At 37.6% G+C, this 119,226-nt stretch overlaps 3 protein-coding genes across 5 annotated transcripts; 2 read left to right on the top strand and 1 right to left on the bottom strand.

Moving 5' to 3' along the window:
- The first annotated feature begins 3,355 nt into the window (after positions 1 to 3,355).
- On the top strand, positions 3,356 to 53,594 carry OPN3 (opsin 3). Of its 2 annotated transcripts, XM_077168460.1 has the most exons (4): positions 3,356 to 3,840; positions 43,148 to 43,467; positions 50,562 to 50,813; positions 53,020 to 53,594. In XM_077168460.1, the coding sequence occupies exons 1-4, from the start codon at positions 3,468 to 3,470 to the stop codon at positions 53,281 to 53,283; spliced, it is 1,209 nt and encodes a 402-aa protein (XP_077024575.1). In that variant the 5' UTR covers positions 3,356 to 3,467; the 3' UTR covers positions 53,284 to 53,594. The 2 variants fall into 2 exon arrangements, with proteins under 2 accessions (XP_077024575.1, XP_077024574.1); XM_077168459.1 differs by lacking the exons at positions 43,148 to 43,467; positions 50,562 to 50,813; positions 53,020 to 53,594 and adding an exon at positions 7,746 to 7,858.
- CHML (CHM like Rab escort protein) lies at positions 7,812 to 10,712 on the top strand. The gene has a single exon (XM_077168456.1). It carries the CDS (start codon positions 8,083 to 8,085, stop codon positions 10,039 to 10,041), a length of 1,959 nt encoding a protein of 652 aa, XP_077024571.1. The 5' UTR covers positions 7,812 to 8,082; the 3' UTR covers positions 10,042 to 10,712.
- Positions 53,595 to 54,561: 967 nt separating the features above from the next.
- KMO (kynurenine 3-monooxygenase) lies at positions 54,562 to 118,921 on the bottom strand. Of its 2 annotated transcripts, XM_077168457.1 has the most exons (15): positions 118,615 to 118,921; positions 99,249 to 99,318; positions 98,868 to 98,965; positions 97,946 to 98,035; positions 91,495 to 91,543; positions 73,831 to 73,918; positions 71,786 to 71,951; positions 65,829 to 65,900; positions 64,888 to 65,009; positions 63,649 to 63,796; positions 61,991 to 62,048; positions 58,708 to 58,790; positions 57,422 to 57,523; positions 57,275 to 57,334; positions 54,562 to 55,860 (listed from the first exon to the last, which is right to left on the bottom strand). In XM_077168457.1, exons 1-15 carry the CDS (start codon positions 118,708 to 118,710, stop codon positions 55,729 to 55,731), a joined length of 1,434 nt encoding a protein of 477 aa, XP_077024572.1. In that variant the 5' UTR covers positions 118,711 to 118,921; the 3' UTR covers positions 54,562 to 55,728. The 2 variants fall into 2 exon arrangements, with proteins under 2 accessions (XP_077024572.1, XP_077024573.1); XM_077168458.1 differs by lacking the exon at positions 57,422 to 57,523.
- Between the last annotated feature and the right edge of the window lie 305 nt (positions 118,922 to 119,226).

Below are 119,226 nucleotides of genomic sequence, written 5' to 3'. Positions count from 1 at the left end.
GTGGAGTGAGTTGCTACCATGTTGTGTCATGACAACACAGGTTCAAGGCACAACAGAAACTTTCAGCAAATAATCCCTTTGTACTTGCACAGTATGATGAGTCCGGAAAGGGCAAATAATCTCTTTGTCACTCACACAGCACAAAGAATCCAAAAGAGCATGGAAGGAGTCCCATCCTGGAGTGACCAAAACTGCCCCACATTGGGGTGGATGGCTGGCAGCTCTGCACACCCAATTCACATCACAGAAGAGAGACAAATCTATACTGTTTGAGGTGGATTTTATACACTCTGGGGAAAAATCCTTCCTGGAGGGAGGAAGCCCTGCTACTGAGAATTTCTGCCTTAATTACTGTGGTCCTTTGAAGTTGTATGTACCCCAGAAAAACATGTTCTTAAATTTAACCCATTCCTGTAGCTGTAAACCCATTGATGAGGCTACTTCAGTTAAGATGTGACCTACCTCCTTCAGGATGTGTCTTAATCCTATTATGGGAGACCTTTATAAGCAAATGAAATTCAGTCAACCGAGCGAAAAAGCCACAGAAGCATGAAACTGAAAGCAGTGATACCTGAAAGAAAAGGAAGAGACCAGCAGACACTGCCATGTGCCTTGTGGCAGAGGAGCCAAGGATCATAGGCAGCTGGTCTTTTGGAACAAAGCATCACCTTGATGATGTCTTGGTTTGGACATTTTCCCAAACTCTAACTGTGGATGAATAAATTCCCATTGTTTAATCAGAATCATTGCATTGTATTTGCTTTAAGTAGCCTAGGAAACTAAACCAATGAGCATCTGGGGCTGCTTGTTCCCAGCTTCTGGGTTTAAAGAGGTCTGGTCAGACCTCTCTATTAGACCTAACATCTCCCTCAGATTGTGGAATGGCATATAATAGAAAAGGAGATGGGGGTAGCAGAAGCCAGAGGTTGGCTACTTAGTGTGTCTCTGACTTCCTAGAGAAGGAGGAGGGGGGAGGTGAAGGTGAGGTCAGGGCAATGGCCGCTTAACAGGTGTCTTTTCTTAACAGTTGTCTCCCCTCCACTCTCATAGAGGTTCTCCAGGCCTGAAGCAGACTCTAGTTTTGGGGGAGGGTGTGTGTGGATGAGTTGAGTTTTAAATAAGATGAGTTTCAATATTATAATGATCTGGACTTTATATTAACTGAAAGTGACCAGAAACCTTGTCTGAGTTTGGGACCCACCAAAGTTGTATCCAAGTGCATGAAAAAACCAATAGAAAGAAGATATTTAAATGGAGTAATGGGAGAAAAAAATAAAGTTAATCTTTGCTGGTACTACCACACCAGCGTGTTCAACAGATGGGTTACATGTGTTTACTTCTATGCTGAGAGAGTGGGACCCAAGTACAATTCACACTTGCTTTTTAAGTTGTAATATTTTGCTATTATCCTATTACATAACTTTGAAATGGAATAGAAATGTATCATTGACAAACAGAATATTTGTGATATCATTGCTTATTTCTGTCAAGTATAGTACACATCCTTAACACATCCATTTCATTTGCCAGAAGCCTCTTAATCCTTTTCATTCTGTTGTGATTCCTCTCCTACAGGTATTGCCCTGGCTTTATGCTGTCTGATAGAGCAAAGCCAAAGTCCACTCATTAAAATGGCCTATAAAGCCCAGCAAGATCTGGTCACTGTCCCGCCCTTTCTCCACGCCCTCATCAACTAATACTCATTCTGCTCCAGCCCCACCGGCTTCCTTGTTGCTCCAACATGCCAAACACAGCCCTACCGTAGGACGCGTGTGTGCTGGCCCCGCTCAGGGAGGCTCTCCATAACCACTCTGTACAAAACAACCTCCTCCTCTCTCCCCCATACTTCTTTCCTGCCTTATTTTTCTTCATACCAGAAGCATCTGGCATGCTACATATGTACTTATTTGATTATTGTCTGCTCCCCCAGTACTCCCAATGTAAACTTCATGAGGGCACAAACAATGAATGAATGAATGACTATTTTAGAAAAAATATATAGCAGGTCCTTCATTCATTCATCCAACTAATGCTTGCTGAGAACTTACTGTAGAGTATGCAATACACTGGGAACACTCAGTGGACATTAAACATACCCAACTTGTCTAAAGGGGTGGATGGGTTTGATGGTCTCATAGATGACAAGTTCCGAACAGGCGTCAAGTTCTTGAAGGGGAGCACACTCCCCTTCTGCTCAAAGCACCAGGATGGAGAGCTAACCTGCCAAGCCAGGAATTTAGAATAGGGATTCATTGAAGTTGGTCTTTAACGGTCTTTCAAACAGAAGTGGGAAGGGTACACACAGTCACTAGGGAAATTTCTCTGCTCTTCCACAAACTAATGCTTGTCACCAGTGCCCAGAAGAGCCTGCAGCTCTGGCTCAGGACTGCCGTTCTCCTGTGGAGTCTTATTAGGGACTCTCAAGGGCAGAAGCAGAAGTGGCTCTTGCAGTGGGTGATCACGTTCACAACCTATATTTGACTTGTACTATATTTTGCATTTCTACTAGGGAAAAGGCAGAGCGGAAAATGTGTGCTGTTCTAAATAAAGCACCCACTTCTCTATACCTGACAGATTTAGGTTGGAAGCCTTGGGGGCACAGCCGAGGCATTCATCTCTAGAAGACTCTTAACGGGACAAGTCAATCACCACTGTAGAGTGGGACAGGAAGGGCAATATTCATAGGCTTTAGGATCCAGACTGGGGCTTAACCTAATAGCCATATTTTGATGCGATTTCCTTCCTTCTCTCACCTTGAATCTTTAAGGGTGGCCGGCTGCAGCATGCCCATTTATAAGCTCCTGAGCATTTTAAAGCTCTTGAGCAAGTCCTCTGGCCCTCAATGAAATCTGGGAGGCACCTCTCTATCATTTAGGCTTTTTCTTTTTCAGTTTCATTTGCAGACTGACTGACACCCCTTACCAAGCTTTTCAATGTTTTTATTTTCTTGTGTTTACATGAAGTGCATGAGACCTGGGTGCGCATTATAGGCTATTGGTGGGTTGTTTTCAGGTTCCTGAGAACCGGAGAAGCCTAGCGTGGTAGGCGTTGAGAAATATTTATGAATGAATGATTCCATAAGTGAATGAGTAAATGTGTGAACGGACATGATACTTCCAAGCTCGTGGAGGGAGAGCTCTGCAGTTGACTTCCCTCGCTTCTGCCCTACCATGTCGGCGCGCCCCAGTGGCAGCTAGTCCACGCTCGCTGGTGCGCGCTGGAGCCCGGGGGAGGGACCGGCGAAAGGAGGGGGCGTGGTCACGATGACACGCTACGCGAGGGGGCGTGGTCAGGAGGCGCGCCGGGCGGAAGCGGCTGCCTGCCAGTTCCCGCGACGCCTCGCGGTCTCGGCGGCTTCGGATGGCTGCACCCTGAGCCCGAGCTGAGGCCCCACCCAGTGCGGAGGGCGCCGAGGGCTGTGGTGAACGCTGAGCGCCTCCGCCCGCCCAGCGCGCCGGCGCCGGGCCATGTACTCGGGGAACCGAAGCGGCGGCCGAGACTACTGGGAGGTCGGCGGGGGCGCGGGCGCCCAGGGAGCGGGGCCGACGGGGACGCTCAGCCCGGCGCCCCTCTTCAGCCCGGGCACCTACGAGCGCCTGGCGCTCCTGATCGGCTCCATTGGGCTGCTGGGCGCCGGCAACAACCTGCTGGTGCTCATCCTGTACTACAAGTTCCAGCGGCTCCGCACTCCCACCAACCTCTTCCTGGTCAACATCAGCTTCAGCGACCTGCTGGTGTCCCTCTTCGGAGTCACCTTTACGTTCGTATCCTGCCTGAGGAACGGCTGGGTCTGGGACACCGTGGGCTGCGCGTGGGACGGGTTTAGCAGCAGCCTCTTCGGTGAGTTGGGCTGGGAGGAGAAAGCTTTCTCTCCACTGCAAACTTCCCGTTTCCCGCAGTGCCACCACCCCTGCGACAGCTTGCCGCCCAAGCCGCCCCCCGCGCCTTCCCGCTCGCGCTCCCGGCCACCGCCGTGCTCTGTCCCACGCTCCTGTCACGCTGCCACCCCCGGTTGCACGGCGCCCCTTCCTTCCTTGCCTCATCGCTTCCTTCCCTCCCACTGGCCGCGATTCCGATCCCCCAGGTAGACGCTGAACCCCAGCCTGTCTTCACCCGCAGTTGTCCTTTTAACTCCAGTTCCTCCCTAACTCTACTCAGCCCCTGCCCAGGTCATCTCATTTCTCCTTTTTCACCTCCTAATGTAATTCAACAGGTCACGACACAACGGCTTTTACACTTTGAGAAAAGAAACGAGGGGCTGTAGAGACAAGAGAGTCAAGAAAAACAGTGATTAACTTAGCAATGTTGGAGTGGGTGACGGAAAGAAATTTAATGCATACACAGTTTTTTCCCTAAAGTGAGAGATAAGTTACACATTAAAGAGCAATGTGTAAAATTTTTTTTTTTTTTGGTTTTGCTTATTAGCAACTGTAAACCTTTGAATGCTTCTTAGGGAGTGAGCGTTTAATTTAGGTCTTTAGAGTGCAAATTGGCTTGTACCCTATAAGCTACTTTTACTGTATTTTTTTCCTTATAGGTCCTATGAAACCAAAATCTAAGGTGAGATTGCAAATGACTCAGAGAATCTCAACTCAGGTGAACAAGTAATTAGCTGTGCAACCTTTAGATTCATTAAAGCAGAACTTGATTGTTAATTGAAGATTTGGTTCTACAATATTCCCAATCCTTATGGAAGAATTAAGTTTCTCTTGAGAGGAGTCTCAAGCTTGGAAAATAAATTATTTTTTGTGTACTCTAGGAATTTCATTTGTATAAAATTTGAGATAGAGATGTGTACTTCTCAGGTCTTAAATTTCCTTTTGTATGCTGAAATCCATTAGTAATTTATTACTGCTTTTATCTTGCAAGGTTTTGGAGAACATAATCTTTGTAGCATTATCAAAAACATTTTCTTGTTTACCAACCTACTATGCTCTGACAAATTCAATTATGATATTTGTTGTGATTCATTTTTAGGTATTTTTGGGAAACAAAGAAAATATCATAGGGATTATGATTTCATTTATTTGATTGCTTAAATAGTTTTGATACCATTCCCCTGAACTACCACCAAGCTTTAACGTGGGGATTTCATTTGGACATATTTGAAACTTGGAAAGGGAGCTATAAGTGTATGTAGGTGGCACTATAGATGGCTATGCTATTATTTTCTTTATATTAATTTAAAAATACCTATCAGGCAATTTTTAAGGTGAGGCTAAACTTTAAAGAGGGTGATTCAAGTGCAAGCCAATAGTAATAGTACCAAAGATGGGCAACAGGTGTTTGATCATATACATGAAAGTTCTTATTTCCACAAAATACCTTTTCTAGTGCTGGGAAATTCTATTTATATCCCATCTCTATGCTGGGAGTTTAAAAGCAAGGGTATATTGACTTCTTTTTTATTACCATCATCTGTTCTGTTTCCTTACCTCATCCCTCTGCCTGTCCCACCCTCTTCGGTCTCCTTGTCACCTCCTTTTTTTTTCTTTTTCACCTTCCCTGCTTGATTCCATCCCAATCAAAAGTGATTTTCTAATGCTGGAAATGTTTACCACACGGTGTTTTACCTGAAGACTGCTCTGTTTTTCTTGGCATTTAGTTAGTGCTTTCATCCCTGTCTTTATTCCTGTTTTTAAATTAGAGGTAGAAATTCAGGGTAAGAGGTTCTGAGACTTGTTTAAGCCTTGGGAGACAAGTCAGTAATGGGGTTATGATGGAGCTTAAGAAGTTCATAGCAAAAATTAAGAATTTCATTGCGTGGAGTAAAGTCCCAGATTTGTACGTCTAGATTAGGGTTAAAGATGCAGAAAGGGAGGTGCTTCCCTCATTGTTATCCCTGGGCAAGAACTAATCAACCATGGCAGAGGAAATTTTAAAAGCTGGACATTTCTGCTTCATCCAGAGGCATCTGGCCAGTTGGCACAAGAGTAGGTTGCGCTCTTGAATCTGTGACTGACAAATTGTGTGGACTTCCCCAAGTCTGTTAATCTCTACATGTCTATTCTCATCTTTATTATGGAGTAGTTGAGCAAAATGTTCCCTCAGGTTTCACACTATGTTTTTAATGACTCCTTTGCTATCTATAGGTTAGAAGGAACCTGATCTTAGCATTTAGAGCTGTGTCCTCTCTCCTTACTCTGCCCTCAGCCCCTATTTCCTCTAAGCCAAGAATAAGCACATACTATGGTCAGTCTTCTAAAGATAACCTCATGGGTTCTATCTCCCTCTTCACACCTTGCTGGAAGAAGTAAGAATAAATAATTCAGACTTACTTACATAAATGCTTGAGTGGGTCAGGCATTTCTTTCATTCTCTGCTTAATTCCCGATTTCTCAGAAAATACCCCAAATAAATGAAATCCCTACTATTCTTGAGGCAGAAGCTTTGACTAGACAGAACTGTGAGAATTGTCATTTCAGTTAAACTGTCCAGTTCAGTGAACTAATCTATTTAATATAATTCCAGTTGGATGGCTTGTTTTACTTATGTCTAAAATAATTAATCACATTAGCCTAGGCAGGCCCAGCTTGTACTGAGCTAGATTTCAGTTAAGTTAAGCAGAAAGGGAAATCAGAGTTTAAAGAATTCTCACTCTTGCTGTGCAAAGATGACTGATAGTTAGAAGGGCTCCCTAGCAGTGTAGTGTGTGAAGGCAGAATTCACACATAGGTGTGGGAGGTGAAAGGAAAGGGCATATCCAGGTAAGTATACCCTTCAGTACCTCGGCTGTTCACCTCTGGCCACACCTACTTTCAGACTTGCACATGGAATATAACAAGTATTATACCAGAAGTTAACAGGAGAGCCTTTTGTAACTACCACCTTCATGCCTTCAAAACCAAGAACAACAGAAAACAAGTTGGTCTTTCAAGAGAATGTTTAAATAGACCTATTTCTTGGGACACAGAGAGTCAGGGTTGCCGAGACAAAGTCTGACAAGAAGCAGAAATCACTCTCTTTAGTGTTAGAAGCAAGTGTTAAATATGTTAATATATTTTAACATTTGAACCCAGGAATTTTGTAGCTTATTACCTCTATAAAGCACACATGTACTTGTGTACATTGATATAAAGAGTTATAAATAAATATCCCTCCTCAGTAGGTCTATACTTCATATCTCCAGGTTTAAAAAAATGCCAGTGGCTTTGCTGAGTTAATCTTTTGTTAATACACTGACTGGTTAATTCAATAGAAATACTCAAACCCTCATTTTGCTACAAGATCCTAAGGGTGGTTGAGGCCTGAAAAGACCTAATTGGCTGGTGCAGAATCACCTACAGACTGTACTGGTCACGGTCATGATCATGGCAGTAGTCACATAATACATAATCTGTTTCCACAAACACAATGCAGTCAGACATTTCTTTCTTATTTATTTTTTTTTTTTGGAGTCACACATTTCTAAGCTCACAGCTATATATAGTTTTACGTTTTACTCAAATACTAGTTTTATTAAAACCAATGTTATATATTTTATTATGTTAATTCTTTATTTTTGTGGGATAGTATTATGTCCATTCTTGATTATTGAATTGCCTGATTTGGGGAAGTATATCTGTACTGTTCATTTTTTTAAAGAAATAAGAATATATGTAAGTGTGTATTTAATGACTTGGGCTAGCAGAGGTTTTATCCAGGTAACAAGTCAGATTTCAATAGACTATAATTGTTATTACATGAAATTATTTTTCTCTTTTAATGTTTACAATTGTATTCTTTCTTGAATTTTCTTCTTTCAGAGAAGAGTTCCAGTCACAAATGCATATGTGATGCATTTTGACATTTACTGCTAAGATGAAATGCAGAAATGAAAACCACACATCAGTTTTGGTATTCTCAAATGTGATTAGATGTACTTTGTCATGTTTTTATGCTACTGACCTGTAAGAAAAAAATACCCCCCAAAAAAGAGTAGTAGTTAAACAGCTAGGACTGTAACCTCTGCTTCTGGGATAAACTGGAACATCACAAGAAGAGATTTGATCTTGGCATACTCATACCTCAGCTGAGCCCACAGCCTAGATTCATAAACATTTCCTTCATCGGCAGTTGTCAGCAGGTGCTTTAGTTCCCAGAATGGCGGACAATCTCCCTACAGAGTTTGATGTGGTTATAATAGGGACAGGTTTGCCTGAATCCATCCTTGCAGCTGCATGTTCAAGGAGTGGTCAGAGGGTTCTGCATGTTGATTCACGAAGTTATTATGGAGGAAACTGGGCTAGTTTCAGCTTTTCAGGATTGTTATCCTGGTTGAAAGAATATCAGCAAAACAGTGATGATTCAGAAGAAAGAACAGCTGCATGGCAAGACCTGATCCATGAAACCGAAGAAGCCATTACTCTTCGCAAAAAGGATGCAACCATTCAACACATAGAAGTTTTTTGTTATGCCAATCAGGATTTGGATGACAATGTTGAAGAAATTGGTGCCCTGCAGAAAAATCCTTCCTCAGTGGCATCTAGTACTCTCACTGAACCTCTGGATTCTGCATGTGTACCCAAAGAAAGCCACTTATGCAATACTAACTATGAAATGCCTGCCAAAGACACTCCAAAAAGTGATAAAGGGGTTTCACTAGAAGTAAATGATGTAGAGGAAATTCTGGAGAAGGAAAATGATTGTGGAGATAAAACTTTTCACACAGTTTTAGATGGAGGTAAAGATGAAAGCAAACCTATGGTAGAAGACAACACTGATCAACCAAAGAAAAATAGGGTTACTTACTCTCAAATAGTTAAAGAAGGCAGAAGATTTAATATTGATTTGGTATCAAAGCTGCTGTTTTCTCAAGGATTGCTAATTGATCTTTTAATCAAATCAAATGTAAGTCGATATGCAGAATTTAAAAATGTCACTAGGATTCTTGCATTTCGGGAAGGAAAAGTAGAACAGGTGCCTTGTTCCAGAGCAGATGTCTTTAATAGCAAAGAACTCACAATGGTTGAAAAGAGAATGCTAATGAAATTTCTTACATTTTGTATAGACTACGAACAACATCCTGATGAATACCAAGCTTTCACGCAGTGTTCGTTTTCAGAGTACTTAAAAACTAAAAAACTAACTCCCAACCTCCAGCATTTTGTACTGCACTCAATTGCAATGACATCACAGTCATCTTGCACTACGTTAGATGGCCTTAAAGCAACAAAAAACTTCCTGCAGTGTCTGGGACGGTTCGGCAACACACCTTTTTTATTTCCCTTGTATGGCCAAGGAGAAATTCCCCAGTGTTTCTGCAGGATGTGTGCAGTTTTTGGTGGAATCTATTGTCTCCGCCATAAAGTACAATGCCTTGTAGTTGACAAAGATTCTGGAAGATGTAAAGCAGTTATAGATCACTTTGGTCAAAGAATAAATGCTAAATATTTTATTGTGGAGGACAGTTACCTTTCTGAGGAAACATGCTCAAATGTGCAGTATAAGCAGATCTCCAGGGCAGTGCTCATTACAGATCAGTCTATACTAAAGACAGATTCAGATCAGCAGATTTCCATTTTGATAGTGCCTCCAGCAGAACCAGAAAGTTGTGCCATTCGGGTGACTGAATTATGTTCTTCAACCATGACATGCATGAAAGATACCTATCTGGTACATCTGACATGTCCATCTTCTAAAACAGCGAGAGAAGACTTAGAAGAATCAGTGGTGAAGAAATTATTCACTCCATATGATGAAACAGAAATAGATAAGGAAGGACTAACAAAGCCAAGACTCTTGTGGGCTCTTTATTATAACATGAGAGATTCTTCTGAAATAGGCAGAAGCTCATATAATGGCTTACCTTCCAATGTTTATATCTGCTCTGGGCCTGACTGTGGTCTGGGAAATGAGCATGCAGTCAAGCAAGCTGAGACACTTTTCCGGGAGATCTTTCCAGATGAAGAATTCTGCCCCCCACCTCCAAATCCAGAAGACATTATCTTTGATGGTGATGATAAGCAGTCAGAGGCTCCTGGAACCAATAATATAGTAATGGCCAAAGTAGAATCCACTGAAGAAATAAAAAACCTAGAAAACCCAGGGAAGCACCTTTAAAATTAGAAAAAGCAAACTGGAAATTCCATTTTGGACCTTCATCCTGGCATCAGAACATTCTCATTTAAAGGACATATTAGAAGTGGTTATATGATAAATGCTATGTTTGCAGATGTTGCTGTTAAATTTGAGACATTCAGTGTTTGGAAGCCTTTGTTAATCTTTCAGTAACTGATTTATTACTTATTGGACATTTTTTTGGCTGCCAGATAGACTCCCTGATCCAAAACCTTAAACTGCATTTGCTTTATTTTGGAATTAGGTACATATGTGAGGTTTCATTACTAGGAACTCTGCTTAAAGGAAGGTAATTTGTATCTGCTGATCTTTAGATTTTACCATTGTTTACAAAACAGTATCTAAGAAATAGTATAAATACTTTTGTAGCTGTTATAAGTTTCTGTCTCCTCTGCTTTCCGAGGAGATCTGTTTGAATAGTGAAACACAAAGTAAATTATATGGTTTTTTTGTAATATAACATGTAGGCATGATGATGGCATTGCAAGTAATACAAGTGCCAATATGATAAAATATATTTAACTACGATTGTGAGAAAGATTAGCTTGGTTTGATCCTTTATTCTTTGTGGAGGTCTGATGTTTGAAATACGTCTTACAAATACATCAGCCTGACCCATATAAACAACTGGGGCAGTGAATGATAACACCACAGGCTTCTACATTACAAAAAAAGTTGGAGAGTTCAGTTCTTAGTTTAAGAACTAATTCTTGGGAGGTTCATTTCACAGAGAATTTAGTGAATAATTCAAGATTGATCTGGTTGAATACTTTAAGAAAATTTCTGTAGAGCCCTGCTCGAGTAGGAAATTCAGTAGCGATGAACCCAAAAGAAAAGAATTTCTAACAAGTTAACTCAGACCAAGAGAAAAATTGCCCCGGGAAAAGATGTTTCAGAGTAGTTATTCTGAAATTCCTAAGGAGAAACTCTGAGATGATTTTAAAACTATCTGTAAATAGATTTACCTGAGGTATCTTAATGAGGATGAACTAGCCATCATGTTGTCTTTGCTACTTTAATGAGCAACACTACTAACTGTTAGCAGTGAATCAGAGGAGTATTTAACATGCATGCCCCTTTGGTTGTATCCCATCACTCAGATGTAATGAGGTAACGTACCTTTCTAATCAGTTCTGCCTTCTTTTTGTAATCTAGAAGATGGAAACATGTTTCTTTTCCAGAACCACCAGAAGTCACAAAACTGGTTGCACTCCAGTAGTGAAAAAATGTGGAGATATCAGAAGAGGTGAACCTCCTCTTTTAATCTCCCATTTCCATTCCTTGGGCAGAGCCGGATAATCCTTTAGGAAGTAAGCTGGCAATGACAAGTTTTGCTTTGGCACAAAGCATTTATTGTTGTGCTAGGCACTTAATATTGTGCTTTCTCATTACAGCTTCTCAACAGCCCTGTGAGGCAGATAATTATTGCATACATTTTCAGAAAGGAAATAGAGAGTTAATTAAGATTCTATTTAGAGTCTGTATGTGCAACAGGCAACATTGGAATCCGGGCTTGCATTCCAAAACCCATGACATTTCCATGGACTTTTCACTGCTAGAAGGGTTTATGTACTAAAGGAAAAGGAAAAGGTGCTCATGAAATTCAGAATCTAGTATTACTGATGAAGATAGATATTGGGGATCCCACTGGTTGCTCTGCTTATTGAATCAGAAACATGAAGATTAAGAGTGATTAGAAATATATACATATATAGTTTAGATTTATAAATCTTATTGAAGCAGAATTTGGCTAAGTTTTAACAAAATAATGCCTTGTTATAATAAAAAAATTTTTGACCTGAAGATTGTGTATGATATGCAAATGTTACTAGGCTAAAATATGCACTGAATAGTCATGTTGCTCTTCTATATCTGAGGAAAATTACACAAGAAACATTTAAATTTACAGCTTACTGAAAAAATCATGAATTGGTATTAATATTTATGTACTTTTTGAATATGGCAAAAGGGTATTATTGGATGGATGTTAAGGTTTAAATTTATCAGAACAACTGGAATGCCTGAAATAGACCTGAAAAGTAGTTATTAAAATGAAACTAATTATAAGATGATAAATAAAATGGAAGATAGAGGTGAGGCAAACCTGAAAACTATCAAAATGAATGTGTTACTTTTTAAGTGATTACAGAGTAAAATTAGAACATGAGAATAGTGTTAATGAATTTAAAACATTAAAAAATTTGGGGAATATTATAACCTAGTATAAATGTCTGCTGAGTTGGACTTTGACCCTTATAATCTTATTGGTAAGTTTTTTCAAAGTTTTAAAGAATAAATACTACCTAGTTATATATCATGAAAGAAGATATACTACCATTTGTTTTTTTTGTTGTTGTTTTTTGTATGGGCAGGCACTGGAAATCAAACTCTGGTGTCTGGCTTGCCAGGTGAGAACTCTGTCTGCTGAGCTATCTGTGGCCTACCCACAACCGGTTGTATTTTGAGGTAAACATCACCTCCATACTGAAAGTCAAGCAGATTTCTTAAAGGGTCTCATTCTGAATAGATGTGCAGAATGGAAAATAAAATACAGGCCAATATTGCAGAGACAAATGACAGTTAACTCTTATGACTCAGGATTACAAGGCTTTCAACAGAACAAATGAGAAAAATCCAAAGTATTAACAACAAATAACTCTTTAAATATCAGTAAAAGTCACCATTCATCTTTGATTTAATTACCTCTGGTAATGATTTCATAAGCTTTTCCAATAAGTGTGGAAATTCTTTAACACCAAAAACTAACATTATCATTGGGAAAACATAAGAATTGTTTCTCAGGGAGAAACTAAGCAATCTTAGCACCATTTTTATTTATATATGTTTGAAGAAGCTTACTACTGTAATAAAACATAACTGAGATAAAAGCAGTGTACTTTTGTATGAATACTGCTTTTTCTCTAGACAGCTATATTTTCTATATGATAAATCTATTAACAACTTTAAAACAAGCAAAACCTAAAATGTCATCTAGTAACAGAAGACTAAGAAGTTGCAGGATGTGCAATTTTAAAAATGAATCTCATTTCTAGAGTCTAGCAATGACAAAGCTACAGCTTTAAAAATGGGTATTAATTTATATGAGCCATTTAATAGAAAGTTGTGAAACTGTGTTGGGATAAGTTAAGAAAGATGCTTAGATAGAAGCATGATTGGAGAAACTTAATTTAAAGGCTCATACTCCTATGAGAGACGTCCTGGTGTAATGGGAAAGTCCTAAATGGTGAGTCCCAAAACCAGAATTTTAGTCCTTACGTCTCTACTTACCAGTTGCATAATCTTGGGTAAATCACTCTGAGTTTCCATTTTTACCTCGTATAAAATAGGAATAATTTCTTCACAGAATTATGTAAGGATTAGGCTAGATAATGCATGTGAAATGACATCAAAAGGATTGCCAATGTAAGGCATTAGTTTATAGATTTCTTACAGTTTCATTTAACGTTCCATCTGAATACTTTATATGTAATTTGACGGAATTGTGATAAATTATATTTAGGAAAATAAGCAAAGATAGATATATCTTTTTAGGAAAACAACAACAGTGGGAGTCTTGCCCTTCTAATCCTTAAAACAATGCTATCAAGCAACATTTCTAAATATTCTGTGATGCTGAATAGAAAGTTTTAAAAGTAATAAAACAATTGGAGAGAAATATTTAATAACTGCTGTGGAGAAAACAATTGAGGCTCACTATGGAAAAAGAAATTAGATCCACTCTACATATGATAACAATTTGTTCCAGGTGGTTTCAAATGTTAAATATAAAAGTTTAAAAGACTTGACTGTTAAACCAATAGTGGTACAAAAGAAAATTTATGGTAATGGAAAGCCATTATTAACAAGGTAAAGGAGATCAACTGAAAGACAATGAAAAATATATACTAAACAAGAGGAAAAAGTAGATAAAGTGCTTAATATTTTTTTTAAAAGTTGTTTTGGGACAAATTTATAATAGGATATAGTACAGATGAAAAGACACAAGTTAAAATCAGTTCTTAGAATGATATATATAGATTTCCTCCTATTAAAAATGAAAATTAAAATAACTTTGACCTAGTTCATGCAAAAAATTTTTAAATTGTCTGTGTCTTAGTAGCATTGTATATTACTAGTTTTAAAAGAGCTATTTAGAAGAATGCAATAAGAATAGTTCTACAGTATATATCTTTTGGTATACTAATTCCCTTTTAGTAGTATATGCCCAGGACGTACTTAAAAGTAAAAAGGCTCTTGGGCAAAGATGTTTTTAGCAGTTTCATTCATAAGAGTTTAAAGCAAAAAGCCCAACAATTGAGAAATGGGCAAGTAAGTTTTGGTGTATTGTTATTGCTACTGTAGACTGTTAATATAGCCATTAAATACTGTTAATATATGTAAAATTGTATGCAAAAATGTTAAATGGAACTCAAAAATGTTATAAATTGTATTTACTAATATTTACATGATTTAAGTCTCTACCTTGAAAAAAATCAGAAGACAGATGTAATTAACTGGACTTTAAAGAATTCTTAGTGTTTTTTTCCTGTAGTGTTGAAGTGTGCAATAAAAAATAAAAGAATAATTGGTAAACTTACATTGGATTGGTGAGAAATTTGATTTATTGGAAACTTCTAAAATTCTACTTTAAATGGAATAGTAACATTTCTAAGTGTTAAATTTGAAAAGATAACATCCAAAAATATGTGGCAAAATTTTTGTACAACTCTGGGTGGGAAGGAATTCTTGATCAAGATGAATTTTGCAATCTATCTTTTCTCAGTTGCCCAGCATTATTACCCTTTGGGCCATTTTCAGTTTTTTCTTTTTTCCTTTTCCTTTTTTGCTTTCCTCCTTTAGTTTGTGGCCAGATCTTAAAAATTTCCCCCCCAAATAGGCTAATGTTTTTATTAAGGAAGGTCTGCTGTGACAAAGCCTTTTTTTTTTTTAACAGAAAGTTTAGATCTAGACATACAAAGAATAGAGCAATTCATTTTAGAACATCACCATGAAGACATCATATACTAATTAAAGTATGCCTCCAAATCCAAGAACATACACTTTTTAAAAGATATGTTTTTATTGATAAATCTTATACAAACTTTCTTAACATACAAATATTCCATACATGGTGTTCCATTAGTGGCTCACGATATCATCACGTAATGTATTCATCACCGTTATTATTTTTTTAGAACATTTGCATCACTCCAGAAAAAGGAATTCAAATAAACAACTCATACATACCGTACTCCTTATCCCTCCCTCTCATTGACCACTAGGATTTCCATCTACCTAATTTATTTTAATATTTGTTCCCCCTGTTATTTTTTAAATTTTTATCCATATTTTTTACTCATCTGCATTCCCTAGATAAAAGGAGCATCAGACACAAGGTTTTCACAATCACACAGTCACAGTGTAAAAGCTATGTGGTTGTACAATCATCAAGAAAGAAGGTTACTGGAACACAGCTCAACAGTTACAGGTACTTCCTTCTAGCCACTCCAATACACCATAAACTAAAAAGGGATGCCCATATAATGCATAAGAATAGCCTCCAGGAGAACCTTGACTCTGAAGACCATATACTTTAATTGGAAGTCTTGGAGGCCAAGGAGATGAGGTTGATTTGTAAAAGTGGTCAAACCTAGACCTAAGGAGTGTTCTAAGGGAGACCTGTGCTAAGGGGGCCAAGAATGCTCAAATACTCTTTCTTTTGCAATCAACCTGAGTGGTTCAAATCAAGGTGATTTATTATTATTGTTAGAGCCAAATCAGAGTGATTTAATTCAACAAACATCAGTTAAACAACTATGGTGGGCTATCCATTGGCATTCTAGGGATTAGAAAATATAAAAATGAAAATACTCCTCTGTGTCTGAAACATTTGGAAGAAAAGAAGCAAAAGATATCTGGCTTGTAGATGAATGGCATTCCTTTAGTGGATGTCCAGAACCCTTTATTACATGGTTATAAAAGTTAAGAGCTGAGTTAATACTCTCTGAAATTTATTTTAGCTAACATTCGGTTAATTAAGAAGTTGCTGACAATAATCAGGAGCTTTCTGTCTGTCTTGGGGGGAGGGTTGAAGAGAAGGTAAATTTGAGTGGATTCCAGAAACCAAAGGCATTGAGGTATTTAAAGAATGACAAGGTGAGAAACAAAATTAAAGAAATATTTTGTAGGTTTAGAGAAATAAGAATCCTTGGGAACAGTAGTGTAGCCAGTTCTTTTTATTACAGATTATGTAATGAAGCCTCTTGAGCATCTCATTTCTATTTGAGACTTTTATTTGTTCCTTTATTTACTCCTTATATTTAAAAATAAGAACAGAAATATTGCTAATCCAGTATGGGGAAACTTTGTTTCATTATAAGTTAATTGCATTATATATGTATGTTTAATACATGGTTAAAGTTTTTGTACCAATTTCAGTATTTCATTATCCATGATAAGGAAGAGCAAGGAAGCTTGTTTCTAGGCAATTAACAATGTAATAGTTACTTCTAAAATGATTTAAGTGAAATTCAGAGAAATGAACTACATGTGCTCTTGTTCTCTTAACAATCAGATATTATGACTTCATAACATTATCTGTTATGCTCCCTGTGTTGAAACACATTCCAACTGGTTGTTTATTAAAAGGAAGAAGCAAAAGGTGAGAACTGCACTAGAAATAATTTGTTCTGAGATTGTACTCTTGTTTAAAACAAAGACTATGTGTGTTGTACCTCTACATTCTCTACAGCTTCTTAAACATCGCAGGCATCAAAAAATGATTTACTAATTGAAAGACCCAACTAGCAGTTTCCAGCAGATATCCTTCCATAACTTTCTTTTCCCTTCATTACCTCCTAGGAGGAGAAGACTACTGGGGCCAATTTCTGGGAAAATTTTTCAGAACCATAAGGCCTGCATCATTGTATTATTAATATAGATAATTAGTTTTAAGATAAGCCTATTTAACATATGCATTTAAATAATAGGGAACATTTAAATAACCCGCTCTCTCCATATATATATACACAGATTCCCTAGTCCCCACTTCCCTTCCATGATCAACAATGACTTCTCTTTGAAGGTTTATTATGGTGGCTTAAGACTCCAAAATAAAATTCAGAGAATTAGGGAATATTTCTTATCTTGCTCCAATTCTCAGAGATTAGCGATTTTGTGAGCATTTCTTTTTATAACTAGAAGGAACTTGTAGAAACGAGAAGATGATATCTTTCTATACACAACTATCAGCTACCTCAAAAATCAATGTAGGGAGTGCACGGGTGGTTCAGTGGTAGAATGCTCGCCTTCCTTGCAGGAGACCTGGGTTTGATTCCCGAACCATGCACACACGCACACAAATTCAATGTAAACAAAACATTTTAAGATACTCTTTGGGGAGGGAGGACACTATTCACTTAATAGTACTTTATGCAAATTAGTCAAATCGCATGTATATAAAAATATCTTGTGAGTTTCAGGTATGTCAATACAAGACTATAAAAACCACTGGTAACTGACTTGTACTCACATTTACATTCACTGGTGGTTCACCAAGCAATGAGGCAAAGAAACTGTGTATTTATCTTGACGTTTTATAGATGGGTGTTAAACTACAGAAAATAACTCATTGTAATGGAATGAATCAGTATTCTTTTTTAATGCAATTTTATTGAGATATGTTCATATACCATATAATCATCCAAAGTATTCAATGTTTCATAGTATCATCATGTACTTGTTAATTCATCTTCACAATGGACCTTTGAACATTTTCATTGTTCCAAAACCACGAAAAATAAAAGTAAAAAAGACCATCCCAAACTTCCCATACTCTCTATCACTCCCCTACCCCCATTATTTATTTTTTGTCTTTATTTTCTTACTCATCTGTCCATACACTTGATAAAAGGAGTGTCACTCACAAGGTTTTCACAATCACACAGTCATTCCATAAAAGCTTTATAGTTATATGATCATCCATAAGAACCAAGGCAGCTAATGGTTTCAGGCATTTCCCTCTAGCTACTCTAATATACCCAAAACTGAAAAGAGATATCTACATAAGGCATAAGAAAAATCTCCAGAATGACCTCTCAACTCTACTTGAAATCTCTCAGCCACTGAAACTATTTTTTCTTCATTTCTCTTCCCCCTTTTGGTCAAGAAATCTTTCTCAATCTCATGATTCCAGAGCCAGGCCCAGCCCTGGGAGTCCTGTCCTACGTTGCCAGGGAAATTTATACCCCTGGGAGTCATGTCCCACATAGGGAGGAGGGCAGTGAGTTTATCTGCAGAGTTGGCTTAGAGAAGCCATATCTGAGTGACAAAAGAGGTTCTTTGGGGTGACTCTTAGGCATAATTATAAGTAGGCTTAGCTTTTCCTTTGCAGAAATACATTTCATAAGGGCAAGCCCAAAGACTGAGGGCCTGGCCTAAAAATTAGTAATCCTCAATGCCTGTGAGAATATCAGCTTTAATATTTCCACAGTTTCCCCCAGTCTCTCAAGGGTACTTTGCAAATACTTTTTTTTTTTAAAAAAAGAGTTTTTATTATGATATATAGCATATATACAGAAAAAGCAATGTATTTCAAAGTACATTATAACAAGCAGAAATAGAACAGATTTCAGAGTTGGGTTACTGCTACACAATTATATTTTTTTCTAGCTGCTCCAAGACACTGGAGGCTAAAAGAAATATTAATACAATGATTCAGCAGTCATACTTACAGTTTTGTTTTGTGATCTCAGCCCTTCCACCCACGTGACTGGTGTACGATATGTGTCTGGTCTTGGAAGTCACCCAAACAGTTGTTCCAGACAGTTCTTGTCTGGTTACTAGCTGCTGTAGAGGACTACCAGCCCACACCTTCCTATGCCACCATGTTGCCCCACTTCCTGAATCAGTATTCTTGATGCAGAGCCAAACTTTACTAGATTACACTGTAAAGTGAAACATAGGGTTGAATACAAGGCAATATTTTTTGAGCACTGACTGTCCCAGTTTCTATGCAACAGAATAAACAAATAATCATTATAACACTTAATAGGCACCTTGTATATGCCAAGTACTGCTCTAAGTGGTTGCTATGTTTATTTTATCTAATCCTCATAACCCAATTTGGTAGGGTACCCTTATCCCTGTTTGCAGGTGGGGAAACTGAGATACTGTGAAGACAAAGAACTTGACCAAGATTACACAACCGGTAAGTGGCAGAAGCAGGCTTCAAACCGAGGTGATCTGTCCCCATAACCCACAGTCTAAACCACATGCTCTGACTGAGATGTGATATGTGTCTTCAAAGAGGTATCAGATTAAGTCATAGGAACAAATATTAAGTAACAAATGTACCAGGAACATTCTGGTTTCATTACATATATTATTTCATTACTTGAAACAACCATGTGAGATAGGTATTATTGTTTCCATTTGTACATGCAAAATCAGGCCCAGTAACTTTTCGCAAAGAAACAGAATTGGTAAGTAGGAAGACTCACAATCTACTGGAGCATCAATTGATACACAATTAACCATTATATAAACCAGGCTGTGACAATTTCTCTGAAATAGGTAGTAGACAAACTTTACTAGATGCACAAGAAGGTATTTTAAGTCTGCCTAAAGAAATCTGGAAGGTTTCAGAAAAGAAAAGGTATTTGGGTTGGTTCTTGAAGGTTGAGAAGGGTTTCTACAGGCCAGTATAAGAAATGACATTCTGTATAGGGAGAATAGCAGAAATAAAGGCATGGAGGCTTGAGGACATGGAATACATTGAACCCACGGGGTAAGGTGGGACATGCAGGATAGGGTTCCCAACTGCAAGCAGTCTTGCTTATCATGCTAAGTTTTGGACTTTTATTTAGTGAATAATGAGCTGCTGAAGGTTTATCCATATGAGACAGATTTTAAAGGTTGACCTGGTGGTTATGTGGAGGAAGTTGCAAAAAGGCCACCGAGACTTCAGGGAAGGTAACTGGTAAGGAGACAAAACAAGAGAAGGCCCGAATAGAGCAGGGCAACAAGAAACAAGGCAGAGAAAAATTTGGAAACAGAAACACAGGACCTAGAAAAAAATGATTGCATGTAGAGGATGGTAGAGAAAAAGAATTAAAAATGGCTCCAAATTTTCAGCTTTGGTGAAGTGAATATAACGCATTTAACCAAGATTGGGAACAGTCTCTGAGAAAAAGCAAATAGATTTGATTTTCGCCATACAAGGCAATAAGAGGATGGTTCTGGACAGTCTTGGAGGGCTTTGAATGCCGTTAAGAAGAGTTAAGACTTTATTCTAACGGGAAAGCACTTTTAATGTTTAGTATATGGTGAAATGAGTTGCATCTGGTTATATAACCTTAATGTCTGTATGGAGGATGAACCCAAGATAGGCTAGAGTGGAGAAGAGAGACCATACAAAAGGCTATTGAAATAGTTTGGCAAGAGATGAATTAGAACAGAGAAGGACAGAGCTGAGCGCTATTGAGGAGATTAAATCAGTGTGATTTAGCTATTGATTGGATGTGGGTATTGCAAGAAAAGAAGACAAATCAGAAGAAAACTAAGAAAGAATATGGACCCCGTGGGAATGCTGAATATGGTGTCTGGCCTTATTTGACATTGTAACTCCCACCCCCGAATTGGTTTTGCCCAGGAAAGATTTTCTTTTTTTTTTGATTCCTAGGTACCGCCACCCTCCCCACCCTGCCCCAACAGGCTTGTTAAGCCTCAAGAATGTGACAGACGCTGTCAATACCTTGATTACCAGAGAGATCCTGTCCCAGACCTAGGCGAGGTAACAAGAAACCAAGCCAATAACAGGAGGAAAGCAACAGAGCCCTGATGACATTATTTCAGGCCCTGTCTAAAATTGTCTTTGAAGGCAGTACCACATTGGACTTCCCAATTACACTTAATAATTCATTTGCTTTTTCCATATATATATATATATATACATACATATCTGTCCCTCTGTTGGGGGCTTGAGGAATATCTCTTTTTCTCTAATTCTTAAAAACATAAGCAAGTTCTTAGATAAAATGGAAGAAGCAAAAAAATGTAGAATAAATAATTCAAAAGGTTTGGGTATGCAAAAGCATATGACATAATGAGAAAAGAAAAAACCTTAAACCACTGAAAATATACAATATATGCAAGTCTTCTTGCTGAAAAGAAGGAATCATTCCATGAAATACTAGGTACTTAAATAGATTTCCAGTCCTATGCCGCTACCCAGGATGCACTACAGAAAAACATAGCAATAGTGACATAAGACTTCAGTGCTGGGGCAGAAATGAGTTGCCTGGCTGGAATCTGTCAGAGGGAAGAGAGAGGGCCACTTCTGTGCCTGCTGATTGACACGGAATCAAATGATACAGTGAAAAGAGATCTTTGCTGCATCTCATGGTGTAACGGCTGCAGACAGAGTGGTTTCTTTACTTCTTCCTCTGGTGATTGGGTCTCCAGAGGAAAATCTGGGAAATGAACAAGTAGACACAGAGGTTATATTAAAGGAGACATGATTTTAAGCTAGACCAGTATTTCCAAATTCTATCAGAATCTCCAGAGGAGTCTTTTAAACATAGACTCAGTAGGAATTTTTTTTTCAAATATCAGGATTTTGGGGAGGATTTATTACAAGAACTCGCATTTGGAATCATTGTTCCGACCAAGAAAAAGAAATCTGCTGCTCTGATCTAGAGGGTTTTAAACTGAACATCAAGGAGGAGAGTTACAGCCATATTCAGACCAGCTTGGTGGTATGGGAGGGATGCTTGAAATAATAGAAATTGGATGGACAGCTGGGAATCAGCCCTGCTCTAATGCCTACTAGCTTTTTGGTCTTGGGTGAAATACCTCATATTTGTAAAATTTCCGACACCCCACCCCACCCCAATTTTTCTTTAGCTTTTCTTCTATTAACATTCTCTTTGATCTCAGAAACAGTTCAGGATGACTAAGACTTTTCAGGAAATTTTATTTTCTTGCCTATCCAAATTGTCCCACACCAGTTACCGAGGTAGGTTTTTCTTTTATATGCTACCACCTCACACATTTGTGTTTTAGAATTCAAGGATTTTGTTCTGGCATTGCTCTGGCAATAGCAATTATTTTTTTCTTAACACATCCTGATAAGCTTTTCATCTCTTTTTCCCGTTCTTCTTTTCTGGCCCTGAAGTGTCTTGTGTCACACACACACTTACAGCTTTCTTGAGAGAAAAGTGCCACAGGTCTTCTGGCTGTGTTTTGATACTCCCCGCTTGAGTCAGCAGCATAATAATAGAAAATGACTTAAAATGGAATCAGTTAGCAATGGCTAGAAACTTAAACTAGCTCCTTCTTTAAGATCTTTGTAAATGATAAATGTCTGAAAGAAGATTTAATTTGGTTCCCCTGAGATTTCCTCATATTTATGTGTTATAATAACTATTTGTCTTTATGTATATATTAAATAAGAATTGAATGACCAAATTGAGTATTAAGTATCAGAAAAAGTTGCATGTAAAACTGTCATTTTCCATAAAAATCACCCTAAATACTAAACATTACAAAAAGAGGTAATCACCAATCTAAAGTACATTTTCCCAAATTTAGGAAACAGAAGTTTAAAAAAATCCATCCCTGTTCACACCAGCTTGAGCTTTTAGGGGACTTTTTGGTGAGTAACTCCTCAAGCTTAGGGTTGCAGGTCCCTTGGCTTGTTGCAGAGTCCCTTGGGCCCAGAAATGCTTCAGGTGCCATTTGGCTGCTTTTCTTGCAGCTCTCCCTCACCTTGTCTTTGTATTTGCTCTTCTGGGTGACCTCAGATAGTCTTCATTTGAAGTGAGGTTAGTAATCCAGGAATAAGCATTTGGAAATTAGAGTCAAATTAGATGGCTATCTCACAGTTCATTCATGTGTTGTATTTTTTTTTTTATAGAATAAAAAAAAAACTTTAGTCATTTAAAGCTGTATTGTACCCAGAAGAGCATAGTCTTAAATTTAGCCAGTCCTTGTGAGTTTGAGCCCATTGCAAGCAGGACATTTTGATGAATTGAGTTCAGTTAAGGCATGGCCCAGTATGGGTCTCAACCCTATTACTGGAGTCCTTTATATGAGAATGAACTTCAGATGGAGAGAAAAAGCCACAGGCAGCTAGAAGCTGAAATGGAACCAGAAGAAAAGGAAGAGACCAGGAGGCACCACCATGTGCCTTGCCACGTGACAAGTTAAGGACCAAGCATTGCCAGCAGTCAGCCCCGGGACACCAGATTCTGGCCTTGATGAGACCTTGAGATTTGGATAGTTTCCTGACCTCAAAACCATAAGCTAATAAATTCCCATTGATTAAGCTGAACCATTTCATGGTATTTGATTAAGTAGCCTAGGAAACGAAAACAAACCTCAAGCTTCTCCACTGACCACAACCAACTCGCTTTGTCAAATGATTCTGGGGAAAATCCAATCGAGTTCTCCAGTATAGTCAGAGATCCGGGTTCTCGTCCAAGTGCAGCCTTAATAATCTTGTAATTACGTTAGTCATAATTCTCAGTTCCTTTCCCGCCCTCTAATGGAGACAGTAAGACTTTCCTGTCTCACATGTCTGTGATGAGAAAAATATATGGGATAGCACTTTGAAAGTTATGAAATACCATATGAAATAAGGTATTGCTATTACCTTATTTATAATTTATTGTTATGATGGAGAATGAAGTGACAAATCTAATAGGAATACCATTTGACTTTATGTCACTCATAAAAATGGGTATTTTATAGGGATTTTTAATAGTTAAATATTATCATGTGATGAATGTCAAGTTGAAATAATGATCTTTTAGGAAAAATAGTAAGATGGTGGTCTTGCTTTAGGACATTTTTTTTTTCAGTGAAAGCTGACTAACTTTCTAAGCAGCACTTCATCTTAATGTTTTGGCTAATTACAGGGTAACCATATTTACTCCAGGAATTTTCTTCTTTATTAGAGAAAAAATATGGTTACATGTACATAACTTTCATCATCATCAGTGAATATAAAATAATCCCTTGCTAACTATTCCAAGTACCAAGGAGGATGCCAAAAAGCAAAAGACATGGTCTCAATCTCTTAGGTGTTTACAATTTAATTGGAGATGTAAGACGCGTACTTAGAATTGTACTAAAGTATAGGAAGTAGTAAAAAGCAGCCAAGAAGATATAGTCTGTCCGTTTTGTGTATGAGCAGAGTGTGGCAGGCACTGACGAAGTCAGAAATGGTAAAAGAGAAAGGTGACTAGGTAGTAGTAGGAATCTGTGAAATTCCTTGAAAGCCAACATGTTTTTTTTTTTTTTTACATGAGCAGGCACCGGGAATTGAACCTGGGTCTCTGGCATGGCAGGAGAGAACTCAGCCACCAAGCCACAGTGGCCTGCCCAACAGCCAACATTTTAATATTATGCTAGGGAGGACTGTATGAAAGTAATAAGATGATTATCCTAGTATAAATCCCCTAGAAAATAGAGCCAAAGGCAAAAGCTTATGTAGTAATGATTTATTGAGAAGTGTAATCCCAGGGAATCAAGAGCAAGAGCACAGGGGAAGTGAGGCAAGGAAGAAAGGAGACCAAATATGAGAGGATACACCCCTGACCTTGCCATAGTTTCACAAAACACACCACTGATTGCTGGGTCTTGCAGGGTATCTTCAGAGAGGCTATCTGAAATGAGCGCACCTTGAAACAGTCCATGGGGGACAGGGAGAGGAGTGTGCAAGCAATGTAATCTCTGGTTCCTTCCTGTCTCCTGATTCATATTGGACCGAGTCTGCTCCACGAGGTGTGAATGTCCCTCTGGCTCCTGGTTGTGTTAGCTGGATGCAGGCAGCTTCTAGGGAAGGCAGGGCCTCCGAGTGTTCTAGTGTAGCGAATGCAGGTTGGTCCTAACATACAGGTCCACGATGGTGACAATGGCAGCAGTTGGAGCTTTATGGCTATAGTCATTGAACCACAATTGCGGGGAAGCAAGGCCATTGGTCAAAGGCCGCAGTTGGGAGTAGGGGCCTGTGAGCTGGTCCAGGCAACCTGGGATGGACTGCACGTAAGTAAGCCTCGTCGCTGATTAATCTGGTATTTCTTGCACAGAGTATCACGGCCAGACAAAAAATCAATTTGGAGTAGGTCTCTGCAATCATTTATGGGATAAGAGCCTGGATTAGAAAGTGGAAACAATATGAAGCAAAGAGATAAATATAGGGATATTTCCAAAGAAAAAGCCCTCTGTCCGTTTTAAGTGAAATATGAGATCAGGGTAGCAGAGAGTGAAAATCAAGCAAGTAAACATGTTCCTAAAGTGGAGGTACTACTAGAAGAGCATTTTAAAATGTAGTTTCCTTGAGTATATTGTGGTAAATCATCAGAGACTCTAGAATGTTGTGTGAAGAAATACTTACGATTTTTAAATTGTAAAAACAAAGAAAGTGTATACTTTGCCCTTTGCTTGCAGCGTCACATTCATTGTGTTTCGTGAAAGCTGAATGCGGATTGGAATCTCTTTTCTTGGTAAGTGCTTCCATCTGACTGTCTTCCAGACTCCGGTAGCACTGAACTTGCAACTCTTCCTAACCTTAAGGACGACCACAGAGAAGTTTCTTTATATTTAAACCGTTCTTTCACACTAACCTGTGGCCTCTGGCACAATGGATATTTCTTGGGTCCCCTAGTGCAATAATTATTTTTCCCCATTATGAGCCATTTTGTTTAATATCTTCTTGTGACAAAGAGAGGTGTAAGCACAAAACGGTTCTAATGAAGCCCTATCCCAAGTTAGAGTACTCCTTTCCCTTGGCTATGGTGCGTAGAATTAAGCAATTATCAGGGAAATAAAAAAAAAAACAAAACTAAAAGAGTGGCAAATCAGAGCAAAGGCACACAGCTTAAAACTGGATCCTCTGTTCAAATGGAGCTCTAGGAAGATAAAGAGCTGAGTCACAAATCCAAGTGGAACCAAAGACTCCACTTGGCTGATATTGAAAAATGGTAACAGAGGAGAGATGAGCTGAATAATTTCCAAGATACTGTACAGGGCCCAACGTAGCCTAGGAGGAGACACAAATGGTGGTCAAAGCACCCCATGTTTTACCAACGGCATCAACAACTATTTGCCCCTGCTTTCCCTATTAAAAAAAATTACAAGATTTAAGGGGACACATTTGCTTTCCCTCTTTAAAAATATACAAAATACCAATGAAAGGTATCATGAGTAAGAGCAACTGAAACAGTTGTGCAGACATCTTAAACTGTGAGAAATTAGTCCACAGGCTACAGTGGGAGGATTGGATTGTTGAATAGGTCTCTCCTGGAAACTCATGGATCCATTGTTGAGGGAGTCCCACTTCCAGGCATCTTAAATGGAGTTTATTCTCTGTTTAAACTGTTTACCTGAAATCATACTCTTTTCTAACACACGGAAAGGGTTTTAACTTCTATGCTATACCAGGTTTCCTTTGGTACTGAGGCTTTGTGCACTCATCATGAAGAATATTAAGTTTGTTTTTGTAATAAATAATTGAAAATGGAATTTGATAAAGGCTGGGGAGCAGATGTGGAAAAAAGAATCGTTTATGATTCTAATCACGTAAATGCATAAAAGATGGATACTAAAAACCAACCATCATTTTGGTCTTGTAAGTTTTATCTCACTACTTTTATTGATCAAATGGAAATTGCTTATTCCAACAGCTAGTAGACATTCAAATGAAGATGATCATCTCTAATTTCCTTTAAAATTCTTCAGCTTAAAAAAAATTGAGTTAAAAAATGACCTCTTCTGCTATCAGAGGCAGACACAATTACAGAAGATTTGTAGTAGGTAACTGATAGATTAATTATGCTTTCTGTGGGACCTACAAAAAGGCATAGCACGGATTTTGGAAGCAGACTGTGTGGTTTGAATCTTGATTCTGTTATAAGGCAAGTTACTTAACCTCTTTTGCCTTGGTTTCCTCATCTGTAAAATGGGGACGATGACAATTTCTACATGCCTCACAGAGATGTTATGAGGATTAAATGAGATAATCCAGGTAAACTGCTCAGAACAGTGCCTGACACATAGTAAGCACTCCATAAATGTTCGAGTGAATTGAAATTACCACTGTTAATTATGATCATGGAAGGGGGTTTACTCAACAAATAATATAAATGAAATTGATCGAAATAAACAAGATTTCAAAGAACTGGATACTTAAGAGAATGAAATGTTCCACGTATATTAAAAGTATTGCTTTCATTTAATATTGTTCAAATAGGAGTGCAGGTCGCTAATAAAATAGCATCTATTAAAGCAACCTTAAAATTGTTTTATCTCAGTTATCATATGTAGTAGATAAAATTAAAGTGAATGTTTAAAATTTTTCTGCAAATTAATTTATGATTTGAATGAACAAAACTGGAATTTTCATTAGTTTGAGAAAATGTGCCACCCAGTTAATTAGGAAGGTTTTACAGTGTCATCACTCATCCAGCCAACTCTTAAAACCCCAAGGCAAGGTTTTACAGTTATCCTATTTTATAGGCAGAGAATTTGAAACATCTATGAAATGATTTGTTCAAAATGACCTGAGAATCCAGGATAAAGCGAATTATCCCCTAATCATCTTCCCTTCCAAATCCATTTCTTCCCAGTTCCTATCCAGGTGAACGGATCCAAACCCACTCATTTACCCAACCCAATACCTAAGACTTCCTCTGATTATTCTTCATTTATTCCCACATCCAAAAAAGATTCATCTCCCTAAAATTTATCAGGTCTTCATCTTTCCTTCCCCAGTGCCACTGAATCAGTTCAGTTCTTCATCATCATTATAGGTTTTCTCCACTGGGTTTCCAAATAACCAATGTTTTACTCCTCACAATCCATTTTCCATATGGCAGCCAGAGGGACTTTTCCATACTAAAAATCTGCAAAGCAAAAACAAAAGAAAATAAAACAAAATTCTTCATAATTATACAGTGATAGAGGAGAGTCAGACCAGTTTATTGACTCCTTAAACTAGTTTATTGGCTTCTCGTATCCCTAGAGATAAGTTCCAAACTCTTGGCATGGCATTTAAGTTTTCCTTGAGAGTCCTTAGTCTTTGACTCCTTTTATTTAGGGCTCTTTTCTTCTACTATGGAATTAATTGCAGTGCCCTAAATTGTGCCAGTTCTTTAGTCTCCATGTGTTTGCATAAACTCTTTTCTTTGCCTGGAATAGGATTGGTGGCACTTCCCCTTTCCTCTTCCCCTCCTTTTTTGCCTGGCTAAAATACACCCAATCTTTAGGGCTCAGGTGGTGCCTGTCTCCCACAGAAAGTTTTCTCTTGAGTTGGATATTCCTCCTTACACTATGACTTGGAGTTTCTCCTTCTATATCCTTTTGGAGTGTGAGCTCCTTGAAGGTATGAACTGTGTCATATTAATTTTTTTAATCTAACAGTTAGGGATTAGATGATATTAGCAGATATGAAGCACAGTTTAGGCAATAGTGTTCTAGCAATTACAGAGGTGCAAACTTGCTTGCCCAGAATCAAAAGACACTCTTTTTTTAATTAATTTTTAAAATAAAAAAAAAACATAACAACAAGCGCAAACATTCTTAACTTTTGATCATTCTGTTCTACACAGATACAACTGCTAATAAACTATTCAATGTGTCCATCTAGTGTCCAAAGGAGGAAATTGACTTCGTTCGCAGGAATTTGTACATATCCTATTTTGATATACTCGCATATTTAATCTCCACAGCTCTATCTGCTTCTGTGCCTTCTATCACCTTTTGCTCCTAGATATTCAGCTAGTCAATAATAATACTTTATACATTACTATTTTACTAAACACATTCATATTCTCCTCTAACACACACACACAATGAATGACACAGCATTTTAGTACTATTATCTTCATCTTTCTTGTGAAAAAACTGAGGTTCAGAAATGTTAGTTAATTGTCCTAAAGTTACATAGTGATCATGAACTAGAAACTGGAGTTGAATCCAGGACTCTGGCTCCAAACATTTTCCTCTGTTATATTTCTCATAATTATTTCTGATTATAATTCATCTTTGTTTTCCCATTGCCTAGTACAGTGCCTGGCACATTGTATGTGCCTGACAAATGTTTTTTGGTAAATGTTGTGAATGAATAACATATCACGAAGAATTTTACTTGACTTAAACTGATGGATTTGCATACCTGTTTTTCACTTATTGCTTTTGAAAACATTATATCCTTGGCCTCAAAATATCCTCATCCTTGTCAACTTGATAAACTCCTCCCATTTATCAATTCAAATATTGCTATCACTTAAAATCTTCCCTGGTATTTTCCCTGGCAGAAATAACTGTTTTCTACAAAGGCGTTCTCCAGATCCCTGGATGCAACTCTGTTTTAACACATATCCTATTTCTGCAACTATTTGTTTACATATCTGTCTTCTCCAGACTGTGAGATCTTTGTCAGTAGTTCAGGTGGAGGGAAGAGAAGTATCAAAGCAGCAAGCTATGAAAGAGGGTGGTCCTTTGAGGAATGAATGGTGTGTGTCCCATGGTGAGTGCTGCAGCCTAATGAGGCAGAGCCTCGATGATGTGCCAGTAAGATTGGATCTTCCAGATGGTTGTGGCGTAGCATCCACGGACTATTCAAATGTAACTTTCTGAGAATCAGTTTATAAATTTCCAACTTCCATTTTATTCTTTCCTAGAAATCAGCCACTGCCCATCAAGACACCCCCTTTCTGTCACCTGCCCCACCCCCACCACAAACAGAAAGTCAACTCTTTAATGATTCCCAATAAAATCTTAGTAGGGAGTATTGTCAGGAGGTGAAAAATTTCACAGGTGGCAAACGAAGAGGCAATTAAAAATATCTATGAAAATAAAGATGAAGTGAATGGTTTTAATGACTGGGTAGCAATCCTTTTGCAAGCAAAGTAGTTTCCAATTATTGGCTCTTTTTTTGTACTGGCATAATTTATTTTGGAAGTAAGCTGGCAAAAGTCAACTGGGATCCTTCCTTTTTTTTTTTATTTTTAACCTTTTTAATGGATAGTATAACATATACACAAAGCAAAGAAATAAAAAGGCAATAGTTTTCAAAGCACTCTTCAACAAGTAGTTACAGGACAGATCCCAGACTTTGTCATGGGCTGCCATACAGTCCTCTCATATTCTTCCTTCTAGCTGCTCCAAAGTATAGGAGGCTAGAAGACTTAAATATTTTTTATTATCACAATTGGCATTTTTTCTTCTTTTTTTGTGAGAAATAACATATATACAAAAAAGCTATAAATTTCAAAGCACAGCACCACAGTTATTTGTAGAACATATTTCAGAGTTTAACATGGGTTACAATTTCACACTTTTAGTTTTTTTTTTTTCACAATCACGTAGTCACATTGCAAAAGCTATATCATTATACATTAATCATTAAGAAACATGGTTACTGGAACACAGCTCTACAGTTTCAGGTACTTCCCTCTAGCCTCTCTAATATACCTTAGACTAAAAAGGTTTATGCATCTATAAAATGTGTAAGAATAACCTCCAGGATAACCTTTTGACTCTGTTTGAAATCTCTCAGTCACTAACACTTTATTTTGTTTCATTTTTCTCTTCCTCCTTCGGTCAAGAAAGTTTTCTCAATCCCTTGATGCTCAGTCCCAGCTCATTCTAGGATTTCAGTCCCATGTTACCAGGGAGGTTTATACCCATGGGAGTCATGTCCCACGTAGAGAGGGGGAGGGCGGTGAGTTTGCTTCCCGTCTTGGCTGAGAGAGAGATAGGCCACATCTGAGCAACAAAAGAGGTTCTCTGGGGGTCACCCTTCAGCCTAATTTTAAGTAGGCTTAGTCTATCTTTTGCAGGGATAAGTTTCATATGAACAAACCCCAAGATTGAGGGCTTGGGCTATTGATTTGGTTGTCCTCACTGCTTACGAGCATATCAGGGATTCTCCAGGAGGAGGATGAATTTTCTCCCTTTCTCACCATTCCTCCAAAGGAACTTTGTGAATACTTTTTTATTCACTATTCAAATTACTCTCAGATTTATTGGGGCATCACTCTGGACAAACCTACAAAATCTCATGCCCTATTCAAGGTTCCATGTATATATGGTGTTCAATTAAACTGTCCATATAAGTTATAGTAGGATATGCACTAGTCAAAATATAAATTTTTACCAAATAAACATTTTATACTTTAGTTTCACATATAAGTTAAAGTTTTAAAATATGAATTACATCTATTTTCAACACCCTGCAATATTGACATTCCTTTATTCTTCCTCATGCAAAAACATTTTTTAATTCGTACATTTGGTGGCTATCATTGTACACTCTAGGCATTCCTGCATTATACCATCTCAGTCTTCATTGTCTATCTTTCCTTCTGGCTTCATTTGTGCCCCCAGGCCTCCTCCCTCCATCATTCTCACATTCAGCTTCATTCAGTGTACTAACATTATTGTGCTATAGTTAGGTAGTATTGTACTGTCCATTTCTGAGTTTTTACAATCAGTCCTGTTGCACAATCTGTATCCCTTCAGCTCCAATTATCCAAAATCTACCCTATTTCTATCTCATGATAGCCTCTGTTCTTAACTGAAATTCTCCAAGTTCATTTATTAATGTTAGTTCATATCAGTGAGACCATACAGTATTTGTCCTTTTTTTCCTGGCTAATCTCATTCAGCATAATGTCCTCAAGGTCCATCCATGTTGTTACATACTTCTGACTTTATTCTGCTTTACAGCTGCATAATATTCCATTATATGTATATACCACAGCTTGTTTAGCCACTTGTCTATTGATGGATATTTGGGCTGTTTCCATCTCTTGGCAATTTAAATAATGCTGCTATAAACACTGGTGTGCAAATGTCCATTTGTGTTCTTGCCCTCATATCCTCTGAATAGATGCCTAGCAATGGTATTGCTGGATCACATGACAATTCTATACTTAGCTTCCTGAGGAACCACCAAACTGCCTTCCACAGTGGTTGTAACATTTGACATTCCCACCAACAGTGGATAAGTGTGCCTCTTTCTTCACATCCTTTCCAGCACTTGTTTTCTGTTTTATTGATAACGGCCATTCTGGTGGGTGTAAGATGATATCTCACTGTGGTTTTGATTTGCATTTCCCTAATAGCCAGTGAAGTTGAGCATCTTTTCATGTGCCTTTTAGCCATTTGAATTTCCTCTTCTGAGAAGTGTCTGTTCATGTCTTTTGCCCATTTTGTAATTGGGTTGTTTGTTTTTTTGTTGTTGAATTCAACAATCTCTTTGTATATTCTGGATACTAGACCCTTATCTGACAAATTGTTTCCAAATATTGTCTCCCATCATGTAGGCTGACTTTTTACTTTTTTGGCAAAGTTCTTTGTTGCACAAAAGTGTTTAATTTTGAGGAGTTCTTATTTATCTATTTTTCTTCAATGCTCGTGCTTCAGGTGTAAGGTCTAGGAAACCACCTCCTATTATAAGATTTATAAGATATTTCCCTACATTTTTTTCTAAAAGTTTTATGGTCTTAGATCTAATGTTTAGGTCTTTGATCCATTTTTGAGTTAATTTTTCTATAGATTATAAGATATGGATCCTCTTTCATTTTTTTGCATGTGGATATCCAGTTCTCCAGGCACCATTTATTGAAGAGACTGTTCTGTCCCAAGTGAGTTGGCTTGATGGCCTTATCAAAGATCAATTATCCATAGATGAGATGGTCTATATCTGAACACTCAATGTGATTCCATCGGTCAGTATATGTATCTTTATGCCAGTACTATGCTGTTTTGACCACTGTGGCATCATAACATGCCTAAAAGTCAGGTAGTATGAGATTGCCGAATTTATTTTTCTTTCTCAGAATATTTTTAGCTATTTGGGGCACCCTGACCTTCCAGATAAATTCGGTTATTGGTTTTTCTACTTCTGTAAAGTAAGTTTTTGGGATTTCAATTGGTATTGCATTGAATCTATAAATCAATTTAGGTAGAACTGACATCTTAAATACATTTAGCCTTCCAACCCATGAATACAGGATGTCCTTCCATTCTTTTAGGTCTTCTGTGATTTCTTTTTAGCAATTTCTTGTAGTTTTCTTTGTATAGGTCTTTTATATCCTTAGTTAAATTTATTCCTAAATATTTTATTCTTTTGGTTGCAATTGTAAATGGAATTTTTTTCTTGATTTCCACCTCAGATTGTTCATCACTAGTGTATAGAAACACTACAGATTTTTGAGTGTTGACCTTGTAACCTGCTGATTTTCTATACTCATTTATTAGCTCTAGTAGTTTTGCTGTGGATTTTTCAGGGTTTTTGAAATATAGTATATCATCTGTAAACCAGTGAGAGTTTTACTTCTTCCTTTCCAATTATGATGCCTTGTATTTCTTTTTCTTGTCTAATTGCTCTGGCTAGAACTTCCAACACAATGCCAAATAACAATGGTGATAGTGGTCATCCTTGTCTTGTTCCTGATCTTAAGGGGAAATTTTTCAGTTTTTCCCCATTGAGGATAATGTTAGCTGTGGATTTTTCATATATTTCCTTTATCATGTTGAAGAAGTTCCCTTCTATTCCTATCCTTTGAAGTGTCTTCAATAGGAAAGAATGTTGAATTTTGTCAAATGCCTTTTCTGAATCAATCGAGATGATCATGTGGTTTTTCTGCTTTGATTTGTTGATATGGTGTATTATATTAACGGATTTCTTATGTTGAACCATCCTTGCATACCTGGGATGAATCTTACTTGGTCATGGTGTATAATTCTTTTAGTGTGCTGGATTCAATTTGTAAGAATATATTTTTTTTATTTGTAAGAATTTTGTTGAGGATTTTTGCATTAAAGAGTTTGACCTATAATTTTCTTTGCTTGTAGTATCTTTGTCTGGCTTGGTAGGGGGGTGGTGTTGGCTTCATAGAATGAGTTAGGTAGCTTTCCCTCCTCTTCAATTTTTTTGAAGAGTTTGAGCAAGATTGGTACTAATTCTTTCTTGAATGTTTGGTAGAATTCACATGTGAAGCCCTTTGGTCCTGGACTTTTCTTTTTTGGGAACCTCTCAGTGACTAATTCAGTTTCTTTACTTGTGATTGGTTTGTTGAGGTCATCTATTTCTTCTTGAGACAATGTTGGTTGTTTATGCCTTTCTAGGAAGTTGTCCATTTCATCCACGTTGTCTAGTTTATTAGCATAAAGTTATTCATAGTATCCTCTCATTACTTCCTTTATTTCTGTGGGGTCAGTGGTTATGTCTCCTCTTCTATTTCTGATTTTATTTATTTGCATCCTTTCTCTTCTTCTTTTTGTCAACCTTGCTAAGGGTCCATCAATCTTATTGATTTCCTCATAGAACCAGCTTCTGGTTTTGTTGATTTTCACAATTGTTTTCATGTTCTCAATTTATTTCTGCTCTCATCTTTGTTATTTCTTTCCTTTTGCTTGCTTTGGGGTTAGTTTGCTGTTCTTTCTCTAGTTCCTCCAAGTGGACAATTAATTCCTCGATTTTTGCTCTTTCTTCTTTTTTGATATAGGCGTTTAGGGCAATAAATTTCCCTCTTGGCACTGCCTTTGCTGCATCCCATAAATTTTGATTTCTTTTGTAATTTCTTCCTTGACCCACTGGTTGTTTAAGAGCGTGTTGTTGAGCTGCCATATATTTGCGAATTTTAGGCCCTCTGCCTATTATTGATTTCCAATTTCATTCCTTTATGATCTGAGAAAGTGTTTTGTATGATTTTAATCTTTTAAAATTTATCGAGACTTGCTTTGTGACTCAGCATATTGTCTATCCTTGAGAATGATCTATGAGCACTTGAGAAAAAGGTATATCCTGCTGTTGTAGGATAGAATGCTCTATAAATGTCTGTTAAGTCTAGCTCATTTATAGTATTATTCAAATTCTCTGTTTCTTTATTGATCCTCTGTCTAGATATTCTGTCCATTGATGAGAATCGGGAATCGAAGTCTCTATTATGGTAGATATGTCTATTTCTCTTTTCAGTGTTTGCCGCTTGTATTTTGGAACATTCTGGCTTGTAGCATAAATATTTATGATTGTTATGTCCTCTTATTGAATTGTTCCTTTTATTAATACATAGTGTTCTTCTTCGTCTCTTTTAATTGCTTTACATTTGAAGTCTAATTAGTTGGATATTAGTATAGCTACTTTTGCTTTTTTCTGATTGTTATTTGCATGAAATATCTTTTTCCAACCTTTCATTTTCAATCTATGTTTCTCTTTGGGTCTAAAATGCAGCTCCTATAGAAAACATATAGATGGGCCTTGTTTTTAAATCCATTCTGCCAGTCTATGTCTTTTGATTGGGGAGTTTAATCCATTAGCATTTAGTCTTATTACTGTAAGGGCAGTACTTTCTTCTACTATTTCGCCTTTTGGATTTTATGTCATATCTAATTTTTCTTCTTTTACTTTACTGAGAGTCTTCATTTCTACACTCTTTTCCACACCTCTCTCTGCTGTCTTTTCCTATCTGTCTCTAGTGCTCCCTTAGTATTTCTTGCAGAGCCAGTCTCTTGGTCACAAATTCTCTCAGTGATTTTTTTGTCTGAAAATGTTTTAATTTCCCCTTTATTTTTGAAGGTCAATTTTGCTGGCTATAGAATTCTTGGCTGGCAGTTTTTCTATTTTGGTATCTCAAATATATCATACCATTGTCTTCTCACCTCCATGATTTCTGCTGAGAAATCTACACATAGTCTTATTGGGCTTCCCTTGTGTGTGATGGATTGTATTTCTCTTGCTGTATTCAAAATTCTCTCTTTCTCCTTGATATCTGACATTCTGATTAGTAAGTGTCTTGGAGTACCTCTATTTAGATCTATTCTCTTTGGGGTATGTTTCACTTCTTGGATCTGTAATTTTCAGTCTTTCATAAGAGTTGGGAAATTTTCAGTGATAATTTCCTCCATTAGTTTTTGTCCTTCTTTCCCCTTCTCTTCTCCTTCTGGGACACCTGCAACATGTATATTCATATGCTTCCTGTTGTCATTCAATTCCCTGAGTCTCTGCTCATATTTTTCTGTTCTTTTCTCTATATTTTCTTTTGCTTGTCAGATTTCAGATGTCCTGTCCTCCCATTCACTAATCCTTTTTTCTCCCCTCTTGAAATCTAACATTGTAGATTTCCATTGTTATTTTCATCTCTTCTGCTGTGCCTTTCATTCCCATAAGTTCTGTGATTTGTTTTTTCAGACTTTTGATTTCTTCTTGTTCATCCCTTGCCTTCTTTATATCCTCCCTCAATTCATTAATTTGATTTTTGATGAGATTTTCCATGTCTGTTCAAATATCTTGAATTAATTATTTCAAATCCTGTATCTCATTTGAATTGTTGGTTTGTTCCTCTGACTGGGCCATATTTTCATTTGTCCTAGTTTGATTCATTATTTTTTTCCTGGCATCTAGACATTTAATTTCCTTAATTAGTTTATTGCAAAGATTGTTTTTACTTTTTTACCTAGGACTTTCTTGCTGGATGACTTTATTGTCTATCTATTCTTTGACATTCGGTTCAGCTTATTCTAAACTTGTAGCTTAGGTTTTGTTTAACAGATCAGAATTTTTTAGTTCTTATTTGTTTCTTGCCCTGCCTGTATGGTGCCTTCACCCCCCCCCCACCACCCCAGGAGGGTCTACTTAGGTATTATAGACCCCAGTCAGATTTTCCCAGACCAGACTGGCCTCCTCTCAGGAGAAAAGGGTCCCCTGCCTCAGTTTTCCTTGAGTGTGAGAGCCAACAGGTTGACAGACTTTCCTATGAAACTTCTGGACTCTGTTTTCCCTATCCTGCCCAGTATGTGGTGCTTGTCTGCCTGTGGGTCCCATCAGCATAAAGTGATTGGAACCTTTAACTTCAGCAGACTCTCCCTGCTGTGGGCATGGTTGAATCAAAGGAGAGGTTGTAGGCTGGCTTTAACGGCTTCAGTTTTCTAGACCCTGGAGTGTGAATTCCTTGAGGGAGGGATTCCACCTGAGCTGGGTCCCACCCCTCTCCTGGGGAAGGTACAGCCTCCAGAGAATTAATTCCTGTCACCTGACCAGCCTCTTTGTCTGTAGGCAAGCTTAATTCCACACTTGCCTGGGGCATTTGCAGCCTGAGAAGCCTTTCAGATGTATACAAAGAGCAGTCAAGCTATAGAAATACAGCCACAAAAAAGAAAAGAAAAAAAATCCTTTTCAGAGCAGGACCCCTGTTTCTCAGGTTTGCCAAACAGCTTAAGTTGGTACATTGCTCTATGTATCTCCAGGTCCTATGTGCTCCCTCCTTTCCTTCAGGGCCCATACTTTTTCAAGTATTTTGTGCTGTCCAATCCAAAAAAAAAAAAAAAAACACTTTTTTTTTTCTTTTTCCTTCAGCCCCGCCCTCTTTGTGCCAGGGCAAAAACCAGCAACCTTAGCTTCTACTCAAGGTTCAGCTGAGCTGGGTGTCTATTTTTAGTGTCAGAATTTGTTAATTAATTCCAGGATTGGAGCTTAGTTGCACTTAGTCCCTTGCTGATAGCAAAGTCTCTTTCCTTTCCCCTCCAGGAACCAGCCTGTTGGAGAGGGGCGCTCACCTCTACAGCTTGGGGAACTCATGGTTCTGGAGGGACTCGCAGTCAGTCCAGCTTGTCCAGACTGGTGGACACTGTGTGTCCGGTCACTGATGTGGCCCAGCAGCTGTTCTGTACTGTTCCTGGCCATTTACTAGCTGCTCTGGAGGACTAACTAAATTCCACTCCTCACTAAGCCTCCATCTTCGACCCTTCCTCAATTATTTGCTTTTAACCAAATTATGTTGTTAGCTCAGTAATCACCAAAAATAATTGTTCACAATAAGGAGTATGTGATTTTTGAGATGGAAGCTCAGAATGGTGCAAAGGATTAAACATAGAATATATTCAATTTTGTTATTGAATATGATGAAATTCCTTCTGTTACTGCCTGGATATATATGTGATCAAGAAATTGGTTTAACTTTATAAACAGGTAAATAGGAGTAGAATTTATCCTACATCCTGCCTTATTCTAGCAGTGGCAATAGTAATCTATGGATACATAGATTCTTTGTGGTGAGGGACGCTCGCATTGATCTCTCTAAGATGTGCATTTCTAATTAAAATTTTCACTTTTAATATTTAATATTTATCAAAATGTTTTGATCAATTGTATACTAATAGAAATTATAATGATAACTCAATTCATAAGATAAATTTTTAACACTTAGAAGCTTCTGTCCAGGAGATTAAAAATTTTCAAATTCTAAATGTATTTGTGGATTTGAAAAGGTTAATAAAATGAATAATTAAAAATCTTTCAGCCATAACAACATATTGCATTGGGATAAAAATTTTATAGGGGAAGAGTAGAATGGAAATAAAAGTTTAAATGATTATTACATATCTGTATATGTCTATGAAATCACTAACGTTTACATTTAATTAGGTGTATTTGAAAGAGCTGGGTAATAGTTTAATTTAAAAGTGTCTATATTTACAATACATAACTCTTTAAACTTAAGTTTACTTGATGGTAACTTTCAAATATATGAGAGTGTACATAGTTTTTCAAAATTCTTTTAGGAAAAGCACTAGGAAAAAAAGTTCAAAGATCCTTACTATAATTATGGAGAGCCACAGAAGTCCACTGACTAGAGGAATGTGGTCAGATTTGTGCCATCCCTATAGTGTCCTACTTTCCTACCTCTCCAGCCCAGTGTCTGTCTGGGCTAAGCACTCCTGCAAGAAAAAGAGAAGAAAAAAAAAATTAAAGAAAAAAAAACCAAAGAACAAAACAAAACAAGAAAAGAAAAAAAAAAAAAAACAAAGGTAAAAACAAACAAAAAACAAACGAAAAAGAATACAAGGAAGCTCACTTTGCTTCTGTAGTAGCTGTTCTTCTAACCAGAAATGCCCTCCTCAGTCCTCTCTGTTCTTTAACACCTAGCCCATCTTTCAAGATGCAACTTGAATATCACCTTTTCATGAAGCCATCCCCACAAAACAATTCACTGGGATCTTATCTTTTCTGGATTTTTGTTGCACCGTAAATGTAATATATGGGTACACATTATCTTACATCACACTCTAATGTTGCATATGAGCTACTCTTGTCCTCATAAGAATATAGTGTCTACAACTACATCTTCTTGGGGGTAGGGACCACTTGTCTGTTGTTTTCCTACAAAGAACCTACTTAGCACAGTGATAGGCGTGTAATGCAGGTGTGAATAGTCTGCAGGTTGGCAGGGGTGGGGGAGTGGGATGGGGGTGGGGGTCGGGGTGGGGCACGGTCACCACTGTACCCCTGGTAGAATTTGTGGGGAGGTGGAAGTATCCCTTAGTGGCAGCACAACTCTAACAGCTCAGGTGGGTAAAATCGTGGATTTTGGTGTCAGACAATGCTGGGTTCTCAAAATTGTCTCCACTATCTATTGGTTAGTTAAGCTTAATCTGAGCAACAGCTCTCTTTTGACAAAAGAGGGCTAAACATGTAGAATGATTTTCATGGGGCCTGACGCATTATCAGTCTCTTTCCACGTTTTCGCTTGCAGTATTAAGGGATAGTGAAGCACCACATGGATTAGAGAATTAAGCTCAACGTTGATTAAACCGTATGTGTAAAGTAATTGTAAGATTGTCCATTCCTTCTTGTCCCCTCACCGTGTGTTCAGGGACTCAAATAGAATATAGCAAATAATTTTGTCTCAGGACCAAAAATTCATCAGTAAATAAGGAGTTGCTGGGGGAAAAAAAGGCTGGCCCATGTATTTCTTAAGGAGAGGATGTAGTTTAGATCTGTTCAAATGGGTCAACCTTAAAGACTGAGTCAGTCTGATTAAGCCTGCCATTTGTAAATGCATGCTGTTGAGGGGGGGGCTGGGAAATATTAGGTTTGCCATCCTCAGGTCTGTGCTAACTGGTCATGGTACAGCATATTGGAGACTGAACTCAGGCACTTGAAACTCATTGTGCTTGCATACACAATATTTTTATGGCCTGAGAATATTTTTATATTAATAGATTTTTAATAAATTAAAAAATTCTCTTTGACCCAAATAATCAGAAGGAAAACCACACAAAACTCCGTGAGCCCTGTATTGTCTGGTTCTTTTCTGCCTCTCCGACTTCACCTGTTGTCATTCCACCCTTCGCTCATTGTACTCCAGTCAAATGAGCTGACCTCTCTTCTTCTTTAGGGTCTTTTTGCATGTGATGTTCTCTCCTGGGGCATTCTAATATTTACAGAATTACATAATATTTAAAAAGATGTACTGATTTTTAATGAATACAGGAACTGAAATATAGCTACCCAGATATTGCCTAATAGAGATAACTTTACCTGATGGGTTTATAATTACCACCCTGCACCTCTACTTATCACATAATTGCTTTTTCACACTTCATCTCTGAGTGCCATGAGGCCTGCCCTAACACCCTGCCAGTAAAAGCAAATCCCTTTACCCCCCTCTGCCACCTACTTCATGCTACTCTCTTTTTCCGTGTTCTCTCTTCCATTCAGAGCACTTCATTAATTTGCTTGATAACTTTTGTATTATCTCTCTATTAACTGAACTAGAAGTTCCACGAGAGCTTTTTTTCTATTCATTTCTATGTCTATTTTCCTGCACAATGATTGAAACATGTAGATAAGCAATGGTTAATGGATGAATGGAAGTTAAGTTTATACCATTTTATTAGCTTTAACCATAGAACTCATCAATTCATTTTAAAGCACATGGAGTTCACTAGTCTACAGCATGCTGCAGTCATTTGCACCATTTTCTTCCAGTAAAGGACTAAATCATATTCATTACAGATTAACCAAAAGTTGAAGGCCAAGCTGCCCTTTAATATTTAAATAAAATTATATAACTAAATACCATTATATTTAATAATAAAGTTTGTAAATTAAATTAAAACAATAATATTTTATTAGAGTCAACTTATTATGTCATTATCTTTGGGTATTTGGATTTTCTTCTAGGAATATAATCAATCAAAGAAAGGATAATATCACTCTTTAGATAATTTAGGAAGGTAAAAATAGATTTTTAACTCAAGACAACACATCTAACTTGGTATTTTCCTAGTCCCTATAATAATCACTTATTATTTGAATCTAAGTCCATCATTTACTATTATATCGTTATTTTTCTTTAAGTATTTTCTTCCACTATATTTCAAAACCTAGTATTTTCTTCCAATCATTTAAGTAATTAGTAGGAATTCATTCATTTGTTCAGCAAGCATTTATTGAATGCCACACGTGTAAGAAACTGGGGCCATACTGTTCTCCCCTCTAAAAAAAAAGACTGTGAATGTATGAATGACTAATGTTAAGTATGTTCTGCCAGTCGTTTTTTAGTCCAGTGCCTCCTCATTTCACACTTTCATAATTACAGAATCACAAAATTTTATGTGAACAGATTTTCAATTTTCTGAAAAAACAAAAAACCAAGGGCTAAAAACAAAAGATTGTATGATTTACCCAAAGTCACACAGCTACCTAGCAGGAAGCTGGCACTCACTGTCAGACCTCTTGTCGACCTTCCCCCACCCCCACTTACTTCTCACGAGATGTCTTATTTTCATTCTCTATTAGAGCCACTTTTTCTCCAACCTTTCTTTGCCCATGTATTCAAATATTTATGCCAATGTATTCTAGAGAGCTCACGATTTCATTTTCTCCCCCATATCAGCTCATGGGGAGAGTTTTCTTTTTTTTTTTAATCTTGGTTGATGAAATCATTATCTCCTATTGGACAGGCAAGAAATCTCCAAATTATCCTAGACTCCTCTCTCCTCTCATTCCCAAAGTTCAGTGGTCAGATTCTGTTGAAGCTAATTGCTAATTATCTTTAGAATCCAAACTTCACTCTTTTTACATTTGACATTACCTGCATCAGGCCCCATCATTTCATGTCTAAACAATTGCAGTAGCTCTCAAACTAGTCCCCATGGCAGCAGACTGTGTTTCAAGTTCTATACTAATCCTAGAATGCCCTTTCAGGGGAAAAAGAAGATGCCACTTTCACGTTTAAAAGCACAACACATTACTAGATTTGTAAGTTACTATTGCATGTAGGAAAAAATTAAAAAAAAAAAAAAAGAAACTTAACCAAACAAAAAACATTAGCCTTTCCCAGGATGACCATACCTGCTCTCTGACTTTCTCTCTCCTTCATCTTCTCGGACCCCTTTCATGTGTTTTCATGCCTGGAATGTGCTTCTCCTGTCTTGCTCACAGATGTCCCCTTTTTCTATGGCTTTCTGGCAATGCTTTGTCTCTCAGTTCTAGCCTTTACACTTTGTACAGTATTATAATTGTTTATAAATCTATACTCCCTCTGGACACTTCGAGTTTTGCATCTTAATTATCATTGACCCTCCAGTGCCAGCATAGGATCTGGGACATAGTAGGTATACAATAGGTGATGGTTGAGTGAATAAATCTTTCTCTCAGAATAGGAGAGGCAGAGAAAAAAACAAATAATATCAAGTTACCTGATCCAAATATAAAGGCTATGGGAGCACAGAACATTTCACTCCCTTGTCATTAATCCTTACAGGTGAAGTTCATGTACTGACATCTGCTAATAGGTTAAGCCAGCCACCTGCATAATTTTACTATTCATTTGGTCAGTTCAAACCTGTGCAGCCCACATTGACTTTATCTCTAATAGCTGAATCAGATACAGCTCAGAAAAGGCAAAGCCAAGAGAAACACTTGCTCTAGTGAGCCTCCCTAATGCCCAGATTTTCTTTTTTGGTAGAAAAATTAATGCAATAGCTGCATCATTGGTGATAGGGATGGTAGAGGGTATATGGAGGGCTTTTATATATTTTTGTCCTGCAGCAATCCACATACCATTTTCTACTCCATGTTTTCTTTAATGAGTAAATAGGTTTCCAGCCAAATTTACTGGATGTGGGGCATCGTTACTGTCAGGTGTTTCAGCTTTTGGAGCGTCAGTGATCTTGCTTTCTGGTGATCCCAGATACTCTCTGTAAGATGTTTGCAGCAGAGAATTTATCATCTGATATGTCTGTTTTTCCCTGGAGCCATGCTACACTTTTCCACTTTCTCTTCTTGCAGGGATTGTTTCCATTACCACCCTAACTGTGCTGGCCTATGAACGTTATATCCGTGTGGTCCATGCCAGAGTGGTCAATTTTTCCTGGGCCTGGAGGGCCATTACTTACATCTGGCTCTACTCACTGGCATGGTCAGGAGCGCCTCTCCTGGGCTGGAACAGGTACATCCTGGACATACATGGACTAGCCTGCACTGTTAACTGGAAATCCAAAGACTCCAGTGATTCCTCCTTTGTGCTTTTCTTATTTCTTGGCTGCCTGGTGGTTCCCGTGGGTGTCATAGCCCATTGCTATGGCCATATTCTGTATTCCATTCGAATGGTGAGTTGAAAAAGCTAATTTCCCTTCTCCCTAAACCATGTCCACAGTAGAACATATTATGTGCAAAAGAATCAAACACACGATCAGTATTTGCTCAGAGCTGGGCCTTATAGTGGGAGGATTTTGCACTATGAGTCACTCTCTGAAAAGGCCAATGGAAATAACATATTCCAATGCAGAATAGCATACTTCTTTTTAAAGATACTGCCATAAATAATGCATGTAATAGTCTTCACAAAATGGTGACGTTTTTATGATAGGAAAGTGTATGTCAAAGCATTTTCCATCGGACACTTTAAGTAAACTTTTATGTTACAAAATCTTCCTTTCATGCTACTTAGTTACTCATTTTTGCTTTATACTCTATTTCATGGCTTGATATAGTATAAATAGACACTTGGGGTCCCAAAGCAAAGCATTCAGAAAGTGGCCTCCTATGTCTTATTAACATAAAATATGTAGATCACAGGAGAGTTCCTAGAGAGACAGAAATAGGAGAAATTTGAAAGGTCAGGAGTGATGGAAGAACATGTGAAAATGCAGTTCAGGATGCAGTAAGGTGCTCTTCTGGCCATATCACTGTCAGCTGGGGTTCCTCCTATTTGTAATTTGTCTCAGTTTTCTTAGTTATTAAATGGTTGGCCCATAATCTGTCAGGTGTCTCTTAGTTCTAACATTTTGTAAATGTATGATTTTTTGCACCTCCCCTAAGCACAACTAACCACTTGATTAATTAATCTGTAGCATTCTTCAGCATGTGCATTCCAGGAGCAAATTTAGAGAGTCTTTCTAAAGTGGGCATGTATGTATGTTTATAGGAGTCTCCTAGGTCTCAGACCTCATCTTCAAAAAAACCCTCGTTGGCTTTTCGGATCCTTGAAAGAGTTGATGTATGCATATATAAGTAGAAAAGATTCTTAAAAGACTCATATTATCTTCAGAGAAAATTATTGATAATTAGTTTTACTTGCCCATTAGTTAAAGCAAACAAAATAAAATAGTTTTGATGTTAATATGCTGACGATTTGTTCTTGATGTACTCCTTGCTTCTCTGTGCTGGCAGCTTGCATAATTCATTCAACAAGCAGTAACTGAGCACTAACTCTAAAGGCAGGGAATACAAAAATGAATAAATATGTGGTATAGTAGTCTATGATGCTAATACGACCATAACCCAGATATTTGTCTGGCAGTTAACTTCAGTTCAATGAGTCCATTCCTCTATCTACAGACAAAAATGTATCTGAACCATCAAAAGAGAATGCTTTCTGTATTAGTCAAAACTCTTTTAGCTGTAAATGCATAAAACCTGATTCAAAGTGCATTAGGCAAAAAAAAAAAGTGATTTATGGTTCATTATTTTACTTAGGTATGGCTATACCCAGGTTCAAACGATGATCCCAGGGTTTCCCCTGTTTCTATCTCTGTGCTCTGCTTTTCACCATGTGTTGACTACATTCTTACAAGGGAAAAATGGTGGCTGTATGTCCCAATTCTCATATGCTTTGAGCAAAGAGAGTGATTTCATCTCCATTGCTTTGACCAAAATGTTGTGGGAAATATCTTGATAGGTCTGGTTTAAATCATATGTCTCTTTCTGAACAGTAAAAATGGGTTACTCAGATTTTCCAGATTTGGGTCATAGGCTCACTCTTGGATTAGGGTTGGTAGGGGATTGGGGAGGACGCAGTCTTACCCAAATGAAAGGAAAATGGTTTCTCAGAGAAAAGAGAATTTCCATGTAAGTTTTGTAGTGAAGAGAGAACAAAGGCGGAATATATGACTAAGACTTCTATCAAGGGAAACATCAGAAGCCTACCTGTCAGGATAGTTTCTTGTTTCAACTTTGCATTGAGCTACTCTCTTTAGATTTGTTGACTATTGAGTGCATGAACACTAGTTAACAATTTATTTTCATTCACGAACATATCACATTGCCCCTAAGCACCACTTCCTCTCTCTTTATCACTTTTTAAACCAAAAAAAAGGAAGAAAAGAGGTTCTGCACAGAATAAATACACAAAAAAACTACATTATTTAGCCTAAGTATAATTTAAGAGCCCTCACAGAGGGAATTCCACACTTCCCTTAATTCAACTGCCATATAAAGCCACCACTAGAGAATGGCACAGATATTTTGTCATAAAGTACGAGAACTGACCACAAACAGATTTCCTGTTGGGTGTTACCAAGAAGAACATCTGAGCTAAACATTCACACTCTATACCTCAGTCTCTAACTTCAACCATATCTGCTTTCTTTACTCAATACTTCTTTATACTCTATCTGCTCTGCTCTTTCATCAAAACCTTCCAGTCTCTTACCCACGCTGTCCTATCCCTCTTGCTTTCACCTTTTTTCCTATTGAAAGTGATGCATTCTAGCCACATGCATCACTTCATCATGACACAATTGTCCTCAACGTCCACAATTCCACTTTCTTCACACACAACCATTTGGTTAAAAAAATCCCTGTATCAACCCAACTGTCTGTCTTTTCCATGCCTATAGACAAATTACCAAAGAGGAGCTGGAGTAAAATCACACAAAATCCCCACTGTCCTTCCCTCAGATGTCTTCTCAGTGTTGTCTGGCTATCTTTGGATCCCTAGAGGGTCTGCTGTCTCCACACAGTTGCTATTATAAATCCTCTATTATCATTTTAATCTCTTGCCTTACTTCCCCGCCCCCCACCCCCACATTATTATCAAACAATCTTGCTTCTAACTTGTTGGACAAAATAAAGCCATTATCGAGGGTTTCTTCAACTCCCTGCCTCCCTTTATAAAAACCTCTATGTCCACTCTCATTTTTAGATCCCCCTCCTCTGTTGGAGAGTTCTCCCAGAAATAAGTTAATCTTATATTCTGGTTTTCTCCCCTACCCCATTCTCTGCTCAAGGGACCTTTCTCAAGTAATACTTTTCTTTTTCCTTTATATCTTTGATCTTATTCTCATAACTGTATGGTTCCCCTGAGCATAGAACTATGCTAATACAAAGGCAAAAACTGCTCTCAGTTCTCTCTAGCTATCGTTTTATTTTTCTCTTATTCCTTAACTACTAACTCAAAGAAACTTCTGTGTCTTTAAGTACCACACCCTTATTTAATTCCATTCATTTAACCAATATTTACTGAGAACATAAAATGTACCAATTACTTACTAAGCTCTCAGGTTACAAGAAGAATAAGATGGTCCCTGCCCTCAAGGAGTTTATAGTTGAATAAATTTACCTAACATTTATTCATCATCCCACTGCAAATTTGCACCTCTTTCCTCTACCAAACTCTCACAGAAACAGTGCTCATTAAGCTTCATTGATGATCTAATTGTTAGGTCCAATAGACACAATCTATTTCTATTGTTTTGACCTTTGCAGGATTTGGAACTGTGGGCCATTTCCACTTTCTTAGTAATTTTTTCCTCTGTTGTTTCTAGGGCTCCATTTTTCCCTGAATTTGTTGCTGAGTCGCTGCCCCAACTTCTTAGTCACTGAACACTTCTCTTCCTTGTCCCTAACTCTCATATCCTGCCACATACTCTCCTCAGATGATCTCATAGACTGCTAGGATTTCTTCAAAAAAAGAAAAAAAAAAAGTGATGACTTTGAAATTTTTATTTATAACCCACGTCTTTCTTCTGATCCATTACAGTCCCCCAGGGGCATCATTCCTAGCTACTTAAGCCAGAAAATATGGAGTAATCTTTGTTCATGACTCTCCCTACACCCAACCAATGATCAAATCTAACCTGTTCTGTCTTTTATTATTTGTCCAGTATATCCCTTTTTCCCTATCCCACTGCCACAGACTTAATTCAAGAGGACATTAGTTCTTTTTCCTTTCCTCTAACCCATTTTCTCCCCACTGCCAATAGGGTACTTGTTTTCAAATATAACGTTTTTTTATGTCACTGCCTAGCTTAAAATCTCTCAGGGGTTCCATTGTCTTCATGACGAAAAATGAGGTGTCTCAAGATCACTACAAGACCTTTCGCTGCCAGCTCCCGTTCTGCCTGTCCATTCCATTTCTTGACACCCCAGTCTCTCTTGTGAGACTCCAGCCGACTGCACTAGTTCTCATTCCCAGAATTTGACATGTATTCTTTTGCTTCTTAGCCTTAGAGCCTTTTATTCCTTTCTTCTGGAATATTCTTTCTTTCTTCCTTACTCAGTTAACTCCTACTAACTCCAGAAAGTGGAGATCAAGAGCTTCTCACTTTCACCCATGCTCTGAACTGTTGTCCCTCCCGTTTATTCTCATTGCATGCTCTGGCCATCTCCCTCATGGCACTTACCCCCTACTGAGGCTGTCTGTGTGACTGCCTCTCTTACCAAGTAGTGAAAGTCTCAAGAACAGAGACCTCGTCTTATTTATTTTTTCATCTAGAGCTAGAAAAATTCCTGCATGCAACAGGTGCTCAACGACTATGTTTTGAGTGAGTTGCAGGCAGAAGGCATAGGAAAGGGAAAAGGCAGGGGATGTGGTGAAAACATAAAGAGATTTGATTTTGGACTGCGCTGTTACCTCAACACAGAATTTAGTGCAAGTAATTTACCGCAATTTCCTTGTCAAGAGGCTGACTCAAAAGAGCAATGGAAACATAGCTGCCCACTTGAGAATGAGGACTCACAATGAATTTTTTGAAAATCAACAGATAACTGGGTTAAGAAAGACTAATTATCCTCCATTTATGGAGGCAGAAACTACTTTTAGAGGGATTTCTGGAGAATTTGTTTTAAATGGTTCATTCTTTAGGATAAATTTGACTGTACCTGTGCTCTTGCTTCATCTGTAGTAATTCTGAAAAAAAAATCTTCACGCGATAGAATAAAGGGGCTGCTGCATGAAGTAGAGAACTTTATTTGGGAAACATTGAATGAGAAGAGCAGAAAAATCAAGAGTGATGAAACAAAGAGGCGAAAATAAATTAAAAAACAATTAAGGAAATTCTATATGTATAAACTCAAATAAGCTGAAACATTAGTAAAGCCCTTCGTTCTCCTAATGCCAAAGTGACACTGAAGAAGTATTGACCAACATTAACTTAACTTTTGAGCTTTGAGATGGCAAACAAATGTTCTGCTTTGATAAATGGTGAAAGAGGATGAGGACTGACTTACCCAGAAAATGGTACAGATAAAATTGCTGGCCCTTAGGTATGGGAGGTTACAAGGCAGTGAACTGAGATTGGATTCTATCACTAGCTAATTGAAACTCTGAGCAGTCAAAATTAAAAATCATGATTCCAAACATCCCATAGAATCATGAAAATACAGAGGCGTATGGTAAAAGTATGTTAGTTTCAAATAAAAATAAATATTTAACCTCAAAAACAATCTCATGAAGTCAGAAGTATGGAACTGGGATCAGGTTCCGCTAATTCTAATAGGTAATTTGTTGTGATTTCCTCTAATCTTTACTCTTAGAGAAGGCAATAGTCTTGCCCTACCTCATACTGAGAACAAAAGTGATAAATTTCAAACATGAACCCAGATCTCATTTCAAATCCAGAGCTTTACTAGAATTTTAGAACCTTTCTCCCTTTCCCAGGGGAAAAGCAAAAGAGCAAAGTGTGCTATTCTCTATATAGAATAATGTCCTATCATGTTTCTTTTAAAATAGAATTGCACACATAAGTCATAATAGCATGAGAACTTTTACACTCACCCCTTCTCACACATTCTCTTTACTCTAAACAAATCAACCATTTAAATTTCCCATTTGTTCTTTGTCGATGTCAATATATGATTTTAATATTGTGGCTTTTTTTTGTATGCTGTATGGTGGGGGTCACATTTCATTCTTTTCCATGTGACTATCCTGTTATTGCAGCACCATATGTTGAATTTTTGTGTGTGGGAGGGAAGTGCATGGGCCAGGAGTCAAACCCGGGTCTCCTGCATGGGAGATGAGAATTCTACCACTGAACTACCCTTGCACCCACCAATGATTTTAATAATATAGCTTTAAAAATATAATTTTAGATGATAATAATTTAAAAATATCAATCAAAATATATCTTTAAATACTATAAGCATATATTCTAACTGATTTCTTTGGAAAAATTTTCCTTCATTTTTACATTCAGCCTAGAAAACAAGAGTATATGTAGAGTCTGTTGAAATGCACTAAATCTTCCTTTGAAAATTATCAATACTAAGTATGAATAGTATATCAGACACTTTTTCTTAAAGCTAATTATAAGGCATTTGTATTTCTGTAGCAAAGTTAGTATAGCATCTTAGGAATTCAGAATTAACTATTTTTAAGAACCTTCTTTCAGTGACCAGGAATGTTCTTCCCCTCACATTAATGACATGTGTATAATAAAAATAGGAACTACTTTTAAGGAACCTTTTATCTGAGAAACTCAGTGAGTTCATGGACTGTATGTATATCATTAATCATCAGTATCTTTAATTGGAGTAAACTAGTGGTAGATATGCTGATTTCAGAGGCTGATGGGGTGCTCAGATTTAATAAGTGCTCTCCTCTGCAACTAACACCCTGATGAAACCAACTGCAAACTGTCATCAAGTCCCACTTCATCGTCATTAGCACTGAACCGGAAGTCAGAGTGGTTCTAGCAAGAATTCATTCAGAGATTAATGTCTCATCAAGTCCACACATAGCTTTAACCATGCAGAACTCTTGACCTTGCAGGGGTTTGCTGATTAGTTTGAGTGCTAGAGAACTGTGCTTTGGACAAAAGATTTTCAAGGATCATGGAGAAATTGTTCCCATTTTATCATGACTCTTTCAAGCTGTCTTTTAGTTACTTGAAGAGGAAGGAAAATAATTCATTTTATTCCTAGATAAACTGGAAAAACATTAAAAACCATTAAAGAATCTAAGAGGCTCTGTAGTTGAACCCTAATATGATACAAATAAGGAAACTGAGGCCTCGAGGGACCAGGGGCTGGGCCCAGCTGCAGGTCCTGGATCAGCAGTTAGCCTTCCAAGGTCCTCTTCCGTCCTCTTTCTTATTAAGGCAGGGCCAAAAATGGTGTCTGAATATCTATTACAAAGACAATTTTTAAAAGTGATTCTTTCGTTTTCAACCTCTTCCTCTTTTTTCTCTCTTTTCTGCAGCTTCGTTGTGTTGAAGATCTCCAGACAGTTCAAGTGATCAAAACTCTACGATATGAAAAGAGAGTGGCCAAAATGTGCTTTGTCATGATTGCCACCTTCCTGATGTGCTGGACGCCTTACATTGTGACCTGTTTCTTGGTGGTTAATGGTTATGGACACTTGGTCACCCCGACAGTATCTGTTGTTTCACATCTCTTTGTTAAATCGAGCACTGTTTATAATCCAGTTATTTATATCTTCATGATCAAAAAGGTAAGCGTTATAATTAACTGATTGTTTTCGCCCATTAGGACCCAGGACAGTATTTCAGTTGAGGCAATTCAGATGATAAAACCCCAAATCAAGAATTTTATAGGAACGCAAAGGGTTCAGGAAGATATTTCCAGATAAAATAATACTAATTTAAGATCTACCAATTGGAGTTCATGCTTGATAGCTAAATTCGAAGAAAGTAGAAGTTTTGATGTGATGGTTCTCAATAATGACTGTGAGATGAGAACCCTCAATGTGATTAACAAGAAGATGGGTCTCCAAGTTATGAAGTTTAAGGATCAGAGAATTTAAGTTATGAATAATGGCTAATTACACTATTGAAATTTTAAAGGGCAATGATAATAGGTAAAAAGCATACAAGCACTAATAACTACTCTGACTTCTAATGCTCAAGAGTTTAGAAGAGGTGGGTATTCATATATTAACTTTATAATGTTCAGTCCTAAATATCCTTCTTTCTTATATTGCTCCTTTTCTTTGAATATTTTGGTTTACCTTCTCCAAGAGCTCGCTCTCAAAACGTGTCCTTTCCCTGGTGGCCTTTTTCTTCCTTTCCTGTTCTCTTCCATTTGTATGTTCCATTAACTTAGAAATTTTTAACTTGGAGTCCCTTAGAACCTAAGAATTCCTTGAATTGGCCTAAGGAGAGCCAGTGAAACCCCTGAGATTGTTTGCAAAACTTTTTGAGAAATATACACATGTGAGTTTATCTAGCGAGATGAATTTTAACTTTATTTTTTTTGTACCTAAACAGGCTATGGTATGCAAATAAGTGTATTTTAAATACATTGATTAACAATTATTTGTTGCACATTGTCTATGTGCCAAAGTACTATACATCAGTGCTTATGAAAAGTTAATGTGCATACATGTCATTTGGAGATCCTGTCCAAATGCATATTCTGATTCAGTATTTCTGAGTCTCTGCACTGTTCAAGATTCTGCATCTTGACAAGCTCCCACATGGTCTTGACATTTCTGGTTCTGTGGAGCACACTTTGAACAGGAAGTCTCAAAGACACAATAAACAAACAAAAACCCTGAATAAATTTACGTGGGTAAAAAAATTTCATCATCTGTACTATATTTAACCCTTAAAATAATATATCTTTAGCACTTAACCCAACACCAAAAAATGGTTTGAAAAACAAATGCTCCGCAAATAATTTTTTAGATTGTTAAGTATAAATTTAGTGCTAACCTGTATATAAATAGGGTTCCAAGAAGACAGAAGTCAACGTATCTATTGCTAAATTTTTTATTGGTATTTCCTGATTTGGGAAAGCCCATGTATTAAATGTTTATTTTGCTCTAAACAAAGGGGATAAACTTAAATTAAATAACTTTTTACCTCTATGTCATCTTGGTCACAATAGACTGACTCCTGTAGCAATACCAGCCCACATTGCAGTGGATTAACACGATGGGGGTTTATCTCACTCAGGTCACAGTGCACCTTCCAGAGTATTTGGTGTAGGAGGTGGAGTGTGGCCTGTGAAGTCATCTGGGAATTTAGGTTCCTTTCATTTAGTGATGCTGCCATGTCCAGACCTTGGCTCCAATGTCCTTGCAGTAGGAGAAGAGGAGCGAGCAACCCCTGAACGGAGCTGAGAAATATGGTTTAGGGTTGTGCCCAGGACAAAGAGGAGAATCCTGGGTACTAGTGAGCACTAGCACTCTCTGTTGTAACATTTCCCCTCAACTGGTCTGTATGAGTCCCAGAAAAACGTCTTCTCCTAATTAAAGGAACCACGTGAGTGTGGAACCTCTGCTGGAAAGAGCTTGCCTGCCTTTGCTGCTCACCGTATCCCTAAAGCCTGGCAAACTAGCTGCAACCTATTTGATACTCGCTGAATGTTTATGGAATGAATTAATGTTCAAAACCCCTTAAAGAAACAGATCTAGCTGCCCTCATAAAAGATGCATGCAACTTGAATCCATGAAGGTTGTAAGGTACTGAAATAGTTCAGTGTGCTCTAATTATTAAGAATTATAATCAATAAAAGATGTAAGACCCCAGCGTTTCTTAGGTAGGCCTGCATATTGCCACCTAACGCCACATCCACTTGTTTACTACTAATAAAGAGCAACCCAAGTGAAACCCTAAGCTAATTTTCTCGAATGTTAATCCAGATTGAAAAGTCAAATTGTACTTATTATTCAACTGTATTTTCTCTCTACTCAGTTTCGAAGATCCCTTTTGCAGCTCCTGTGTTTCCGACTGCTGAGATGCCAGAGGCCTGCCAAAGACTTACCAGTAGTTGGGAGCGAAATGCAGATCAGACCCATTGTCATGTCACAGAAAGATGGACACAGGCCAAAGAAAAAAGTGACTTTTAACTCTTCTTCCATCATTTTTATGATAAGCGGTGACGAATCTGTATCAGTTGACAGTAGTGACAAAACAAATGGATCCAAAGTTGATGTAATCCAAGTTCGTCCTTTATAGGAATGAATAATGCTAATGAAAGGTGGAAACTTACACTGGACACCACTTTTTAGACCTCCATTATAAGGACTGTTCTGGAATCCCCATTCTTTGTGTATCAACAAAATGTGGCCCAGGTGTAAAGCTGAATTGTGCATATGCTCTCTGGCCTCAGAAAGCAATCGAAATCACACAAAACAAATTCTCTTAACTCAGTGGGTGCTTTACATAATGAAATACTATTTGCAGCACAAGATGGACACGTGGCACCATCAACTTCTAACATGTTGGCAATTTTCATTTCAAATATGCATTTGAAATTACTGTGTTTTCCAAGGCACATAATACATTTTTCTCAAAAAGTATTTAACTGTAAAAATATCTTTGTCTTATACACATGTGCAAACTATCTAGAAAAACTTGAATTTTCTTTGGTGATGGTTCCTGTTAAGTGTCACGGCCTATGCTTGACCAAATCAAATTTATCGAGGAGCTCATTCTAGGATGAAAAAAGAAGTCACTGCCCTAACTGTATCTGAAACAAAAGACTCTTGCACTATACCTTGTGTGAGAAAGAGAAGCTTCAGAATAATGTGCTGCTGAGCTCGTTCTAGATATACTAAAAAGCTTCATAGTGTGTTGGTTCGGCATTATGTACACCTGAAAAACCTGCTCTTAATTCATTCCTGTGAATGTGAACCCACTGTGATTAGATCCTTTTGTTGAGGCTACTTAAGATAAGGTGCTGGGCCTTAAACCTATTACTGGCGGCTTTAGAGAGAGAGAAAGAGAAAGTCACAGGGCGCTGCCAGAAGCTGAAGTGAACAGAGCCTGGAGGAGGAGGGAGAAGCCTGGAGATGCTGCCAAGGGCATTGCCATATGAAGGAAAAGCCAAGGAAGCCCGAAGACTGCCTGCCATCCAGAAGATGCTGACCCCAGAAGAAGTAAGCCTTCCAGCCTCAGAGACCATGAGCCAATAAACGCCAGTCATTGAGCCAACTCATTGCATAGTGCTTGTTTTAGCAACCAGGAAACTAAAGCATATAACCAAGAACAGAGGATCTTGAATTTCCAGAGAATGATGTTATATAGTCACTTGTACATTAGGAGAGATACACATGATGAAGACGGTGTTGAGGACAGAGAGATATCTCCATCTATTGCATTTCCAACACAAGCCTGGCAGTATTAACATTTCCGCTTAATAATTTCTCACAGTTTTGCCAAGGACACAGCATTCCTTGGCAAATTTAGAAAAGGAGGTCTAAGCAAAACCAAACCAACATTTAAAGAGGGACAAAAAAGTATTGCACTGTATTCATGAAATACATGATCTGATCTTTATTTTTCATCAGTCCACTGGATAATTAATGGTCAGTGTTAGTGAAGAGGCCATTTTTCATGGATCATTTTTTAGATTACACGTGGATTATTAGAACTCATGGATTTCTCTAAGATAAACACAATCATTTTATTTTTATTTATTAATTTTTGTTTCTTAGATGACTGTACTACTATTGTTGCATCTTCATAATTAAACATTTGAAGGACTTCTAAATGACTTAGTCAGCCTTTTGAAGAAGAAGGAATTAAAGAAAAAGTTTTCACTAAATGTTCTTTTAAAAATCAAGTTTATGGATGGTTCTGCAGCAGCATGTACTTCAAGAAAACATTAGTGAATTGCTTCTAAGAGTCTGGAATGGAATAAAATACGGTTTCATATTTCTAAGAAAGCTGACTCTCCTTGTTTTCTTTCATCTTTCTTGACTAGGAAGATAATTTGTCTATGAATAAAACCCTTTCCTATCCTTCACATCGTATGGCATTAACAGCTAATTAAAAAAAAAAAAAATCTCCAGAAGGTAATCACTGGTATTCTAAGGTGGGGAGAAAATAGTCCAGATTTTAGCCCTCTGGGACTCCCCAGAAATCCTACGGAGTTGATCAGGTGAATCTGAGTCATGTGCTCAGGAAAGTCCATGTGGTGAAAAGTACAGTTAGCATGTTAGGCAAGGTATGAATTTTTAGTCCCAGATGTTGTGTTTATCCTGTCATATTATGTCCACAGACACTGTCCAGGGCCAGTGTCTACCCTGCAACCTATTGGGCCCTACTTTTTGGTAAGTGATAGAGATCTTGGTTACCATGCTTTTATAATTAGAATAACTCTGACTTGAGGGAAGCTATGTATTGTAACTTAAGCAAAAAGGGGGTGGGGGGGTAGACTTTTTTTCACAATAATTGAAATTAATCCACCGAGAAATTCTTAATTTAGTTGCAAGCTGACAAATATCTTCCATTGTTGAATTAAATATGATTTTTAAAAATATGATTAAGGCTCATGTTTTTGAGCCTTAGCTTTGGTTACAGAGAGATCAAGCTTTAGCTAACTCAGACCTTACTATCACCTGGGAAGTAACTGGGAATTTGACTCCACGGAGTTTGTAGGGAAACATGTCTTATATTCTAGAAATCAGTGAGCCAGTTCCATGGTCTTCTCAGGCAGTCCATAGGTCTAGGTGACATGTAGCATATAAGGGAGCAGGTGCTACTGATGGCAATCAGTGTTCCAAAGAAAAAGAGTCCTTTTTTTATTACCTGTAAAGACAATAGGTACTCTCATTTCATTTGTTCAGAGATTCAGATCTTACAAAGGACTTCCTTCTTGAACTACTAAGGAGTATACAATATCATCTTTGCTCTTTAACATGAAACAGCAATTTACTTGCATGACCACTAGGTCATGCAATGGCTGATAAGGTCAAGAATTCGGAACATTCCTCCTCCTTGTCTCAAAAGAATCTATGTGTTCTGGATGAGGAATTCTTAGCAAGCAGCCTTCGTAAAGTCATTAAAAAACAACAACACATAGCTGGGAGCTCTGTCTTAAAATTGTCTTCGTGCCAAAGACGCAAACACTTCAATCACTTCTCAGCCATGGTACAAAGTCTCCATGAGAAGAGCAATATGCTGGGGACCTCTGGGAATCCGAGGGCTTAATTCACTCAAAGAAGCCTTTAAACTCTGCATCTTTATTTCCAGGATTAAGTCAAGAGCAAAGACCCACTCCGACATCATCCTGGCCTACTTCTATTATTGCATTGACTGGCCTGCATACTAATTATCTGTTCTTGTCTCTTTTCCTATCAGGCTTTTAGCTCTTCAAGGGCAGGGACCCTATTTTATCCATCTTTGTATGCATAGAGCTTGACTCCTTCCAGTCCATTCTCCAAAGTGATCTTTCTAAGAGTCTGTTACCCTCCTTTGGTCTCTCCCTATTTCTCTCAAGATAATATTAGAGATGTTCATGGCTTGGCTTAGCTCTCTAGCTTCATCAGCTCCAAAGGAGTATTTGCAGTTCCTACGCTGCCATACTGTTCACGTTCTTTCAGCCTACCCACTCCTGTCTCTGTAGGGGGCAGATCCTCCGTCTCCAGTGCAGGTATCTCCCTCTCCCAGTCGACTCTGAACTACGGGGAGGGGAGGGACAGAGCCTCTTTCGTCACCATGCTTAGCTCAGTGTCTACATCTAAATAAAACTATCTGTTGAATGAATGAATTTGTAAAATTTCTAAGTAGAAGATCATAAATCTGCATGTCTACAGAGTGGCATCTCTGGGTAAACTGCCCCAAACGAATGTGGCACAGCATTACTTTGGGAATTAGATTGTGTTTTATAAGTGATTTGATTCTACCCAATACTAGAATCTAACCCCCTACAAGTGTTGCATGAAGCAAAAGTCAAGAAGGGGTCACATTGCAAATATAAAGTAAAAAGTTTAGAAATATTAGCATCAGTTCCTTTTTTCTCTCTCCCCTTCAAAATCTCTCTGTTTCTTGCCTCTTTTTTTTTGTAATTTTGTTCATTAGGCACACTGCTGTCTGTGTACCTGGGAAGGCAAACATCTGGTATCTGTCTTATCATTTCTGTATTTGGCTGAAATAAATATTACCATAACACTATGATGCTTCAACACAACAGATTTTTTTTCTAAGTATGATGTGTTCCAACCTTTTTCTGCCACTGCCACTGCAGCACTGCTTCATGGTATCTTACTCTGGTGAAGGTGACCTGTAGGGAAGTTTAAAAAATATTCTTGTGTATTCTTTACTGGATAAACAGAAGGTAAAAATGAGAAGTCTTAAATCCAGCCCTTACCATGGTATAGAGAGGGATAAAGGTAGATGGCATAAGAGCATGAAGGAATTTCTCTATGTTCCTTTGGAAGATGAACCACCAAGAGTTGACATGTGCTCGCATCTGCAATAATGTAAGCGTCTTAAAGAACAGCTCCAACAAAATGCTTCTTTTCTTTACCACAACTTATTTTTTCTCTTCATCTCCATTCATCATGATGTCACACACAAAATAGTCAAATAACTTCCTAATGTCAATAATATAGACATTACCTTAAAATGCTATAATACATACACAGACACCTGTTAGGGAAGTTTATTTTGCTGAAGGGTTGATATGGGCACTGTTTTCCACCTGAGGATTTGTTCAACCAATCTGTGGACAATCTGAGCACAAAGATTTGAGAAATGTCTGTTGCTTCCTGGTTGGTTTGGGACAGTGTTTATGGCAACATGGCATCTAATGAAGGTCTCTTTTGGCCTACTTCATATTCAGGATAAATACTGCAATGCAGCTGTAACCGCTTTTAAAGACACGAGCAAGATACAGTAATAAAACGTTCCAGTGTCTTATAGTAAAACTTCCTTCACTGCATATAATACCAAGTCTGCTCAAGCTGAAGTCTGCTTTCTTTCTATCTTAAGGAGAGATGGAAAACAAATAGTCACTCTCTCCTTAAATTTATCTTGTAAGTCTTTTCATTCAATTAGTTTAAAATTACAACCACAAGCATTTTTTTCTGTCTCTTATGTACCTGGGCCCCTAATGCACTCAATGTAATTTTCTTCAATGTATTAATCTTTCTGACCATGAATTTCTTTAGTGTTACATACTTCTTCCAGTGTATAAAGCCTCCAAGGATTTTCAATACTACTCTGAGTATGCAGCTTTTAACGTTAGGAGTGGAAAGGTCATTTGACATTTCTTAGATTTCTTAACTATGTTAATATATATCAGAGTGATAGTTTCATGAAATTGCATATTACTAACTCTACTAAATGCCTAGGATTTAATCCGTGAATGATCAGAGATTGAAACCAAAGATATTTTGTCATCTTGGTTACCTCCTAGATGTCCCTGAAATGTAGATGAGATGATGTGTGTAGGTCATTGTCACTGGTTGTACATTCACAATCCACCCAGGTCTAAGGTATGCTCTGTGTGTGTGTATGTGTGTTAGTTCTTGTTCCTATTTTTACACAGTGGGGGTGAAATGGGGGCTGGAGCAGAGACGAATTAAAGGAAAGAACATTTGTTAGAATATGAATGAACCATCTCAATTAATAGAGCCAAACCTTCTCACTCACCTCTGTATAATTGTATATGGATAGATCCGAAATTGCATGGGCATCTGGAATTCTAAATCTTGAGAATTCAGGAAGGCACATACCTGGAAACCAAATTAAACAATATATCTGCTTTTCCAAAATAGTCTATAAAACTGTGTTGGATTCCACAGGCAAATTAAATGGAATATTCACTACCAATGTTTCTCTCTAACCTTCTAAAAGTACGGCTAGCCATACTGTGTTCTGTATGAATACTGAGCAAAACACACAGATTGTTTCCTGTTGGGATTAAATAAAACTTCAATACAGTTAATAAACATGTACTTACTGCTTAATAAAACCATTATTTTCCTTATTTTACAAATGTAAAGCAATATGTAAATATGATGACAAATGCCAGCATTTGCTACTCTCTTTTTTGTTTCACTACAAAAATTTGCTTCATTGCATTGAAGACACCTTATTAACTTGCACATCAGGCCCCTTATTTTGTGAGCTCCTAGAGGTCAGGCACCATGTTTCTACATGTTTGAAATCTAACGCTGAATGAATATTTGATAAATGAATGACTAATTTAATATTATTTTCACAGAACCAAACAACTCTAGTTTAAAGGAGATTATTTCCCGAGTCGGAGAGCTTGAATTCAAGTCCCAGTTTCACCACTACTTAGCTACATGACCTTGAGAAAGTAGTTTCTGAGCTTTAGTGTCCTCATCTATAAAATGAGGAAAACACTAGTACTTATGCCCCATGTACCTGTTTGAAAGGATTATGTGCCCTAGAAAAGCCATGTTTTAATTCTGGTCCATTTTGTGGAGGCATCCATTTCTTTTAATCTCTGTTCAGCACTACAGGTTGGAAACCTGATTAGATTGTCTCCACCGAGATGTGACACACCCAACTGTGGGTATTAATCTTTGATTAGAGGGAGATGTGACTCCACCCATTGCAAGTGGGTCTTGATTAGTTTACTGGGATCCTTTAAAATAAGAAACATTTTGGGAAAAGCTTCAGAGCTATGAGAACCATGAGAGCTCAAGTAGCCAGAGACCTCTGGAAATGAAGAAGGAAAATGCCCCTGGGGGAGCTTCATGAAAAGCCATTCTGTTTCTGGTATATCACATCCGGCAGCTAGCAAACTAGAACACCCCATATTTTTTGTGAGGAGCAAATTAGAAAATGCATTTTACAAAAGCAAGATATTGCAGAAAGCTAAATGTCAAACTGCCATGTGCCCGGCAATCCCATTACTAGGCATATACTGAAAAAAACTGAAAGCAGGGACTTGAACAGATATTTGCACACCAGTGTTCACAGTGGCTCTCTTCACAATTGCCAAAAGATGGAAGAAACCCAAGTGACCATTATCATGAATGAACAAAATGCGGTAATATGCAAATCATGGAATATTATTCAACTGTAAAACGGAATGGGGTTCTGAAACATGTGACAACATGGATGAACCTTGAAGACATCATGTTGAGTGAAACAAGCCAGATACAAAAGAACAAAAATTGTATGATCTCACTGTTTTGAAATGATTAGAACAAACAAACTCATAGAGTCAGAAACTAGAATATAGGCTACTGGGGATGGTGTGGGGACAGGGAATGGGAAGTTGAGGCTTAAAATATACAGTACTTTTATTTGGAATGATGGAAGTATGTTGGTAATGGATTATGGTAATAGTAGCACAACGTTGTGAACATAATAAACAGCACTGAAATATGTATTTGACATGATTAAAAGGGTAAATATTAGTGTGCATATATATATATATATATATATATGGTAACAGAATAAAATAAAGAAAATCCATGAAACTACACTGCATAAGCAGTGATCCCTAATGCACAAGCATGGATTTTAATTAAAATATTTATATAAATAATTATATAAATATTAATAATTTAATTAATAGTAAAATTATAAAAATGTGCTATCATCAATCGTAACAGATGTCCCACATTTGTTTGATAGTGGGTAGTATATAGGAGTCCTACATTTTATGCATGATAGTTCTGTAACCCCACAGCTTCTCTCTCTCTCTCTCTCTCTCTCTAAAAAAAAAGCCAGATACCCAACACATATCAAATTCTCAGTGATGTTGGTTATGATAACTGTTGTCACAATAATGTTTTATCTTTGCAGTCTAGTAACCAAAACCACTGTTGACAGTGCACCCTTCACCCACTGCCACCACTGTCATCACATGAAAACCAACTGCATGAAGGCTCAGAAGGGAGGGAAAAGATGACTCTGGATCCTGAGCATGGGGGTGAGATGACTGAAAAAGAAAGGAGTATTTATTAACGAAGGGAGAAAACCAAAAGGAAATTGCCCAGAAACTCTACAATTTCATCACACCCAGACACCAGTGTCTAGTGACTTCCGATAACACCATAACATTTACTGTGAAGTTAGTCTGTGCCAGACTTTTTTTTTTTTAAAGCTTTATGTAAATTACTGGATTTAGTCTTCACAACGACTCTCTGCAATAGACGTATTATTTTCACTTTATAGGTGAATAAAACAAAGGTTTTAGAGACAGTAATTGACTTGTTTAAGATGGCACAGCTAATGCTGGCAAGTCAGGACTGGAACCTGGGTGGAGGTTTAAAGTCAAGGCGTAGGTCTGTCCTTACCTGGAACAGGTTGATACTGAGAAATGGCCTGTGAAGGAGTGTGATGCTGAGAATCACAGAAAGGTTATCCAGTTCTCAGGCTATTTGCAATTGTTTACATATATGCACATATGTACGTATGCAATTATACATACATGTATATTTAATTCCAAATTACATATAAAAACTTAAAACTTCAATATTTATAATATTAATATATTGGCTGACTCCATTTTAATCCAAAGGTAAATGGATATGTCAGATGCAACTTTTGATAGGGCAAAAGGCAAGACAGCGCTAGAGCTTGTAGGCATGTTTTCTGAGGGCATGCAGCCTGGGGATCCACGCAGGGGCTGTTACTGAATCTGAAAGGGGAGAGGAAGGTACATATTTCAGCCAAGCTTTGGTACTCTGAGCTTTTTTTGTGTGGCTCACTGCATAGACCCCCATACACAGATCTTAAAAGAAACCATGTGTGCTTCTCTGGGTGCAAACATTCTTCTCTGCGCTTCTCTTAGTTGTCCAATGTGAGCAATAACAGTTAAATAGGTGAGCAATCTACAGTTCTGAGCAGGAATATGCATCCTATGTCTGTGATCACTGAGGACCAGAAATAGGTCCACGGTGAATCCGCAGGAAGACTAGTCTATCTCCATTTGAGGAGTTTTACTTACTAAGGTCATTATTGAATTTATCCATCAACTCATCAAATACCAAGCAGTCTTCAAAGCCCTGCAACAAGAAAAAAATGGAAACAAATAAACTGGAAATAATAAAAACTTCCTAGCAATTTTAATCAGCTCCTCCATCATTGAGCATAATTCATAATTTTTAAATCAGACAATACACAGAACAGTTTAATAATCTCACTTGGAATTGAATTATTTTTGCAAAAGCCCATCAGCTGCATGCTTGATGGTTTTGTCCTTGCCCGTTCATATCTACACTGATTACAATGATTCGGAATTTGAGCAAAGTTTTAAATATATGTTGTTTTTTAATGGATTCTACTGCTTCTTCATAAGGCAGGAATGATTATATTACTCTACCATGAGTTTTAAAATTATATTTAAACTACTTCGATTTTAGAGCAGTTTAATGGTAAGATGGAACTCCCCTATTAATTTAGTTCCAAGATTAAGGTATATTTCCAATATCAAGAAGTCCATAAATTTGGTATGAAGAAAAGCAAAAGCTGTTTTCTGCTTTGTAGGTATTCAAAACATAGTTTTAGTGACAATATAAAAGTATGTAAAAAGCAAAGAAAAATTTCAACATATTCAAAATATCAACATAAGATAATCTCTCAACTACAGAGATTATCTCTGAAGCAAATCATTTTACTTGATGAATAAATTATATAGATTACTAATGCTATAGAAATTTAGAGAAACTAGAGAGCTGAGAATTGTAAATTGTTTATTTCAATTAACTAATTTATTCCACAATCCCTTTGAGGTAGTGTGGAAGCAAAGACAAGTAAATTGCACAGGAATATATTCTTCTAAGTCCTGGAGCCAGGGATGGAAACTGGACAGTCTAATGCCAGGGCCTGGGTGCTTATTTGCTAAGTTACCTGGTGTTTTCTTATGTTTTTATAAAAACAAAAATGTTTACCACTGCTTTGTGACAAATATAATTGATTAGACTCAGAAGGTATTTATACTTGGAATATCTCCTAATCCCCAAATAACAGATGACCAATATTTATAAAGCTATTACTTGTTAAATATACATAAATATACATACACGAAACCATTGTTTATGATAGATATTTATTTTAGGATTCCTGCAAATTATTCAATATTTGGAAATCATTTACTTTCTGTATTTTTTTCTACCCAGAAGAGTAAAATTTCCATGAAGGTAGTAGCACTCAACATCCAACATATTAAAAAAAAATTTTTTTATCCCTATTAATCATGTTTCCTTTTCCCTGAGCAGAAAATGTTGAGGAGAAAAACCAGATAATTTTGGAATTCCCTTCTTTTTTGCAGTTGGCATTGTGTATTTGTGCATAAACTCTAGAAAAAACATATTTAAAAATTGTCTTGAATTATTGATAGCTGAGTCTCCAGATTTCAAGCTACTGATACATTTTTATCTGAGCAAAATATTATATTATGCTTTACCCGTTTTTTCTAGGTTGGATGCCAGATTAAATGTCTTGACTGTAGTTGGTGATCAGCCCACTATAATAGTTATTCATATTGATGGATTGATTGTTGATACAAGGATTAGTTGGGGATAGCTTTAGGCATATTTTATTTAAGACTTCTTAGTTTAGATTCACCCAGAAAAATTTCATGGACTTAAGGGGAAAAGAACTCACCACATTCATTCCTTGTCCAAAAAAGGGCACTATGGCATGAGCCGCATCTCCTATCAGCACACAGTGGGTGTTTAAGTGAAAAGAAGAGCACTTGACAGATATCATGGGCTGGGCGGGCAACAGAAAGAAATCTCGCATCAGAGCTTGCCTGCAGAGGAAAATAATCATAATGCAAAGATGTTCATTTGGATAATGCATATTGCTTTGAATTCCTTCCAATTTACTGACTTTTATTAGCTATATTATTATGTATCTTTTAAAATACACAAGAATGTCAGGAAGAACATAGGAAAGAGAGAAACTGAAGTTTCTTTCAATTCTGAAATTCTGTTCTAATTCCTTTCTTTGTTTGTAACTGTTTTAATCACATCCAAAAATAACAAGTTTGGCTGAATTTGAATAACTTTAAGCAATTCTGTCATAAAATTTCATTACGTTCGTAGGTTATGGAAAATTAAGATGATGTTATGCATTTGATTAAACCAAGAAATAAAAACAAATTTAAAGTGAATATGAATTGCCACGTATTTGGTACTGGACAATACTAATCAGCCTAGCAATGTGGAGCATCTAGTGGGGTTTTATTTAAGATGTAAGTAGGGAACAATACCCTCAAGGATCTTAAATCTGGTTGCAAAGGCAAGAAATAGTCATGGAACAATTTTATAAAGTATATAAGGGCTAAATTTTGTTGTGCTGATAGTGCTAGTTCTCCAAGGTCAGAGATCAATGCCAAATGAATTAATCTGTAGGAAAGGGCAAGAACGGACAATTTAGAAAACATCTGCCATGGGGCAGCCAGAGTGCTATCACTTTTATGTAATTAGCTCTTTTAACTTTCACAACTATCCTAGAAGATAGATATCCTGATGCACATACTAAAGGTGAAAAACCTGAAACTCAAGGACGTGAGGAGCAAAAGCAGTATTAAAATCTTGCTTCTTTCTGAAGCATTATGCTGCTTCCATGAAGATGCCACTGGAGATAGAAAGTGAGCTGGATTCCAAGACGAAGGGACAGTGAGAGCAGACACACCGAGTAAGACTGAATGACAATGCCCATCCAGAAGACGATGTGAAGATGGGACAGGGGACCACTGGGTCATATCCCAGAAAGCTATTATTTGGTGAAGACTTCCTATATCCCAGGCCCTGTGGCTAAGTGATTTATGGGCATGATCTCATTTGATTCTCTTAACAACTCCTTAAGGAAAGTGCTAACGCATATCTCGAAACTTACTCTCCCATTAGAGGAATGGCATCTGGAAAGAACTTCTGGAAGAAATCCAGCACATCCCCATTAGTTACAAGTTTTTCAAAATCTTCAAATGGCATGAACAACGTACACGTGAAAGATTTGTTCTGTGAGAGAAAAGAAATAATGTGAGAGAGAATAAGGTGTTGGCACTGCAGGCACCAAAGATTGATCCCTAAATGACATTGCTTTTGCTGTGACCAAGGACCTTGTGGGAAGCATTCTTGCAAACAAGAAAAGCATCTGGCTTTCTACCCTCACTTGCAAAGCAAAATCTCTACCAAGTCCCTGAGGTGTGCCTGGCTTCCGCTGTTATTAGAAAGTTGACAAATCTGTAGACTTCAGCTGTTTTCACCAAGCAAGAATGACATGCCCTAGATTACTAATAAGTAGCTTGGATTTGATTTCTCCTTCTTTATTTTCTCTATTGTTTCCTTTTAAGGCAGTATTAATAGGCACTGGACCCCAGGACAGAGAGCAAGAGAAAGAAAAAGACTAACTGGAGAAATCAATAACTATATGGTAGAGCAAAAAAGTCTCCAGGGTCCGATCAAAGAAAGGACACACTCTGGTAATGTATGTTCCAATGTCCCTACAGACTTGAAGGCTAGAATCACTTCCTAACGCGTAATCTAAGTCTCCTCAGCTTTGTGTGGGAGATACTTCCTTCTATCCTGTCTTTGGTGGAAATAACAGCATCAGACACCACCACACATATGCTGGATTTACTAATTCATGTACGGCAGTCCCAAATTTTCAGCTGTAATCACTAAGTAGATTAAACATTCAAGAAATTATTGTGTTTATTAGTATATGTACTGAATATATATGTATACTACTAGTGTATGCATACTACTAAGCACAATAGTAAGTACAGAAAAACATTATAGATGCAAAGTTAGAGTTGGTAAGAAAATTTATATTACCATATTAGGAAGTGCAATCATCATAAAGGTATTTCTAGGCCAAATATGGAGATAATTAGGTTCCATGGCAAACTGCAGAGAAAAAAGTATATTACATATTTTGTTAATGGATTAATATAGCACATCTATAAAACTGGCTGTTTATGTCATAATGGTTCCCACAGCAATTTAAATTATTATCATATACAGGATGATATGCCCATATATAGCTAAATAAAGTAGAAGCTGTCTTAGAACATACCTTGTGTTTTGTCATTATAAACTCAACCTTAGGTGGGTTTTTGATACTAGGCATCATTTAAGATTTGGAAACATGTAAGAGCGTATTCCATGTGTGTGTGTACATATCTCTATGTATTTATGTTTGTATATAAAAATCATTTTATATTTTATTTTGTATCTTATTTTATTTCTAATCTTATCTGGGGATTTATCAGAAATGGATAGGAAGGTCTTAAGTTTAAATTTCATGAGCCAAGCAAACATTTCCCCAAAAAGCCTCTTATTATTTGTTTCTGACAATATAAATAGTGGATTGGAGTTTTCTATCTTTAGTGACTCCCCTTCAATGCAGTAACAGCCTGAGTAAGTGTTGATTGCCTGGAAAGATCAACTGACCTAAATCTCCATTCCCTTGAGATTCCAGAGGGTATTATATACATAAGAAAAAAACTGGCTTTCAAACTATTTCAAGTCCATATTGCTTTCCGCCAATATTTAGAGAGGCTTCCATGTGTAAATCTTATGTAGTAAGACGATCACGGAAAGAACAGCATAGCATTTTCATTTTCACACCCCTATTACAGTTTTCATTTTAGGAGCAAGGACTGTGGCTTTCTGGCTTCTTTATCCCCAGAGCTCCAGAGAAGCCTAACAAATAGGCATTGACATGGACAAGTTAATAACTTTTTGACCTAAAAGACCTTACAGTGCAGCTGTATAAGCAAGATATACACACAAGAGAAGTCCAATAACTTCTCTTTAACAACACAAGTGAAAGAAAGACAGTAAGTGATTTGGTGCCAAATTAGAAGGGTAGGAAGTAAAAGCTAGGCAGGTGAGAACTTTGTGGGACTGGAGTGTTAAAACAAAGGATTTACATAGAAGATGGAAGCATAGATTAGATAAAAAGAGAAGGACAGTAGATTCCAGGTTGGGCAAACTTCCTAAGCGAAGCTGAAGAAGCATGAATGAACACAGTGTTTTGGTTGGGTAGTGAGGTGACCAGGACATGTGAGGCAAATATCCTTGCTTTTCCCTTTTGCTATCTTCTGACCACTTTTATAGTCTCATAACTCAAAGATAAGGGAGGAAGAAGAAATGATATCTGAAATAAATTTTGCTTATCATATACTGCAACAGACAATGTTGAAACTATTGAATAAAACAGTTTAGAAGATAATGTATACTGTTAAATACTCATGTCTTCTTTGTTGGCATGGACGATGGTTTGTGTGTCATTTTGACATAGCAAATATGATGACAAGGACATTTTGATGTTCACACATATTTCATGAACCTAAAAAACAAAGCTTAAATATTTCAACTTCTTGCTTTCAAGCAATACCCTTATTCAACAGCAGTCCCGAGGTCAGGCTTGGTATAATCTCCATTAGTGTCCCCAACACAAGTCCCTCCAAACATAAAATCTAACAAAAATACTTTGGTTGTTTTGTAGAAGCATATTTAAGACAAGATCCCCATTATCCCACAGCGCCACCCCATCCCACAAAAGCATTTTGTCACTCTACATCCTTCACTCTTCACAGCCTCTTTATTCAGCCCCACCCTATCCCTGACCTTCACCCCATCACTGACATGCAACCACCCCAGTATTCACTCTAATTCTGACACTTACCGAATCCCTCACCCTTACCCCAACCATCATGCATGAAGTAAAAGCATCTGTTGCATACATTAAAATTAAAAGAAAAAAAGAAAGTTTTGTAGGATTATTTGGGGCCAGGTCAAAATGGTCCCATGTCTGGGTCACAATGCTATGTCAGAACAGTGTTTCCTCAAACACTTTTATATAAAGAAACACCAATCATACCTATTAACTATGGATACCTGGAAAATTAATGGTAATCTTAAAGGCATGGTTTCTCTGAAGTTGCAGATAATTTTTTTTTTTAAAACATGGGCAGGCACTAGGAATCAAACCCGGGTCTCTGGCATGGCAGGCAAGAACTCTACCACTGTGGCACCATCGCACTGCCCCCAGACAATTTTTAAACAGAATTCTATTATCCTATAAATCAGAATTATTACATCCTGAGCTGTGAGCACAGGATTCACCTGGAAATAGTAATATAGGAATGAAAAATTAGTAAATACATTTTTTTTTTTATTAGGAGGGAGGAATAGAAAGACAATGAAATGTTAAAATATGGACTTGGCTAGCTGCTATAGTTTGTTGGTATATTGCACCACTATCCCAATTTGACTACCTATTTTAAATAAGTGTGCATTTCAGATAGAATTGAAGTGGACCTTCTCAAAGGTGAGTCCTCACCTGATACGCTCTGAATCAAAAGAGGCACAGAGAATTCCAGGACAAAGGAAAGCTTTATTGTGAAGTAAACAGAAATTTCCAGGACAAAGGAAAGCTTTACTGCAAAGTGAGCCAGTGAAGGTCAGGAGACAGACCTAGCCTCAACTCTGCCTCCCTGAATTAGAGAAACATGGGTTTTTATTAAAATCAAACAAATGGAGATAGAGACAAGGATATTTGGGATATTGGCATACGGTGATTGGATACCAAATGTCTAAATTTAGCAACTGCAGGTAAACTATTGTCACCGGCTGTTTAAAACAGTCAAATTAGGGATGTAAAGCAGCTATTTCAGCTAACTGGTCCTTTGCTGTGCTAGGTGGTGGGTCCCATGCCATTGCCACCACTGGTAATGGATGGACCTCTTGCATTCTTTTTTTTTGCATCGGCAGGCACCGGGAATTGAACCTGGATCTCTGGCATGGCAGGCGAGAACTCTGCCTGCTGAGTCACTGTGGCCCACCGTCTTTTGTTTCTTTTATTGTGAAAAATAACATATATACAAAAAAGCAATAAATTTCAAAGCACACTGCAACAATCAGTTATAGAACAAATTTCAGAGTTTGGTATGGGTCACAGTTCCACAATTGTAGATTTTTACTTCTAGCTGCTCCGGATGAAAAGAAACATCAATCTAATGATTTAGCACTCATGCTCATTTGTTAAAACCTACCTTCTCTGTTATAACTCCACTTTCTCCTTTGATCTTTCTCCCAATCTTTAGGGGTATTTGGACTATGCCCATTCTAACATTTTCATATTGGAAAGGGCTGTTGATAATATGAGAAGGGGATGGAACTAGCTGATGTTTAGGAAGGCTGACCCCTCTGGTTTTCAGGACTTATCTGGCCTAGGAACCTATATGGAAGTTGTAGGTTTCTGGAAAGTTACCCTAGTGCATGGAACCTTTGTAGAAGCTCAGATAAAGCCCTAGCTGTTCTTCAGGGTTGGCAGTAGTGGTTTTGACTGGGGGTTGGCCAACCATGATAAATAGCAATACCTAGCTGAAGCTTTTGTAAAAGTAGCTCCAGAATAGTCTCTCAACTCTATTTGAACTCTCTCAGCCACTGATACCTTATTTGTTACAATTCTTTTTCCCCTTTTGGGCAGGAAAGCACTACTGATCCCATGGTGCCAGAACTGGGCTCATCCTTGGAAGTCATGTCCCATGCTTCCAGGGAGACTTTCATTCCTGGATGTCATGTCCCGTGTAGGGGAAGGGTAATGATTTTTCTTGCAGAGTTGGACTGAGAGAGAGAGAGAGAGAGGCCACATCTGGAAGTAAGTCTTAGGCATAACTATAGGTAGGCTTAGCTTCTCTGCTATATAAGTAAGCTTCTCCAGAGCGAGTCTCAAGATCAAGGGCTTGGCCTATTGACTTGGGAGTCCTTAGTGTTTGAGACAGTAACAGGGGTTTTCACAGTGATAAAGTTTAACAGTTCCATATTTTTTCTTCCATCCCTCAAGGGACTTTGCCAATACTTTTTAATTAATTGTCCAACATACTACGGAATATATCTGGGCATTACATTAAGTCATACAGAATTACAAGCCTTCATTCCCATTCTAGGCTCCATGTGTCTGGGTTGTTCAAATAATCTATCTAGACAGGCTGAATTAGATTATATGCTACAGAAAATTTAGGTTTTGGACAAAATAAAGCTCTCTTCCTTTGGTCTCACAGAGTAGATGAAGTTCTAAAATACAGACAATGTTCTCCTTACCCCTTTATTCTGATTTACCTTAGTCCCGACCCAATCGACTTCATTCTTATCCCTAATTGAAGTCTGATCTCTTTTTCAATTTCTTTAACAGTTGTTGTATGTAGCAGTGCTGACTGTCAGACTCGCAGAGCTCCTACTCTGAGTCTTAGCTGTCACACAGGGGCTCAAAGTTCCAGGGTAATATCGGGTTATACATATGTAGCACAGCCTCTCAAAATCTAGAAATAACACTTCCAGTTCCAGATTAAATTTAACTGTAAGATCTTACAACCTAGGATCCAATTTTCTTATAGGTATTCTAAATGAGAACATACAATATTTGCTCTTTTGTTTCTGGCTTATTTTGCATTGCATAATGCCCCCCCAGGTTTATTCACTTCATTGCATGCCTCATGACTTGGTTCCTTTCTGGAGCAGCACAATATTTGATCACACGTATACTCCACTGTTCGCCTTTCTATTTCTCAGTCAGTGCATCCTTTAGCCACCTCTATCTGTTGGACATCACGGATAATGTCCAAACTCAAAATTTTGCTTCCTTGTTAGGCCCAGAGTTTCTTCTTTCTATTGTTCCTGATCATTTTAATACCATTCGCAGGGCATTTTATGTTCCAGGGTTGCTTTAAGTTCAGGGTCCTTCTTTCAGCACGTGCACAGTAGCCTGGTTTGGACTGCTTTTTAGATAAGGTGAGCTCTGTGGTTTTATCTGGGCATTCTGGAAACAGGAGGGTGTCCTTTGGCTCAGTTTTTATCTTGTTTTTATCTGGGTATCCCAGGGGGAGGTGGGAGGAGGTCTTTGGCTAGGGTAAGCCTAGGGTCTCAGGCCTGGACTCTATCAGAATAGGCTAAATCAGTATATTAAAAATGGATTTTTAAAAAATGAAAATGAAGTGTTTAATGTTGTTTACTTATCCTTACCTATAAGCTAAGATTCTTACTACTTCTATTGGTGTTTTTTTTCTTTAATATTTTTATTGACAAATCTTCACACACATACAGTCCATACATGGTGCACAATCAATGGCTCACAAAGTTGTGTATTCATCACGATGATCATTTTTTACAACATATGCATCACTCTCTATTGGTGTTTTGATTTTCCTAAGAAGATCCTGCATTTATTTGCTTATGACAATATGAAAGTATGCACACCTGGCATTGGCCTTCGGTCACATTTGGTTTAACACTGAGAACCAGAGAATAAGAAGAAACTACTGAACAATCTCCTTGCAACGACTTACTATCCACTTTATTTCGTAACTATTATTTGATTTAATCATGATTATGAGAATTTGGATTGTCAGTTTACCAGCAAATTAACTTCCAACCTGTTTTATTTTTTTCTTTCAGGACAAAACAGGCAGACGGCATTCTTAGGTAAAACATAACTCTCCCCTCCATCTCCAGTATTTCCAGGAGGGTGGTTGTAACTTTTTTCTTTCCCTCTCAAAAAGTATATGAAAAAATAAGAGAAAGTGATATTACAAAAGAGGTAACTGAACATCTAATTTATAATTAATTAAAGTACTTAGGTGCAGACTTTGAATCCAATCAAGGAGCCATCTCAGTGCTACTGGGAACCACTGGACTAGAATTTGCTTCATGGTTGCACGGCATTGTGTGTGGGGGGGTGGCAGGGGAGGATTGCGGTAAAGAGATAATAAAGAGAAGTGACTTACATCTCCATTCTTAGGTGGAATGTTCAACTCCATGTAGCCATGAGGAATGTATCGCTGACTGTAATTAAAGCGGGGTTTCTTCACGAGGTGATTTCTAACTGTCGAATAGGCTCCATCACATCCTACAATGAGGTCACAAGTGATGTCTCTAGGAACTTTGTCAGATCTAAAAAGATAAAAGGAGTCATCAAGAGAAAATGATGGGTATGAAAAATAGTGGCTCAATGGATACTTCAGAAGACTCACTTTTACAAGTTTCACTTAGCACTTTGAGTCAGTAGCCTATAAAATTAACATAAAACTTGCCCCAAATCATGGTTTTGTTTATGAAAACAAAATGACATAAAGCCATATGAATTAATAAAATAAAAATGAGCTAGGCTGTGGTGTATGAGTAAAAGCTGAGCTTCCTGCACAAAGAAAGAGAATCTTGAAAAGAGGGCAAGGTATTTCAAGCAGAGAAGTTGTACAAACAACAGCATAGATATGTCCAGAAGTTTCTAGAAGAAAATGTTTGGCTTGAGCTGAGAGCATCAGAAGATAAGCTCACAAGAAGAAAACTCAGTTGGCAGTAGATATATTGAAGCAGAGGTGAAATGCTAGAAAGGGAATGTGCCTGCTTCAAAGGATTATGTAATCCAGAAAAGCCATATTCTAATCCTGATCCATTTTGTGGAAGCAGCCCTTTCTTTTAATCTCTATTCAGCACTGCAGGCTGGAAATTTGATTAGATTATCCCACAGAGATGTGTGTGGGTATTAACCCTTGATAGAGGGAGATGTGACTCCACCCATTCCAGGTGGGTCTTGATTAGTTTACTGGAGTCCTTTAAAAGAGGAAACATTTTGGAGGAAGCTTCAGAGCCACAAAAGCTACAGAGCCCACACAGCCAGAGATCTTTGTAGATGAAGAAGGAAAACACCCCCAGGGCTGCTTCAGGAAACAAGAAGTCTGGTGAGAAAGCTGGCAGATGTCGCCATGTTCACCAGGTGCCTTTCCAGTTGAGAAAGAAACCCTGAACTTCATCAGCCTTTCTTGAGTGAAGGTAACCTCTTGTTGATGTCTTATTTGGACATTTTTATAGGCTTGCTTTAATTGGAACATTTTCACTGCCTTCAAACGGTAAACTTGCAACTTAATAAACTTCCCCTTTTAAAAGCCATTCTGTTTCTGGTATATTGCATTCCAGCAGCAAACTAGAATGTGGGGAAATCAGGGATGAGCTGATTGCAGTAGCTCAAATGTGCAGGGATGAGAGCCTGCAGACTGTGGTGCAGCAGGAAGAAGAAAGAGAAAGCATAGATTCTAAAGACAGTAGGAAGCAAGAAAGACAGAGCTTTAATTTATTGATTTAATGGGACAAAATAGGAGAACACGTCAAGAATGATTTTCAGTATTCGAGTAACAGTATTGGGGATTTTCAGATCTGACAGGACATGTTTTGGGAGAAATAAATGGTCAAGGTTTCAAATGTGTTTAGATGTGTTTGAGATGATGGCAAGATGTAACTGTGAAGATGTATACTGGAAAAACACAGAGACAGGATCAGGGATGAGGAAAGAGGCCCTGGGCAAGAGAGCTACATTTCAGAGATGTGTGTTTTAAGTGGTTGTTGAATCCATGACTGTGAATCTATGAATGTTCCAAGAGTGGGTTACAAGGCTTGTGAATATAGACGAAATAGAATCAGTGAGAGAGGGCCAGAAAATTATCTTTAAGAAAGGAAGAGAAGCAGGACAACAAAGGATCACATCTTACCTTACGTAAGAGGAAAGAGTTTAAAGAGTGAGTCCGTTTTTGACCAGTGTCAAATATTACAGAAATTTGACGAGATTGAGGATTAAGAAACATCATTGGCATTGGTATTATCAGGAAGTATCTAAGGTCTATTATAAAACTTAAATACCTCGAATCTAAAAACGACTTGAATGACCATTTTAGTAATTATTTAACTCTTTCAAAAGAGCCAAAGAACAAAGTTTACAGCCGCAATTCTCCACTCCAGACCTTCAACCCTGAAGTATGAATCCTGACCCGGTGATTACCCAAGCACTGTGATTATTCCTTCTTCGGGACTGCAGTTCAGCAGCCGGTGGCCAAAGTGCACCTTCACATTTGAATATTTCTCAACAGCTGAGAAAACAAAGAAAGAAAACAAACAGAAGCGGAATCTCAAATCTGACTTCACCGAACCAAATTGAGATAGCAAATATTTTCTCTGAACATTATGATAGAGGATATTTATTGTTAACAATGTAAAGATGAGTTTTATAGTTTATAATGATAATTTGATGACTATCTGGCAAATGTTCCAGTGTAATTTAGGAGTGAAATGGCTTAATAAAAATCAGCTATTCTTGTCCCCCCCCAAAAAAATCCAACTAATTCCATTATGCAAACTCTCACGTTACTGGAATTGTTAGCACCCTGGGGACAAAAGGCAGGTAACACATATTTTAATAATCGCCTCTAATTTAAGGATTTATTTGTGACTAGAAGTATTCAGCCAAGCTCCCTTCCTCACACTATGTCTTTTTTTAAGTAACTCCTCTGGACTTCTGATTCAAGTTGCCACAAATATAGATTATTGATATTAGGTCTTTTTGGAGTCAGATACTGTAACAGTTGGGGGAGGTTTGGAAAGAGTGAGAAACCTTGAAACTTTTCAATAAACGGAAAGTAATTATTTCAATGCTTTTTGGTTTCCTTGCTAACAGTCTACAGAACGTCATGAATTCCCTCTTCTGAACTATTAATCACATTCTTGTTATAGCAGTTAATGTGATTCAATGAAATTTGCTTTTGTACCTATTAATGTGCATTCTCTCTGGCGAGGGATCTATAATTACAGGCTATTGTTCTTAAAGCCACAAATCAGAATACAGCTGTTAGAGCTACAAAAGACTTTAGCTCAAAATTCTTCAGTTTATAAATGGAGTAATCAAGATCCTGGAAGGAAAGATGAGATGCCTGCTGTTAAGCAAAGTGATAAATTAGAGGAAATAAGTCAGAGGTTCTGAGTGCCAACTCAGTATTTCTTCTGGTACTCTTCTCTCCTGTTCATTTCAGGTTTCAATTTCTTTTGTTCTGTTTTGTTAGGAGTTAGATTTGGAGACTGAAGACTTTAAGAGTCTTCAATTTATGATTAGAAGTTTTAGAATATTGAAATCTGAAAGCAGATTAGAAGATGCGGACATGAGGTGGGGGGGTAGGTAAGGGGAGGGGGGAGTGCTCGAAAACAAAAATAAAAAAGAGTATTTCAATCTGAGAGATGCTAAACCAAAGAAATTTGTCTAGTATAAGGAATCTTTTGGCAAATAACTGTGGAGAAATCAAGGTTTACCTGATCCACTATGAAAACAATTGCAAACATGTTAAGTGTGGAATCAACCTTTTTTTCTTTTTTTAACTTTAATATATGATAACATACCCCAAATAATTTTCTGCATAACACTAGTCTTGGGCTATGATCCCTAAACTAACTGTTCTGTGGTCAATGACATTGGAGGAATGCTGGCTTCTCTGTCTAGGACTGTGCAATCTCAGTCTCCAGCCATATGTGACTCCTGAATGCTTAAAATATGGCTTATTCTGAACTGAGCCATGTGCACACACTGGATTTTGAAAACGGTATGAAAAAAGAATATGAAAGCTTTAACATATCTCATGAATAACATATTGAAAACACACTGAAATGATATGATTTTGCATGTACTAGAATAAGTAAAATATATTGCTAAAAATAACTTTACTTCCTTTTTACTTTCTTAATTTGGTTAATATAAAATTTTAAATTATGCGTGTAGCTCACACATTCACGGTCACACTTTGCACAAGTGCTGCCCCAGAAATTCTGCAAGGCAGGCTAGAATAATAAGGGTCCTGAGCAGTACTATAAGTAAAAAGATTTTTGAAGCAGGATTTATCTAACTTACTTGACCATATATCCTTGTTTTGTTTTGTTTAACAATTATTAACATCCCAGAAAACTAGCGAACCACGGGGCAATCCTATTGTGAAATGCGGATGAGGGGAAATTACTTAGTTACAGTGCTCTCAGAGAGGAGGCTGTTCAGTTAGGGAGAAATAAGCATTTAAAATAGATTGAATATCTGGAACTATTGGCTCATACATTTGATGCCATGTAAGGGAGCAATGACCTTTATATGCTCAAACAAATTTAGGAGTCAAGAGATTCGACATTCATTTTATTAACATGCTCGTAGCATTTAGGAAATTGCTTGCTGTGCAGCACACTCAGTGAAAAAAAGGAACTTCTGATTCATCCCCCCAATTTTGCCTTGCCTATGTTTTAGCCCTTTGTATGAGCAGATGTTTCATAGGTAATATTGGAGGCAGTAACCGTAAGTGGCTAAAAGCATGAACTTTGGAATAAAACAGACATGATTTCAAGTCTAGATTCTGCCACTTATTAACCGTGTGACCTATGCTCTCTAAACCTCCATTTTACCACCCACAAAACTGGGATAAAAATAAATCCTGGCTTACCTAATTGTTGGGAGGATTATATAAAATAGTGCATATAAAGTACTTAAAAGTATTTAATTCCTCCTACCTCAATAAGGGCTTGTTATTATTTTTATCCTATAAAGAGGTTGTCTAAGGTTTGCCATACCATTTAACTTTTTAAAAAGCTGTTTCAGGGTTTATTTGTTTTCTTAAAAGCAAAATGAACATATCTGGCAAAGTAGCCCACTCTGCCCAACTACCCATCCAAAAGATAGTCTTACAAATAAACCCAAAGAAATGGAGTTAAGAATAATACTAAACCCTTTCTTTTTTTTTAAGAGGGGCAGGCACCGGGAATCGAACCCAGGTCCTCTGGCATGGCAGGCAAGCATTCTTGCCTGCTGAGCCACCGTGGCCCATGCTAAACCCTATTTCTTAAGTCCCCAGTGAATTAACCAAAATGACCATCTTCATCACACTCCTCCCAAATAAATTCATTTCATTTCAACTCAATTCAATTTAACAGATATATTGCAAGTGCACTCTGTGTAGGAAGGTCTGTGGAGAAGCAAATACAATCACGCAGAACCTCTGCTCTGCAAAGAATCACAGGCATCTAAACTGTATCAAGAGAAATTGATTTGAAAGAGAATAAACTTGCCCTGTCCAGCCAACACAGGCCTTCAACTGGCCTTTGCAGCTGTGAGGAAGCAAACCATTTTAAGTCTCCTGTGCCACCTTTGTCCAGGGTGGGTTGGAACAATGGATACTCTCAGAGTTGGGTCCACAATGATCTGAAGCAGCTAATCAAAAGCAATGATCAACAATTAGCCTGCAAACCCACTCTCCTAGATCTTTGGGAAGTGAATTTTTATGTCCCTCATGGTACCAGCAAGCTATGCCAAGACCAGACCTCACTGCTGCCTACCATGAGAGTATAAGGGAATAGGTGCCAGTAACTACCACACGGAATGAACAATTTACTGGAATTTACCATAATTTAACAGCCTCTTACTTCTGTTCTTCCCGGGATGCTATACAGTGTTCTCCTAGACTCAGGAGTTTCAAAATAGTTGATTCAGACAATTCCTGTCTGCATCATAGTTTTTTTGGTAGAAAGACTGATTCCTGGAGCTGCATGTGCTACCATCTTCTCACAATTCAAACTAGAGAACTAACCTCAAAACTGGGAAAACTAGAAAAAGAAGAGTAAACTAAATCCAAAGCAAATAGAAGGAAAGAAACAACAGAGATTAGAGAGGAAATAAATGAAATTGAGAATTAAAAAAAAACAGTGGCAAGGAATCAACAAAACCAAAATTGGTTCTTTGAAAAGATCAATAAAATTGACAAACCTTTAGCTAAACTGACAAAGAAAAAAAAAAGAAGACACAAATAACTAAAGTCAGAAATGAAAAGGGGACATTACTTCAGCCCCCTCTGAAATAAAAAGGACTATAAGAGGATACTATGAACAAATGTACACCAATAACTTAGATAACCTAGATGAAATGGACATATTCTTAGAAATGTACAAACTTTCTCTGACTCAAGAAGAATTAGAAGACTGCCACAAGCCAGAAACTGATAAACAGATTGACTCTGTCATCAAAAACCTCCCAACAAAGAAAGTACAGGACCAGGTGGCTTCACAGAGGAATTTTACCAAACATTCCAAGAAGAATTATCACCAATCCTGCCCAATTCTTCCAAAAACTTGAAAAGGAAGGAACACTCCCTAATTCTATGAGACCAATATCACCCTCATACCAAAGCCAGATAAGGATATGACACAAAGGAAAATTATGTACCAATACCCCTTATGAATATACATGCAAAAATCTTCAACAGAATACTTGCAAATCAAATCCAACAGCACATTAGAGGAATGAAGTGGGAATTATCCAAGGTATGCAAGAGTGGTCCAACTAAGAAAATCAATTAACATAATACACCACATTAACAGAATGAAGGGCAAAAAACCCCCCACAGAATCCTTTCAACTGATGCAGAAAAGGCATTTGACTCAATCCAGTACTCCTTCTTGATAAAAACAGTTAGAAAACTAGTAATAGAAGGAAACCGCCTTAAAATAATAAAGGGCATATGTGAAAAAAGCCACAGATAACATCATACTTAATAGTGAAAGACAGAAAACTTTCCTTCTAAGATCAAGAAAAGACAAGGATGCCCATCGTCACCATTATTATTCAACATTGTATTTGAAGTTCTAGCCAGAGTAATTAAGAAAGAAAAAGAAATAGAAGACATCCAAATTGGAAAGGAATAAATAAAACTTCTCCTATTTCCAGATGACATGATTAGAGAAAATCCTGAAAAATCTTTAACAAATTTCCTAGAACTAATAAGTGAATTTAGCAGTGGCGGGATACAAGATCAACACCCCAAAATCAGTAGGGTTTCTACACACTAGTAATGAACAATCAGAAGAAGAAATCAATAAAATATTCCATTTAGAATTGCAACTAAATCTAGGAATAAATCTAACAAAGGATGAAAGTACTTATACATAGAAAACTATAAAATGCTGCTAAAAGAAACCAAATAAAACCTAAATAAATGGAAGGACATTCCATGTTCATTGGAAAACTAAATATTGTTAAGATTATTAATTATACCCAAAGTGATTTACAGATTCAATGCAATCCCAGTCAAAATTCCAACAACCTTCTTTACAGAAATGGAAAAGCCAATTATTAAATTTATATAGAAAAATAAGGAGCCCAAAATAGCCAAAGCCATCCTTAAAATAAAGTTGAAAGACTCATAATTTCTGATCTTAAAACTGATTACAAAACCACAGTAATCAAAACAGCATGGTACTGGCACAAGAAGAGATATATAGACCATTGGGATTGAACTGAGAGCTCACAAATGAATCTTCATATTTATGGTCAACTGAATTTTTCGCAAGGGGGCAAAGACCACCCAATTGGGAAACAACAGTCTCTTCAACAAATAGTGCTAAGGAAACTAGATCTCTATCTGTGAAAGAATGAAGGAGGACCCCTATCTCACACCATACACAAAAACAGCTCATAATGGATCAAAGACCTAAATATAAGAACCAGAACTATCAACCCCCTAGAGGAAAATGTAGGGAAACATCTCAGAACCTTGAGTTAAGCAATACGTTTTTTTTGTTTTAGATTTTATACCCAAAACACAAGCAACAAAAGTAAAAAATGCCTCATCAGAATTAAAATTTTTTTGTGTATCATAGGAATTGGTACTAATAAAAACCAGTGGGTTCTATGCCCAATGTGTTCAAATGACCAATTCTTGAGACATTGGAATTTCAAAGAGAGAGTGTGTTGCTAGGCATGAAGCAGGAGATCAGATGGCCTATTGGCCTAAAAATACATCACCCTGAACTGCAGTAGCTCTGGTGACTTTATAGTACCAAAAGATTTTAGGATAATGAGCACACTGGATAGAGATGATAAGGTTAGAGATCATTTGGAATTGGGATAGGTTAGTTCTGGGATAACTCAAGGCATTTTATTGATGAACATTAGGGGCTGCCTTTAGTGATCGTAAGACTTAAAAGTTGAAAAACAGAATAAGGGGTATAAGGAGAGTCAGTCACAAGGCTTTACAGTCATAAGATAAAGGATAATAGTTATACAAATATCAAAAATCAAGGCAGCTGGATTACAGTTCAGAGATTTCAGGTATTTCCCTCTATCTGTTCTAATATACCAGAAAGTAAAAAGGAATAACTATATAATGATTCAGCAATCATACTCATCCCTTAAAACATAACTTCTCAGTTATAGACTTTATCAAGAAAGTAAAATGACAACCTACACAATAACAATAGATATTTGGAAACTACATATCTGATACTTGGAAACTACATATCTACACACAGAATATATAAAGAAATCCTTCAATGTAACAACAAAAAGACCAATAATCCAATTTAAAAATTGGCAAAAGACTTGAATTTCTCCAAAGGAGATATGCAAATGGCCAAAAAGCTTATGAAAAGATGTTCAATATCATTTTTACCATTAGGGAAATGCAAATCAAAACCGTGAAATAACATTTCATAATCATTAGGAGGCTACTATTAAAAAATATACATAGAAAATTGCAAGTGTTAGGGCGGATATAAAGATTTCGGATCACTCACTCATTGCTGGTAGAAATGTACAATGGGGCAGCCACTGTGGAAGATAGTTTGGCATTTCCACACAATTGCCATATGATTCAGCAATCCCACTTCTAGGTATGTACTCAAAAAAGTTGAAAGACATTTGCACATAGATGTTCACAGTGGCATTCTTCAAAGTGCCAAAAAGATGGAATTAACTAACTCACGTCCATCAACTGATGAATGGATAAACAGAATGTGGTATATGTACACACAATGGAATATTATTCAGTCATAAAAGGAATGAAGTTCTGATATATGTGAGAACATGGAAGTACACTGAGACATATTGAGTGAAATAAGCTAGATGCAAAAGGACAAATGTAGCATGATCTCATTAATATGAAATAATCAGAATAAGCAAACTCATGAAGTCAGAATCTAGAATATAGGTTACCAGGAGATGAGGTGGGGGTAAGGAATAGGGAGTTAAGGCTTACCATATACACAGTTTCTATTTGTGAACAATTACCAGTGTGTATTATATATTTGAATGTGGTTAAAAGAGGAAAAGTTAGGTTCTATGTATGTTACTAGGCAAAAATAAAAAAGATAGTAGAAATACCTAAGTGGTATGTTTTGTTGGGAATGAATTTGTTTAGTACAAATGCTGAAAGGGATAAAAATCCATTCTGATCCAGGCTTAAATTTAGTAAGGGCTACAGGGAAGGGATCAGCTACAAATTTAATTTGCAAACCAGTGACTTTTCTGTTAATTACTTAAGTTAGAAATCGCAGGTTACATTTTACACCTTCCTCTTTCTCAACCGTCTAGATCCCCTATCAATTTGGTCTCCTCCAAATATGAATTTACATTCTCCCTTCTAAACTAGTTCTTGGAGTTATTATTACAAATTGGAATTGTGGGACTAGCCTAAGGAAGGAAGCCCTGTGTCGTGCTCCACACCTGCTGCTCTTTATTCTGAAATGCAGATCTAATCAGGTAACTTCACAAGTTGTTCAAGAGTATGTCTGTTGTTCCACAAACTGTGAATACTTCAAAGGGGGGTAGTGATTCATTCCAGTGCCCGAAGACAAGAGGAATGCAATAAATGTTGAACAAATGATTTTTATTTGGGTAATTATAAGATATGAAAAAGAGATTCCAGAAGATGTATCACTGTTACTTTTTTTTTTGTATTTCAACCTACTAAATTTACTTTAACCTTCGTTCCCCCTGTTATTTGTTTATTTTATCCTTATTTTTATTTATTTGTCCATACCTAGATAAAAGGAGCCTCAAACACAAGGTTTTCACAATCACACAGTCACATTGTAAATGCCATATTATTATACAATCATCTTCGAGAAACAGGGTTACTGGAACACAGCTCTACAGTTTCAGGTACTTCCCTCTAGCCACTCCAATACACCATAACTCAAAAGGGATATCAATATAATGCATAAGAATAACCTCCAGGATAACTGTGGTAGTCAGATTCAGTTGTCAACTTGGCCAGGTGAAGGCACCTAGTTTTGTTGCTGTGGACATGAGCCAATGGTACGTGAACCTCATCTGTTACTAATTACATCTGCAGTCGGCTAGGTGGCATGCCTGCTGCAATGAATGACGTTTGAGTTAACTGACTTGTGCTTAAATGAGAGAGCTCAACGTAGCACAGCCCAAGCAGCTCAGCATTCCTCATCTCAGCACTCTCAGCTCAGCCCAGGCTTTTGGCGATGCAGAAAGGAATCACCCTGGGGAAACTTGTTGGAACCCAGAGGCCTGGAGAGAAGGCCAGCAGAGATTCCACCCTGAGCCTTCCTACATAAGAAAGAACCTCAGATGAAAGTTAGCTGCCTTTCCTCTGAAGAACTAACAAATAAATCCCCTTTTATTAAAAGCCAATCCGTCTCTGGTGAGTTGCATTCCCACAGCTAGCAAACTAGAACAATAACCTCTTGACTCTATTTGAAATCTCTCAGCCCCTGAAACTTCATTTTATCTCATTTTCCTCTTCCCCCCTTTTGGTTGAAAAGATTTTCTCAATCCCTTGATGCTGGGTCCCAGCTCAGCCTGGGCTTTCTGTCCCACATTGCCAAGGAAAGTTAAACTCCTGGGAGTCATGTCCCATGCAAGAGGGGAAGTCAGTGAGTTCACTTGCCATGTAGGCTTAGAGAGAGAGAGAGAGAGAGGCCACATCTGAGCAACAAAAGAGGTTCTCTGGGGATGACCTTGCAGGGCTAAGTTTCATAGGGGTGAACCCCAAGATCAAGGGTTTGTCCTATTGATTTGGTTATCTCTACTGCTTGTGAGAATATCAGAATTCTCCAAATGGGGAAGTTGAATATTTTCCCCTTTCTCCCCACTCCCCCAAGGGGACTTTGCAAATGCTTCTTTGTTCACTTTCCAAATCACTTTGGGATTTATCAGGGCATCACACTAACCTGGATAAACCAACAAGATCTCATGTCCTATTCAAGATTCCATGTACTTATGGTGTTCAATTAAACTGACCATACAAGTTAAATTAGGAAATGCACTACCCGAAATAAAAATTTTATACCAAATAAACATCTCTCCCTTTAGTCTCATACAGAAGTTGAAGTTTTAAAATATGGATATCATCCTTTACCCAGTCTTCTGATATACCTTAGCCCTATCCAGATCAGCTTCATTCATAACTCTAATCGATGTCTGATCACTTTTTCAGCTTTTTAAACAGTTCCTGTACAGGGTAAAGCTGACTTTCATAGCTTCAGAGCTCTCACTCTGAGTCTCAAGTGTCACATAAATACCTGAAGTTTTTCTGGAAAGACCATGCTATATACAAACAGCTCAGTATCTGAGAATTTAGAGTTAACAGTTACACATCCTGAATATATATGACTGCTGTAAGAGCTTATAATATAGGACCCTTTACCATATGCCCCAACCTGATATCACGTGCTTTCAACTTTAGTTCACCGAATTTTTACATTATAGTTAGCTCATATGATTGTGGCATGATATTTGTCTTCTTGTTCCTGACATTTCCTTCAACATGAACTTAAGGTTCATTCATCTAGTTGCATGCCTCACAATTTCATTCCTTCTTATGGCTGCTCAATAGTCCACTGTATATATACACCATAGTCCGCCCTTCCATTCCTCAGTCGTTGTACCCTTAGGCCACCTCCATTCATTGTGGATCACAAGCACTGCCACCATAAACACTAGTATGCAAATGTCCATTCATGTCCCCACACTCAGCTCCTCCAGCTATATACTGAGCAATGGGTTTCATTGCAACCCCACCCCTAGCCTCCTGGGGAACCACCACACTGTCCTCCAAGCGGCTGCACCTTTCATTTCCCTACTGTCAGCAAATAAGTACATCTCTTTCTCCACATATTCTCTAGCACTTGTTTCTCTTTGTTAATTTTTAAATAGTTTTATTCATACATCATACAATCCAGCCTAAGTGTATAAACACGCCTTTGCCACTATACTCTGTCTGAGGACATTTCCCCTCTTCCACAAAGAATCCATATCCCTTTCACAATCCCCCACCTGTTGACATGTAGTTTTGGCATAATGCCTTTGTTGCATTCACTTGTAGCATATAACAATGTTACCATTGACTATAGACCCTAGTTTGCATTGATTGTACTTTTTCCTTATACCATCTATTCTCTACACCCTGCAATACTGACATTTCTTTGTTCTTCCTCATGCAAAAGCATTTTTAATTGTACACTTAATCACCATCATTGTACACTCTAAGCATTCCTAAATTATAGCATTTCATTTCTCCTCTATCTTTCCTCTGGTTTCATATGTGCCTGCAGCCCTTGTCCCTCTATCATCGTCACATTCAACTTCATTCAGTGTACTTATATTGTTGTGCAATAGTCAGGTAGTATTGTGCTATCCATTTCTGAATTTTTCTATCAGTCCTGTTGCACAATCTGTATTAATTCAACACCAATGATCAAATCTCTACCCTATTTCTCTCTCCTGATAACCTATGTTCTTAACTGAAATTCTCCAAGTTCACTCATTAATGTTAGTTCACTTCAATGAGACCATACAGTGTTCATCCTTTTGTTTCTGCTAATTTAACTCAGCACAGTGTTCCCGAGATCCATCCATGTTGTTACATGCTTCATGGCTTTATTTTGTCCTACAGCTACATAATATTCCATCGTATGTATATACCACAGCTTGTTTAGCCACTCATCTGTTGATGGACATTTGGGCTGTTTCCACTTCTTGGCAATTGTAAATAATGCTGCTATAAACACTGGTGTGCAAATGTCCATTTGTGTCCTTGCCTTCATGTCCTCTGAATAGATACCTAGTAATGGAATTGCTGGATCATATGGCAATCCTATACCTAGAAATAGAGGAACTGTCAAACTGCCTGAGGGACTGTCAAACTGCCTTCCTCAGCAGTTGTACCATTTTACATTCCTACCAACAGTGGATAAGTGTGCTTCTTTCAACACATCCTCTCCAACACTTGTCATTTTCTGTTTTTTTTTTTTGATAATGGCCATTCTAGTGGTGATCTAGATGGCCATCTAGAGATAATAACTCATTGTGGTTTTGATGTGCATTTCCCTAATAGCCAGTGAAGTTGAGCATCTTTTCATGTGCCTTTTAGCCACTTGTATTTCCTCTTCTGAGAAGTGTCTGTTTATGTCATTTGCTCATTCTTAAACTGGGTTGTTTGTCTTTTTGTTGTTAAGTTGAAGAATCCTTTTATATATTCTGGATACCAGAACCTTATCTGATATGTGGCTTCCAAATATTGTCTCCCATTGTGTAGGCTGCCTTTTTACTTTCTTGACAAAGTTTCTTTGATGCACAAAAGTGTTTAATTTTGAGGAGTTCCCATTTATCTATTTCTTTCTTCAATGCTCATGTTTTGGGTGTAAGATCTAGGAAACCGCCTCCTACTACAAGTTTTATATTTTCCTACATTTTCTTCTAAAAATATTATAGTCTTAGTTCAAACGTTTAGGTCTTTGATCCATTTTGAGTTAATTTTTGTGTAGGTGTGAGATATGGATCCTCTTTCATTCTTTTGCATATGTATATTCAGTTTTCCAAGCATCATTTATTGAAGAGACTGCTCTGTCCCAGGTGAGTTGGCTTGACCACCTTATCAAATATCAATTGTCCATAGATGAGAGGGTCTATATCTGAACACTCAATTAGATTCCACTGGTCAGTGTATCTATCTTTATGCCAGTACCATGCTGTTTTGACCACTGTAGCTTTGTAATATGCCTTAAAGTCAGGTAGTGTGAGACCTTCAACTTCAACTTTCTTTCTCAAGTTATTTTTAGCTATTCAGGGCACCCTACCCTTCCAAATAAATTTGGCTATTGGCTTTTCCATTTCTGCAAAATAAGTTTTTGAGCTTTTAATTGGAATTGCATTGAATCTCTAAATCAATGTAGGCAGAATTGACATCTTAACTATATTTAGTCTTCCAATCCATGAACATGGCATGCCCTTCCATCTATTTAGGTCTTCCATGATTTCTTTTAGCAATTTCTTGTAGTTATCTGTGCAGAGGTATTTTGTATCCTTAGTTAAATTTATTCCTAAATATTTTATTCTTTTGGTCACAATTATAAATGGAATTTTTTCTTGATTTCCTCCTCAGAGTGCTCATTACTAGTGTACAGAAACATTGGGATGTTGATCTTGTACCCTACCACTTTGCTGTACTCAATGCTCTAGTAGCATTGCTGTGTATTTTTAGGGGGTTTTGACATACAGTTTCATATCATCTGCAAATGGTGAAAGTTTTACTTCTTTCCAATTTGAATGCTTTTTATTTCTTTTTCATGTCTAATCACTCTGACTAGAACTTCCAACACAATGTTGAATAACAGTGGTGATAGTGGACATCTTGTCTTGTTCCTGATCTTAGGGAGAAAGCCTTCAGTCTTTCCCCATTGAGGATGATGTCAGCTGTGGGTTTTTCATATAGTCCCTTTATCACGTTGAGGAAGTTCCCTTCTATTGTTATCCTTTGAAGTGTTTTCATCAAGAAAGGATGTTGGATTTTGTTAAATGTCTTTCCTGCATCAATCGAGATGATCATGTGGTTTTTCTGCTTTGATTTGTTGATATCATATATTACATTAATTGACTTTTTTACATCCAACCATCCTTGCATACCTGGCAAAATCGCACTTGGTCATGGTGTATAATTTTTTTAATGGGCTGTTGGGTTTGATTTGCAAGAATTTTGTTGAGAATTTTTGCATCTATATTCATTAGAAAGATTGGTATGTAATTTTGTTTTCTTGTAGTATCTTTGTCTGGCTTTAGAATAAGGTGATGTTGGCTTTATAGAATGAGTTAGGTAGCCTTCCCTCTTCAATATTTTTGAAGAGTTTGAGCAGGGTTGGTACTAATTCTTTGTTGAACGCTTGGTAGAATTCACATGTAAAGTCATTGGCTCCTGAATTTTTCTTTTTTGGGAACTTCTTCATGACTTACTCAATTTCTTTACTTGTGATTGGTTTGTTGAGGTCTTCTATTCTTTTGTGAATCTATGTTGGTTGCTCATGCCTTTATAAGAAGTCCATTTCATCCATGTGGTCTAGTTTATTAGCATATAGCTGCTCATAGTATCCTCTCATTATCTCCTTTATTTCTGTGGGGTCAGTGGTTATGTCTCCTCTTCCATTTCCAATTTTATTCATTTGCATCCTCTCTCTTTTTATTTTTGTCAACCTTGCTAAGGTTGATAAAATCAATTGTATTGATTTTCTCAAATAACTAATTTCTGGTTTTGTTGATTTTCTCAATTGTTTTCATAATCCCAATTTCATTTATTTCTTCTCTAATCTTTGTTATTTCTTTCCTTTTGCTTGCTTTGGGGTTAGTTTGCTATTCATTCTCTAGTTCTTCCAAGTGAACTGTTAATTCCTCAATTTTTGCTCTTCTTTTTTGATATAGGCACTTAGGGGAATAAATTTTCCTCTTAGCACTGCCTTTGCTGCATCCCATAAGTTTTGATATGTTGTGTTTCATTTTCATTTGCCTCAAGATGTCTACTGATTTCTTTTGTAATTTCTTCCTTGACCCACAGGTTGTTTAAGAGTATGTTGTTTAGTCTCCATCTATTTGTGAATTTTCTGGCTCTCTGCCTGTTATTGATTTCCAACTTCATTCCTTTATGATCAGAGAAAGTGTTTTGTATGATTTCAGTCTTTTTAAATTTATTGAGACTTGTTTTGTGACTCAGCATATGGTCTATTCTTGAGAATGATCTATGAGCACTTGAGAAAAAGGTGTATCCTGCTGTTGTGTAATATTCTGTAAATGTCTGTTAAGTCTAGTTCATTTATTGTATTATTCAAATTCTCTGTTTATTGATCCTCTGTCTAGATTTTCTATCTATTGATGAAAGCAAGGAATAATGTCTCCAGTTATATGATTTTCTCCCTTCAGTGTTTTCAGGGTTTGCTTGTGTATTTTGGTGCACTCTGACTCAGTGCATAAATATTTGTGACTGTTATGTCTACTTGTTGAATGGCTCCTTTTATTGATACATGGTGTCCTTCTTTGTGTCTTTTAATTGTTTTACATTTGATGTCTAATTTGCTGGATATTAGTATAGCTATTCTTGCTCTTTTCTGATTGTTGTCTGCATGAAATATCTTTTCCAAACCTTTCACTTTCAACCTATTTTTGTCCTTGGGTCTAAAATGAATGCCCTGTAGACAGCATATAGATAGGTCCTGTTTTTCAATTCATTCTGTCAGTCTGTTTTTTGATTGGGGAGTTTAATCCATTAACATTTAGTGTTATTACTATATGGGCAATACTTTCTTCTACCATTTTGCCTTTTGGGTTTTATATGTCATACCTAATTTTTTTTTCTCTTTTTACCTTTACTGATAGTCTTCATTTTTACACTCTTCTCCACACCTCTCTCTTCTGCCTTTTCCTATCTGCCTGAACTGCTCCCTTTAGTATTTCTTGCAGAGCTGGTCTCTTGGCCACAAATTCTCTCAGTGATTGTTTGCCTGACAATGTCTTAATTTCCCCCTCACTTTTTAATTTTTTCACATGGGCAGGCACCAGGAATCAAACCTGGTTCTCTGGCATGGCAGGTGAGAACTCTGCCTGCTGCGCCACTGTGGCCCACCCTCCCCCTCACTTTTGAAGGACAATTTTTGCTGGATATAGAATTCTTGTGTAGCAGTTTTTCTCTTTTAGAATCTTAAATATATTGTGCCACTGTCTTCTCATCTCTATGGTTTCTGCTGAGAAATCCACATAGTCTTGGTAGGCTTCCCTTGTATGTGATGGATGGCATTTTTTTTGCTGCTTCCAAAATTCTCTCTTTGTCTTTGATATCTGACAGTCTGATTAGTAAGGGTATTGGAGTATGTCTATTTGGATCTATTCTGTTGGGGGTATGCTGCACTTCTTGGATCTGTAATTTTATGTCTTTCATAAGAGATGGGAAATTTTCAGTGATAATTTCCTCCATTTGTCTTTCTCAAAACTTTTCCCTTCTCTTCTCCTTCTGGGACACCCACAACACATATATTCATGTGCTTCATGTTGTCCTTCAATTACCTGAGACCCTGCTCATAGTTTTCCATTCTTTTTCCTATATTTTCTCTTGTGTGTCAGATTTCAGATGTCCAGTCCTCTAGTTCACTAATCCTTTCTTCTGTCTCTTCAAATCTTTTTTTTTTAGATGGACAGGTGGGTGGGTTGAATGCTTCTCCTCTCCCTAGTTTCAGGCAGGGTCTCGCTTTGAGGCCTTTCTTTTAACACTTTGAATTCTTCCAATGCTTAGCCTCATGGCGCCTTATGATATTCTGATATTGGGGAAGGAAAAAAGGGAGTGGAAAAGGGACACCAGAAGGTGTGTGAAGAAGCCAGTTTCGGATCCTGGGATGATGTTGGGACTCCAAGGTTTGAGGTCTTCCCAGCAGGCTGTGTGGCTCTGAGAACTCTGAGAAGCAGTGCTGGGCCTGAGCCGGCCATCAGCTCTTCCTCCTAAAGTCGCTGCCGTCCCAGTGGTGGACCAAGGTGACACTCTTGCACTTTCAGAAGGCCATGGCCCAGAATGTCTGAAGATGCTGAGGAACACTGTGCCCCGGCAGTCAGAGAGGTAGCCCAGCTGCGAGGGAGGGAGGGTGGGCACCGTGCAGGGCCCTGATTTCCCCAGGCCTGGGCACTGGGCCCCAAACACCTACCCATTTCCTGTCCTCTTCCCTGGCTCACCTTGGCCATGGGACACATCTCAGAAATATTTCACGTGGCACAGGTATCACAGATTCTGTTGTATGTTTCCATTGCTTTTTTTCCCCCATCTCTTCTACTGTGTCTTTCATTCCCATAAATTCTGTGATTTTTTTTTCAAATTTTCAATTTCTTCTTTTTGTTGGCCCAATGCCTTCTTTATATCCTCCCTCAACCTGTTGATTTGATTTTTGGTGAGATTTTCCATGTCTGTTCTAACATCCTGAATTAGTTGTTTCAACTCCTGTATCTCATTTGAATTGTTGATTTGTTCCTTTGACTGCCATACCTTTGATTTTCCTAGTATGACTTATTTTTTGCTGGCATCTAGGCATTCAATTTCATTAATTGATTTATTTTGGAGGCTTTTTTCACTCTTTTACCTAGGATTTTCTTGCTGGATGGCTTTGTTCTCTATTTGTTCTTTGACATTCAGTTTAGCTTATTCCAGACCTCTAGCATACATTCTGTTTAACTGATCAGAATTTTTCAGTTCTTGTTTTTCTGTTTCTTGTCCTACCGATACAGAGCCCTTTTTTTTTTTTTTTTTTTTTTTTTCTGGTGGAGGGTCTCCTCAGATGCTATAGACCCCAGTCAGATTTTCCCAGACCAGACAGGCCATGTCTCAAGAGGAAAGAGTAGCCAGCATCAGTTTTCCCTGAGGGTGAGACCCAGCAGGTTGACAGACCTTCCTATGAAGCCTCTGGATTCTGTGCTTTTCCTGGACTGCCCAATATGTTGTGCATGTCTGCCTCTGATTTCCCACCAATATGAAGCAATGTGGTGCCTTTAACGTCAATAGCCTCTCCCTGCTGGGGGAGTGGTTGAGACAGAGGAGAGGTGGTAGTTTGTCTTAATTGCTTCATTTTCCAGTCCCTGCAGTCTCAGGGAGGGATTCCACTTGAGCTGGGCCCCACCTTTCTCTTGGGGAAGGCACAGCTTTTAGGGAATTAATTCTTTTTACCGGACTAGTTACTTTGTCTCTTAGACAAGCTTAATTCTGCCCTTGCCTGGGGCAGTTGGAGCCTGAGAAGCCTTTCAGTTCTATCTAATCAACTGTTAGTAATAGAAACCAAGCAAACAAACAAACAAAAAGTCCTTTTCACAGCAGAACCTCCTGTTTCTCTGGTTTACTAATCAAGAGCTTAAGTTGCTACGTTGCTCTATGTATCTCCAGGCTCCATGCGCTCCCACTTTTATAGGGTCAAACCCTTTTAAAGTATTCTGTGCTGTCCTACTCAAAAAGCCTCTGTTTGTTTTTGTTTTTGTTTTTATTCCCATCAGCTCTGTCCCCTTTCTGTCAGGGCAAAAACTCCTAGTAACTTTAGCTCTTATTTCAGGTCTATTTGAGCTGGGGGCCTGTTTTCAGTAGTTAGAATTTGTTAATTAATTCCACAATTGTAGCTTGGTTGTGCTAAGTCTCTCCTGCTAGTAGAATCTTTCCTTTTCCCTAGGGAAACCAGGCTGCCACACCCATGGGGGAGGGGTGTTGGCCTCCATGGCTTGGGGTCTCGCAATTCTGCCTGGCGTCTCAGCCAGTCCAGGTTGTCCAGACTGGTGCACGCTGTGTGTCCGGTCCCTTATGTTCCCCCAGGGGTTGTTCTGTACTATTCCTGGCTATTTACTAGCTGCTCTGCAGGACAAACTAAATTCCACTCCTCACTAAGCTGCCATTTTGCCACTTTGTCACCTTACTTTTTTCAAAGCGGACTTTGCTAGGTACACAGTCTTGTTCTGAATAACTCATAGAAAGCACTGGAAGACAAATCCTAATAAATCACATGGCAAGATTACTATAATACATTTAAAAAAATGCCAACTGGTGAATAAAACCATTGGACTTACCAGTCAATAAATTCTTGTTTAGATCTTCTCTGCTTATAGAGAGAATATACTGCAAGAAAAACATAGTAGGCACTATTTTATTTCTGGATAATCAACAAATAGAATTCTAAGATATTTTTTCAGCACAGGAAATACTGATTATTTAGTATAAGGCTACAAGTTTAATTTTATAACCCTTTAGTCAAGTGACCTTCTTTTCAAACACATGAACACATATGACCCAATGGTCAAGTTTAAGCTAAGGCTTTTTCAAAGTTTGAGCCTATAAAAACAAGTTCTCCAGAGTTCTTGCCTGCCATGCCAGAGACCCAGCTTCAATTCCTGGTGTTTGCCTACGCAAAAAACAAAAACCAAGTTCTTTGGTAGCCAAAAAATATTTTCACTAACATAGTAATTTGGTTGACCATCACTAACAACACATTACAAATTTCAATTTTTTCCTCTTAGGTCTTATAAAAATGAATACAAAATGAAAAATAATTAATTTTCCCTGGTGTAATGAGGGAAAAAGATTCCCCATCCCTCATGCCTTTTTCCTTAGAGCATTTACTTTAGAGAATTTGCCACTGAAATTCTTTCTCTGTCCTTTTGAAATGTAGGTCAGTCTTTCTAAAAGCTAAATAAATCTCTTGCCCATTTTTACAACTTGGGAATTGCAAACTGGGAGCCGTCTCTGAAATGTAATCATCAAGGAAGTTAGCGCATATATCCTCCAGTTTTCCTGGCTTTGGCAGGCCCCTGGCTCTAAGTTGCGAAACTCCCTCTCTTACGAAGAGGCAAGAAGTTTTATTTTTTCCTTTGGATAAAGGTGATTAGCTAACACAGATGGCTGCCCCAATTACCAGATGAATTTAGGATGAACTATGTGTTACAAATGAGTGCTGTCAAGTCCTTTCATTTGAGGACTGGTTATCTTTTATCGCCTGAACATGTATGGGATGGGTTGTGAGCTTTCCTTCTATCTTTACCTTCTCTTTAGCAGAGCACCTGTGATGCATGTCACATTCTGGCTTAATGCTCATTAAATAATAAAACTATGTATTTTGTCTTCTACCTTTGTGGAGAGGTTTTCTGAATTGCCAGAAGAATTTGTTTTTAGTTTTTTTCCCAAGCCCTAGGGAAAACTTCGTAATGACAACATCATTAGAACAAATGTTCTTTTTCCCACTTATTTTGAAGCACTTTGTAAAAAGAAATAAAACAGCGTTACTCTGGCTAAGAGATTTAAAATGGAGTTGAAAAGTCATTCTGGAGGTTACTATTATGCATGTCTCAGCCAGAAATTACAAACTGCCAGCGTATGCAAATCCTCCAGCAGCAATTTTCCTCAAAACCCTAAAGATATCCGGATACCAGAATAAAACCAAAAGATAAGGAGCTCAGTAAACTGCCTAACCTGGGAGGACGTTTACAGGGCCCCAAACACCCATCAGGCACAGTTTCTGTACTCTTTTTCTTTAAAGACCCTGGTCTGGAAGACCCTACGTGGGACACAATGTGGGTTTTAGAGGAAGGAGCCCATGAAGGTAAAACTGCCTATGGCCCCTGAAAGTCAGATCGCAGCCTTGCAATTCAGGGTGAATCTACAATACTGATGATTTCAAGCAGATACTTTTCTGACTTATGGGACATCACAATATTTAATACAAGAATGGCATTTTAAAAATCTTCACCTCATTCAAGAGTAAAAGTTTTAAACTAACAGCTAAGTCTGTGCCTGGTGTAAAAATAACTTGGTCATGCTAGAGTGGCAATGGCCAAGGAGCTTCCTGTATCTTTGCTGATTATGAAAATCAACAGAGGTCTTTTAATTCTTTGCCTGGTAGTTCTGTTTTCAGATGTTTTTCAATATGAATCACTGCATTCAATGAAATTTGCTATTCAAAGTGTGTTAGGGAACATTCAAAGTATGAAGAATCATTTATATGAGAAAAAATATTCTTTCCAGGTCAGCTAAAAGGCTTTGTTGATCTTTGCACCGTCTGGGAACTAACAGCTACATGGGTCTTGCAGGAATTCTAGAGAGTGTCTCTTCTAGTCTACCCCCTATTTCTGGACAGTATTGTATCTAAACCAAGAACTAGAGACATTGCCATCAAATCTCATTTCTTTAAATGAGATTGATGTTGACCTATGAGGAATAAATAAGAATAAACCGGTCAAGAGCTAAAAATGGCCCTTTGACAAATTGAAAAAAAGAAGAAAGCCGAAAGGAGAATGATAATCTCCTTTGGAGATGTGTAAAATAGTTGTAGTTCTGGCTTTTTCAAATGTATTAGAGAAAAGTGTGTACTTTCTATACCTCAGATGCTTTCAAGAGAGTGGGCAGTGGTGGCACAGTGGCAGAGTTTTTGCCTGCTATGCCAGAGACCCGGGTTTGATTCCCGGTGCCTGCCCATGCAAAAAAAAAGGAAAAAAAAATGGCTTCCAGTGAGAATGGCTTTCTGGTAAGGGGGATGCTGATTCTCTTTTTGATATTCCCTTTTGATTTGGGGCATAGGAGGTTAGGAGTAAGAATTGGGGAAGTCTGAGTTGCTCTTTTTATTGGGGAATGTCTTGCTTTGTATATTAGGGCAGTTTGGGAGGGAGATGAGAGGAACCAATAAGACAGGAAGACTTGACACTGCATGGGAGAGTGGGCCTAGAAAACAAGTTGGAGGAGCCTCAAGGAGGACGGTGAGAAAGGATTTTAGAGGTCTAATGTTGCCTGTTAGAGATTTCTGTGCAATGTGATTCCTCCATGAGCTGCAGACCTTCAGCATGCTCATGAATGTTCTGAGTGGATGGTATTTGTAGATATTGGTGAAAGGGGTGAATTTCACATCTGGCTCATCATGTACCCAGCTAACACCAGGTGTGGAGTGGAAAGTCAAGAGGTAGAGGAGGCCAAGAGAAGGTAGTGATTTGAGAGACTCCTCGGGTCATAGGTAAGGCTTTCGACTTCCACAGGCTGTGGAATCAAGTGTTCCAAAGCAATTTTAAATAGATCTTACGGGACAAAAAGTTATAAAAGAAATAATGCAAACTAAGGGAAGAGTGGTTGCTGTAAATTTAGCAATAACTCTGTCTGAAGAGAATTGAGGGACGGCAGGAGTGATTGTGGGAAGGATCAACTCCTGCCTCTTCCAACATATTAAAGGCCCCCGAAGAGGAACTCCCATTACGTCACCCTCTTGAAGACTTACTGGTGATGGAACTGCTGCCTCCTCCTTTCTCTCTTTTTCCTGTCTCGTGGTGGTAGTGGAGGTGAGGTAGCCTATTTTGATCTCAGGTCCAAGTCATTCTCTTCATCTAACTATCCTGATATTTTAAACCTTCTCTAACTCCTTTGTCTATTTGTACTTTTTTGGCTCAATCTCTGGAGGAGAGATGAGTATGATTAAGCTGCCTTCCTTGACCCCAGCACATTCCATATTGATGCAAATGAAAGGTGGGATGATTGTTACAAGTCATTCTCAATTTAGTAAAAGACATCAGTGTAACTAAGTAACCTGCCCAGTTCTCATGCACAGTGCTCAGCTGGGAGTCCCTCTTTGTCTTATTTCTCCCTTGATGTTAACCTCATTAAAACCATGTTGCCTATCCTTCGTCTATAAAGCAAGGTGATTGGATACGAGAGTTTCTGATTCTGATGGTTGTAAGCTTCTGTTTTGCTAAAGTATATTTACAAGTTTCTCATCCAGTGCATACTTAACACTTAAAATTTTGCATATTTAGAAATTTGGTCTCCCCCAACTTCCCTCCATCAATAGAACCTCATTCGATTTGAACAACTCCTATATTTTTATGTTGTTTTAAGTTTTAAACAAAAATGTCTGTCTCAGGTCTCATTTTCTTTGTGAAATCTTCTCTGAAAACTTGAGCTTCCTTCCTTTGCTGAACTACCTTAGTATTTCTTGTTTGAACCACACAGCTGAGCTCTCCCGCCATCACTCTGCTGAGTTCTTTTCATGATGAATTGTATTTACTAGACAGTTTTGACCAGTTTGCAAGTTCCTCTCTGTACACTGAGCAGCTAACACAGGGGATGGCAGCCAATAAGGACAATTATTGTTTATTTCAGGGTTACATTTAGTGTATAGATTATATTCGATTTCCATGGGTAAATTTTACTTGCCCATTAAGTGGACAATTCTCTTGTATTTCCTATGATACCTAGCTCAGCTTGGGGCCAATGAAACAGTATGTATTAATTATCTGAAAATATTAATTAATTAATGCAGTGGCATTCAGGACATTTGGAATGTTGTATAACCACCCCCCATCAAGTTTCAAGTCATTTTTTATCTCCCTAGAAGTAAACCTCATACCCACTAGCAGATTCCCTTCAATCCTCTCTTCCCTCAATTTCCTTTGTTTCTCTATGGATTTGCCAACTGTGGATATTTCATATAAATGTAAATTACACAAAAGGCAAGCATGTATCAGCATGTCATTACCTTTAATATTCTTATTAAAAGTAATTAAAAATAATAATATTTAATAATAACATGGATATACTATATTTTGTTTCTCCATCTGTCTGTTGATGGACACTGGGATTGTTTCCACTTTTTGGCTATTGTGAATAGTGTTGCTATGAACATTCATGTACAAGTATTAGTTTGAATACCTGTTTTCAGTTCTTTTGGGAATATGCTTACAAGTGGAATTGCTGGGTTCTTGTACCTATGTTTTTTGTTTTTCCTAGAAAAAATCATTTTACTGTTATACCATGTTTTATCATAGCACCAGTGCCCAAATCTAACCTAATCAGATCTAATAACTAACTGAAGAAGGCAGCTAATATTCCCAACATCCCTTTGAGGGAGGAAACTTTTCAGAGATGGTAATAGATAAGGGACTTCACAAATGAATGGTGAACTCCTTTAGTCCTAACCATGAACTTGTAAGGTAGCTTGTTTTACTATCTCCATTTTACACATGAAGAAATGAAGGCTTAGAGATTTTATGTAAATTACCTAAAGTTCCACAAGCAATCTTCCCCCCAGAGCCCCATGCAATGCTGATTTTCTGTTAATTTCCGATGGTGCAACCAGGTTCATAGAGGTTCAGTGAATTGCCCAAGATCACAATGGAAGTAGGAAGTAGGAGAGTTAGGATCAAATTTGGGTCAAATATTTCCAAGTCTAACACTGTGGTATTCTTTCTTTTCTCACCCCTACAAATTTGAAGGACATGTTTTATCAAAAGTGGTTTCGACAGTGCTGTTCTTCTCATTTGAAATAGCCCCCTAAATGACGTGTCTTGTTTTGTTTCAGAGAAGATGTGGGTTTACAGAAAAACCATGCATAAAATACAGAGTTCCCATATACCACCCTATTATTAACACCTTGCCTATGCTTTTATAATGCCAAATAATCAGGTAATTATTTTTAAAAAGGCATTAAATAGAACGTTTTGATACCACTCCCCTAGAAGCCCTTAGTTGTTTGGATGTTTGACTTTTCAGGCAGTTTGATCATCACAAGATCCGCAAAGACCTTGTTTCCATGAACACAAACCTGGATCTCTTTGCTACCTAGCATTTGGTCCATGGTCCAGCAGCAGGGGCCGCATGGGAGCATGTTACCAATGCAGAACCCCAGCTTCTACCCCAGCGCTACCGACTCAGACTGCATTTTTACAGGAGCCCGAGGTGAGTCTGAGAAGCAGTGGCCCACCTGCAGCGCCATTCCCTCTGTGGTGGGTCAGAGACTGAGGAGAATGGAATCCCACTTGGGTTCTGCACTTAATAAAATGAGATTTTGCTGGATAAAAATAAAGCAAGTTGGGGGTCTTCTCCTATAGATGGTTATTTGGTGCATTCATTCTCTTTCCAGGAAACAAACTCAAAAGTGTCATTAAATTAGAGTTCTTACTTTCCCCAGTTTTCCACATTACTATATGAAAGATAAAAAAAAAAAAACATTAAGCAAGGTACTGAGTTTTGCAAACTCTGCTTCACCATCTGGCCTCTGTTATTTTAGAAATTATACAGCACTGAAAGCATTTCTGGTTTATTCTATACATTATATTATAAGGAAATTTGGTACAGGAGAGTTAGGTAGGGGAAGGCAATATCGTAAAACCCTCAGGGATTTTGCAGCATATAATAACTTGCAACAAATACAAGCTGATCTTCTCTGTCTAATTGAAAGGAGATGGGCGTGAAAGGGCATCCCTGGCAGAGGGTCAGCATGAGAAAAGCACATGGCAAGAAATAGCCAAACAGTAATAATAGCAGTAACTAGCTCTTTTTCTATGTTTATTATGGGTTGGGCTCTGTTTTAAAAACTTTCCTATGAAATAACTTGTTAACTAGTATATGTCTCGGGTTGCAGGCTGAGGCAGGCAATGTCCAAGATAAGACTAGAGAGAAAAGGAGGGGTAAGAAAAGCAAGTAGCAAGTTCCAAACATTAGACTTAGCTATAACTAATACGGATATAAGTATCTCCAGGTGAAACCTACCTGCGACTTTGTCCCGTAGGGAATTGAAGACTTTTTTCCTGAAAGAGAATGAATCATTCTTGCTCTCATGGGGATACCTTGGGATACAATCTGAAATAAAACCAGAAATGTCTATTTCAATTTCTGTAACATGGCACCATGCAAGTAAGATAGATGTGATTTTCAAATATTTCTTAAAAATTAAAAATAATGTAAAGGACTAAGGAGGCATAGTACATGGAATAAAAAAAATTGTGTTCCTGAAATTTTGTCTCTTAACTTTTAGAACTAGAACTGACATAAAGTTTATCTGGTCCACATACAATATTACAGAGCAAGGAAACTGGTTAATAGTGAAAGATGTTACGTGATTTTTTTTCATGATTGCAAAGGTGATAATATAGGGTATAAAATCCAGAGGTCCTGAACCCCCCAGTACAAAGCGTTTTCTTATACACACAACTGCTACTATATGGAAGAAAATTGTTGAAATGCAAATAGCTCTTATGTTGAATTATTTCAAAAATCCATTGTCAGCAAAAGTGGTATCAAGAAAAAATATTTTCTTTCTGCTCAAATTTCCAAGCTATCTGTCAGCTAGTGAGAAATCCTGGGAGCCATCTCAGATCCCACCTTCTGCACTCAGTGAGCCACTGTCCCTCAAAGAGTGCAGTGACAGGAGACATCACAGGGTGTGGCTGAAGTATTGCCTCCGGTTCCCCCCCCCCCCACAAACTGCACCCCCTGCCTCCCCACCAGGTCATGCTTTGGTTTCCCCAGGTGCCTCAAGTCTCAACTTTAGAAGCTCGAAAACCTCTGCAGGTGGAGCTTTCAGGCACAGATGTTCGGCATTAGATGGTGTTTCAAACCACAGTGAAATCAAGACCATGCAATTGTAAAGACATGTACCATCTTCTAGAAGGAAAATGCATTGACAAGGTACCTGTTCTTCCAGACCAATGGCTTTCAGTGCTTGTCGTCCTCTATAAGAAAGGGCCAGGTTGATGCTTCTTCCACGTGCAAGCTTAGCCACACGAATATCTAAGACATTGGAAGCAGACACTGTGTTCCAGATACCTCCTTGTATCATAGTACAGTTGGTACATTCAGAGCCCAATTAAAACACCTTGTCAACTCTTCTAAAGAAACTTAATAGTATTAAATTTATATTAAATTAAATTCAAATATTTGGCTTTACAAAATTCTAACAATTCCTCCTTTTTAAACTTTCAAAATTTAAAAGCATATTTTTATTCTGAAATTCTGAAGAGAAAAAAGTCAAAAAATCAGAATCATAGTCTCACAGTTCTCAACATTTGCTTACCTTCCCTGGCTTCATACACATCAACTTGGAAATTTCTCTTTGCAAAGAAGCAGGCACTTAAAGATCCAACCTACGAATCAAACATGTTTTTTTTTCATATTTTTATCTGATTTCAAAAAAACAGGGAATTTTTTGTTGGCTAAAATAAAACATTGTGCGTGGTTGTACTTTACTAGTCATTGATCATATCAGTTCACTCAGTCGTTACTGGAAAGCATCACTTGCAACAATAATGTAAATTGATTAGTGATTGAATGGCATAATATAAAAGTAGTTTTGGTTGTATTTTTAAAAAGTTATAGTGAGCTATAAAGTTCATAAGAAAGAGCATGAAGCATAAGTGTGTGTGGGGGTGCTTGGGTAGTGGAGGTTTGATTCCCAGCCCATGCATTGACGCCCCCCCCCCCACCAAGAAAAACAAAAACGAACTATGGTGAACAAAATTCCCTATGATATAATTTATCACATATCTGCCTCTGTGTGTGTGTCTAGATATAGAAGTACATATATGTAGGGAGACACATAAAAATATAAGAGTACAGTTTACAGAATAAGTATAAAGCAAACACTCATATAACCACCTCTTTTATCAAAAGATAGAACATTGCCAGCTCCTCATAATTTTTTCCATCTCCCCCCAAATTGCAATTCCCTCCTTCGCACCCAGAGATAAACACTACTTGACTTTTGTGCGAACCCTTCCTTGCTTCTTTATAGTTTTATCACTTAGGTATACTCCTGAGCATACCTAAGCATTAATTTTGCCTGTTTTTTTTGAGTTATGTAACTGGAATCATATGGTTTTCTTTTGCATCTTGCTTCTTTAACTGAACATTGTGCTTATGAGATTTACCTATACGGCATGGAAACTCTAGTCATTCATTTTCATTACTGTATAGTTTTCACTGTATTAATACATCACAGATTATTTATGCATTTACTGTTGAAGGACATTTGACTTGATTTGTCTGGCAATATTATCAACACTGCTGCAAAGGACGTGTTTGTACTTGTATCCTGGTACATATGTGCACGATTTTCTCTAAGGTTTTATACAGGAATGTGGAGTCACTGTTCAGTGATTTACATATCTTCCCCTTTACTAGTCCAACCTGTTTTAAATTTTTATATTAATATATTTGCACACTGGCAGCTCATGAGAGCTCATCCTTGCCAGCACTTGGTGTTCTCAGACTTTTACATTTTGGGGGGTGAAGTGGGAGGAATGTGGTTTTAATTTGCATAACCCTGATTCCTAAGGGGGTTGGACTTTTTTCATACATGGATTGGCTACTGGATCTCCTCTTCTGAAAATTTCCTCAGTCTTTTGCCCATTTTCTATCGGATTGTTTCTCTTTTTTTCTATTGAGTTATCACAGATTCTGAATACAGGTTCTTTGTCATTTTTAGATGTAGCGAATATCTTCTTTCATTGTATGGCTTGCTTTTTAAATGATCTGGTATCTTTTGAGGAACAGAAGTTCTTTAACTTAATGTAGTCACATTTCTCAATCTTTTTACTCTATTGTTAATGCTTTTGGTGTCTTGTTTCAGAAATATTGACCTATACTGAGATCATGAAGAGTTTTTTTCTGTTATCTTCTCAAAGCTAATGACCTTCTAATGTAAGTTGCAGTGGTTTATTTACTGCCTCATCACTAGCAACTTCAATTTGGTAAGGCCATCGATATTCAATTATCACCCTTGAATTTTCGGCAACATTTGATACTATTTGTTGTCTATACCTTTATTTGTGCTGTGGACTTCTCCTTTGAGGAGCTTACCACAGTTGAAAGTTTACAATATTTGAATGATTCCAAAACCAGTATCTGATTACCTCACTGGGTTGCAAACTGTATTTAGCACGGTGTTAGCAACATAGTAGGTACCTGATAAATATTTGCCAAATGCATAAGTAGATGGTAGATTTTTCATTTGTAAATAAAGTTTTGTGACCAAATTACATCAAACTGTTTTGAGCACCTATTATGTATTATGTATAAATTTAATCTCTAGGGATCCAAAGATTACCAAGTTAAGTTCTTGTACCCAAAAAACACTAGTTAAAAAGCTAGTTAAAGAGAAACTTCTATAAACAGATCAATGCTTGATAAATCTCTTTTGAATATGAAAATCCACTTTTTGCATAAGAATTTTGCAGATCCCCTCCTCACAATTAGTTGAATTCCTAATATTTGTTGACTTAAAAATATGTAATTTTTTTTGGCCTTCCAGCTTCCAGAACTCTAAGATAATAAATTTCCATTGTTATAAGCCATTTTGTTTGTGGCAATTAGTTATAGCAACCTTATGAAACTAATACTTTAAAACTGACATCTTAAAAAACATTAAAAATACTCACTTTTTAATGCCCAGACCCAAGCAGCTGGAGAAAACCACAGGCAGTATAGATTGGTTTCACTACAATTTCATATCATGTGAAAAGGATGTTAAGCAGTGACCAAAAATCCAAATACATTTTTTTAGTGAACTTGTTTTCCCTTTATCCATAGCAGCTATTTCAAACTTTTTCCAGTCTCTTTTTATGAAGCTTCCTCCCTCTCTCTAACAGAAAAAATGATTTTGCTTCTCATTTTTGAGAAAAAAATAGAAGGCAGCACCTTCTTTATCACCTGCACTCATCCCATTTTCACTTCCTCCTATTACAATAAAGAAAACTGTCCCTTTTATCCAATTCAGGATAGTTCCACTATTTTGTTATGGGTCTCAAGCTCCTCCCCTACCCCCATCTTCTATCTATTTTACCTTCTTGATGTTTTTTTTTTTAATTTTGAAAATATTTTTTAAACCTTAATTTCTGAATATCACAAAATACCATATATGAAGTCAAAAGACAAATGAAAAACTGGAGAGAAATATTTACAACACATATGCCAGATAATAGACTAATTTTCTTGATTAACTAAGAACTCATACAAGTTAATAGGAACAAAGACAACAAGTGAACAGAGAAACAGGCAATGGAGCTGCATGAAGAAGCTCAGTGTCACTCAGAATTAAAAGAAATGCCTATCGCAAAACATCAACTCCTAGGTATATGCCCAAGAGAAATGAAAACACACATCTACCCAAAACCTGTAGTAGTATTCATAACACCCCAAATTTAAACAACCCAAGTGTCCATCAACTGATGAATAGATAAACAAAATGTGGTCTGTCCATACAATGGAATATTTTTCAGCCATAAAAAGGAATCAATGTTGTTTTAACTACTGTCTTTCAACTGGGTTCTGTTCTTCTGCCTTGACCCCCTTCCCTCATCGAGTGGCAAAGTTTGTTTCTCCACTTTCTTGAATCTAGAAGGGCCTGTGGTAGCTTTAACCAAAAAAAAAAGCAGTAGAAGTGACCCTTAGCCATTTCTAAGCATAGTCCTTAACTGGCCCAGAAGCTTCTGCCTCCTGCCTCTTGGAAGCCAATTATCACATAAGAAGAGTAACTACCTAGATGTTGCATGTGTGAGATGACCAAGGCATGTGATAGGCCCATATTGCTGCTCCAGTCAAGAGTCAGGCTGATAAATGTAGAACTTCCATATGATCCAGCAATCCTACTACTAGGTATATACCAAGAAGTTCTAACAGCGGGGACACAAACAGACATTTGCACACTGATGTTCATAGTGGCATTATTCACAATTGCCAGAAAATGGAGACAACCTAAGTGTCCATCAACCAACGAATGGATAAACAAAATATGGTATATATATATATATATATGATGCAATATTGTTCAGCTGTAAGAATAAATGAACTCCTAAGACATACAACAACATAGACAAGCCTGGAGGACATTATGTTGAATGAAATAAGCCAGATACGAAAAGACACATACTATATGGTCTTACTAATGGGATCTAATTATAATAAGCAAACTCATAGAGTTAAAATCTAAAATAGAAGTTACCAGGAGACAGAATGAGGGTAGAAAATGGGGAGCTGATGCTTAATTTGTACAGAATTTTTAATTAGGTTAATGGTAAGGTTTGGAAATGGATAGAGGTGATGGTAGCACATTATCGTGAGTGTAAATTAACAGTGCTGAGTGTGTGATTTGGGTTGAAAGAGGAAGTTTAGGGTCGTGTATGTCACTGGAAGGAAAGCTAGAAGATAAAACATGGGACTGAATAACGTAAACACTACTAGTTTATTGGTTTGGAAGTTATGCTCTCGAACCAAACTGGATATGTTTGAATCTCAATGCCAACTCCACTTCCCAAGAAATATGTTAACTTAAGCAAGTGACTTAACTTTTTTGTGCCTCATTTTCCGTACTTGTAAAACAAGACAATAACAGTACCTACCTCATAAGATGAGATGCAAAGACAATGAAGCAAAGGAGCTGAAGGAAATGGTTGGACTGATGGACATAAAATCCAAATTAAATGGGGATAGAAGTTAAGACAGAGTAGGGATGGTGGACAGGAAGAAGTAGGAGGTCTCTGTAAAGAACTGATGTAGCAAAAGTAGCAATGCAAGAGCCAGAAAGTTAGGCAGTTTTTATTAGAAAATCCTATGTCTAAGGTGATTAATTTAGAGATAGGGCCATTCTCTGGAATGATAAGATCCAGGTTCAGGATATGGTCGTGGGACTTGGAAGTGGAAGAGATTGGAAGCAAGGAGTTCAAGGCACTGAGTGACTAGGGAATTGGATGGGTCCACAATATGGACTTTGATAGTCACCCAGAATTCTGGCAGGGCTGAGGTATAGGGAAAAAAAGATTATGAGTAAGTGCTAAAGTCTTCGAGCCTGGGGGGAAATATTCCAGATGTCAATTGATGACAACGGTGAGGAGGGGCAGAATGTGGCATAAGTAGGATATAAACCTCAAAAGGTTTGCACATCAAAATGGAGACTTACACGGCTGGAAGTTGCAGTGAGGAGCAAGCCACCAGCCTGATGTACTTGAATTGTGGGAGAGGCCTGCAAGGGAGACGTTGTCCTCAGAGGGTATCTGGATTTAGGTTAAGACCAGGAGGTTGCAGGGACATTCAATGAATAAAGTGAAGATGTCTGTGATTTTTCTTGCATTAAAACTGTGTTCCAGTAGACTCTGTGGAAGGTTTGGGGAGGGAAGTTAGCAAGGTGGCAAGGGGAAGTTGAGTTGGGAGAGAGGCATCCGAGAATTAGCTGAGAATAATGATCTGGGAGAGAATACCCAACAAGAGGGCTCTGCGATGTGTGGACTCCTGCTGGATGTTAGGGCTAAGCAAGCCTTGGCGTCAAGGTTGAGAGGGCCTAGTGGTCTGAGTCCCAGGTAGGCACAGGACATCTGCGTCCTTTTCCACCATGAACTCCACACAGGTGTTTACTCCCTTCTCCAGAGGGTCTTAGCATCCAATCTTTTATGTTTCCTACCTTCCTTCCCTCCTTCCTTTTTTTTTTGTTTTTAGTAACCTGGTGATTCAGGGATTGCATCTCCTCTCACCACTCAGTGACAGTGCAACTTTCTTAATATTATTCAATGTCTATGTACTGGTGGTTATTTTAAAATCTTATATTTGGGCCATAATATAAACCATTTATTAAGTGTCTGGAAAGCATTTTGATTTAATTTTTTGCAAAATAAACCTCATATTTAATGTTCTGGAATGTTGACTGAGAAATCTATGTTGAATTATTTTTAAAAAGCAAATATTACATTTACACATACATATATACATATATACACATCCATACACACACACACACACACACACACACACACACACACACACACATATATATATATTAGTCATTTTCCCCTAGGTAAGCCCTATTCAAATTATGAAGCTGATACTTGTTAACATTTGGCGTGTCTGAAGAGATCATCACCAGTGGCTTTCCTCTTAATTCAATATGAAATGAATTCACTTTTGATTGCTGTTATCATTTTCTCAACCATGCTCAAGCTGTCCCAACTAACAAGTCAGTTTAGTGTCTAGCATAGAAACTCATGTGTCTTAACTTGTTCTTTTCATCACATTCTACACTCTTTTCCAGCAGGGTGCTGGACTCTTTGATGTTTACTGAACACAGTTCCTTTGATTTCACCATAGGGGCGAAATTCCTTCTCTTAAGCACAAACATCTCCTATCTCTTTGCTCCTTCCCCTTCTTTCTCCCAACTTATAAAAAGTTGCTGCTTTCCCTCTTTTCATTCATGCATCAAAGAGTGTCTAGTAAGGGTAATACTGGTGATAAATTTATCATGGAAAAAAAAGTTGTGAATTTCATACAAAAAATACATTTCTGCTAAAGGCTACATGGCTGTATGGCATTTACAAACAAACATAGAAGGTATTGAAGAATTAAATGAAATAAGACTCATCAAGGGAAAACAGAAAGGTCTGTGAAGCTCCCTTTTCTTCCCTAGTGTTGCAATCGCAACTGCTCCTTTTATAGCAGTGGAAGGCTGGTGTGGGGGTGTATGGACCAGGACACCAACAGGGTCAGGAAAGTTGGAACGAGGCTGAAGCAGGTAATTTAGAAATAAATCTCTCTTACTGGGAAAACAGAGCAGGGGTATAAGTCAAGCAGGACACACCGGCTGCAATCTAAACAGCAAATGATCAGAAAAAGCCCAGTGTAGAAAAATAGCCTAAAAGTAGAGAGGTTGGGATTCAGAAGCAAGAAACCCATTCATTCATTTCCTGGAGATCTAACTGTAGGACAACAAGCAATGCTGCATGGAAGGGTCTCAACAACGTGTGGGAATTGGATCAGCTCCAAGCCAACAGTGGGCCAGGGGTCTACTGTGACGAGTTTGTTATATTCCGTTTCTTTGGCCAAAGCTGATTCCAGGATCTGGGAAAATGGGAGCTGAACCCACGTAGAAATTCTATTCCAAATCATTCTCAAGGTTGGCAGGTGTTGATGTATAGCTTTCCAAAACTTCTTATGCCATACTTGTTAACATTTATTAATCAAGTGGTTGTAAATTGTTTCTTATGGGTTGGAAATGGAGCTCGGGTATTGTGGGCACAATAGGGTGAAATATAATCCTTGGTTCATGAAAATATCAACTGCGGGAGTGAATAAGGGCATATAGGATTCTCTATTCTTGTTGCTTGTGATTATCTTCTCAAGTTAAATAGTCAGGCAAAGAAGATATTTCATGCAAATATGATATGTTAACAATACCATAAGTGAAAAGAATCAGTCGCAAATGATTTCACACTGCATGATGCTATTCTAATAAAGACAAGTGAAACTAAACCATAGATACAGATATGCATACTTTTTAGAAATGCATATTTGCATGTATATACATATATATGCATGTGTGTATGTCTGTGTATGTACATGTGAGTGTGTGTGATACAACTAAGTATAATAGAGGGAATGATAAGCCTAAATTTCAGGACAATGTTTATAATAGGTGAGGGAGAAGCACAGACATTGATGCAAGTCACTGACAAGGTATTAATTTTCATATTGTATGTAAAAAGAAAATTTTACATAATTTTCATATGTATTTCATATTGTATGGTGGTTTCACAAATGCAGCTTCTTCCTCCACATTATTACTATTATCATTATTATTATTATTGCTAAATGCAAGCAAACAAATAAATAAAAGTGTCTTCTCCATGACAGTTCATAATAGTAGGTTACGAAATAAAGATTACAATAATCCCAATTCTGTGTAATTGAAGTTCAAATATAGCTAAAAGAAAAAAAATACTAGTAAGTGTTGTACAAGTTCTGCTGAAAGCATTAGTAATTGGTTAATAAGGTAGCTTGTAGACTCTAACCATATTTCCCCTTCTCACTTTCTATAAAAAGTGCTTAATTGGGAATAACTGTCAGTGCCCCTGTTAATTTTTACATGGTACTTTCTAAAAAGGCTAGCTAGCTATAAAGATATAAATGGAAAGGAAAATGTTGTGTGTAGAGTGTTTTGAGCATACCACAGACACTCGGTTAAGTCACAGCAGGGTTCCTGAGCAAAAATAAGGAAGGAGGTTGGTAAGAGGAGAGACAAAATTGGGCAGAATTAGACATCTTGGAGAAATGAAGCAGTTTTCATGAGGCCAGATCTTGGAGAGTTAACTCTGAATGAAATAGGACAGTTTTTATTGAGAATATGGACAATTATGAAAAGTTTCCATATTTGTTTTGAAGCACCAGAAGTCCACAATACAGTAAATTATTTTGATCACAAAACAACTTGTTTATTTAAAGTTTTAATAACAATTGGTGAAGTCTGTGCATAAGCAGGACTCTAAGAGCTTCCCTTTGGTTACATCACTGTGGATTTACCCAGTTTATAGTTCTATTTTTCCACTTTCCTTTCCTGTCTCCTCTTACTTCCTTCTTTGCAGCGTCACATGCTTTGTTCCATCCTGGTTCATCATATTAATGACTAGGTTTCCAACTATAAACAGTATTTGGAAATTTTGCTTTTATAAATGCTAGTTATGCTTCTCATGTGCTCCACTGCTGTGGTTTAATGCAATACGATTCACCAAGTTCGGGCTGGCTCCTGTGGCTCCTCCAGTGATGGCTGTGTCCAGTGTTCATGAGAAGGCCTTTTGCTTTATAAATATTGGCCCTAACAGGAATTGAAGTTCATGAGTATAAAAATGTTATGCATTTATGCCTTTTTCTGTAACATATTTGAAATTAATCTGATTATGGAATATTAAACACAAGTCAACTATTTGTGACCTAATGAAACATGTTAAACTGTCTCAAAGAAAGAAACCTAGGTGTTTCTCAATTCATCAAAAACAGACTTTTAAAACCTTATTTATACCTCTTGAAATCTGTTTTTGGTCAGGATACTTTATTTTGGTCTCTCAAGAGTTTAATATTTGGACATACCAATGTTGTGTAATGAGAGGAAACAGAATGTTAACTGTGCTCCCAACTATACAAGCATACAAATAAATATCTTTCTATTTTTATAGTAATTATTGTACTCTGCTAGAATCAAATAAGTTATGCCAAATATTCTTTTATTATTTAAGCCTTACCCTGAACTCTCCAATCTGTATCATTCTGAATTTGGTCTTGATTTTTCCTTTGATAAGGTGAAGATAAATGCTCTACACACTTTCCATGACGGCTCTTAGGAGAGTGTGTTGATGACTGCATCTCTAGCCCAGCTCTTTCTCCTGAACTCATCTCTAACTATTGAACCTTCTCCTCCTTCTGTATTCCATATCTTGGTGAATACATCTCTGCTCACCAAGTCACCCAACTGGATGCCCGGGAGAAAATTAACTTCCTTCTCTACCTACAAATGTATGTTTAATCAGTCAACAAGTTCCATTGATTGCTCTTCTTGACTCTTTCTCAAAACGGATTTCCTCTTACCCGTATCCTTCACTCACTCTTACCTTACACCAAGACGGCTGCAGTGGTTTAATAACAACCCCCTATCTCCAGTCTCTAGCGAGTCAAACCATATACTGCGCTAGTCTTAGTTACCTTCTGAAACAAAACTTAGATGATCTATTTTTTGTCCTAAGGTCCTTCATAGTTCCTGAGAAAGCATCAAGTTTCTTACCTGTGACCTCAGCCTCTCTCGATCATTTCTTGCTATTCCCATGGACTATCTCTATAGGCACAAGAAAGTTACTTTATATTTCCTCATTCACGTATTGTAAAATGTATGCCATGTATTTTTTTTATATATCCATGCCTTTGCCTGACTATCCTTTCCTGCCTTATGTATCTGGAAAATTGTTACCCCTTTTTTGAAGACTCGTTTCCTCAGTGAAATTTTTCTTGAGTTCTCCCTTCTTCCAAAGACTTATTTGCCCTTTCTTCTGTAATTCCACAGGTGTGTACATGTTTATTTGGGTTTCAGTGTCTCCGCAATGAATTGAATTATTTATGTACATTCCTGTTTGACTTCCTCCTTCCCCCAGACTGTGATGCCCAGAGAATAATGATATTTCTATGGCTTGTATTTTATTAATCTTTCTATTTCCAGTTCAATCTAAAATAAACCTGATGTATAGTAAGAATATAGTAATAACTCAGAAAGTTTTCTATTAAAAAATAGAAAATACAGGTCAATGTGAAGGAAAAATAAGGAATCCCCCATAATATATATATATATATATTTTTTTTCACATGGGCAGGCACCAAAACCGAATCCAGGTCTCCAGCGTGGCAGCAGCGTGGCAGGCGAGAACTCTGCCGCTGAGCCACCGTTGCAGTGCCCAGTCCCCCATAATCTTACCACCAGCGAAAATCACTCAACATTTCCACTGTGCATATAAAACAAATGACATTTCTTTCAAAAATGAAAGCTGGCTTTATTTAGAAAATTAACCATATCCTGTGAATATCTTTCCATGTTAGAAAATATTTTAAATCATAATATTTAATACTTGTATTACATTTAATTGTCTGCCATGTTTTTATATTTAGACATTCAAGTTATTTTCAACATTTTTACACTGTAAACACTCATATGATACATACTTTTATTTCTTTTGGTAGAATCTTAGTAATGAAATGGTCTACCAAAGGACAAATCTGAGTGAAAGACTTTAGCAACTTCCCCTTTCTACCTGCCCTGGCTTGGTGCTTGGGTCTTATCATTTTCCAGGGAGGACTGAAGTAGTACTACAAATAATTGTGGGAGTAGTAGTAGGAAGAAGAGTGAGCGAAGGGAGAATGAAGAGAGACTTTTTGAAATGAATTGAGCAAAAATATTTTGACAGCCTAGAGTGTAGGAGTTTGGTGGTGTGTGGGGCAAGATTAATTTTAGAAGGTTTGCTTGTGGGTTATGAATATTTCCGAATTTGGTGGTTTTGAGAGACCAGAATCTTTTGAGAGACCAAAGATTCTGGTTGCCTTCATTTCTCTTAGATTTAAGAACAGTGGCTTCTCTGAATGCAATTCTATACGGAGTCTGACTTCAAGAGGAGAGGTGGCTGGTGCTGCTTTCTGCAATTTTCCCAAGTTTTTAAGACTACCCATCTGTATGTTTTCAAACTGTCTTCCTTCTCCAACATACCAATTTAAATGACCATCACTAACGCATGAGAATGTTGTTTTCTCTTTGATTAGATAGAATAGATGGGTGGATGTATATGGATAGATGGACAAAGAGTCTGGGAGTATTGGGGGGAGGATGGACAAATGCAAAGGAAATGGAAGCACACTATTTGTAAGCACTTAACAGCTCCCAGCTGTCTAAAGTTGTTGGCTCCATTCCAGACCATGCTTGCCAGGTAGCAAATGAAGTAAACTTTGAGTGCTGAGTACTCTATGTGTAACTGAGAGCAGGATAGATGAGCCACCTCAAGAGTTCATTAGGGTAGCACAAAATTCTCAAAATATTATGAGGCTTTTAGAGAAATTCAGACACATAAGCAAGAGAGCAGAAAGAAAACTTGTTTGATGAGAGGAATTGGAGCACAAGCAAAAGTACAAAAGAGACTGAGGAAGTCTAATAGAGTGAAAACAGAAACTGTTCCCGGCCATTGGACAAATTCAGGGTGACTTCTAGAGCCACAAAGAAGTTCATTTCACTTCTGTTTCTAGATGGCCTAAGATATGGGAACAAAAATGAAGATTTAGTACCTATAGAGTAGAAAACAAGAGTGGAGTTAATAGGGTTTTGTTTATTTTAAGATTAATAAAAAATAATAAAATAATAGTATTAATGATGGATAAAAGTAATTAAGCCATTTACACAGTTTATTGCATTCATATTTGCACAGAATTAAAGATATGCATTGAACCAAGCTGTATAGAGACCTCAGCCCATCTGAAAGCTTATATGTGCCTAAGAAGTTTACTATGTGGAAAGTGAAAATTTTGGGTGACATTTGATTGATGGTTTTACAAAGGACTAAGTTGGAAACAAAGCTAGAAATCTATGAATGAGGAGGTGTGGGGGAAAAAAGATTTCTAGAGTTAAAATATTTAGTGATCTGGTTTTAGCTCAAGAGGAAGAAACTGAGACCTAGAGACATTGAGACTTTCTTGAGCTTCCAGCTGCTTCCCGACTTGCCTGCAGCGAGGCTCCTCACTGTTTAACGCTGTTTCTATGACACTAAGCTGAGCCAAGGATGCATGAAAGATTCCAAAAAGGCAGGACAGAAACTCAGCTTGGGGCCAATTCGAATCCAAAGTTTATATATGTGAGACATAACCTCTCACAGAGTCAATATCAAACTGTTTCAAAGGCAATTTCATCAGCAGAGGCCACAAACATTACATAAATACCATGGATCAAGACATGATTCTCAACAATAACTTGTGAAATGTAGGAGTCTCCTCACACTGATATTTTGCACACACACACCCCAACACATCCCTCAGTGGAGAATTTTACTGTGTTAAACATTTGGAAAATGGGTCACAGAATACTCTGAAGTGGGATTGCTTGTCAGCAGGGGAAACAGAAGAAATGCTTCAATGGTCCAGCAAAATATACCTTCAACATATGTGGTAGGACACTGAACACCCAGCAGCAGATAGTTAATTCTGGAATGCTTAATTGTCCTTTTAGCTAAGGCTCTTGGCTTCAGCCCAAAATGAGGGTTTAATAGCTGCCACTGTGACCCAAAGAGGACTCTCTAGCATTTGATTATTTCTATCAGAACTGTAAACACTGAAAACACTCATCAGAAGCAACATTTCTGAACACCAAGGACCCTATATATAAACATATATAGTTTAGATGACTTTCTTTTGATTCTCTGACTTGTTGCTTTATGAAAGGAAGGAAGGAAGGAAGGAAGGAACAAATGAATGAAGGAAGGAAGGAAGGAAGAAAGAAAGAAATGTCTCATCTGACACAGAGTTAAGGCAGTTTGTATGGCAGAGGAATGATAAGCCGAATGTATGTTCTCTCTGCTGGCTTTTTAGGATTGGGAAGCTACTCCTGCATAATTACCTCCGGCCCAAAAAGCAAAGGTTGCTTTTCAAATCCTTTTCCAACAACTAAATTCTTCAAAGAACTAAATTCTTTGTGACACATTCTGAGAAAAAACATTGCCTTTCTTTTAATTTCCCATAACTTCTAAGGGAGTAAATCACCGTCTTCTTGTGAACTCAAACGCACACCCAAAATACTCCAGTGTGTTTGACAGTATAAGGCACTGAAGTAAAGTCTATAATGGAGAAGGGAGCAGAATCCAGATATAAGACAGCCTTTATATTCATGAAGTTAAAAACCTTCTAAGGAGAATAGCAGATATCAATACTTTGATAGAATGCAGCAAGTGAAGGCAAAGGAAACTGAGCTATCAACAGGAGGGAAGAGGTCTTTACCAGTAGCTCCTCCATCTTCCCTGAGGTAGGCTGGGGGTACAGGAGAGGGCTAGGATAAGCAGTGATTCACACAAAGAGGAAAATATCTAAGTCAATATGTTGATTTTTCTTGGAATACAATTTAACTTTTTTCCCACTCTTTCTTCAATATCTAAACTTCCACCAGTTTATGCTCATGGTTTACAGCTTCTTTCAAATTTAGTTTCTCAGTATTTCTCAGTAAGAGCTCTCTCACTGATGTGTTGATTCCTTCTGAACTTTTAACTCCCTACATCTTCAAAGAAAGAAAATCAACTGGTTTAACCAAGAAATTCCTACAGCAGAGCAAGGACAAATTCTCAGGATGACTTTTCAGTAGACAAAATTACTAGAGATGGTAGGCTACTACTGAAAAAAAAATCTAGGGAAGTTTGCTGTATTCTTTAGACTTCTAAGAACAGCTTTTCGACTCTTGCAAGGAAACTCTTGGAGGTCAGAAGAGCTTTGAATGTTTTAGGCAATACTAGATTCTGGGATATAGCCCACAGATATGAAGAGAATGGGAAGGGTGAAAAAAACACAAGAAAGAAAATGGGCAAGAAAATAGCTTTGTTCCCTGGGTATTGAATTGAATTTTCTTAAGTTTATCTTTTTATAAAAAATAATTTCCTCAATAATCAAACTTACATCTGTTATAAAGTTTTCTCCACCTTTATATCTTTAAGAAGCATTTTCTTGTTCCTCTCATTCATTCACTCATTCATCCATGAAATGCTTAATGTCTGGCACAATTCCAGCCACTGGAATATGTTGGTAAACAAAGAGTTTATATCATAGTTGAAGTAGACAACAGACATACAAACAAGTAGAGTATAATTTCAGCTACTGATAGATAATGCAAAAAAAAAAAAAACAGGGAAAAGGTAAGGTCAGACACGTAGGCAGAGGCTCAGTGTTTGCCAAGCCTTTGCTAAACAATTTGGATTCTATGCTCTTTTGATGTAAACATTGGAAAGTTTCTAGCAGAGAGTGGTATTGTCAAACTTAAGATTTTGAAGACCGATTCTGGCTGCTTTGTAGAGAATGGACTTTAGGTGGGTAAGCACAGAACCTGGAAGATTATGTAGGAGGCTGTTACAAGAGTGTAGATAAGAGACAATGATGGCTTGGACTAGTGTGGTAGCGATGGTCAGATTTGGAATATATTTTGGATATAGAACCACTGAGACTTACTAATGGAGGAATGGGCCCTCCTAAATGAAAAGAGGAATTAAATATGAGTCTGAGCAATAGGGTGGATAAGATCTCTTTGCAGAGCATTTTTCAACCTAGTTGCTTCCTAATATATGGGTATTAAGTTATGTCTTCAGTTTTGAGTACGTGTTTGTGTGCCCAGACAATGAGTGAGTATATGATGAGGAGGTCAAGTGTTGTTTGGGGAGAAATACATGAATGAGGCCCAATTTTTTATGTCTTTCAAAATCATATATCCAATTACATATTTGATATCTCCATTTGGATTTCTAAGAGACATTATAAACAATGTATCTGAGCAAAATTATTTATTCTACTCCTGGCCCCAGCCCTGCCCTTCCCCAGTATTCCCCATCTCAGTAAATGGCATCTCCATCTCCATAGTTTCTAGTAGACTGGTTTCTTCTCCACCGTAGCTGATACATCAGTAAATACTACCATGGTCCAAAATTTATGCTGAAGCCACCTACTTTTATTCACTGCTGCCAATCTATTCTAAGTCCTGAGCAAACATAACAACCTCCTAACTGGTTTATCTTGTCTCCTTACACTCTTCCTAGTCATTCTCCCATAGTAGCCTGACATCTTTCAAAACACCAAGTAGGATCAAGATGGCAGAATGAGGCTATTCAGGGCTCCAACACCCACAGAAACTTTGAATAACCAGAAGGAACTGGCAGAAACATCTTTCTCAAAATTCCAGGAAACAATGAAAGGACTAAAGTAACAGGGCAAGTGTGAAATCAAGAAAAAGACACTTTAAATTAGAAGAACCTCATAGCACCCTGACTCACCCCTTCTCTCCCCTGATTCCAAAGGGAGCAGAAGTAACCTTCACACATACACTAGAAGCATGTATGTCTCATCCACTCTGTCTGGTGATGGCCTGCGGACTCACAATCCCAGAACTTGCTCTGCATGTAGAAGGCAATTCACCGAGCTCTACTACAAAATTCTGTGGGAGTTCAGTCAAGTTGTGCTCCCTGGGGCAAGGGTTTGCTGGCTATAGGATACACAGTACAGTGCCAGAGACTGCCAGGAAACTGTTTCCTAGGGAAGAGGGGGGCATATGTAATCATGTAAACAGGGGGATTCCTAGGTCCACATAAGCATACCCAAATCAAGATGCATATGCAGAAAGGATCAGAGAGGCCTTATGCTTTGGCCTGGAGCTATTCTCTAAACCCAGTGTATGGATATGAAAGAGCACTGGCACAGTGCAATTTGTAAAAACTGGGAAAGGTGTTTTCTTTTTCTCTTCCTCCTCCTCCTCCTCCCCCTTTCCTGTGAGTTGCTGGCATTCAAGGAATGCTTTGTCACAACACTAGATAGACACAAGCTTAAGGAACAGATGCCTCATAGTCTAAATTCCACTGATTAAACATTAAAATGCCCAAATATGCAGGTTTCAAAACACATAAGCAAGAAGTGATGGCCCAGACAAAGGAGAAGTCTAAGGCATTAGAAACCATGAGTGAGGAGGACCAGACCTGAGACATGCCAGACAAAGACCTTCAAAAACTGTTCCTTAACATGCTTAGGGAGATAAAGAAAAACATGGACAAGTAACTAAAGCAAATCAGGAAAATGATGCAGAAACACAGAGAAAATATCAATAGAGATGGAAATTATGAAAAGGAATCTAACAGAGCTTAAACCACTGTAACAAAAATTCCCCAGAATAGTTCAAATTAAAGTGGAGAGAAGAAAGAATCAGAAAAATCTGAAGACAAGACAACTGAAATCATTCAGTCTGAGTAGAAAAAAGAAGAACAAGAGCCAAAAAGTAAACTGAGCCTGAGGAACATATGGGACACCACCAACCATACCAATATGCCCATTATGGGAATCCCAGAAAAGAAAGAGATAAAGGAAAAAGAGAGTCTTTAAAGAATGGCTGAAAATTCCCAAATTAACATAACATGAATATACACATCTCAGATGTTCAACAAATTTCAAACAAGAAAAATCTAAATATGCCAACACCACTGCATACTATAGTCAGGTTTTGAATGTCAGAGTAAAGACAGAAATCTGAAAGCCACAAGAGAGAAGCAATGTGCACATGCAAAAGAACCTCAATAAATTGCCAATTTCTTATTAGAAACAATGGAAATAAGATGGCAGAGGTTTGACATATTTAAAGTGCTGAAAAAATAAAACTGCCAATCAAGAATTCTATATCCAGCAAAACTGTCCTTAAAAATGAGGGAGAGATTAAAACATTCCTAGATAAACAAAAACTGAGGGAGTTTGTCACCATCAGTCAGGCTTTACAAGAGATGCCAGAGTTCTGTAGGTTGGAAGGAAAGGATGCTAGACAACTGATTGAAGCCACATGAAGAAATAAAGATGTCTAGTGAGGGTGATGATATGAGTAAATAATATAAATGCCACTACTGTTGTATTTTTGGTTTGAAACTCCACTTTTTACTTCCTATAGGATCTAAAAGGTAAATGCATAAAATGTAAGGATAAATCAGCTGCTTGGGAATCATAATATATAAACATATAACTTGTGACAAGAACTAAATAAAGGTGGGGGGATGGAGGAATATAAGGATGCAGTTCATGTTATACTATTGAAGTTAAGCTGTTATCCAAGCAAATGAGATGTTATAGATTTAGAATGTTAAATTTAACCCTCATAATAACTACAAAGAAAATATCAGGGTATATGCAAACCTATAGAGACAGAAATTAGAGTACAGGCTGCTAGGGGTATGGGGGCAGCAAGAATGGGGAGTTAGTGACTACTGGGTATGAGGTTTCTGTTTGGGGAGCTGAGAAAGTTTTAGTAATGGCTGGTGGTGAGGGTGCATACTGCAATATTGGAATGTGATTAATCCCATTGAATGGCATGCTTGGGAGTAATTGAGATGGGAAAGTTTATGTTATATGTATGTTCCTAAACTAAAAAAAAGAAAAGAAAACAAAGAGCAACTAAAGAGACAATGACAATTAAATGCAATACATTGTCCCAGATGGGATTTAGCAAGGGTATAGAAAAGTTTAAAGGGATATTATTTGGGACATAGGAAAAAATTGGAGTATTTTTTCAATTTAAATTTCTTAAGCTTGATAACAGTACTTAAGGTGGTTAATAAATGAATATCCCTGTTCTTAGGAAATGTGCATGCCAGTATTAAGTGTTGAGAAAATGAATGGATAGACAGATGAGCAGATGGATGGATAGATGGATAGATAGAACGGTGCAGGCAAATGTGGCAATCTGTTAAAATTGGTGGATCTTGGTATCGGAGGGGAAATGGGAGTGTTGGAGTTCTCTGTATGAGGTTTGTATTGTTTCCGTAACTCCCTGTAAGTTTGATAGTATTAAAAAAAATAATAAGACAAAACAAAAAACAACCCACAAAATCCTTTCCTGCTTAAGATCCTCCAGTGGCTTTCCACTGCACTTAGAATAAAATCTGATCTCTTTGTCTTGCCCTCTGAGGTCCTATAAGATCTGACCAGGTCAGCCTCTCCAGCCTCACCAACTACTCTTCTCCTTCCTCGTTCTGACCCTTAAACATATCAAGCTCATAATTGTCTCAGCAGTTCTCTTATCTGCTGTTCCTTCTGCCTGGAATGCTCTTTCCCCAGATCTTCACATGGTTGTTTTCGTCTCATCATTCAGGTCTCAGTTCATATGCTCCCTCCTCAGAGAGCCCACCCCAGAACCCTCCAAGACACTCTCTCCATCCTTACCGCTCCTAGTCCTTCCAGAATTCTTATTCCTAACTAACATTTTCTAATTTATCTGTGTTCTTCCTCAAGCACTCACTGAGATTTTGTTGAACATCTGAATTCTTCTTTTGCACGGAATTTTGATAAGAATGGGACTGAAGCCCAGTATGAAGACATGGAAGCACATGTCACATCCAGTGAGCAGATAACGCATGTGATAACATTCCTTAGCATTTTGAAATTTAGAATCAGAAATATTGAAGGAACTGTAATAGTACTGGGGGGAGGGAGGACAATAAGGCACAGCCAAAGTCAAAATTAGCATACACTACAGAAATTCATGTGTGGTAAAAGGTATCCTAATGTTTACACTGCCGAGAACACTGTCTGGCACGTATTAGGTCATTAAAGAATTGTTGAGTAAATTAATAAATGAATGAACAAATGAATACACATTGGCTAAGAGCCTACAAATAATTAGACCAATGGTGAAAATGAAAAAATTGCTTTTTAACTAAAGGGGATATTTTTTATTTCCAAACTGTAGTTCTGTTGAAAGGAGGGAAATACAGTTTAGTTGAGACAGCTCCCTGTTAAACAGAATTAGCTTTGGCACTGTGGGGGGGGGGGGGCAGGGGGGAGAAGCAGACGCTTGTGTCAGGCTCCAGGACAGATGACGCCTCACTCCATTGCCCATAACAGCTCCATTGGAAAAGGCAATTAAGTCAGAGGACAGAAAAGATACTATTTGCAATTCCTCAAATAACTATGAGCGTCAACATGTTAATTTTGCATTCATTTCATTTTTCTTGACACTTGTATTCTTATTAAATGGTATACACTGAGTTATTAAACATAGCGGGGCAAATATTTGGTCTCGCCTGATTATATATACTAATATTTGTTTGTAAAAACATAGCCAATTTGGGGATAAGAGCAAGGTCAATTTACTTTATCTTCTGTTTCTTAAAATGCTAGACCAAAATGACAAGGAAAAACAGACATCTTCATATTTAATGGATATAAATACCTTTCCCGGAAAAGAGCAAGTTAAAAATACTGTGTTTAGAAGGTGTATTTAAATATTAGAAAAGTTGTCACAAACAATTAACAATCTGTTCAAGTGATTAATAATAATCAAGAGCAATGATAATGAATTTATCATTAACAATTTATAGTATGTCCCAATAGATTCTTACCAAACCACCACCAATAACAGCTATTTTTTTCTTTTGAAGGTCAGATGAATCCATAACGGCCGAAGGGTTTTTCACAAATGCTGTTGCTTCTGTCATTTAGAGAACTGTCTCTCCTGCTCACAGATTTCTCCCTGTTTTTATAGTGTCCAAAGCTCTGTAGGCCTGTGAGCCTGTGAACTGTTTGTTCCAGGTTAATTTGCTTTAACTTAGAGAATAGCATTTAACCGTTTAGTAGCCCAGAGTCAAATTGATTCAGCTTAAGAGACTTTGTTGCAATGATTTAAAAAGAATTGGCTGAATGAAGACATCACCCTTTGCCCGTTGTGCAAAATGCGGAATTTTTTAAGCACAAGTTTTATGACTTTTCTTCTTCTTTTTCTACAGCCTGAGCATGTATTCTTAGTTTCATTTGCATTCGTGATTAACCATGAGTAAGAAGACTTCCCCCATCTGAAACCTCAAAGCACTTCTCTTGAAGAGTAAGATGGCATGATTTCACAATTCATTCTTGGAGTATAAAACTTTGCTCAGAGAATTGTTAACTTTCATGGTTCTTAAGACCAATCAGGAATTTTTCCTCGCATTGTCCTCAGGTGTTTTCTTTAAAAAACT

Source organism: Tamandua tetradactyla, chromosome 7, assembly GCF_023851605.1.
Source record: "Tamandua tetradactyla isolate mTamTet1 chromosome 7, mTamTet1.pri, whole genome shotgun sequence".
In the NCBI taxonomy this organism is placed as follows: domain Eukaryota; kingdom Metazoa; phylum Chordata; class Mammalia; order Pilosa; family Myrmecophagidae; genus Tamandua; species Tamandua tetradactyla.
The sequence above is the reverse complement of the archived record's forward strand: the minus strand, read 5'-3'. Positions and strand labels throughout refer to the sequence as shown.

Coding starts and splice junctions, on each gene's coding strand:
- KMO (XM_077168457.1), bottom strand. CDS start 118,710: ATGACAGAAGCAACAGCATTTGTGAAAAACCCTTCGGCCGTTATGGAT. Junction 73,919..91,494: donor AAACAAGAATTTATTGACTG/GTAAGTCCAATG, acceptor TTGTTTTCTCAG/CTGTTGAGAAATATTCAAAT. Junction 57,524..58,707: donor CCATATACAATTATACAGAG/GTGAGTGAGAAG, acceptor ACATTATTGCAG/ATGCGAGCACATGTCAACTC.
- OPN3 (XM_077168460.1), top strand. CDS start 3,468: ATGTACTCGGGGAACCGAAGCGGCGGCCGAGACTACTGGGAGGTCGGC. Junction 43,468..50,561: donor TTCTGTATTCCATTCGAATG/GTGAGTTGAAAA, acceptor TCTTTTCTGCAG/CTTCGTTGTGTTGAAGATCT. Junction 50,814..53,019: donor ATATCTTCATGATCAAAAAG/GTAAGCGTTATA, acceptor CTCTCTACTCAG/TTTCGAAGATCCCTTTTGCA.
- CHML (XM_077168456.1), top strand. CDS start 8,083: ATGGCGGACAATCTCCCTACAGAGTTTGATGTGGTTATAATAGGGACA.